Source organism: Macaca mulatta, chromosome 17, assembly GCF_049350105.2.
Source record: "Macaca mulatta isolate MMU2019108-1 chromosome 17, T2T-MMU8v2.0, whole genome shotgun sequence".
Lineage (NCBI taxonomy): Eukaryota > Metazoa > Chordata > Mammalia > Primates > Cercopithecidae > Macaca > Macaca mulatta.
Genome location: NC_133422.1, coordinates 87,825,640 through 87,969,818, shown reverse-complemented (window position 1 = coordinate 87,969,818; position 144,179 = coordinate 87,825,640).

Genomic DNA, 144,179 nt, shown 5'->3' with positions numbered 1-144,179 from the left:
AATGATCTCTTGGGGGAAAACCGAACACTGTGGGGCAGCAGATTCTTCTTGTCTTGAAATATTCTTCTAAGACTCTGAAGCCAGAACTGTTTGGCTTCAAAGAAAGGAATCATGTGATCTACTTAACCAGATTTTCTCCTAAAAGTTATAACAGGGTTTATCCAAGAGAACTGAAAGGACTCTAATTATTTAGTTATGTTTAGTCTTCATATATGTCAGAAACTTAGACAATAAAAATATTCCATATAATCTTAAGATCTACTCATCGTTACCTAAAATATTACTATCAACAGTCAAGAACACAGAATAGAAAATATATTAAGGCATCACAATGATTTAAAATACTATTTTCAGGCCAGGTGCAGTGGCTCACACCTATAATCCCAGTACCTGAGGCCAGGGGTTTGAGACCAGACTGGACAACATAGCAAAATCCTATCTCTACAAAATACACAAAAATTAGCTGGGTGTGGTGAGGTGCACCTGTAATCTCAGCTACTTGGGAAGCTGAAGTGGGAGGATCACTGGAGCCTGAGAGGTCAAGGCTGCAGTGAGTGGTGATAGTGCACTGCATTCCAGCCTAGGTGACAGTGAGACTCTGTCTTAAACAATAAAATTAAATAAAACACTATTTTTAAATGTTCATATATATTAATGACCCAGGAGTCTACTCTTCATTGATTCTAAGTGATTTTCATGCCTAGAACTGCATCTTAGGTATTAAATATATTTAAATATTGAGTAACCAAATATTTACTTTCAAAAATTGCTGTTAAGACTATGCCTTGGAACAATCTTAACAAATGTACTACTGGCTAAGCATCATTTCATAACATCATTAGGAAAGTTTATTGTATAGCAGGAAGAGTTTCATTTTGACTTGAAGGCTCACAATATTAATAGATGCATTTGACAATGCCATTATTTGAAGCTCATGCATTTTTGAAGTGTTTCCAAATCAGATGTGTAAATGTAAGAGTGACGAAGGTGAAAAACCTATCACAAATGAATAAACTTGCATTTTTGTAGTTAATAAAAGATTGTCTGTGTCTTGTTATAAATTCAGATATTAATGTTATGAGAGATGATTCTGTAGCTAAGCAGTAAATTTGACATACCTGGATTATTAAAACCATGCTTCTTGCCAGTCATTATTCTGGTGGTTTGGCTTTTGTGAAGGATGAATGAAGCTTTGCATAGTTTTCAGATCATCTGGCATCATAAACAATGGCATTCCTTAAGGCAAGTGGATAACAACACAGACTTATTCAGTAGGGAATAGCTCTTCACATGACACTAACTTTCATCAATGGAACATTAACTCTTTATTAAAATTGTTTCACAGATTTAAAGGCCCTGAGTTAATTATCTGTTGTTAATTATTTTGACATTAAACAAGCAGTATGACAGACTTAGTTTTTGGAAAACACTGATAATCAACCCATAAAATATTGCTGTTATTTCTTACTACCTGCAGGCCTCTGCTCTTGTAACTGTTTTCTATGCAACATCAGCTTAGAAGGCACCTGCTCAGAAGGAGCAGTAAGATACAATTTTTTGATTAAGTTTTTTAAAAATGTTAATATAAACTAACATAAGAGGATGAAAACAAAAAAATTACTTAAATTACAAAATTGTTTGACTTGTTTGATTAGAATTAAAAAACTGAAGACATTTTAAGATACTAATATGACTAAACCTTGCTATCTATGATCATATATTGATACGACATTACTTTTAATAATTGAAACCAATCTGAATACTCTAAAATTAAGTAACATACTCAAAGCTTTTAATTTGGGAAGTTTTCTAATAACTTCAAAATACAATAATTAAATTCATTCAATATTATTGTAAATTACCATAGATTCTAGCAAAAAAAAAAAATTGAAAATTTTGAACGGATTATCTGCTTTATCTAGTGGTATATGGAAGTCAATAAAATGCATTTGTTTTCTTGTTACACCATAAGGCAGTATCATTTCAGTTAGCTTTTCTCTATTCATTGCTATAGTCACATACATCCCAGTTAGAAGCCATAAAAATGACTATTGTTTGGTCATAAGAAAGACAGAGTAGGAGAGGGCCGGGCATGGTGGCTCAGGCCTGTAATCCCAACACTTTGGGAGGCCGAGGAGGGTGAATCACGAGGTCAGGAGTTCAAGACCAGCCTGGCCAACATAGTGAAACCCCATCTCTACTAAAAATACAAAAATTAGCCAGGCATGGTGGTACGAGTTTGTAGTCCCAGCTACTCGGGAAGCTGAGGCAGGAGAATTGCTTGAACCTGGTAGGCAGAGGTTGCAGTGAGCTGAGATTATACCACAGCACTCCAGCCTGGGTAACAGAGTAAGACTCTGTCTCAAAAAAAAAAAAAAAAGAAAAAGAAAAAAGAAAGGGAAGGAGAAAACAGCCAAGTTGGTATTAATATACCATTCTACAAAGAAAAACTCAAAAATCTTAATGGAACCAGGTCAACAACATGAGTCCAGTGATATACCAATAACCAGGCTGATTCCTAAAAATCTCTGATTCTTTTATAATGAATGTCATCTATTAGGCCAGTTACAAGAAACTATTCCATTCTTATTTACATAGCTTCTCAAACTCCAACCATTCCCCATCATGACTGGAGTGAATATACATGGACATCAGGAGGACAAAGAAAATTTGTTTCTTCAACTTAGTCATCGGTAGGAGTAAGTACAAGAACTGAGCAATAAAATATGCTTTCTACTAAGTCAGGAAAACAATTCTGCCATATGGCCAGACAAACCTGTAGCATATTCTTTGTCAATGCCAACATTTTCAATTAAGATTTTTATGCACAAGTGATTTTGTTTTAGTTTTGATTCCTTAAAATGATCACAAACATACTTCCATCTTCCACACTGAGCAAAGTTTCCTAACCATTGTGTGACTACATTAAGCCCAACTGTGTCACATTCTGGGTTTACAGCCTGCATAATAAATACCAACTATCAATAATCTTTAGATCTATGGATAGAAAATAGCACTGATCTTGATCTCTATTGTTTATTGGTAAGTCAAAATCTGAGCTTAAGTTTGCTGAATTTACATCAAACATGTAAGGCCAACATCCTATGTTCTTTATCAGCCACAGAAAATTGTATTGTATTTAGCTTCATATAACACATCATTGTGTTTTATTTGAAGAATATGGTCTATTTGCCTTCACAGCCTGAACTCACTTCCAGGCAATCATTTTTAAAACTTGCTTCTATATTAACTTCACACATTTTATTACATTTCAGGGGGAAATAATTAAATGTTTGTGAGAGAGAAAATCTGGTGTACATTTTTTAAGTTACTTGAAGCAAAAAAAAAAAAAAAAAGTCTGAGCTAGCCAGTTGGAAGTTCCATCTACTAATGATCTGTTTCCAGGGAGGTGTCTGAAGCAAGCAAGCATAGAAACAGGCAGTGACGTGCCTTTGGATTTCTCCTGATGTTCATTTGCAATCATAGCCAATCAATGTTGAGGACATTACTAAGCAATCCAGTGCTGTTTGCTTGTAATTGGTAAACTGTCTTCCAAAAAAAACATCTTTGGGCTTCACAACACCCTAGTCATAGAGCCATTAGAGAATGAATGTCTTTACTGTACAGGAGGACCTCTATGAATAATGAATAGGGCTCTATTTTTCCTGGGAAACAAACATGTACCGGCATGTTCGTGGTAATGAACAGTATTGTGAGTGTGCATAGCATAGAAGGACACTAAATCTGCTCTGACTTCCACCTTAACTTAAGTAGATAACTGATTTTAAAACCCCATGGAGAGTTAAGCTTATTTTAAATTTGTAACATGCTGCCTGGCTTATATGTTGCTTTTACAAGTTCAAAAATAATGATTTAATACAAAAATTGAAGAGATGAAGGATCATGTTACAGTCTCTAAGGAGCAAGACAGGCTTACACAAATTCGAGAGGAAAAGAAAAGAACGTTTGAATACAGTATTTAAGAAACTAGAATTTCATTTTTACTTTACACTCGAAAACATAGTGATCGTGATTCTCTGGGGTACACATAAAAAATAGTTTGTACTGCGCAAATTACAATCAAGTGTAGATATTTGCCCAAGACATATTTCAAAAAATAACTAACAAGAAGTAAGATCTAAGATTTTTAAATGATAGTGCCCTTTCAAAGTGTTTAAAACTATTTGGCTTTTCCTTTAGAAAGATCATGAAAGGACAATGTATTTTGTAAATTATGTTCATAATGATTTTACTTACAAAAGATATAATTTGCTAGTCTGTTTTCATAATGAATGAGAGCTTAATGAATCACACTTACTTCACCATTCAACAAAAATACAGGGCATCACAACATTGAATTTAAATATTCACTAGAAGTCTTTGGACTTTGGCAAGAAGATTTCTAGATTTTTTTTTTTTTTCCATTCTTGCGGGCAAAACATGTTCTTCAAATTTACTTAAAGAATTACTTAATCATCATGCAAAACTATTATGTATTGCAATTGGTAGCAGCTCAGATGGAAAATTTTATATTTGTATAATGGTCATGCATTTTCACAGGCCACAAACTCAGGTTTAAGAAATGGAACCTCCTTTATTTTCCTGTAATGGAATTTGAGTTCTATTTCAAATCTTTCTTCTACTCAGTAGGAGAAAATTTTATCTTGCTAATTCCAGGTAAATTTAGTCACATAAGAACTTTTTCAGACATATCTCCCTTCCCAGAGAGGGTTCTTTTTTCCCATGAGGATATGGTGAGACAGCCAGACATTGGTGAAAGCAGATCAATCATCTAAATTCTTGGTCATTGCTATGTTCTAGAAGCATTTTCTGAGAAGTGGATTTTTTGTCCAGTCCCTGGCTATCTAGTCTACACTGTATCCTAGGTTGCACTACCCTTCTTCTGACTTAGACTTCCCGCACACACACCAGTGTGCGTGAACTTCCAGTAGAGTTTTATTTTTTGTTTTGTTTTCTCTCTATCTTAACTTCCCTCTGCCCTTTTGTTGATTGCATGGGAAGGCTGGGTCGCCTCCTGCACCTCTCTGTATGTCCCTCACTTTGCCCCTGCATTCCTTCTGTTTCAAAGCTCCCATGTCATTGTAATACAAAGTGTATCAGAGAAGCTACAGACTAGGAATGTCTCCAGATGGGAAAGTCAGAATATACATCTTTCCACAGTAGAAGCCCTAATCCCATTAGGGTTCAGCCCATAGACAGGACATGGGGGAAACTCTATCATCTACTTGCTTCCTTCAGCATTCTCTCTCCCACTTCTCCCAGCATTTTTAGCTAGGATGGGACAAGGAAATGGCTCTGGCTGCATGTATTTTGCGTTCTCTCTAATCTATTGCTTATGGCCTATACTTCAGATCTTAGACCTTTTGGAGCTCAAAAGAAACTTTCCTCTTTCTGAATGCTTCTAGCTCTTACAAATCAAAAGTCATGGCTGCTAAGACTGCCATCTCTGCATTAAGTTTAAGAGAATTTTTAGAAATTTAAAAGATGAGAATTGATTTCTTTGTTATCTCAGCTGACAACCCATACACTGACTAAGTGGATAGCAGTTGTCAGGACAACAAAAACATGCTAGAAGACAAAAAACAATAGTAAATTTCTGAGATTTTTTAAATGTATATATATGCTACAAAGCAGTATGTGGACAATGATTTGAAGTAAGTAACAGCTTATATTTATAAAAGTATAAGCACACGCCCGGGCACAGTGGTTCATGTCTGTAATCCCAGCACTTTGGGAGGCCGAGGAGGGTGAATCATGAGGTCAGGAGTTCAAGATCATCCTGGCCAAGATGGTGAAACCCCATCTCCACTAAAAATACAAAAAAAATTAGCCGGGCATGGTGGCAGGTGCCTGTAATTCCAGCACTTTGGGTGGCTGAGGCAGGTGGATCATGAGGTCAGGAATTCAAGATCAGCCTGGCCAAGATGTTGAAACCCTGTTTCTACTAAAAATACAACAAAAATTAGCCAGCTACTTGGGAGGCTGAGGCAGAGAATTGCTTGAACCCAGGAGGCGGAGGTTGCAGTGAGCCGAGATTGTGCCACTGCACTCCAGCCTGGGCGACAGAGTGAAACTCTATCTCAAAAAAAAAAAGATAGATAGATAGATAGATAGATAGATAGATAGATAGATAGATAGATACATAGATATGCACACTTACAACATTTTCCTATAACATGTTTCCTATAACATGCAAGTCCTACAAGCAATTGTTGAGTGCACTGTGCCCCAGTAGTTAACAAACCCTGGTCTCAGGCTTTAAGCCACTCAAAGTTTAGCCTAGCGGGGACCGTCAAGACCCTCTGGTGAGCTAAATAGGAAAAAAATATGATAAACATCCCTATTAGACATTACAATCGTGTTTGTCTTGTATTTTTCTGCTCCAGGGAGACATGTGTCCTACAGTTGCCTTTATCATTCAAAAAATATAAATCAGCCTGAGTCACTAAAGATAGTTTTCTTCCAAGCCAACCTCTGGCTTCTAGGGGAGTCTTACTGTCCAGGGTCCTATCGAGATATTTAGGGAACATGCCTTGAGAAGATATAGGGAAATTCAAGTAGCCCTTTTAATATTCAAGGTTCTATAATATGAAATGGCAGTCCCAGGAACTGATCTGACACACATATGTGTTTTGTTGGCCTTGAAATAATTTAAAGCAGTGTCATCATTTAAAATTGGGAGACAGCACAAAAGACCACCATGCCTCTGTATGGCCTCTGCAATGTCAGCTGTTCCCAGGTTCCTGAGTTGCAAAGACTCAGACACAGACTGAAGCTGTTGGTGATCCCAGCAAAGAGATGAAAGGGAGTGACTCTCCAGTAAACCATAAACAGCACAGTCAGAACCCCAGAATGACCATACAAGAGTGAGTCCTTGAGCAACTTCAAGGCTCTGGACAACCCACATCAAAAAGAGAGATAGAGACACAAAGAGAGAGAAAGAGTGTGTATACATAAATACATGCATGCATGGATAAACAAGAGAGAGTGATTATAAGCTTGGAGAGCACCCCAAATGGGAGAAATGGGTGCAAGGCCCATGCATGTCCAGGTTTAGGTTCGGGACACCATACCTAAAGGGATATGCCAGTCCTGGTCATCTGAGAGACTGGAGGAAGACTTAGAAAATTTTGAAAAAGACATCTGGAAACCCAGAAGACCCTGCAATTTGGTGTAGTGAATAGGACAGGAGCTCTGATTGTCAGTCTACAGGCGATACCTTCTGTGGACGCCCATTTGTACACTTGCCTCAGGTTCTCCAATGTTATGACAGGGCTGGCGATCTTCCTCAGTCTATGATTTCAACTCCACAATTTGTTATCATTCTGACTTCTGTAAACAGACTGTTCATTCAGCCGTTCATTCCCAGAATCATCATGCTAGAACTTGCTATAAAATTGTGAAACTGCAGACTGTGTCTCTGCCCTCATGAGACTCCACTCTAGAGCTTCATTGAATTCAGAGTCCTTTCATGTTTAAAATTATTTAAAAATTAAATCGGACAAGAAATAAAAGGTAATATAGCCAAAGGCCTCAAGAAGGGCAAACAGATACAGAGATCCTGGCTTTAACATTTGTAATCTCAAGCCTACTTAAAAATGTAGGTTTGACCATTATTTCTTGAAAGGGTACCACTTCAATCCAATTAATCTATATAATATATATTTAATGAAAATATGAGCCACATTATAATTTATGTCTTGTTAATTAATAATTGGCTTCTTTATGTAACTTTCCTAAAAGCAATCAAAGCAGGGTCTGGCTGTGCTTGCAATTGTGATTTTGCTACACTTTAATTGAAAGATCATTGACTCAGAAACCTGAGAAAACAAGACACGGGAATTTGTTTTTGTTATGAGAATTGATTACTCTGGGCCCTAGAAAAAGGTCTTACCTGTAATTGCCACTCAGGATCTCAGAAACGAATACACTTGAGAATATATAAAAGATCAGATTAATAAATTTAGTTTGCCCACCTTAACATTCACTATCTGCTCCACATACTCATAAACTTCATCAAGACTAATCATTTTAAACCTACTAAAAATGTTTCTATATGTTACGGAGAAAATGTGAATTTTTCTTTTTTTTTTTTTTTTTTTTTTTTTTTTTTGAGACGGAGTCTTGCTCTGTCGCCCAGGCTGGAGTGCAGTGGTGCAGTCCCAGCTCACTGCAAGCTCCGCCTCCCGGGTTCACGCCATTCTCCTGCCTCAGCCTCCCAAGTAGCTGGGACTACAGGCAGCCGCCACCACGCCCGGCTACTTTTTTATATTTTTAGTAGAGATGGGGTTCACCGTGTTAGCCAGGATGGTCTCCATCTCCTGACCTCGTGATCCGCCCACCTCGGCCTCCCAAAGTGCTGGGATTACAGGCATGAGCGAACGCGCCCAGCCAAAAATTTCAGTTTTTCATAATCTAGCATAGTATTTTAGCTGGCCACAAATAACAGAATATTCATCTCTTGGCTGTTGCTTTGCAGAAGAATCTGAAATTATCAGTTTTCTATTCTTTAAAATATGTTAGTAATTTTGATTAATAAAAAGTAGTGGTATGATCAAGAAAATGAAGTTTAAATTAGAATTTAAAAAATCTTAGATTTTCAGAAGAGTGTTATGGGTCAATAGGAGAGCTTCAGTTTCACTAGTGAATTAATGTGTGCTATTACAATTCATTTCTAAGAAATATAATACATTTCTTGGGAAATGGTAAAGATCACATGTACATGATACTATATTAGTAACACTTTCATGCATATTGAAACTTATTTTTTCAAATTTATTTAGTTAATTGACAGATATAATAAAATTGTATGCATTTATTGTGTACAACATGCTCTTTTGAAGGATATACACATTGTGGAATAGCTAAATCTAGCTAACTAGCATATTCATTAATTCACATAGTTACCATTTTTTGTGATGAAAACAACATCCACTTTTAGCATTTTTTCAGGAATATAGCATCATTAATATAGTCACTATGCTATACAATCCATCTCTTGAAACTTACTCCTCCTATTTAACTGTAATTTTGTATCCTTCGACCAACAGTCCTCAATATTCTCCCAACCATCTTAGCTTCTAGTAACCACCAATCTACTCTCTATTTCTATGAGACAATCTTTTTTAAATTCCACATGTGAGTGAGATCATGTGGTATTTATCTTTCTCTGCCTGGCTTATTTTACTTAACATAATCTTCAGATCATCCTTGTTGTCTCAAATGACAGGACTTCCTTTTTTATGGCTGAATAGTATTCCATTGAGTATATTTACAACAGTTTCTTAATCCTTTCATCTATTGATTCTCAATCCATTTATCTTAGTTTGATTCCATATCTTGGCTATTGTGAATAGTACTGCAATAAACATGGCAGCATAGATATCTCTTTCATATACTCATTTCCTTTGCTTTCGATATTTACCCAGTAGTGGGACTTCTTGAACATATGGTAGTCCTATTTTTAATTCTTTGAGAAACTTCCAACCTGTTTTCCATACTGGTTATACTAGTTTACATTCCACCAACAGCGTGCAAGGGTTCCCTTTTTCTACATCCTTGCCAACACTTGTTATCTTCTGTCTTTTTGTTAATAACCATTCTAACTGGTGTGAGGTTGTATTCCATTGTCATTTTGATTTGCATTTCTCTGATTACTAGTGATGTTGAGCATTTTTTTCATATATCAGTTGGCCATTCATATGTCTTTTTGTGAGAAATATCTATTCAAGTCTTTTGCACATTTTTAAACTGGGTTATTTGTTCTCTTTATATTGAGTTGTTTACAGGTCTTATATTTTGGATATTAGCCATTATGAGATGTATAGCTTGCAGATACTTTCTCTCATTCTATAGGTTGTCTCTGCACTTTGTTGACGGTTTCTTTTGCTGTGCAGAAGCTTTTTAATTCGATATAATACAATTTATTTTTGCTTTAGTTGCCTATGCTTCTGTGGTTATATCAAAAAAATCATTACTCAGACCAATGTCATGGAGCTTTCCCCATGTTTTCTTCTAGTAGTTTATAGTTTTAGGTCTTACACATTTAAGTCTCAATCCCATTTTGAGTTGATTTTTGTATATGGTGAGAGATAAGTGTCTAAATTGCCTTATTCTGCCTGTAGATATCCAGTGTTACCAAAACCACTTATTAAAGAGACTGTCCTTTCCTCATTGTGTGTTCTTGGCACCTTTGCTGAAAATCAGTTGACTGCCAACGTGTGGATTTATTTCTGGGCTCTCTACTCTGTCCTACTGGTCTATGTGTTTGCATTTATGCCAGCACTATGCTGTTTTCATTACTATAGCGTTAGAGTTTATATTGGTAGTCTGATGCCCCAGTTTTTTTTTCTTTATGCTCAAGTTTGCTTTGGTCATTTGGAGTCTCCTGTTGTCCCACACAAATTTTAGGAATTTTTTCTATTTCTGTGAAGAATGTCATTAGTATTTTGATAGGGACTGCATTGAATTTGTATATCACTTTCGGTAATACAGACAATTAAACAATATTATGTCTTCCAATTTATGAAAATGGGACATCTTTTCATTTATTTGTATCTTCTTCAACTTCTTTCTTCAATGTTTAATAATATCAGTGTAGAGATCTATCATCTTCTTAGTCAATTTTATTTCCATGTGGGTTTTCTTGTAGCTATTGTAAATGCAATTATTCTCTTGATTTCTTTTTCAGATAATTGGCTATCAGTGTATAGAAATGCTATGAATTTTTATGTTGATTTTGTATCCTGCAACGTTACTGAATGTGTTTCTTCTCATAGATTGTGTGTGTGTGAAATCTTTAGGTTTTTCTATAAGATCATGTCATCTGCAAACAGGGATGATTTAACATGTTCCTTTCTAGTTTAGATGCCTTTTTCTTCTTCATTTTTTTGTTTTTTGGTTTTTTTTTGTTTGTGTTTTTTTTGGTTTTTTTTTTTTTTGGTCTAATTGCTCTGGCTAAGACTTCCAGTACTGTGTTGAATAAAGTGGCAAGAGTGAGAATCCTGTTCTGTTCCAGATCTTAGAAGAAAAGCTTTCAACTTTTCCCTGTTGAGTATATTAGCTGTATGTTTGTTATATATAACATATATAACCTTTATGGTGTTTAGATACAATGTTTCTATACATGTGGGAATTAGAAATGTTTAAAATTTCTTACATTAGTTAAAAAAAGAGTGGCAGTTATAACCAGTACCTGTGTTGGTTTCAAATATTGCTTCCTGGACTACTAGCTCTGTGACCTGTGTAAATTAACTTCTTTAAACCTCTTGAGTCTTTCTCTGGATAATAAGTTTAAACTTATACCACAGGTTAATTCCAGGATTTGATGATATGAAGAATGTTGACTGCCTGACACAGTTTTGGTACATAATGTGTACTTTATACTTGCATAAACAATAAGTAGTAGTATATTACATCATAAAATTTATATAAATGTAATAATCTTATGATCAGAATATGCTACAACTTTTAAAAAGTTGTTTTAAAGTATAATACATACAAAAAGTGCACATACCAAAAACGTAGAGCTCAGTTAATTTTCATGAGTAAAGCATATCCATGTCCATCTGATCGAAGCTGGACTTGATATTGTAGTGGGTAAAGTTAGTTTGAAACATGCTTTCATTACTTATTTTGTGTTATTGACTGTATTCTTATTCTTAAATACAGATATTTTTCATTTATTTTAACGGTGATGGTATTCCATCAAATATCATATTTTATTTATCCACTTCCAAAATTATTGACTAAACATCAGTTCTGAGTATATTTTCTCATAAGTGGAAAACAATCATTACGTTCCTTGTTTTTTACAGTGTTAGCATCTGTCTAAATATTATCAATGACCGTTTTGTTACTGGCATCTATCTTACTTGAACTCTTTATTTGGAATAAAAATATTTATAGTTTACTATTTTAAGACACTGTGTTAGAGAATATGATCTCTATATTTTTCACCCTCAAATAAAAACAGAGCTTTTATTTACTTAAAATTAGGGAAAGTATTTATAAAAACTCACCTTAATATTTGACCACTGTGTTAGGCAGAAAAATGGTCCCCCAAAGAAGTCCAAATCCTAATCCCTAGAACCTGTGAATATGTTGCCTTGCATGGCAAAAGGAGCTTTGCACATGTGATTAATTTAAGGCTCTTTGGGATGGAGAGATTATTCTGGATTATCTAGGCGGGCTCAGTATAATCACAAGGTCCTTATAAGAAGGAAGTAGGAGGGATAGAGTCAGAGAAGGAGAGGTCAAAGTGCTGTGACCTCTAGAAGGGAACCACAGGTGAGAGAATGCAGGTGCTTTTGAGAAGCTGGACCACACAAAGACTGAATTCTCCCCCAGAATCTGCAGAACGAATGCAGTCCTACAACACCTTAATTTTAGTCCCATATGACACGTTGGGGCCTTCTGACCTTTAGAACTGTAAGCAAACTTTAAATAAAACTGTAAATAATTTTTTGTTGTTTTAAGCCACAAATTTTGTGGTAATTTGTTATAGCAGCAATGGAAAACATTAATACAACCATTGATCAAATTCCAGAAAATAGCAACATTAAAAGTTGCTTTGAAAATGCAAGATTGAAAGCCCTCAAAACTATCTATGTGTTGAGTGAACATTCTAATTATGCCTTTTTCAGTATGTTGCATACCTGAAAAGCCTCAGCAGATACAGTGAACAAAAACAAAATCCATAGGGGACCAAATTGAGGAACAAATTTCATAGACACTAACATTTCTTTCTAAGAATTAGCTCTATAATTATCTAGCAGTAGATAGTTTTGCTCTCTTGCTCTTTTCTGTGAAGCCTATGGTTCTGATAAATGATCTTTCATCAAAGGGTCAAAAATATAATAGAACCAGCAAAGATAAGAAGTATTTTGTTAATCCTCATATTAACTTGTCCTCTGCAAACTCAATTCATGACTATATGACATGTTTTAAAGTTTGATGTTCTCAAAATTTTCTTATGGCAAAAAGTTTTTTTAAAAAGAGCCTTCAACATTAGCTAATGAGAGAAAGTTCATAAAATTTATTTCTCTTAAACTGAGGGGAAATTGAATGAATTATAAGTACTTTCCAAATCAGAAGTTAGCAAGCATTACTAAAACACACTGGTTTATGGTGGCCCCAAATACTAGGCGACCATTGATCTGGAAAGTTCCCTTTGTTTATGAAGATGGACCTCTTATGTAGGTACCTGACAGATGTAGGATAGTTTGAGTCTGCAACAGCGAACAGGATCCACACCAGAGATCTGGTAATACTCTTGTCACCTCCATCAGAGATCACCTCACAGATTCTCTAGGCTGTATCTCATCATAGGGTGGTCGTTTATGTTAAAAAATCTAATTCTGACAGAACTGGTCTTGCTCTCTCCATCTGATTTATCACCACCTTTGTTATCTTTCTCTCTTAGCCCAAATAGTTCATAGACATGCACATGTTCTTGGACGTCCAGGAGCACTGTATAGAGAAAGAGATGGTGATCCTCTCTTCAAATGAATTTTCCACTGCATCCTTACTCTACCGTCAGGGTCAGGCAAACACAGAGACATTGCAACCAAACAGACATTCCTATCCTTTTACCAGGGAAACTAATCAACCATTCATTACTACTCAAAGGCATGTATCAAGCACATCCTAAGTGTGAGGATGTAAACATGAATAAAGGCATGCTGCTTATTCTCAAAGACCCTGTGGTCTGCTTCTCCAGAGGGTGGAATTACAGATATCATTCGTTCAGTAACTTGAATTTTCCTGTCATTTTATATACTCTATTATCCAAATAAAATCTATATTAAGTAAACATTATAAATCAAAATTGGAATTATCTTATCACTGCGAGAATCACAACTCACATTTCAATGTCAAGAATGGCATCCTGACTCTCCGAAACCTTTAACTTTTTGTCTATTTCATTTTATGACTATTTTGACTATTTTCATATTTAGAACCAGTGTAGAAGTGTGAGGATCCTGGAAAGCTGGTCTCTACCATGCTAAATGTGTGTGTTCATGCACATATATAACCAATACAAATATATTTATACATGTATAATGTATAAAGTGTTTTGATTTCTTGCCTTTATTAAATTTTCATGGCAAATATATCCTGTAGGCCTGGAAGCTGTGTATTTTGAACTCATTACACAAAAACTAGAAATTATACGACTGCATTAATTTATCAGTACCTCCATTAGAAATATTTGGAAAAGAAATTATCCATGTTTAGGTAAATTGTTAGAACTATCAATGGCAAGAAACATGAATAATTGAATCTTATTATAATCATTACATACTAACTTTCATTTCTTATTGTTACCGGGGGTCCTTGCTCCCAGAGCTCCCAAGTGGTGGCGGGCGCTTCCAAAATGGCTGTGGGCCGCTTCCAAGATGGTGGCAAGCCTCCTGTCCTCTGACCTGGGGTTCTTCGCCTCAGGGATTCCAAGGAATGGAATCTTGGGCCATGCAGTGAGTGTTATAGCTCTATTAGAAGTAGTGGGTCGTGGAAGAGAACGGTGGAACCCAGTGACTAGCGTTCAGCTCGACTAGGACGAACCCGGGCACTTAGCTGTGCAGGAACAACGGCACGGCACGCCTCTAGCCCTGTGGGGAGCGGCAACGGGCGCCTCGCTGGATCAGGAGCACATCGGAAACGCTGCGGCATCCGGAAGGTTGGAAGTCAGTGGCGGGTCTGCCACAGCAGCAAACAGCAGTGGTGGTAGGCGAGGGAAAGCTCAGCGGTAACAAACACAGACCAGAAGAGATTTTAGAGTGAAAACAGAGCTCCCATACAAAGGGAGGGGAACCAAAGAGGGTAGCGGTTGCTGCCTCGAATGCCTGAGTTTACCTCCCAGCATTGTGTCTCGCTGTGCTCTCAGGCGATAGATGATTGGCTATTTCTTTACCTCCTGTTTTTGCCTAATTAGCACTTAAGTGAGCTCTCTTTACTACCTGATTGGTCAGGTGTGAGCTAGGTTGCAAGCCCCGCATTTAAAGGTGGATGCGGTCACCTTCCCTGCTAGTCTTAGGGAGTCTTAGTCTGCCTAGGAAATCCAGCTAGTCCTGCCTCTCATTGTTATAGTTGTTTTGACCACCATTTGTTTGTCTGCATGGTACAGCAGCATCAGTGAAACAGTGAACTCTATATATAGTGGCGATGGCTATTATTTCAATTTTATTTGAAATAAAATTGTCATTGTTAAATTATTTTATTCCTGCTAGACCATGAAATCAGGGATGGCAATTGGTTTTTCTTTTTTGTGCTAACTCCAACTGATTTGAAGATTACTCTGAGGTTATTTCCGGTCTTACAGAAAAAAAGAGCATTGCAAGGTTAGTAATGTTTGCCATGGGAAGAAGGTAGGTGACAAGTGGAATTTGTGCACCATATCTGCCCTTCCAGCTCTAGATTGCTCGGAAAATAATGGTGCAGATTTTCTCTTCTAATATAAAATCAGTTTATCTATTAAGACAGGAAAAAGTGATTAGCACATCTCTTTACCAGTTGCAAAAATAGAAATTCATTTTCTTTTCATAAAGAGCACTAGAAAGAAGCTTTGGGATGGAAGATTTCAGTCATAAAAATTATTTTAATGAAATGTGCTCTATAAGTCAAAGTCGAATCCTAAATTCATGACTGAGGATCTAAGAGGTAAACGAACAGCTATAACTCTACATTTTCAGCATGGTGTCATTGTCTTTTTTTTTTTTTTTTTTTTTTTTTATCAGACTTTGCTAAAACTGGGGAGGAGAAAGCCATTCATATTTTAAGAATCGGCAGTATCATAAACCATTTCTCCTGACTTAACATCTTTATGATAAAAATTCTACTATAATAAATTCATTGCTAGGTTGTGTTTTTATTACTACAATCTCCCCCATGAGTTCGCAGTTAAAAATATTCTGAGGGAGGCAGAAAAATGTCATTTGTGTCAGAACATAATTCTCTGCCTGCTGAAAAAAAAAGGCATATAGTTTGTGATAGTTGCCCATTATTTTTTAAAGACTGATCTATAAATGTATTAATAGCAAATTTTAAAATAGATGAGAGTATATTACCAAGTTATTGCTATAAAAGTAACCATCATGAATTGTGAAGTATCTTATATTCACCTCAAGTATCTAACAACAACAACAAAAATGTTCCAAATTTCTAAGACGAAGAATTTTAAAAATGGCATCTATTTATATCTATTCATTAAATAGTCATTTTTCTTTTTTATTATGAAATTAAAATGTATTAAATAAATTCTGGAATCTATTTATTTGTATTGTGCTACTTCTAAAATTTGGATACATATATTCAACATTTCCTTTTGACTATGCTAATTGTGTGTAAACTACCCCAGGCTGTAATGAAGTTCCTTTGGAAGTTATCTAATGGCAGCTTCCTATATATGCATTTAAATCAGATACAAGTCATCCTGTACATATATTGATACACAAATTTTACCCACTAAATGGAATATCTACCTGTATATTTGCCATGGGCTAAAGCAACAATTTAAGATGAAAAAAGTGTCTCAACTTTGGGCTTAAGGAGGCAAATCACCAAAGGTCAAAATGAGGCTAGGCGTGGTGGCTCACGCCTGTAATCCCAACACTTCTGGGAGGCCGAGGCGGGCAGATGCCTGAAGTCAGGAGTTTGAGACCAGCCTGGCTAACATGGTGAAACCCCATCTCTACTAAAAATACAAAAATTAGCCGGCCGTGCTGGTGGGCGCCTGTTATCCCAGCTGCTCGGGAGGCTGAGGCAGGAGAATTGCTGAAACCCGGGAGGAGGAGGTTGCAGTGAGCTGAGATTGCGCGGCTTCACTCCAGCCTGGGGGACAGAGCAAGACTCCATCTAAAACAAAACAAAACAAAACAAAACAAAAAAAGACTTACTGTCCTCGTTCTACAGATTCTCAGATCCAATTCCCTTTCTGGAATGACTTTTGTGTTGACATTTCTTCTCCATCCCCACCAATGCTCTTTTTTTCCACCCTAAATATAATACATGGTCTTTACCATTTTCCACACATTTATAGAATACCTTCATTCCAATAGCCCTTCACTCTACTTCCCTCTCCGTGGCACCAATAGTCATCTTTGAGGAAGGGTTGTGGAACCAGCTATAAGGTTATTCACTGCTTAAAACCAATGCTCCTTCAAAATCCAACTTTACTGAAATCTCACTTTCCAACTAGATTGGACTTATAATATTCCCTGAATACCTTACACTGTTTTGTGACATTACAATGTATTCAAGTCTACCTTTCTGACATCATTTCCCCGTTGGTGTTTTAATGTATTCTCTTCACCTTTGCTGTTAATACCTTGTTTTTCTGGGTCAGCAGTTTGCTTCCTCTTCAGGGTTTTTGCGGAAAAAATGAAAGATTTTAAAACGGAAAAAATAAAATTACTGAATAGCCTTCAGTGGAATGCTGGCATTCTCTAGCTGGCCCTTTAGAGATACCTCATTCTATAGCAACTGTTGTGTGTCTTTGACTAGATTACTTTACAACTCTTTAAACTGTGGAAAGCTTATAGTAGTGCAAATGATTATTGTACATAGAAATACAAAAATCTCTGTTCTGTAGAAATACAATTTATTTCTGCCTTGTAGAAAAGGCGATTTTAATGCTGCTATAAAGACACATGCACATGTATGTTTATTGCAGCACTATTCACAATAGCAAGGACTTGGAACCAACCCAAATGTCCTCAATGACAGACTGGATTAAGCAAATGTGGCACACATACACCATGGAATACTATGCAGCCATAAAAAGGATGAGTTCATGTCCTTTGTAGGGACATGGATGCAGCTGGAAACCATCATTCTCAGCAAACTATCGCAAAAACAGAAAACCAAACACCTCTTATTCTCACTCTTAGGTGGGAATTGAACAATGAGAACACTTGGACACAGGAAGGGGAACATCAGACACCAGGGCCTGTTGTGGGGTTGGGGGAGGGGGGAGGGGGGAGGGAGAGCATTAGGATATGTATCTAATGTAAATGATGAGTTAATGGGTGCAGCACACCATCATGGCAAATGTATACATATGTAACAAACCTGCACATTGTGCACATGTACCCTAGAACATAAAGTATAATATAAAAAGATAATTTTAAACATTATATTTTATTGCCCTATAAAGTATTAAACTTTTTAAAGTCTATTAGCAAATTCAGATCTCTAAAAGCAGTTCTCATCAGTGGACACAAAATTTTTAATTGATTTGAACACACAAATAGGCAAAAGAAAATACAAATAGAAAGGATTTACAAAGTTCTCTCATTGCACATTCATTAGCAAATTCATTTATCAGCAAATTTGTTTCAACATTCTTGATATATATATGAATATATTATATATATTCTATACATATCTATAAATACACATACATAGATATCAGTTTGATTCTACTTTTAACAAGTTTAAAAATTTTACTGGTTCCTCACTTTTACACTGCTGATGGGAATGTAAACCAGTACAATCACTATGGAAAACAGTGTGGAGATTCCTTAAAGAACCACTGGGTATCTACCTAGAGGAAAAGAAATCATTATATGAAAAAGACACTTACACACACATGTTTATAGCAGCACAATTTGCAATTGCAAAAATATGGAACCAGCACAATTTGCAATTGCAAAAATATGGAACCAGCACAAATGCCATCAATCAACAAAAGGATAAAGAAAATGTGGTATATATATACCGTGGAATACAACTCAGCCATAGAAAGGAACAAAATAATGGCATTGGCAGCAATCTGGATAGAGTTGGAGACCATTATTCTAAGTGAAGTAACTCAGGAATGCAAAACCAAATATTGTCTGTTCTCACTTATAAGTGGGAGCTAAGCTATGAGGACCCAAAGGCATAAAAGTGACATAATGTACTCTGGGGACTCAAGGGAAAGAGTGGGAGTGGAGAGTGAGGGATGAAAGACTACACATTGAGTACAGTGCACACTAGTTGCATGATGGGTTCACCAAAATCTCAGAAATCACCACTAAACAACTTATCTATGAATCCAAAAACCACCTGTTCCCCCCAAAACTATTGAAATAAAATAAAATTTAAAAAATCTTACTGGTTCCCTCATTAATAAATATGCTGAATAAAATATTTTATATCTGTGTAACAGTCATGTATTTACTGTTTTGAAAATCACATTTTATCCATTTTGGAGGCCCACAGAGATACACAGTGGATTCACCTGAATGGACCAGGTTGTTGAAGTGGATCTCTTGAACTGTTTAAGCCAAGGTATGCATTCTCTTGTCTCCTGTGATAAATACCAAGCAGCAATAACATTTAAACTTTGCTGACTGCATTTCTGTATTTCTTTTCCTCTCTACTAATTGTGTGTATGGTTTGTGCAATAGAATAATTTATTCCACCTTGGTGACAACAATGATTAGAAAATTGATTTTATGGTGTGACTTTCTGATAATCTCCATCAGAAAAGTAAGAGAAATACATTATCTGATGAAGGAGAAATAAGAGAATCTTGTAAGTCTTTTATTTTTGTGTTTATCTTTTGTCTCTATGTGTGCTCAAATCAATTAAGAATATTTTGTCCACAGAATGTGAAAACAATTCTGAGAAACCCGAATGAGTGAGTTTTTATGTTTCTGTGCTAACTTGCAACCTTTGCCTGAGATTGTGAAACTAAAACTACGTATGCTTTCTCTGTATCAGTGCATCTGTGTGTCCATGTGCTTATAATTGGGAAAGGCCTTGGCCTCTCAGGATGCAACTATTGACTGTACCCTAATTCTGGCAGGTTTTAATAAATTAAATTTTAATCACTCTTAAATCAAAAGACCTCTGTTTTGATTGGTTGCCTAGCTGACCCTCTAAGTTTACTGACTAGGTAGTGTCTGTTCCTTTGTTTACCCTTTACTAGGCTAGTTTACAACTCTATAAACAGTGGAAAATTCATGTAATACAAGTTGTTCTTGTCTACTAAAAGGCAAATGGATTTTTCCAGTAGAAATAAAATTAATATCTACCTAACAGAAAAATGTATTTCAAAGATGATATTTTATATAGCTTTGCATCTGTAAGCAAAATTATTTCAATATTCTTGACTGTGTCTGCATATCTGTATCTACATCTACATCTACCTGTTTTTACATTCATTAATTAACTAAATAAAATATTTGACATGTGTTCATTTATATTTGAATAAGAGTCATGGTTTTACTTTTTTAGAATACATTACCAGCTCCCTCTGCACTTTGTTCATAATTCTGCATTATATAACATTTCTCCTCTCCTGCTCTCCAGACTGTGAGCATCTTAAGGGAAGAATTTTTGTATTTATACAAAAATTTTGTATTTTCTATTTATAGATATGAAACAAAATACCTGTTTTATTTTCAATAGTAGGACTAAAATACTCATTTTTTATTATCAGAAGAAAATTACAAGACCTGTACTATAAATATATACATTTTATTATCAGAGAAAAATTATAGGGCCTGCTAAGGAATTAGGTGAAGAAAAACACGTAAGAAAATAAGAGTATGACTAAATTTTTTAAAATCACCTACCACATTTTTAAATGGGTTGACTATTAATAGACTTTCTTATTCACTGATTTTGTTAATCAAGATTTATGCAAAATAATGGATTGAAATGCTAAACACCCAAAAACATGTCAACCATTGTCGAAGTTTTTCAAATTTTATTATGGAGAGTTTGAAATAATGGTATCTATTTTATCTATGTAAACATAATTTGCTAAATGCAATACCAATTTTCTCACTCTTAAAGTCTGACTTTAATTAATTAACTTCAATTAGTCATATTTTAACAATTTTGAAAACTAGTTATGATAATGGGAATTGCACATTTTCTCTCTACCTTTGTTTCCTTAATTCATTTGAATTTTTATGTGATTTTTAAGGCTCATTTATTATTGTTAAAAATAAAAATTATTGTAAAAATTAATTATTGTTAAAAATAAAGTAACATTGAGTTCAACTCATAATGATAAAGTTTTGTCTAAGGACGACTAAGCAAAGTGATTTTTATTTTATGTTTTTATTTGTTTAAATTTAAGTCATACAAATGTACTTTTATTTCAGTGGATGGTAGTGATGAAATCTTGGCTTTAATGTAACTGTCACTCAAATAATGTACATTTACCCATCAAGTAGTTTCTCATCTCTCAACCCCCTGGCACTACCCCACACTTCCAAATGTTTAATGTCTATTATTCCACATTGTATGTTTCTGTGTACACATTATTTAGCTCTCACTTATCAGTAAGAACATACAGTATTTGTCTTTCTGTGCCTGGCTTGTTTCACTTAAGATAATGACCTAGAGTTACATTTATGCTGCTGCAGAAGACATTATTTCCTTCTTTTTAATGGCTGAATAATATCCCATCATATGTATATACCATGTTTTATTTATCCAGTCATCTGTGATGGACACATAGGTTGATTCTGTATCTTTGCTATTGTGAATAGTGCTGTGATAAACATGTGAGGGCAGGTATCTCTTTGATATAATGATGTCTTTTTCTTTGGGGAGATACCCAGTAGTGTAATTGTTGAATGGAATGGTAGTTCTATTTTTCGTTCTTTGAGAAATCTCCATATTACTTTTCATAGAGATTGCGCTAATTGACATTCCCACCAACAGTGTATTTGCATTCCCTTTTCTCTTTATTCTTGTCGACATCTGTTACCTTTTGACTTCTTCCTAATAGCTAATCTGACTGGTGTAAGATGATATCTCATTATGATTTTAATTTGCATTTTTCTGATGATTGTATTGAGCATTTTCCACATGCTTGTTGGCTATTTGTATGTCTTCTTTTGAAAAATGCTTGCTCATGTCCTTTGCCCACTTTTTAATGTGATTATTTGTTATTTGTTGTTGTTGAATTGTTTGAGTTCCTTGTAAATTCTGGATATCAGTCCTCTGTTGGATAAGTAGTTTGCGGATATTTTGTCTCATTCTGCTGGTTGCCAGTTCACTCTGCTGATTGTTTATTTTGCTGTTCCGAAGCATTTTAGTTTAATTAAGTCTGATTTGTCTATTTTTGTTGCTTGTGTTTTGGAGGTCTTAGTCATAAATTGTTTCCCTAGACCAATGCCCAGAAGAGTTTTCCCTGGCACTTCTTCTAGAATGTTTATAGTATCAGATCTTACACTTGAGTTTTTCTGGGGTTTTTTGTTTGTTGATTGGTTTGTTTTTGAGACAGAATTTTATTCTGTTACCCAGGCTGGACCTCAGTGTCACGATCACAGCTCAAGTGAGAAGCCTGGACATCCCTAGACTCAGATGATCTTCCTGCCTCAGCCTCTTGACTAACTGTGACTACAGGCAAACATGCACCATGCCTGGGTAGTTTTTGTATTTCTCTTGGTAGAGATGGGGTTTCATTATGTTGCCCAAGCTGGTTTTGAACTCCGAGCTCAAGTGATCTTCCTGCCCTCACCTTCCAAAGTGCTGGGATTACAGGCATGAGCCACCACACCTGGCCCACACTTAAATTTTTAATGCATCTTGAGTTGATTTTTGTATATAATGAGAGATAGGGGTTTCATTACTTTATATAGATCCATATTTCCATCTGGTATCATTTCCTCTCTGGGTAGCTCTTTCCTCTCCAGTATCTTCTCTACAAATTATATTTGCTTTTGTCTCCTTGAGATTTCTTCTCTTCTTATCAGGGAGTCCAAAGGCTCTGTATAGGTTGCCCCTTCTTGCCTGACAGCAAAGTCCATAGAAAAAAATAACATCGGTTCAATCCCATAGGAGAATCATGGAGAAAACACAGGTCGTTGTACTAGTCAGAATTCTTTGGAGAAACATAATCAATAGAAGATTGTTTGATTATATGGACTTGGCTTACATGATTATGGTGGTAGAAGAGTAGTTGCATATGGAAGCTGTACTCAGGAAGCTGGAAATCAAGGAGAGTTGGTAGTGTAAGTTCCAGACCCCGTCAGAGTCTGAAGGCAAGAAAAGACCAATGTCCCAGGTTGAAGACAGCAGAGAGAGGAATTCTCCCTTACTCAGCCTTAATTGCTCTGTTCAGGCCTTCAATGGACTGTATGAGGTCCACCTGCATTGGGAAGAGCAACCTGCTTTATTCAGTCTACCCATTCAAATTCTAGTCACACCCAGAAATACTCTCAAAGACACACCAGAATAATGTTAAACTAAATTTCTGGGTACCCCAGGACCCAAGTTGACACATAAAATGAACCATTTTGTTCATACTTAAAAGCTGAGGGATAGGATGATTCAGTTTATGCTCCTCACCTGTCTGCTACTGGCTAAGCGTTGCTTAGGTAGGAGTTGTATTAGCCCGTTTTCATGCTGCTTATAAAGACATACTCGAGACTGGGCAATTTACAAAAGAAAGAGGTTTAATGGACTTACAGTTCCACATGGCTGGGGAAGGCCTCATAGTCATGGAAGTAGGCAAGGAGGAGCAAGTCACATCTTATGTAGATGGAGGCAGGCAAAGAGAGAGAGCTTGTGCAGGGAAACTCCCATTTTTAAAACTATCAGATCTTGTGAGATTTATTAACTATCATGAGAATAGCACAGGATAGACTCACCCTCATGATTCAATTGCCTCCCACCAGGTTCCTCCCATGACGTGGGAATTATGGGAGTTTCAATTCAAGATGAGATTTGGGTGGAGATGCAGCCATACCATATCATTCTACCTCCGGCCCCTCCCAAATCTCATGCCCTCACATTTCAAAACCAATAATGTCTTCTTAACAGTCCCTCAAAATCTTAACTCATTTCAGCATTAACTCAAAAGTCCACAATCCAAAGTCTTATCTGAGACAAGGTAAGTCCCTTCTGCCTATGGGCCTATAAAATCAAAAGCACGTTATTTACTTTATAGATACAATGGGGTTACAGACATTGGGTAAATACAGCTGTTACAAATGGGAGAAACTAACCAAAACAAATGGGCTACAGGCCCCAGGCAAGTCCAAAATCCAGTGGGCAGTCAAATCTTAAATCCCCAAAATGATCTCCTTTGACTCCATGTCTCACATCCAGGTCACGGTGATGCAAGAGGTGGGTTCCCATGGTCTTGAGCAGCTCTGCCCCTGTGGTTTTGCAGGGTATAGCCCCCATCCTGGCTGCTTTCACAGACTAGTGTTGAGTGTCTGTGACTTTTCCAGGCACACAATAGAAGCTGTCAGTGGATCTACCATTCTGGGGTCTGTAGGATGGTGGCCATCTTCTCAGCTCCACTAGGCAATGCCCCAGTAGGGACTCTGTGTGGGGGGGGACTCCAACCCCACATTTCCCTTCTGCACTGGCCTAGCAGAGGTTCTCCATGAGGACCCCATCCCTGCAGCAAAATTCTGCCTGGGCAACCAGGTGTTTCCATACATCTTCTGAAAACTAGGTGGAGATTCCCAAACCCCAGTGCTCGACTTCTGTGTACTCACAGGCTCAACACCATGTGGAAGCTGCCAAGGCTTGAGGCTTGTAGCCTCTGAAACCAAGACTTGAGCTCTACATTGGCCCCTTTTCAGCATAGCTGCGGTGCTGGTAAACAGGACACCAAGTCCCTAGGCTGCACACAGCATGAGGACCCTGGGTCCAGCCCACAAAACCACTTTTCCTCCTAGGCCTTTGGGCCTGTGATGGGAGGGGCTGCTGTGAACACCTCTGACATGGCCTGGAGACATTTTCCCCATTGTCTTAGAGATTAACATCAACTACTCATTACTTATGAACATTTCTGCAGCCAACTTAAATTTCTCCTGAGAAAATGGGATTTTCTTTTCTATCACATTGTCAGGCTACAAATTTTCTGAAATTTTATGCTGTGCTTCCCTTATAAACCTGAATGCCTTTAACAGCACCCAAGTCACCTCCTGAGTGCTTTGCTGCTTAGAAATTTCTTCTGCCAGATACCCTAAATCATCTCTCTCAAGTTCAAAGTTCCACAAATCTCTAGGGCGGGGGCAAAATGCCACCACTCTCTTTGCTACAATATAACAAGAGGCACCTTTGCTCCAGTTCCCAAGTTCCTCATTTCCATCTGAGACCACCTCAGCCTGGACTTTATTGTCCGTATCGCTATCAGCATTTTGGGCAATGCCATCCAACAAGTCTCTAGGAAGTTCCAAACTTTCCCACATTTTCCTGTCTTCTTCTAAGCCCTCCAAACTGTTGCAACCTCTGCCTGTAACTCAGTTCCAAAGATGTTTCCACATTTTCAGGTATCTTTTCAGCAGCACCCTACTCTACTGGCACCAATTTTTTGTATTAGTCTGTTTTCACACTGCTGATAAAGACATACCTGAGACTGGGCAATTTACAAAAGAAAAAGGTTTAATGAACTTACAGTTCCACATGGCTGGGGAAGGCCTCACAGTCATGGTGGAAGGCAAGGAGGAGCAAGTCACATCTTATGTGGATGGCAGCAGGCAAAGAGAGCGCTTGTGCAGCGAAACTCCCGTTTTTAAAATCATCAGATCTTGTGAGGCTCATTCGCTGTCACAAGAACAGCATAGGAAAGACTCCCCCACTAGGATTCAATTACCTCCCACCTGGTTCTTCCCACCACACGTGAGAATTGTGGGAGTTACAATTCAAGTTGCGATTGGGTTGGGATATAGCCAAACCATATAGGGAGGTATATTCTTCACCTCTTTTGGTGCTTCTTATTTGCAGGCAAACTATGTTTTGGAAACCTGAGGGTAGAAATTGGTGCTGACTGTTGGGATTAAAAGTAAACTGGTAGCTGGTTTGGACAAAAATTACAAAAGTATCTGAGGGGATGTCAGTAGAACAGTACTGGTATCAACTACCCCATGCTTCCTGAACTTTAATGTGCATATAAATCACCTAGGGGTTTCATTAAAATGGGCGTTCTAATTCAATACATCTGGGCAGGACTTCCAGGCAATTCTTCTGTTGCTGGTCCACCAACACATGCCTCAGCTCCTGGTAGGTCTAAAAATGAGGAAAAGATGGTTTCATTTTATCACCTCTCCTTGCCCTCACTTCATTCTTTCAGAAAAATTTGAGACTACTCAGAGCATCCTTCAAGGGGGGTTACTTGATAAACTCCACTGTAATAGTAATATTTAGAGAAAGCAAAATGTTAAATCAGTGGTTATTTATGTTTTCTGATGAAGGCCCACATTAAAAAGTATTCACTGACTCCTATACATATATCAACTGAAACAAAGGTGTCATAAACTATAATTGTAAACACATTCTACCGCTTTCTATTCTATTATTTTATTCACTCTCATAAACAAAAATTTTATTTCAGAGCACACTACTAGGTGTCAACTCACAATTAAAAAAAAAAAAAGATCCACATTATGGTGGAAACAACTGAGATTCCCATAGGCAATATTTTTGGTTCTATTTATGAAAAATTGAGTTTACTTATTCATGGTCTGTCTGAGATATGTAAGCACAGCGTCCCTCTGTACCCATAGGAGATTGGTTTCAGAACCCCCACAGATACCAAACTCCTCAGATACTCAAATTCCTTATATAAAATAATATAGCGTTAACATATAGTCTATGAATATCCTTTTGTGTACTTTAAAACATCTCTAGATTTTGTGTAATACCCAACACAATGTAAATGCTCTGTAGATAGTTGTTATACTATATTTTTATTTGTGTTATATTTATTGTTGTATTGTTCTTTTTTTCTTTTTGAATGTTTTTGATCTGTGATTGGTCGAATCCATGGATGCAGATCCCACAGATACAGAGGGCCAACTATAATTGATTGGAGGCAGATTAGAATTATGGAAATCCTTCAAGCATATATATATATATATACACACACACACACACACACATAATTTTTTTTTTGAGATGGAGTTTCACTCTTGCTACCTAGGCTGGAGTGTAACAGCATATTCTTGGCTCATTGCAACCTCTGCCTCCTGGATTCAAGCAATTCTCCTGCCTCAGCCTCCCAAGTAGCTGGGACTACAGGCATCCCATGCCTGGCTAATTTGTATTTTTTGGTAGAGACAGGGTTTCACTATGTTGGCCAGGCTGGTCTCGAACTCCTGACCTCAGGTGATCCACCCGCCTCGGCCTCCCAAAGTACTTGGATTACAGGCATGAGCTACTGTGCCTGGCCTCCAAGCTTATATTTTAAAAATATTTGCTCTATATTCATTTGGAGTAGAAGCTGAGCTGCCTGAAAGACTGGTGAAGAGGGAAGAAGGATGAATCTACATTGTAGCAGGGCTACCACAGACAGCAAAGCAATGGCTCTGCAGCCAACTGGACCAAATTCCTTAAATGGTGCGCTGGGAACCACCTATTGTTGCCCACACACATGCTGGAGAGATCGCCTTTCTTCAGCCTTGGCCCAGGTACCTAGTGTCTTGCCCAGATATTTCTTCCAAATATTTAGTTCCTCTGAGAGAAGTTCTGGTAGATACATATTTCTCCATCTTGCCAAAGTCCAGATGACATTTCTTTGCCTCTTACAACCTGAGAGTTGATCAGCTGTGCAGCTGGCACACACTTTAGTAATTTGGTTTTAAACCCATTTATTTAACCTGCTTATGTTAAGCACATGTTATTCTGCATCAGGCACTGTGTTTGTCCAATGGTTAGGGAGAGAGCTATGTTCCTGCTGTCAAGCAGCTTGCCATTCATTGAAGATGACAGAAAAACATGAGAGGAGTAATGGCAGAGTCAAAACACAGCCACAGGAACCCACAACAGAAGTATCTAAACAGGAGTTAGCACAACTTTTCTATAAAGGACCAGAAAGTAAATATTTACACTCTGTAGGCCATATATCCCCTGTCACAATTATACAACTCTATGAAGGCAGCTGTAGACAATAAATAAACCCCTGAGCATGTCTGTTCAAACAAAACTTTATTTACATAAAGAGGAAGCAAGCCAGATTTGGCCTATGGACCATAGTTTGTGAACCCCTAATCGATCTAGAAAAGTCTAGGGAGGATCAGAGGAGCCTGATCCTGTAGAAATGACTATTAAAACATTCCCAAAGATAGACACAAGTTATGCAACTAAGAGAAGGGAGAACCAGAACAAAGACACTCAGAAGTAATTGAGAGATCGTATTGAAAGAACCAAAAGATATTCAATAAGACTATAGCTTAGATTTTCTTAGGGCTGTGTAGAACATATCTTGTGTGTCTGTCCGTCCAACACCTGAAGCCTATGTTTAGGTAATTCCCCTGCTTTCTGAGTTGTGGGATAAACTTCCTTACCTATATGGGCTGAAAATGGTAGGTACTTGTAGTTCCAGTCTTTCTTCTAGCTAAGTCATAGGCATGTAGTCAGAACACCACCAATCAGATATGTCCCAGCCAGACTTCAACTCATAAACCAGCAATAAAAGAGAGAAAGAGATAAATCAGAAGACCAATCTTTCATTCTCCTTCCCTGTCTGTCTCTTTCTGTCTCTCTCCCATTGAGCTTGAACTTAGCAGTAGCTGCAGAGGTGAAATTTACGAAGCCTGTAGTAGCAATAGAGCAAGTAAAGATTTGGCACTTGTTACTAAGCATTTCCATATCAGGCCACTTCTGTGGTGATATTTTGAGCATTGTTCCTGGAGGTTAAGGTTCATGACTAGTTCTCCAACCCATGGAACAGCTCCTAAAGGAGCTGCCCTGTGCCCTTTTAATAAACTCTTCTTCCGTAACTTCAACTATAGTCAGATTTTGTTGTTTGCAACTAAGAAATAGGACTGATGAAGGGATATTAAAACGAGGTATGAGAAACCAAGTTACGGAAGACCCCTCAAACTATGTTAACATGTTCCAAACTGATTATTAATGTTGCGAGAAGCCATTGAAAGATATTAAGGAAAAGGATAGTATAAGTGGATTTGCAATGTAGGAAATTTGCTCTGTAAGCTCCCAGAGAAGAGGGTTTTTATGTTTAATGTTGTTTGCTACTGTCTGCTCAGTGCTTTAAACAGCACCTAATATATAGTAGGTAATAAAGAAGTTTGGTGAATGAATGATGATTTCTCATCAAATTTTATTTCAATGTGATAAGAACACTTAACATGAGATCTACCCTCTGAACAAATTTTTAAGTCTACAATACAGTATGGTTAAGTATAGGCACAATGTTGTCCAGCAGATCTTGAGAACTTAGTCATCTTGCTTAACTAAAATCTTATGGCTGTTAATTAGTAAATCTCAATCTTACCCTTGCCTCAGCTCCTGGGAACCACCATTCCACTCTTTGATTCTATGAATTCAACTTCTTTAGATACTTCATATAAGTGGAATCATGCAGTATTTGTCCTTATGTGACGGGCTTATTTCACTTACCAAAATATCCTCAAGGCTCATGAAATTTTTAATGAATGAATTGGAAGAAGAAGCCCACAGGGAAGGTTGTTGTGGTAAATTAAGTGAGTGATGATAGTGACCTCGACCAGGTTAGGTGATTTAGAGAAATATATGGATTCGAAAGATAGATCTGTAGGAGACAGAATCTAAATACTGTGCATAGAAATTACATGTTAATATTTTAAAATGCAAATAAGCTTTGAAATTAAATTAAACTTATAATAGTGTAAGTTTCTATAATTAAACATATTAATAGAGAGGGAAGGCAAGGAAGTATGTGTTTCAAACCTTTTTTTTTTATCTGCCACAAACAGCCACAGTTCTATAGAACTAACTCTATCAAAAGAAGGATGCATAAACTCAATATGAGTAAGAATGCCAAGAAAGTGAACAAATCGAGTTTAAATAATCATTTAGAGCTAAAGACATAAACATAATGTCAACTACAGTTGTTCCAACCATTTTTAAATTATACTATTCATTCCTGCATTATGTGGGTTATGCGGGCTGTCACTTTTAAATAAGCCTAACATTAGATTCAGTTAAGTAGACTGGGAGGATTTAAAAGATAAAACCAGACTGGCATTCAACACGTCTTTTTCCTAAGCCCATCAGAGATGACTTAATAAAAGGGAAACAGAATATTAATTTTTCTGAAATCTCGTTTGCTTGAATGACCTTGGTAAAAGCAAGTAGGTGAATGTATAAATGAGTTTAATTGACTGTTATTATCATTCTGCTGTTTCACTGGAATAATTCACTGGTCATTCAAGTTGATTCACTAATGGGGCAGATAGATAAGGTATGCGGAGCAAGAATCACCACTACAGTTCAATCATTTTCCCCAAAGCCTCTTCCCAAGTTGTATATCTTAACGTGGAATTTTGTTTAACATTCTCAAAACAACACTTTATAATATGGAAAATGAGGTTATCAGCAAACAGTATTTGCATAATACTCTTTCTGCAATAGTGAGCAGCGTTGGTATTCTGAAAAAAATCTCCATGTCTTTAGAGACCAACAAAACTACTTTGATAAAATTAAGTCAAAAATATTCTGGGATACAATGGGAAATGCATGTTGTCTGGGTTACTATGTCCAGTGCAATTTTAAGTTATGATGAATGAAGGATGGATTCCTAGTCCTTTTCTTCCAAGAAAATAAATTTGGTCCAGTTTTTAACATATTCATGCTGCAATTTCAGTTTTTGGGGAAAAAAATCGACAAACTACTTTAAATGTTATTACCAGTTAACAACCTCTGATGTTACCGATATATTGAGCAGGCCGGCCTTTTTGACTAATTTGGTGGCTCCAGAAAACTGACTTGACACTCCCCTCAACAATACAGGCAAGTGCATTAATAGCATTTCTATTGACTGTAAGAGCAATTCTCAGCTTTACAATGATGCTAAATTAACATATTTATCAGACTATTTAAATGAAGATTAGCCATGAAGGAAAGGGAATGAGAAATGCAAAAATTCTGCTTTGGGAATTTTCCCTTTGTGGGGGAAATGGAGTCACAGAAGGATAGAGAAGGGATGTTTTTCACTGCCTGGTTCCATCGGCCTTATTTCCAGACTCTGTCAGGCTCACTGTAATTTATTTAATGAAGGTCAGTGAAAGAACACATTAAATGCTTTAACTTAAGAAAAAAGCAGGAAACCTGTGTGTACCACTATAATAAAACTACAGACTGAAAGGAAAATTTTCACACCACCAATAATTTTGTCTACCTGCCACCAACTAATAAGATGTTTTGTTTTTATTGGAATGACCGATGGTGCCTCTGCCACAATAAATACAAACCACTGACTTCATTAACACACTTTTATCCCTGCCACTAGCACAGTGCTTTACAATGGAAGGTGCTGAATAAATATTTGCTGAATAAATGAAGAATTTTATATGTGGCCTTCCCTTTTTCATCGTCCGCAAATTCATGGTCCCTAACCTAAGGCCTGGCATTAGTACTTTCTAGATACCTTCTTGCTTTTGTCTCTTTTCCTGTCCTGTTCTTTTCTAAATGACTATATCAAATGTCTGTAATTCTCCTCACCAACTGATCCAACCTATATGCTTCTGATTTACATAATCTTTTTCAAGTTAATTTCCACCACCTACAAATTTACCCATCCCCACAACCACCCTGCCTTTCTCTCCTCCAGGCTAAGAAGACAGGTGTTCCTTCTCTGCTTAAGCCAATCTATCCACAGGTGTCCTTTTCTCTTTTATACAGGGCTTATACAGTCTTCCTTACTCCCTTACGCGTCTTTTAAAAAGAAAGCAAATTTTAATTATTCATGATATAATTGTCACTACCAGCTTATAAAAGTATATATTTGCAAGCATATCACTGAAGTCTTTCAAATTGTCAGTTCAAAAGTACATTTAAAAAATCAAACTCTTTGTAGAAAATCAATGACATTATTGCAGAACCACGTAATATTATTGTTGGATAATCTGTTTACCAGCAGTCACTGGGTTTTCTTCATTCACTAAATAGTCCAAATGGTCCATCATCTGATAGCTGCCACCCTTCCAGAACTTTTTCATTTTTTTCTCAACCATTTTCTTCTTTTCAGCATGTGAAGAAATCCTCTCCTCTGAAAAACTAAAAATTATTCTTTATCCCACGTGTTCTCATCAGCTCAGTTTTTTTTTCATTCCAGCTTTACTCCAGGATGATTTCATCCACATTCAAGATTTAATTTACTTGTTTAACGTTGAAGAACTCTAATTTTAACTTCTCAGGTCAAATTGCTTCCTTGAAATTTATATGTACAAATGTTTGCTTATCACATCATCCATTATTTTATTCATTCAGTCAATGTATTTGTTGCATATCTACTTTATGCCAAGAATGGCTTAGTAAGAGTGATGGAAAGTTTGAAAACAGATAAGGTCCATAACCTCATGAAACATTACAGTTTAAAAATCATGTAAGGAAATAATCACAAAATTAAATTCTGATATGAAGAACGCAGTGAAACAGAGCGGGGTATATCTAAAAGGGAGCATTCCAAACCCTCTGAGGTTGCTTCTTTTTTAGTATTATTTCTCAGTTTCTTATAAGTTTCTTATAAGGCACAAGGGAGTTGGCATTTGTCCCTCCCTTAATCTTGATAGAATCCATTCTCAAGTTCTATTCATTTTTCCTACTTCAATATTTGCCCACTTTAATCTATCCATGCACAGTTGTCACAGGGACTTACATAAAACTCAAATCTGACCATGTCATTTATCTACTATTTTGATAAGGATAATTTGTGTTGGATGCTATAATGAACAGAACCAATATCTCCTTGGCAGAGCTCCTCTCTGTTCCAGTGATTCTGTTCTTTCCAATTTGTCAGGCTGCCGTTTCAAGCCATGTCTTTGGGGACACTAAGAAGTGGATGAGAACGAGCTGAGAATGTCAAAGATAATTTTAACAGCATGCCCAGGTCACATATCCATTCATATTGCATTATCCGGAAGGTTATATGGCCTCAACTAATTGCAAGAGAGGCCAGGGGATGTAGTTGATATGGTTTGGCTATTTCCCCAGCAAATCTCATCTTGAATTCCTATGTCTTGTGGGAAGGACCTGGTGGGAGGTAATTGAATCACGAGAGCAGGTCTTTTCCATGCTGTTCTCATGATAGTGAATAAATCTCACAATATCTGATGGTTTTATAAGAGGGAGTTTCCCTGCATAAGCGCTCTCTTTTCTGGTGCCATGTAAAACGTACCTTTCACCTCCTACCATGATTGTGAGGCCTCTCCAGTCATGTGGAACAGTGAGTCCATTAAACCTATTTTTCTTCAGTCTCAGTTATGTCTTTATCAGCAATGTGAAAATGGACTAATACAATAGTCTTCTTGGGTGCATAGGAAAAACAAAAATCATGAAATTGTGAACATCAAGCTGATCTTGGCCTGACAGGCTTTAATGCGCTTTGTTAACATCTCACAGTTTAAATAACTTGAAATCTAGCCTCTGAATGTGGATTTTAAGGCCAGCATCTTCACTGCCTTTTTCTGTCTTCTTTCTTTGTTTTTCATATCCCTTTCCACTCGTGACCTTTTCTTTTTCCCTCTCTTTAAAAATGGTCTATATCTGTATTTTCTTAGCTGGGCATATTTTTCTACTGGATATTGTATGCAAAAATGAATTGCTTCTCACAATTTTGTGTTTTAGGTATTAAAATCAACTACATTTTAAAACTACACTTACAGAAATCCTTTCCTAAGGAAGGTTTTCTGGGGTTTTTTGTATGAATTACTAACTCAGTGAAGTATTTCTATGTGAAAACTTGAAGCCTCAATACCTCAACTGCACCTAACATTTCAGAAATGATGCTGAGAGAGAAGATTTACAGATGTCAAAACATGCCCTCTGTCTAAAAGGGCAGTCCTTTCAAAGATATCGAGAAGAGAAATATTTTCTAAATACCTTTTCTGTCTCTTAATCTTTTCGCCAAAGTAAATATATGACCATCCCCGGAGCTAAGATCCAAGTCTGGACAGAACTGGTCACCAGGGCATAACATCTGAGGGGCAAGCATTGAACTGACTGTGGCCTGAGCTCTATGCCTGCAGAGTGGGATTAAAAGCAGTTTGCAAGCTGGGCACAGTGGCTCACACCTGTAATCTCAGCACTTTGGGAGGCCAAGGAAGGTGGATCACGAGGTCAAGAGATCGAGACCATCCTGGCCAACATGGTGAAACCCCATCTCTACTAAAAATACAAAAAATTAGCCGGGTGTGGTGGTGCACACCTGTAGTCCCAGCTACTCGGGAGGCTGAGGCAGGAGAATCGCTTGAACCTGAGAGGCGGAGGTTGCAGTGAGCCAAGATTGCGCCACTGCACTCCAGCCTGGGGACAGAGTGAGACTTCGTCTAAAAAAAAAAAAAAAGAAGCAGTATGCAGAGGCCTCATGTTCAAAATTATTTTTCCCATGAACCATCCCAACATCACCATCACTCTACCACATTGCCTGATATCAGATGGATTTAGGAATGAATGCATCTGATTGTATAAAATAGGCTAATAATATCTATCTCACAGGGCTATTGTCAGGAAGAAATTTGACACCACAGTGAAGTTTTCAAGTATTTACTCTTTTCAAATTATTAATATTACTAAAAATTTTTATCAATCGAAGAAAATTATAATCAATTGTGATACATCTATTGTTATAGTGCCTGTGATGTACTTTAAAAAGTTTTGGTGTTAGACAGTGTGATATATGTGTGTATCTTAGTCTAAATTTATATTCATGGTGGATAATTAACCAACAAACTACAGTGACCTGAGGTCCATACAATAGAAGCTTTAAAATACGGCTTTGGATATCCAAATCTATGACAAGAGTCATCCATTAGGATAAGGGATGTTAGAAATAATTTCAATCTGTGAAATGGTGCAGGAAGATCCATGACCTATTAGAAAGTATAGATGGACTAGCAAGAAGGACCTCAGTCTCAAGGTTAGGAGACAGCAGGCATGCAAACTGCTGTGGGGGAAATAAAATTAGACAGCATGGGAGAGGTTCACTATTATGAACTAGGGTAGGATGAGCAATGTTTCTCCTCCCCAAAAGATGTCCATATTATACACCCAGAACCTGTGAATGTGTTACCTTATGTGGCAAAAGGGACTCTGAAGATGTGATTAAGTATCTTAAGATGGGGAGAGTATCCTGTTTTATCCAGGTGAGCTTGATGTGATCACAACAGTTCTTACAAGGGGGAGGCAGAGTCAGCCAGAGGAGAAGGTAAGGTGATAATGGAAGCAGAGCTTGGAGTAATGTGCTTTGCAGATGGAGAAAGGGGCGAAGACCACTGGAAGCTGGAAAAGGCAGCACTCAAACCCTCCCCTTAGAGTCTACTGATAGAAGAAACTAGACCTGTGGACACTTTTATTTTAACTCGGGAAGATTGAGCTCAGATTTCTGGCCTTGAGAACTGCAATAGAATAAATTGGTATTGTTTTGAGCCACTAAATTTGTGTTAACCCGTTATAGCAGCAACAAGGAAACTAATGCATGAACTCATGCCTGCTCTTTGAATATGCTGAACTCCATACCTTGAATTGACTTTATCTATACCCATGCCAAAATTGTATCTTAGTTGAATAAAATCATCTGAAATTAATCATGTACACTATAAGAAGGGCAGGACCAGCAGAGAAAATGTGTAAGGAAAAAAAAAAAAAAAAAGAACAGGGATTATTAGATGCAGAATCACCCATTTTTTTTTCCTGAAATTTTCTTGATTTTAGAATTAAATACTTAGCTAGGAAGAAAATATTTCCAAATACCACTTCTCGTATTTAACGCCACGATTTCAGGACGAGTCCTGAAAACAACTGTTTCATCATTCACAACTTTACCTTGGTCAGCTCTACAGAACCGACAGCCTATGTAAGAAACTTGCTTGAATATATCACCTATGTGGGGCTGAGGAGAGGGAGCTCTAGTTCAGTTTTATCTAATTTTAATTCCTAGTGCAATTATAGAGTGTATTTTTTAGTAGCCAGAAGATGACTAGAAAATGAAACAATTAAGAGCAATAAAGGTTCTCATACTTCAGAAAAACAACTTGTCCTGTGTCAGATCATCCTGACTTGAGCAGTGACTGTAAACCCCACAAAGATAAGGTGGAAATATTGACAACATTTTCATACCCTGGCAACTCACTTCTGCAAGCTTCACTGTGGGGAGCCTGCATTCATCTCAGACCTTGAGTTCAGCCTTTGGCTTAAATAGGCATATTAGGTCAGAAACGCTCTTAAGATATTAGCAAAGTATGTAATGCTAATAAGGGTTCTGTGTGGATGATGGGAAAAATTACACGTTGAGTTATTGTGCCAATAGCCCTAATGAAGGAAATGGAGAAATGGGTTTCAGGGAAGACTGACATTGATCTGTGATTCCAAGTGTCCCATAAAGAGAACACCAAATTCCACCTCTGATAGAGTGGTGACCTGGGGACATTGACTGACTCTCCCACTGAAAACCACTAAAAATGCCTAGTAAAATATAAATAAACATTGTTGTAAATGAATTAATAAGCTGTCAAATTAGTAAGGAATATTTAGAGGCTACAAATAGAGTAAAAGTTGGTTTTTGTCAGAAGGGCATTTGCTGAATAGGCAGACGTTGAACTTTGGTCTTCATTCCTTCACAGGGCCTGGTGGGTCAGATGCATAGTTCAGGGCCAGCCCAAGGTGGGCATCTAGTAAAAGAATCCCCAAATAATTTATGTACCACAAAAAACTATACATATAGTATAAAGGTAATGTAGAAATACTACCCTGAAGCTCAGGTAACATCAAATAGTGAAATTATTAGGCAGATAATATAAAATAAGTATTTTAATATGTTTAAAGTAGAGGAAATATGGACACTAATTGTACTATTATTATGCTTGACATTTTTGTTGAAATTTTATCCTTTTGGATGTTTGAGATTTCTCAAACCAAAAGTTAGTGGGAAAAACCTAGGACTAGGAGCAGTCTTCCTTAACGTGAAAAAGGATAAATTCAAAAATGTACAGCAAATATCTTACTTAATAGTGAAATGTTAAAAGCATTTGCGTAAGGCATTGGTGTTCAATATCATCACTTTTATTTAAAATTACATGGAGTTCCTAGTGCTAAGAAAAAGAAAATAAAAAAGGGGTATAAGCCAGAAAGAAAGATACAATGTAGACAATATGATCGTCTGTAAAGAAAGTTCAAATAAAATAATAATACCTTATTAAAATGAATAAAATGGTTGAATAAATCTGCTAGATATGAAATCAATGTACAAAATCAGTTAAATTCTGAGACTTCTGGTTTCTGGTCTGGCATGCAAGAAGCTTAAAAGCTGTCATCATACATAACAACAAGTAAAAAGCCCAACAAACTGAAAAATTAGCAACTCATCTTAGATCTGTCAGAGAAGTAAGATCACATGGCAAACTGCTGCTCCCCAAATTGGAGAGACAGGTAGATACAGAGAATCACAACTTACCTGAGCAGGAACCTTTGTGGGAACTAGTACCAGGGTAGAGAAATCTACACTGTAATTGATCAATTGCTGAAGTCAATGTGGACAATCCTAAGAGGCCCAGTAATAAATAGGGGGCCTAAGACTTTTGTGAGTTCTACCTCCAGGAGCTCTACCAGGCTCTACCAGGCTCTACCAGGCTCATTTTCAATGAGAAAAATCTCACTGGACTTCCAATAGGAGAAGAAGAAAAGTAACCATTTTGAAATATGCCAGAGCATTCTCTCCTTCTTAATAAGGCATATCTTCAAGAGAAACTATTTTACCAAAGCCTAACTGGTGAGATTTTACCAGAGCCTAACTGACCTAGGGGAAGAGAAGTACCCATCTCCAGCCAGCTCTAGCCATCCTGTATCATCTAGCAGGGTGAAGTATGTAAACAAATTGAAAGGCACTTGTGAAGCTCACAGCCCAGGGATACAGGCTCATTAAAAGCTTGAGACCTAATCCTTTAGGACTACAGAATTCTTCCCTATCTCTTCTTCTATCATGTTTGCCTTTTAGCAAAATATACAAGACACACTCAGAAGTAAAAAAGATGATTTAAGAGACAGAGAAAGCATAAAAACCAAACCCAGGTATGCAGGAATGTTGGAATTATCAGACCACAGATTTAAAACAATTGTGCTAAAGGATCTAATAGACAAAGTAGGCAATATGCAAGAACAGATTAGTAATATAAGCAGAGTGATGAAAATTCCAGGAAAGAATTTGAAAAATGTTTGAGATAAAAGATACTGAGTCAAAACTAAATGCCTTTAATTAGTAGACTAGACATAGCCTTGAAAAGAATCTCTGAGCTTTAGGACAAGTCAATAGAAACTTCCAAAACTGAAAATCCAAGAGAAAAAAAAAATACTGAAAACCATAACAAAAACCTAGAACAGAATATCCAAGAACTCTGGAAAAGCCACAGAATGTATAACATATGAGTAATGGAATAAAAGAAAGAGAAGAGAGAAAAGACATGGAAGATATACTTGAAGCAATGATAATTGAGAATTTCCTTAACTTAATGTCATATACCAAACTACAGATCCAGGAAGCTCAGTGAATGCTATAATAGTGGATACATGTCATTACATGTGTCAATAGCCATAGATTGTAGAATACCAAGCATGAACCCTAATGTAAACCATTGACTTTGGGTAATAATGATGCATTAACTCATTGAACATAACAAATGTTCCACTCTGGTGGGAGATGCTGAAGTGGGAAAGGGTGCGTATGTTGGGGGTGGGGGGGACAGGGCAAATGAAACAATATACCTGCCAAAGGAGGTAAATGGAAACATTAACTTCCCCTCAATTTTGCTGTGAATCTAAAACTGCTCTAAAAGATAAAGTTGACTAAAATTTTATAAAGTTGATTTTCTATATCACAATAGTTTAGAAAATGTATTTTTAAAACTAAGATACTTGGCCAGGCGCGGTGGCTCAAGCCTGTAATCCCAGCACTTTGGGAGGCCGAGACGGGCGGATCACGAGGTCAGGAGATGGAGACCATCCTGGCTAACACGGTGAAACCCCGTCTCTACTAAAAAATACAAAAAACTAGCCGGGCGAGGTGGCGGGCGCCTGTAGTCCCAGCTACTCGGGAGGCTGAGCAGGAGAATGGCGTAAACCCGGGAGGCGGAGCTTGCAGTGAGCTGAGATCTGGCCACTGCACTCCAGCCTGGGCGACAGAGCGAGACTCCGTCTCAAAAAAAAAAAAAAAACAAAAAACAGAAAACTAAGATACCATTTGTAATAGTATCAGTAATACAAAATGGCTAGCAATATATCTAACAAAACCTGACCAAGGGAAAAAAAAACCCAAAGGAAAGAGGCAAGAGTAAACTTTTAGAGGTGATGGATATGTCTATCATCTTGATTTTGCTGATGAAACAATGGCACACGCATATAGGTGTTAGAATGGCAAATTGGTAAAACCACTTTGTAAAAACAGTTTGGCATTGTCTAACTAATTTGAGAAGTATATATTTAGTGACCAATCAATTTCATTCCTATTTCAGAGAAGGTTTTGCCCACATGTACCAGGTCACATATAGCAGAATGTGGATAGTGGTATATTTATCTGATTCAATACTAGATCATTGAAGATGAATGGATTATAATTTGAAGCAAAAAATTGATTTTCAGGAACATAATGCTGCAGAAAGAATTCTACAGAAGACACACAGTACACACACATTAATATAAAGTCAAAACTGTACATAATTAAATAATGTATATGGTTACTTTTGAAGGTTAATGAAATTAAGTGAGATGACCTGGAATACACAGGGATTCAAAAGTGATGGTAATTTTGTTAATTAAAATTGGTCGTGGGTAACTAGGTGCTTTTTTTTTAACTTATGTATATTTCATACAAGTTATTTTGTATATATTCAATAGTTAATTTAACAATTTATTTTTTAAAAATTGCTGAGAGGTGTTCACTTAGAGGAATTTCAATATATCTACTTACTTTCTGAGGATTACTTTAAAAATTGTCCACAGGCCAGACATCGTGGCTCACACCTGTAATCCCAGCACGTTGAGAGGCTGAGGCGGGTGGATTATGAGATCAAGAGATCGAGACCATCCTGGCCAACATGGTGAAACCCCGTCTCTACTAAAAATACAAAAATTAGATGGGCGTGGTGGCGGATGCCTGTAGTCCCAGCTACTACTGGAGAGGCTGAGGCAAAAGAATTGCTTGAACCCGAGAGGCAGAGGTTGCAGTGAGCCGAGATTGAGCTACTGTACTCCAACCTGGGGACAGAGTGAAACTCCATCTCAAAATAAATAAATAAATAAATAAATAAATAAATAAGAAAGAAAAAATTATCCACAGTATTTTAAAATATGTACTGTATTTTAAAATGCAAAATTTTTTAATAGTACTTCTCTGAAAATGTTTTCCCAATATCTGCTTTACTCAGTGGTTTTCCTTTATATGCCATCTAGGCTTAATTTCTGCCGAATTTTGGAGTACAAATTCACTTACTGGCTCAACCACAATTGAATTCACTTACTGGCTCAACCACAAGTGAACCACAATGCCTTTTGAAAGCAGTCTGGCCTGAAGACCCTCATATATGCTTTACCCCTTGCCAGAAGCAATCCTTTCTAAAACTTTTATTTTGGGTTCAAGGATACATGTACAGGTTTGTTGTTAGGTTGATGCAAAAGTAATTGTGGGTTTTGCCATCCTTTATAATTGCAAAAGCCACAATTACTTCTGTGTCAACCTAGTACACAGGTAAATTGCATGTCATAGGGGTTTGGTGTACGGATTGTTTCATCACCAGGTAATAAGCATAGTACCCAATAGGTAGCTTTTCAATCCTCTCCCTTCTACTCTCCACCCTCAAGTAGGCCCTGCTGTCTGTCGTTCTATTCTTTGTGTCCATATGTACTCAATGTTTAGCTCTAACTTATAAGTGAGAACATGCAGTATTTGGTGTTCTGTATCTGCATTAGTTTGCTTAGGATAAAGGCCTCCAGCTCCATCCCTGTTACTGCAAAGGACATGATTTCACTCCTTTTTATGGCTGCAGGCTATTCCATGCTGTATCTGTATCAGTTTCTTTACCAGTGTACAATTGATGGGCATTTAGGTTGATTCCATGTCTTCTCTATTGTGAATAGTGCTGTGATAAACATATGTGTGCATGCATGTGTCTTTATGGTAGAACAATTTATATTCCTTTCAGCATATACCCAATAATGTGATTGCTGGGTTGAATGGTAAATCTGTTTTCAGCTTGCTGAGAAATCACCACACTGTTTTCTACAACGGCTGAAGCAATTTAAATTCCCACTAGCAGCAGGAAGCATTCCTCTCTTTCCACAACCTCACTAGCATCTATTACTTTTTGACTTTTTAATAATAGCCGTTCTGACTGGCATGAGATGGGTAGCTTATTGTGGTTTTGATTTGCATTTCTCTAATGACTAGTGATGTTGACCATTTTTTCGTATGCTTGTTGGCCGTGTGTATGTCTTCTTTTGAAAAGTGTCTGTTCATGTCTTTTGCCAACATTTTAATGAGGTTGTTTGTTTTTGGCTTGTAAATTTGTTTAAGTTCCTTATAGATTTTTGATACTAGATCTTTGTTGGATGCATAATTTGCAAAAAAATTCTCCCATCCTGTAGGTTGTCTGTTTTGTTAGTTTCTTGTGTTGTGTTGATAGTTTCTTTTGCTGTGTTGATAATTTCTTTTGCTGTGCAGAAGCTCTTTAGTTTAATTAGGTCCCATTTGTCAATTTTTGTTTTTGTTGTAATTGCTTTTTGTCATGAAATCTTCACCAAGATATATGCAGAACGGTATTTCCTAGGTTATCTTCCAGGTTTTTATGTTTTACGTTTAAGCCTTTATTCCATCTTGAGTTGATTTTTGTATGTGGTGTATTATGTAAAGGGTTCAGTTTCAATCTTTTGCATATGTGTAGATGGTTATTTTAGCCCTACTTATTTAATAGGGAGTCCTTTTTGTATTTTCTGTTTCTGTCAACTTTGTCAAAGGACAGATGGTTCTAGGTATATGGCATTACCTCTGAGCTGTCTATTCTGTTCCATTGGTCTATGTGTCCGTTTTTTGTACTAGTACCATAATGTTTTGGTTACTGCAGCCTTGTAGTACAGTTTGAAATTGGGGAACATAATGTCTTCAGCTTTGTTATTTTTGCTTAGGATTGCCTTAGCTATTTGGGCTCTTTTTTGGTTCCATATGAATTTTAAAATAGTTTTTTTTCTAATACTGTGAAGAATGTCATTGGTAGATTGATAGGAAAATCATTGAATCTGGAGATTGCTCTGAGATGTATGACTGTGTTAACACTATTGATTCCTATTCATGAGCATAAAATATTTTTCCATTTGTTTGTGTCATCTGTGATTCCTTTAAACAGTATTTTGTAATTCTTATTGTAAAGATTTTTTTCACCTTTCTGATTAGCTGTATTCCTAGGTATTTTATTCTTTTTGGGGCTATTGTGAATGGGATTGTGCTCTTGATTTGGCTCTCGGCTTGGGTGTTGTTGATGTGTATTTATGCTACTGATTTTTGTAAATTGATTTTGCATCCTGAAACTTTACTAAATTTGTTTATGAGATGTAGGAGCATTTGGGCAGAGATTATGGGGCTTTCTAGGTATAAAATCGTACTATCTGCAAACATACAGTTTAACTTTCTATCTTACTATTATGATGCCTTTTCTTTCTTTCTCTTGCCTTTTGCTCTAGCTAGGACTTACGGTACTATGTTGAATAGGAATGGTGAGAGTGGGCTTTCTTGTCTTGTTCTGGTTCTCAAGAGAAAAGCTTCTAGCTTTTTCCCATTCTGTATGATGTTGGCTGTGGGTTTGTCATAGATGGCTCTTACTATTTTGAGGAATGTTTCTTCAAGACCTACTTTGTAGAGCCTCTAGCTTTTTAACATGAAGCTGTGCTGAATTTTATCAAAAGCCTTTTCTGCATGTATTGAGATGAACATGTGGTTTTTGTTTCTAGTTCTGCTTATATGATGAATCACATTTATTGATTTGTGTGTGTTGAACTAACTTTGCACCCCAGGAATAAAGCCCACTTGATTATGGTGAATTAAGTTTTTTATATGTGGTGGATTTGGGTTGCTAGTATTTGTTGAGGATTTTTGCATCTGTGTTCATCAAGGATATTGGCCTGAAGTTTTATTCTGTGTGTTTGTGTATCTCTTCCAGATTTTGCTATCAGGATGATGCTGCCCTCATAAAATGAGTTAAAGAGGAGTTCCTCCTCATCTATTTCTTGGAATAGTTTCAGTAGGAATGATATCAGCTTTTATTTATTTACCTGTAGAAATTGGCTATGAATCCATTTGGTTTTGAGCTTTTTCTGGTTGGTAGGCTTTTTATTACTGATTCAGTTTTGGAAATTATTATTGGTCTACCCAGGGATTCATTCAATTTCTTCTTCATTCCATTTTGGGAGGCTGTATGTTTCCAGTAATTTATCCCTCTCTTCCAGGTTTTCTAGTTTGTGTACATAGAGGTGTTCATAGTAGTCTCTGAGAGCTTTTTGTATTTCTGTGGGTTTGGTGGTAACATACCCTTTGTCTTTTCTGATTGTGTTTATTTGGCTCTTCTCTCTTTTCTTCTTTATTCATCTAGCTAGTGGTCTAGCTCTCCAATTTATTCCTTCAAAAAACCAACTCCTGGACTCATTGATCTTTGTAAAGATTTTCTCACATCTCAGTTTCCTTCAGTTCACCTCTGAATTTGATTATTTCTTGTATTCTGCTAGCTTTGGGGTTGGTTTGTTCTTGTTTGTATAGTTCTAATAGGTGTGATGTTGGATTGTTAATTTGAGATCTTTCAAACTGTTTGATGTGGCTATCAAGTGCTATAAACTTCCCTCTAAACATTGCTTTTCTGTGTCCCAGAAATACTGGTATGTTTTATCTTTGTTCTCATTAGTTTCAAAGAATTTCTCGAATTCTGCTTTAATTTCATTACCCAAAAGCCATTCAGGAGTAGGTTGTTTAATTTCCATGAAATTGTACGGTTTTGAGAGTATTTCTTGGCACTGATTTCAATTTTTATTGCTGTGTGGTCCCAAAGTGTGTTTGGTATGGTTTCATTTTTTAAAAATATTCTCTCGATTGTTTTATGACCAAATGTGTGGTTGATAGTAGAGTATGTGCCACGTGCAGATGAGAAGAATGTATATTCTATTGTTTTTGGGTGGAGAGCTCTGTGGATATCTATTAGGCCTATTTGTTCAAGTGTTGAGTTCTGGTTCTAAATGGTTTTGTTAGTTTTCTACCCCTATGATCTGTCTAATAATGTCAGTGGGGTGTTGATGTCTCCCACTATTACTGTGTGGTTATCTAAGTCTTTTCATAGGTCTCCAATAACTTGCTTTATAAATCTGGATGCATACATATTTAGGATAGTTAATTCTTATTGAATTTAACCCTTTACCATTATGTAATGTACTTTTTTGTTTTCTTTTGGTTGTTGTTGGTTTAAAGTCTATTTGTCTGAAATTAGAATAGTAATCCCTGCTTTTTTTCTGTTTTGCATTTGCTTAGTAGATTTTTTCTCCATCCCTTTACTTTGAGCCTATGGGTGTCATTGCATTTGAGGTGGGTCTCTTGAAGACAGCATAGAGTTAGGTCTTGCTTCTTTGTCCAATTTACATTCAACGTTAATATTGATATTTGCAGATTTGATTCTGTCATTGTGTTGTTAGTTCTTAGATTTGATTGTTTTGTTGCTTTGTAGCTTCAAAGATCTATGTACTTAAGTATGTTTTTGTTGTAGCTGGTAACAGTCTTCCCACCTTTATAACACTCTGCTATGAGCCTCTTGTAAGGCAGGTCTGATGGCAATGAATTCCCTCAGTGTTTGCTTATCTGAAAAGGATCTTGTTACTCTTTCACTTATAAAGCTAAGTTTGGCTAGATAATAAATTCTTGGTTGGAACTTTTATTTAAGAATGCTGAATATGGGCCTCCATTTTCTTTTGGCTTGTAGGATTTCTGTTGAAAGTTACACTATTAGCCTGATGCGGTTTCCTCTGTAGGGGACCTTCCCCTTGTTTCTATTTGCCTTTAACAGTTTTTCTTTTATTTCAATTTTGGAGAATCTGATGACTGTGTCTTCGTATTACCATTTTGTATGGTATGTTGTTGGGGGGTTCTCTGCATTTCCTGGATCTGAATGGTAGCCTCTCTAGTGAGATTGGGGAAATTTCGTGAATGATATTCTCAAATATGTTTTCTAAGTTTCTTGCTTTCATTCCCTCTTTTTCAGAAATGCCAATGAGTCATAGATTTGGTCTCTTTATATAATCCCAGACATCTCGGAGATTTTACCCAGCCTTCTTTATTGTATTTTCTTTATTTTTCTCCGACTGCATTATTTCAAAGAACCAGTCTTTGATCCCCGAGATTCTTTCCTCAGCTTGTTTAATTCTCTTGTCAATACTTGTGACTGTATTATGAAATTCTTGAAGTGAGTTTTTCAGCTGTATCAGATCAGTTCAGTTCTTTCTTAATACAGCCATTTTGTCTTTATCTCCTGTATCATTGTATTGTATTCCTCAGATTCCTTGGATTGGGTTTCCACTTTTTCCTGGATGTCAATGATCTTTGTTCCTATCTATATACTGAATACTATTTCTATTCTTTCTGCCATTTCAGCATGGTTAAGAACTATTGCTGAGGACTTAGTGCAGTCATTTGGAGGTAAGAAGACACTCTGGCTTTTTGAGTTGCCCAAGTTCTTGCACTGATTTTTTCTTATCTGTGTAGGTTGATGTTCCTTCAAGCATTGAAGCTGCCATCCTTTGGATGGGTTTTTGGCTTTTATCTTCTTTTACATACTTTGGGGCTTGATTACAGCATATCAGAGGTTCAGTTGACTGGGTTTATTTCTGAAAGATTTCAGGGGACCAAGGTTCAGTTTAGCATTCCTAGTCTATGTGTTATAATTTTGGAGGGCTGATACTAGGCCCCCAACTCTGTTATGTGGCCTCTCGAGGTTAGGAACCCGCTGTACTATAGGGGCCAAGGTGTTTTCAGTCCACTGGCAATCACACTCCAATAAATGGTGTTGGCTAAAGCCCTTCATCAGGGTGGTGGCAGTGGGATCTGTGTTCACTCATGCATGTCAGAAGCCATGGCACTTTCTTTTTATTACCTTCTGTATATCTTTTTCTTCTTTCTTTGGATAACTATGTACTAACCATCCTGAAGATCCAGGTTATTCTTAATGACTTTGCTTCCTCTGGAAGTTTACTATTCTGCCTCCACTCCCCTGCAACATGAACATGAAAAGTATGCTGGATAAATGAATACACAATAAATAAAGAAATGAATGAATAATACTACTGAACTTTTCTCAAGGAACTCAGAGTCTAATAGATCATGGTGAATACAAGTACATTACTTTGCCCTACAACATAAATGATGAAATAGGATAGCTTTTTAAAAAATGTGGGATATGGTAATTGTTTGCTAATAATTGAAATAATATTAACTAAAATCAAAGATTTACCCTCTTTAAAAAAGTTTTATTTTTAAAAGGACATATTTCTTAGCATAATCTATTGAACATGCCAGTGAACATTACTGATTCCCCAGTAGCAATCAGCATACCTTGCACCCAGATCTTGGCTGGAAATTAACATTTCTTGCTAAAAGACACTTGGAATTTTGGGGTAAATGGTTAATTTCTCATGTGTGGCAAGAAATTACATGTTGAACCAGCAGTGTGTTGTGTCTGTAAGTAAGGAAGGGCTTGTAAACTGATGGAAATATATCAAAAGTACACCAGAACCAACATGAAGAGGCCCCCTGTTGGCCAACTTGGGGACAATTGGGCACTCAAAAAACAATGATGGTCATGACATGACTATAACACATTTAATTAAAAATAATTCATGAGTCCATACTCATGGTAAAACAAACAAACAAAAACAAACAAACACAATGCAAAAGAGAAGGAAGAGAGAGAATGTTCTTTATTGAAGTATGAGTGTTGATATATCTAATAGAAATATAGAATTAGAAAAATAATCACAATCTTGCAGCCACAAATTTTATAATTGATTTAGGCAAAGATCATCAATGGGTGCTGAAACCTTTGTGGAAAAACTTGCTAGAGAACAGAATATTTATATATTCTCAAAGTGTAACTTTTACACATTCTCAAAATGTTACTTACTGTACTTATTAAGTACCCAGCCACAAAGTTACCGTTTTAGTAAAGAATCTAGCATACTTTACATTAACCAAGCAATCAAATCTAATATCATCGATAACACAAGAAACAAACAATACTTACCTCCTGATGTGATACACTGAGAAGCACCAACATCACCTATATAATATTGTGTTAAAAATATTTAATCTGAATCTATTCATGAGGAAAGAATCAAACAAATTCAATTGAGGGTCATTCTACAAAATAACTGGCTGGAACTCTTAAAATTTTTCAGTTGAGAGGAAGAAACTACTAGAGTAAAAGACAACAAGAAATATAGCAACCAATGCAATATGTAGTCCTTGATTGGATTTTCAAATGGGAAAAACATAATGGATGTTATAGGGACAAATTGAGCAACTTTGAATATGTAATGCATATCAGATAGTACTACTATATCAATAATATTACTTTCTTCAGTGCCTTAATGGTGTTGTGGTTGACTGGGAGAATGGCCTTGTTCTTAGGAAATTCATGCTGAAGGGGTGCACCATAACATCATCCAAATTATTCAGCCAAATTGATGTAGATAAAAATATGTAATGCAATGGATATAGATATAAAATATTTGCAGTAGTTTGGCAATTGTTGAATAGAATATAGGGTATATGCATATTCACAGGATATTCTTTCCATGTTTCAATATATTTAAATTATTCAAAATTAAAAATTGGAATAAAAATGATCTTAAGACTTCCTGAAAGAAAAAATAAAAAGAGTTAGGGAAAAACCAATGTTGTGAATAAGCCAAAGAATTTTCTAAAAACAAACAAAAACCCCATGTTTAAGATTATATTTTGTTTATTTTGTCTCAGAACTAATTTCTAAGCTCTTCCTGATTGAATTTAAGTGGCTAAAATTGATTCCTTACCAGGGCAATATTCTGGCAAACCCCATAAAGTGACTTATTTGTCATGCACACTTATGGCATATTGCAAATGCATACAGACCACCTACACCCATGCGAAATGAATTGGGCATGGTAGGGTGTAGGTAGAAAACAATTCTATTTGTTCACTCTGAAGCAAACACTCATGCCTTGGATAAAATTTCAGGCATTCTTAAAATTTGTGTGGTAACCATCAAGTAATGAACTATCTCTTTTCAAGTTTCCGTACATCCAATCTAATATGTTTGATGTCTGAACTTCAGATTTCATTGACTTTAAATGTTCTTTCCTACTCCCATCACCTCTCCAGGCTGAGAAAGCTGAAATGGGAAGGAAAAAAGGACATGATGAATATTTCCCTTCTTCCCCTATTCATAACTCTTTTGGCTCCTTTAGACTTAAGACAGAAGGGACATCTTACAGAATTATATTTTCCAAAGGTGGTCACAACTTTATGTTTCTTTATGCAAGATTTATTTCAAAGTGATTTCAACACTTTCCCACAAAGAAGTGAATTCTAAGTTCAACCAATCAAGTCTGGAAGAAGTAATGCCGTGTGACTCTGAGACTGGGTCATAGAAGGCCATGCAACTTCTACCTGTTCCTGGAACACTCATGCTTGGAACTAGGAGTTGCCATGGATGACATCTACCTCGCATGAAGTCCCTAGGTTGTGAGAAAGCCAAACCACAAGAAGAGGCCAGGTGCAGGTCTGCAAGCCCTGTTAGTCATCCTAGTCTTTGAGTCATTTCAACCACAGCTCCAGATACGTGGGTGAATGAGCCTTTAACTGAATCCAGTTCCCAGCTGATGAATCCACTGCAGCCTTCCAGTACTTCCTGATGAGTTCCCAGATATCAGGAGACAGAGATAAGTTATCAGGACTGTTTCTTTTCTGAATTTCTCACCTTCAGAATCTGCAAACATGATGAAATAGTTGTTTTAAACCTCTGTGTTCGGGAGAATACATTACAAAGCAATTGTAACTGGAACAGAGAGATAAGAAGTAATGTCTGTTGACTGGTTGGACTGGAATCTGGCGTTAGTGCTTCCTTTATGTGATAGATCCTAAATTTGGGTTCTCTTTTAGGGGCTCTTTGATGGCTATTTTAGAGGTAGCTCTATTCCCACTTTTCCTTGTTTTCTTAATACAAAGAAATTGTATGGATCTTAATACAAAGAAATTTGTTGGATCAGAGGTGAGTAATTGCACACTCATAAATATATCTTCTAAAGTCCCCTCAATTACTGACCTGTCTGCATCCCTAAGTCTTCTCTTAGCCTGGAGATGGGTGTGTTAGGTCTTTCCTGTACTGCTATAAAGAAATACCTGAGACTGGATAATTTGTAAAGCAAAAAGGTTTAAATGGCTCATGGTTCTGCAGGCTTTACAGGAAGCGTGACACTGGCATGTGCTTGACTTCTGGGGAGCCCTCAGGGAGCTTTTACTCATGGTGGAAGGGAAAGCAGGAGCTTGCACATTATATGGTGGGAGCTGGAGCAAAAGAGAGTGGGTAGCAGGGAGGTGCCAGACACTTTCAAACAACCAGATCTCAGGAGAACTCACTATCCCGAAGATAGCAGCAAGTCATGAGGGATCCGCCCCTGTCACCCAATCACCTCCCACCAGCCCCCACCACCAGCAATGGGGATTATAATTCAACATGAAATTTGGGCAGGGACAAATATCCAAACTTATCAGTGGAAAATGGAATTAAGTTGGCAAAACTATTTTTGTTTGAATCCTTGCAAGTCCCAGGTAGATGCCTTTGCTTCTTAGTTTTAGAACATGGGAGTACTTACAACTGATTGTTCTCAGAATTAGCTCTGAATCTCCAGATCACAGGAAATATAATACTACAGTGAGTACTGTATTTAGGTTTAACTCCCACAGGCTACATTTGAAAATCTGTATTGCTTTCTCTCTATTTTGACCAGTCTAGACAAAATCCTAATGTACTATGTGCAGACAAAATTCTAATGTGCCATGATTCTGAGATATTATAATTCTGGTGCTTGACACATATCATTAACAGTTTTTAAACCAATTTTCAAATATTCTTTTCATTGTGAATGCTATTTTGTGTATATTCATATACGCCAAAATTCCTAGTGTATTTCTACTTTCAGTATTTAAATAAAGTTTTAATTGTTGAATAGTTTCAGATTTACAGAAAAGTTGTGTGTAAAGAGTTCTGTATACTGCATACACATTGAAGACTTGTTAACTTGTTATATTATTGTGGTACATTTTTCTTTCCTTCTGTTTTTTATTTGTTTTTATTTTTTATTTATTTATTTCTTTTTTTTTTTTTGAGACTGACTCTATTGCCCAAGCTGGAGTGCAAGTGGCACTATCTCAGCTCACTGCAACCTCTGCCTCCAGGGGTCAAGCGGTTCTCCTGCCTCCACCTCCCTAGTAGCTGTAATTACAGGTGGGTGCCACCATGCCCAGCTAATTTTTGTATTTTTAGTAGAGAGGGGGTTTCACCATGTTGGCCAACCTGGTCTCAAACTCCTGACCTCAAGTGATCCACCCGCCTTGGCCTACCAAAGTGCTGGGATTACAGGCATGAGCCACCGCGCCTGGCCTATTGCAGTACATTTTTCATGACTAACAAGCCAACATTGGTGCATTTTTATAATCTAAATTCCATACATCATTTAGTTTTCATTATTATTCGTTTTTCTCGAATGCTCTTTTTTTTGGTTCCAGGTTTCCATTTAAAACCACACATTACATTCAGTCATCATGTCTCCTTAGGCACCTCTGGGTTGTGACCGTTTTTCAGACTGTCATTGGTTTTTACGATCTTGGCAGTTTTGAGAAGTATTTGCCAGGTATTTTGTAGAATAATGGTTCCGATTGGATTTGTCTGACTTTTTTTTCATCGTTTGACTGGAATTATGAGCTTTTGGGAGGAAGACCATAGCACATCATATCAAGGGGACAAGCTATCAACATGACTTTTCACGGCTGATGTTAACGTTAAACATGTGAACACGTAATTATGTGATGGCCAAATACAATATGATAAATTCTTTAGTAAAAGAAACAAATGGGCTGGGCACGTGGCTCATGCCTGTAATCCCAGCACTTTGGGAGGCCGAGGCAGGTGGATCACCTGAGATCAGGAGTTCGAGACCAGCCTGGCCAACATGGTGAAACCCCATATCTACTAAAAATACAAAATTAGCCGGTTGTGGTGGTGGGCACCTGTAATCCCAGCAACTCAGCTGGCTGAAGCAGGAGAATCACTTCAACCCGAGAGGTGGAGGTTGAGTGAGCCGAGATCATGCCACTGCACTCCAGCCTGGGTGGCAGAGTGAGACTCCATCTCAAAAAAAAAACAAAAAACAAAAAACAAAAACAAACAAACAAACAAAAAACCTTAATAAAATACAAAAATACAAAAGAAAGAAATGGAGAACTTCTTATTTTATTTTATTATTTTTGAGACAGGGTTTCACTCTGTCGCCCAGGCTGAAGTGCAGTGGCGTGATCATGGCTCACTGCAGCCTTGACCTCCCAGGCTCGGGTTATCCTCCCACCTCAGTCTCCAGAGTAGCTAGAACTACAGATGTGAACCACTATGCCTGGCTATTTTTGTTGTATTTTTTGTAGAGATGGGGTTTTGCCATGTTGCCCAGGCTGGTACAAATGAAGAACTTCTGAATGATTTTTAGAATGCTGGGAGGTGAGAGAACAGAGGAAAGGAATTTTAAACTGAGTCTTGAAAGTCCAGTAAGATTTTTTTCGATTGAAAAAAAGGGAAGTAAACCAGGGCAAAAGAATCATGGGCAAAAATACAGAGTTTTGAAAAGGGATGGATCCAGGGACCCTTTCTGGAAAACATGATACAAACTTATAAATTCAAAATTAATATATAAATGAGTATGTTTTAAAAACGAGAATACATATTGCAAAAAAAAATTGGAGTCTCTGAAATTTTAAATTCTTTTCTTCTGAAATTCCTCTAGGCAATTTAACAAAATTCTTCCGCAGAAATATTTTTTAATTGCAACCTGACTTCCTGTTTATTCCTGGAACCTTCCAAAGCACCTAGAAATTTTTAGTGTTCATAGTGAGCAGCTGGATGTTTCTGTTTCACTAACTTCAGGAGCAACTGACCTTGAGGTGTGAAATGTTTTCTGGGTTCCAGGAATTCCAAGTAACTTGATTATCTTGGAACCTAGGCTCTTCTGGATTATAGCTGGAGCTAAATATAGACATATAAGCAAAAGGAAATCGTGAAGGATTTATATGCTAGCCAGGGAGTTGGGCTATCTTCTAGAACAGGAACATTGAAGGATTTTATCCAATAAAGTTGTGTGACTAAATTTATGTTTTAGGAAGACATCTCTGGAACATTTAGAGCCGCAGTAGAAGGCCAGAGGAATGACTTTAGTAATTACTTATTGGGAATTATTTAAAATAGCCTGAAAATAAAAAAGATGCCTGAACGTTGGGAGAAAAGAGGATCAATTAAGGAAATAACCATTTAGTAGAGAACAGGAACCTAGACCAAGGGGAAAGTATTCAATAACTAAACAAATCAAAACCATCTTACAAATATGAATACATAATAATTATTAACTTGTATACTTATGTTTTAAATATTTGTTTTATGTTGATACAAATTAATATTTATTTTATATTTTACCAATACAACAGATTGATTTGTATTTATATTTGTATAGAGAAAGAGAAATACCATGAAAGTAAGGTACAAAAGATAAGGGAACACTGGTGTAGAAAGGCTAGATTGTATCTTTCTGGTAGGAAGAATGCAGCCCTCTAATTTGATAATGTGTTCTTTAATAAGGATAAAATTATTTTTGAAAACAAGGAGTGAAAGATGCTACATAAATGTAATTATTATTCAATTTGATACATAGTATAATATCTATGTTATATCTTAATAAGTATGACAACATTTATTACAGCTTACCAAGAGAAAATAAAAATTGGTTTTAGCAATTAACCTTATCCACATGTAAATGAGATTAATTAGTAGTTTTCCTTTCTAATCTTTTGGGGAAAGCAGATAATTATAATTATACTGTTTATGCAAATTGTATCCAAATATGCTAAAGGACACAATAGTTTGCAATTTAAAGTTCAAATAAGAAAATTTTCTAAAATTTACTTTTAGAATAATAAGCTAACCAATTAGAAAATGTAAATGACATGTTATAAATAAGTATGAACAGTTCCTCAAGAGAACTGTTTATTTAACTTTACTAAGGCATTTGCTCCCCAACTTGAGTTACTCAATGAGGTTTAACATGTATTTCAAATCTTTACTTGAAGTACAATAAAATAGGTATGAAATTTTTCAAAATAAAAAAAAAAATTAAGTAATATATTTTCTCCACAAAAACAGGTTTAATCTGAAAGACCCTCAATCTGAAGGCTAAAGGACTAGTTTGATTTCCACTTTCTGGAGAAGGGAGTGGAAACGAACTTGATATTTTTGTAAAACTAAAATAAGAATTTTGATGTTCTGATTTCTGATTCATTATTCATTCGAACACATTCACAGAAGGGGGAGCAAACCACCTCTCCCTGGTGAAGCTTTTCAGGTTCTATGCTGACTTTCTCTTACTGATCTCTTTCCCGCCCTGTCTCATTTTATTGTAGGAGAAACAAAATGCACACTTCATTTGCGAAAAACAGAGAGCAGTTCCTCTCGACAGCTTCGGAAACTATTCGAATAAAATCCTGCCTATTCTTTAAGTGAAGTGATCAGGATATGCATTCATTAATGTATTCAATGAGCAGACTTTTATTTAATATGTGCAAGGCCACAAGATCTATTAATAACATAGACCATTAAGGAAAGGGCTGGCACACAACATACTTCTGGCCTAGAAGGAGAAGGCATGTATACAAAGAATTTACACGACATGAAAAGATTTCTTTTAGCGAAGATATACACAACGGACTGCACAAAGGCAGAAACATTTAACTTTTGGGAACAGACATGCCAAAGAATGCTTGATGGGAGGAAGAAGTATCAGAAAGCATACCGGGTAGGTTGTGTGATATATCAACATAGAATTTCTGTAGGTGACAGAAACCTAGTTCTTCTGTCATATAGTTCCCTAGGAGGAGTCAGGGCTTCTGCTGTGAAGACCTGAGGTTCTTTTCTGTGGTTAAGCATAGGTTAAGGGGAAAGTAGAACTGTGTGCAACACCTCTGTAGAGTGCCAAGTGTATCAGGGTAAGATAATGGTGGAGGACCAAGGCTTACTGAGACTTAGTATAGCAAAAGGAACTATGACAATAGTTACTGATTGTGTTCATCTGTGATCATAGCCTGTGTAGTGTAAGAAACAATAATGTTTAACGATGATTATGAATATTATCTAAGGATTTAGAAATATCATTTGATGTAAAGGAGTGGATGGGGATACTGAATGACCTGCCAGCAAGATATGTGGCTAATTAGAGGCAAGCTCTATTTGATTAAGTGTGTTAAAGATGCATGCCCAGGGCAAATACATTTTGGGTCTTCACTCAAGATAACCAGGAAATCAATAATTCTCGTGCAGCCCATACTTCCATGGTTATATGATTATAACCCTGTTGAGGCACTGGTGTGCAAGGGTAGGAGCAGTAGCTTAAACATCTGTCTTTATTTGAAGATTATCCACTGACTATGATATAGTTGCATTGGAAGGGATTCTACAAAATTCTTAAAACCCCAATGCAGAAAGAATGCTTGGCAGAAGTTCAGGATGGAGGAGAGATTCAATGAAGCCTTATTAGCTGAAGTGCTCAATTCTTTGGCATACCTGCGAGGATACTGAGATAGGAGGACTTCTAAAGATGATTTTTATGGCCCCTATGTCAGACCCCAAATTCCCAAACTACTGACTTTGTTCACAGTGTCTGCAAATGGAATATGAGAGAACTTCTCTTGCTCCAAGCATATAGACAAACCACCTGAGACACAGGCTATATTCTGGATCAAATGGCATGACATGTATGAACGGCTATTCTTCTTGTAATGGAAAAGATAAATTACTAGAAACTGAGGTATTTGATCTTTGGCTACATTTTACTAAATTGTGCTTCAATTTCATGTGTTAGAAGCTGAGGAATGCTAATGGTTTATGGACACTCTTATAGGCTCTGACTGTGAGGCAATTTCTTTACTCAGAGGGGATGAGGTTTCACGGATAGAGGTGTTGCAATGCAGCAGAACTAGTCTTCAAATTTTGTTGCAAGAGACTAATCTCTGTTGTTTCAATTCACAACAAAATGGTCCTGAGTTTTATTCTAAATCTTAAGGCATGATTTTTATATAGGATATCACTCAAAACTATCAAATGCTATCAAAATCAACTGACACGGTTTTGCTGTGTCCCCATCGAAATCTTATCTTGAATTGTAGCTCCCATAATTCCTCTATGTTGTGAGAAGGACCCAGTGGGAGATAACTGAATCATGGGGGTGGGGTTCTGCCCATACTATTCTCCTGGGAGTGAATAAGTCTCACTGTATGATGGTTTTATAAGGATTTTCCTTTTTTGTCTGGCTCTCATTCTCTCTCTTTGCCTGCTGCCATGTAAGACATGCCTTTTGCCTTCCGCTATGATTGTGAGGCCTCCCCAGCCACGTGGAACTGTGAGTCCATTAAACTTCCTTTTCCATATAAATTACTCAGTCTCCGGTATGTCTTTATCAGCAGTATGAAAATGAACTAATACATCAGCCATCATAGTCACGGTTCTGGTGTTTTTTCTTCATTTTAAATTTATGTCAGAAGCTACACATCCCCCCCGATCTGCACTCAACCCCAGCAGCCTACAGATAACATGAGGGCAGCTTTCACCACTGAGAAGCATGGGCAGCTTCTTTGCTGTTTTCCAATGTCTATAAAAGTCTTATAATTTTTGGCCTGATGACCAGATCCAAACTCTGCACATTTCTCTGTTTTTGGTGTCTGTAACTCAATCCCTGGTACCAATTTTCCACTTAATATTTTTAATATTTTTTAGGACAAAAATATCAGAAACTTACTCTAATAAGCTTCTCATAAAAGTGATTGACTAGTGGCTCACCAAAATTGAACAAAAAGATGAACCATCAAGTCTCAGGGTATACAGGACAACTGCAGTTTTGAGGATCTCAGAGCAAGTATTTATTTATCATCTTTTCTTTTTTAGGACCTGCTTTCAGATGACATCAGATAATATTAAAATGAAATTTCCAGGGAGAAAACAACAGATTAGTCTTGCTTGGGTCACTCTATCTTTAAGGCCTGAAGCTTGGGTTGTTATCAGAAAAACAGGGGGAGGAGTAGGTATGCTGGGCTAAAAAAATCAGTAGCCGCTTTAACCTATCATGCTTCCCTGCATGCCTCAAGATAATTCGAGTGATCTGTCTTGGACATGTACTTAAAATTATTTGTTATTGTCTGAATGTTGGTGTCCCAGCAAAATTCATCTATTGAAACCTAATACCCAATGTGATATTATTAAGAGGAAGGGCCTTTTAAAAAGTGATTAAGTTATGAAGTCTCTGCCCTCATGAATGGGATTAGTGTTCTTATATGAGAGGTGGAAGGGAGTTGCCTCACCCCTTTCACCATGTGAGGACAACATAAAGGCCATCTGTGAGGAATAGGTCCTCACCAAACACTGAACCTACTAGTGCCTTGATTTTGGACTTCCCAGCCTCAAGAACTCTATGAAATAAATTTCTATTCTTATAAAGCTACTATGTTATAAGCCCAGATGGACTAAGACAATTATTCTTCCAATGAATATTTGTGTGACATACAATTTTATGGGCTATAGTCTTTAATACTTTGAGTATGTATAATATATATCATAAATAAAGGACTCATGCATACCATCAGTTATTGGAAAATGTATAGTTAACTGGCTCATATGTAAGTAAAATATACATGATTTTGGCCTCATTCTGGCTGCTGCTGCTGTGAATTAGGATGATGGTAATAGTTTCAGTAGTTCCTAATTGTGTGGCTTTGCACAAGTTACTTAATCTTTCTGACCTAATATCTTCCTTTGCAAAGTGGAAATAACTATTGTAAATTGTAGACTATTGTATATACAATAACTATTATATAAAATGTATAAGTTATGTTTCTAAGATGGTGCTTAATGATTGGTAGATGTCATTGCTTCAGACTAACAATGGATTCCCCCTCTCTGCTTTCTTGGATTCATGAAGTTCTCAACAAAAATTTTTCAGACACCATTTTTGAATCTGGCAACTCTAAACCTGAACTCTGCATATCAGCATTGCCTACCTTCAGTGTTATATCCCATAGGAAGATTACATCATTTGAAGTGATACTGCGGAAGGTAACTCATTATTTATGCATACTATGAATTATTCTTGGATAATTGCTACACATGTATTTAAAGTGGAAGTATTTTCAAAATTATATCTCTACATCAAAACAAGACAAACTATAATATTCATTAAGTAAAAATGGTGATAGGAATATTTATTATTGAGAATATTATTATGGCATGATTTATGGTGCTTTATCTATAAAGAACCTGAATTTCTAATCAATTTGCCCAAATGTAAATAATTGTATTATATGTAAACATAATGTAAATAATTGTATTACATGTGTATGTGTTTGTTCATGTGTTACTTGTAACAAACATTAATTTATAAGTTAACTGTTGGCATCAAGACTATTTTTATTGTAAGCTCTTAAAGGTCAAGCGACCTCATTTAATTTCATATGTACTACTGTAGTTGAATATCATTGGATTCACTACCTGGCTGTATTTGTTTACTAGGGCTGCATACCAAAATACAACCCACTGGGCGGCTTAAACAGCAGAAATGTATTTTATGACAGTTCTGGAAGTCCAACCTGAGGGTGTTGGCAGGTTTGGCCTCTCCTGAGACTTCTCCTCTTGGCTTTCAGATGTCACCTTTTTTTCTGTGTCCTCCCATGGCTTCTCCTCTGTGTATGAGCACTCCTGATGTGTCTCTCTCTCTTTTTAAAAGGGCATCACTCGGGTTGGTTTAGGACTCAGTCGACTGGCCTCATTATAACTTCATCACCTCTTTCAAGGTCCTATCTTCAAACCCAGTCACATTCTGAGATACCAGAGGATACATATAAATTAGGGGGAGATAAAATTCAGTCAAAGCAATGGCTAAAAACATCAATCATTATTATCTCTCAAGGTTGGTGTGAGTTGGAAATTTGACAAGGCACAGTAGGCACTGATGTCTCGTATTCCACATTGTCTAGGAACTCAGTTAGGGTCTGGAAGGCTGGAAGATGGAAACACCTGAAGGCTCATTTATTCCTGGTCCAGCTGTTGATGCCAGCTTTCCACTGAGACCTTAGTTGGAGCTGATGCCTGGACACCTCCATGGGGCCTGTGCTTCCTTATAACATGGTCTCTGGGTTCTAGCATCCCAAGAGAGAAAGAGACAGACAAAGCCAGGCAGAAGCTATATTGCATTTAATTACCTAGCCTCAGAAGGCACATGGCAATACTTCCATGGTATATTATTGGTTGAGACAGTTACAAATATCTGCCCAGATTTAAGGGGAGGGAACATAGCCCTTACTCTCAGTGGGAAAAAAATGCCAATCCTATTATAAGAATGGCATGTGAAATGGGATTTTATATATATCTACATATACATACACACAGATACACATATATTTGTGTGTAATATATGAGTTCTATAATTTATATATAATGTATAGCAATATTACATATATTGTATATATGTATGTGTATTTGTGTGGCTAGCTGTGGAAAATACAATCTATCATAGTCATATGGAGCTATTCATTTAAAAATATATAGTATTTACACAACTCTTGCAGTAGAAGTTGTCTTCTCAGTATAATTTTCTGCCTGTTACTTCACATCACGGAGGAAGTCTCCATCAAGACTTCTTCCATGTAAGTAAAATGAGACTGCTGGGTCCCCTTTGATTGGATGAAGGATTAGTACTGGATGTAAAATCAGACTGTAGTTTGTTTTCTTTTTTCCCTTGGACTTACAGTTAATCTTCTGGAATTTGGAGGTCTGAAGGCATCAATTTATAGTGTGGGTGAAGGTATAAGATATTGTTATGGGTTGAATTTTGTCCCCCCCAAATTCTTATGTTGAAATCATAATGCCCCGTATGTTTGAATTTGACTTTCCTTCAAATAGTGAAGATGTAATTATTCATGTTGAGATGAGGTCATATTGGAGTAGGGTTGATTGTTAATTCCATGTTGCTTGTGTCCTCATGAAAAGGGGAAATTTGATGAAATTGATCTTTGCTTACACTATATGCAAAAGTCAACTCATAATGGATTAAAGATTTAAGTGTAAGACCTGAAACCATAAAACTCCTAGAAGAAAACAGAGGGGAAACTTCATGACATTGGTCGTGGCAATTATATTTTGGATATGAAGCCAAAGTACAGGTAACAAATAAATAAATAAGTAAACTACATCAAACTGAAAAGATTTTGCACAGCAAAGGAAACAATCAAGAAATTATTTAAAGGCAACCTATGAAATGGAAAAAAAATTTACAAATCATATATCTAAAAAGGAATTGATATCCAAAATATAGAAGAAACTCATAAATAAATAAATAAACAAACTACATGAAACTAAAAAGATGCGGCACAACAAAGGAATCAACAAATTAAAAGGTAACCTATGAAATGGGAAAGAATATTTACAAATCACATATCTGATCAGCGGTCAATATCAAAAATATATTGGGAACTCATATAACTAAAAAACATAAACAACATAACCCACTTAAAAATGGGCAAGAATCTGAACAGACATTTCTCAAATGAATGTATACAAGTGGCCAATAGATACATGAAAAGATACTCAATATCACTAATCATAATGAAAATGCAAATTAAATTCACAGTATGATATTACCCCACATCTGTTTGAAAGGCTATTATTAAAAAGTCAAAAGATAACAAGTGATGGTGAGGATATGGAGAAAAGGTAAACCCTATATGTTTTTGGTGGGAATGTAGATTGGTACAACTATTATGAAAAATCTATGATGTTTCCTCAAAAATTAAAAATATAATTACCATATAATCCAGCAATCCCACTAATGAATATATACTCAAAGGAGATAAAATCAATATCTTGAAGAGATATCTGCACTCTTACGCTCATTTCAGCATTATTCACAATAGTAAAAATATAGAAACAACTAAGTATCCACTGAGTGATGAATACACACAAAATTTTCGCATATACAGTCTTGTACTGCACACCAGTGTTTCTGTCAGTGATAGACTGCATATACAAAGATAGTCCAGAAAGATTATAATCTATGGAGCCAAAACATTTCTATCACCTAGTGATGGCTTGATGATACTCATCCTGTGTAGGCCTAGGCTGATGTGTGTGTTTGTGTCTTAGTTTTTAACAAGAAAGTTTAAAAAGTGAAAAAATTAAAAATTAAAAATTTTAACATAGAAAAAGTATATAAAGAAAGATATTTTTGTACAGCTGTTCAATGTGTTTGTATTTTAAGCTGTTATTATAAAGTGCCGAAAAGTCAAATGATATCTAAAAAGTTTATAATGAAAAGAAGTTCATTGTAAGAATAAACTTACAGCAAGGTTAATTATTGTTGAATAATAATAGCTAAGTTAATTTATTATTGAAAGAAGAAATTAAAATTTTTTTTAAATTGAGATGTCCTACGCCTTGACATTCACTTGCCACTCGCTCACTGACTCACCCAGAGCAACTTCCCGTCTTGCAAGCTACATTCATGGTACATCCCCTACACAAGTGGGCCCTTTTTAATGTTTTATGCTGTATTTGTACTATGCCTTTTCTATGTTTAAATATGTTTAGATACACATATACCATTGTTTCACAATTGCCTACACTATTCAGTACTGTAACATGCTGTATACGTTTGTAGCCTAAGAGCAATAGGCTATACCACATAGCCTAGGTGTGCAGTACACTATACTGTCTGGTTGTGGAGGTCTACTCTATCATGTTCACATAATGATGAAGTTACCTAAACAGGCATTTTTTTGAAAGCTCCTTATCATGAAACGATGCACCACTGTAGATATGCAATGGAGCACTATTCAGCTTATAAAAGAAGGAAATCCTGCCATTTGTGATGACACAGATGAATCTAGAAGATGTTATGTTAACTAAGAAAAATAAGCCAAATACAAAAAGACAAATATTGCATGATCCCATTTTTATGCGATATCTAAAAAAGTCAAACTCATGTAAACAAAGAGGAAAAGTTTGGTTACCAGGGGTGAGAGGTGAGAAAAATAATGAAAGGTTGGTCAAAGGGTACAAACCTGCAGTTATAAGATAAATAAGTTCTGGAGACCTCATGTATAGCACGTTGACTATAGTTGTTAATAATTCACTGTATATTTGAAATTTGCTAAGAGAATAGATCTTAAGTATTACCACCACACACACACAAAATGGTAACTATATTAGGTTGTAGATATGCCAATTAGCTTGATTATGGTAATCATTTCATAGTGTATATGTATATTCAAGACATTACATCGTATATTTTAAATATATATACATAATTTTTATCTGTCAATTATATTACAATAAAACTAAGGGAAGAAAACAACAGAAATCAACAAAGCCTGAGGTTTCAGTGAAAAAAATTTTTAATATAAAGGGGAAATTTGGACACAGAGAATGCCTTATCATGTGAGGAATGGAGTTATTTATGTTGCAACAAGTCAAGGAACTATCAGAAGCTCAGAAAGAGAGGCCAGAAATAGATCCTTCCCCAGTGCCTTCAGAGGGAGCATGGCCCTGCCAACACCTTGATCTCAGACTTCTAGCCTCCAGAACAGCGAGACAATAAAATTCTTTCTTAAAAAACTCTCTGGCTTGTGGTACATTGTTATAGTCGCCCTAGGAAACTATTACAGATGTGACACTTGAGACACACTGGTAACTCTGGTTTTCCTGGGTGGAAAAAAACAGACAAGTACCTGAAAAAGCTGGAGAAAAAAGTCCCGATGGAATCAAGAATTCCATTCTAGTTGTTCTTGAGGAAATATATATTTCCTTGCCCTTCAGGACAAGGAAATATACAATTTTTTACCTTTAAAAAATCATTTTTCTTAAATATGAAAGGTAGTTCAAATTAGAGTTCTGTCTTTTGCAAGTAAAACCGTCCTAATATAGATATTTTGAATCTTTCAATTATTTTGATACAATTTGATTTGTGTTATTTGAAAAATTGATACCATTTCCAAAATAGATTTCAGCTGGGTATGGTGGCTCGTGATTGTAATCTCAGCACTTTGGGAGGCCAAGGCGGGAGGATCCCCAGAGACCAATTCAAGACCAGCCTGGATAACATAGCGAGACCCGATTTCTGCAAAAAAAATTTTTTTTAAATAGCAGAGAGTGGTAGTGCATGCCCTGTAATCCCAGCTACTTGGGAGGCTGAGGTGGGAGGATCACTTGAGCTCAGGAGTTGGAGGCTGGAGTAAGCTATGATCTTGCCACTGCACTCCAGCCTGGGCTACAGAGTAAGAACCTGTCTCTGAAAAAAAAAAAAATAGTTTTACATCTTCCAATAGGAAAAATGACTTAGTTTTCATGCATAGATAACCTGTTCTACATATGTCACCAGGACCCCACAGCAGCCCTGCTTGTGTACAGTCTCACAAAAGAAATATTTCTATCATCTTTGACTCTAATAATGGTTCAAAGTCATTTGAAGGCATCAAACTGGTAATAGCCATTGTACCATCAATTCATTCCCCTTCTCCACTTTTCCTCCCTTTCTCCTTCCTCTCTTTTAAAATATAATTTCCCGTGTATATCAATAAATAGAGGTGTGTGTGTATGTGCATATCTATGTGTCTGGTGAAACAGTGCCTTAATGCTAGCTTCTAGGCTAAGCACCAAATATCTGGTTATATATTTTATAACATAATCTTAACAATGAAAAACCTTAACTAGTTTGGAAACAAAAAATTTACACAAAGAATCTAGTAAATATTTAAAACATACACATATAAATAAGTAAATATGATACATGGTGTAATCCTTAGGGTACAAGTTACCAGTATAATTATTTTTAATTCTTAAATCCCCATTTTAGTCAAAAGTGAAATAATTTCCTGGAATTATAAAAAATTTGATTTTCATTAGAACTACACCAAATATATCACCAAATAGTGATATTTTACAACTTTGAGATATATATATATACACACACACACACACATACACACACACATATAGGTATTGAATTTTTATGTTTTATCAATGATATATAAAACATATAGAAGAAATAATAACATAACATGCAAGAAATAAGATAATTCTTATTATTCTGAATTATCTTATTATTTCTATTATTTCTTACATACGTTATGGAGACTGAATTCTGAATTTGCTTATTATTTCTTGAATATAAATTATCTTATTCTTATTCTGAATCTCTTATTTTTTCTTGTGTATGTTACGGAGACTTGAATTTTCCAGTTAGATTAACAATCTAATCATAACAAAAATTTGTTCATTCATTTAACAAAGTTTTATTTAGCATTTACGTAGCATCAGGCATGGCCGTAGGTCTGAGCGCAAAACACAGACAAATAAACATCCCTTTCCTTATGGAGTTTAGGTCTAGTGGGAAGAAATACAATATAAAGAAACAAAGCAGAAATGAGAGAAAGACATAAAAGGCAAAGAGATGAATTTCCTACAAATAATATTTTCCTATTTTCTTTACTTCTGCTCTCATTTTTTCTCTCATCAAATTTCATTGGCTAATTATGTCCCAAATCACATCAGATAGTACTTTTAATGATGGGAATTCTTGATTTTTTATTAATGTTAATGAAGTATGAGATTAGCTGTTTGTTTGAGATACATGTTTTTATGATATTTCTGCCTCTTTTAATGAGTATGTATTTATTTTTATAGTAATGTGTGAGTGTTCTGGTACCATTATGCTTTGTCTGAGTGCAGAGAAAGGCATGAGCTTAGGGTCCGCTCCCAAAAGTGTGAAAAACCAATACTCTTTGTTTATGCTATAACTGTCAGTTAGCAACTTACTGAGACAACTTTAGGAATTCCAGCAATAACAAATTACTGAATGCTTACGAGTTGTACTCTTCTGCTTATTTCCATTAAAAAACCCCCTAAAAATTTTAAAAGGTGTGTAGAGAAAAAATGTAAACAACGTTATACATGCACACTGCATTGAGGAAGAATGAAGTTGATCCAAAACTCAGAGGATATTAATTACTTTGACAAACATCTATTGGATGCCTACTACATGCCAACTGGTCTCTGTTCCAGGCATCTGCTTTACATCAGTCAAAAAACAGACAAAAATCCTTGTCCTAATACTACTCCATTCAGGTAAGGGAGACAAAGAGTAACACTTAAATTTCATAAAAGTGGGAATACTCAACTCTAATATGGCACAATAACCTTCTATCTTGAAAATGTAACAGGGTATTAATTTCCTTATTTTTAAAGCCCAAAGAATGGCTTACTACATGCTGCATTGACTGGATCTCCCAGATTAAACCTGGGGAGACTTTCTGATCATATTCTAAGTATTCTATAGAAAATAAGAGTTCTGCTAAAAACAAAAACAAAAAAGAACACCTCTAGGTTAGATGTTAGAAATGTAATTTGACTTGAGAAGACTGAATTTTCTAGTAATCATTTAAATTCTAAAATTCACTTGATGGTTGAGGAAACACTAAGAACGTTCCTAACATTGTTGACATTCTCTACATCACAGCCCAAGACTGAAGCTCATGTTCATTTCTGGGATAAGATGCTCAATTTTTTCCCCAATTAATTTTTTTATTTGAACCTTGCCTTAGCTTTACCGAGTATTTATTTATCAGTCACATAACTGAAGTTGTACTTTCCTCCAACTTTTTAAAAAGTGTTTTTTAATATTTTTTCTTTGAAAAAAAAAACACCCTAATTCTAGTTATTCTGGAGGAAATGTTTTGTAGATAAGTAACACCACATTATTACAAGGATGTACCTTCAACCTTGAATAACTGTCATGTTGACACTAGAATATATATTTTTCTTATGGAACTTTGTGCATGTTATTAGGTTTACATTATTTTCATCTCCCTCTACTATGTCCTTGCAGGTATTATGGTGTCAAATAGCTTCTTTATTAAATTTTATATTTGTAGACCTGAGAGTTGAAATTTTCTAATAACAAATACTGTGTTTGGCATAAGATGCTTTGGGGTTTTTTTGTTAGGGATTAGAAATTCAGTTTCTTTTTCTCTGGGATAGAAGATTATAACTGGTATTACATATTTTGAATACTATCTTTTTATTCCAGGAAAACGAAATCCTAATTCTTGTTTAAAGTGTTGTATACATTACTTCTGCATACATTATAGTAGCTTTGATAGGCCATTTACATATTATTAACTTTTGGGTAGAATTTCTTTGAAAGTATGATTTACTATTACATAAGAATTTTGCATTAGTGAAGAGTCAGGGAATACTATGTCCTTGTAATGCCTCTCAGACACATATGGCTCTTCTTACGAAAGGGACTTGGAGATGGAGCGGGAAGCTGAGTGGGCTGGGATAAAGTGGATTAAAGGTAAAGATAAAGGCTTTAAAGAGTAGTATATAGAGGATATTATCTTTTATTTAGATTGTTCTTTCTCTTCCTCATTTTCATTGAGTCTACATTTCTCCAATATGTAGTATTACATGCTTCCGGAGTTTGACTGAAACTGACCTTAGATTTCCTAATAGGTGTACTGTAGTTTAGAGAAGTAATATTTTTTCCAAGTTTTAATTTGATGTTCTTACCAGAGTTGCTTTACAACCTTTTCTCTTTTCAAACTTTGAAGAGTAGGTAGATGCCTATTTCATATGACTCACCTTTTGTGTTGCCATCCTGGAAACAGCTCTTCCTCTATCCCCATTGATTCAAAGAAACTGCCACGTTGGGGTCCAGGTGGCTATAGCTCTGGGATTAAAGATTTCAGCCTAGTGTGACTGTTCTTTTAAGGAGAGAACATATTGTATTAGTCCATTTTCACATTGCTGATAAAGACATACCCGAGACTGGGTAATTTACAAAGAAAATGAGGTTTAATGGAGTGAGTTCCATGTGGCTGGGAGGCCTCACAATCATGGTGGAAGACAAAAGACACATCTTACACAGTGGCACAGAAGTAGAGCCAAGCGAAAGGAGAAACCGCTTATAAAACCATCAGGTCCTGTATGACTTATTCACTACCAAGAGAACAGTATGGGGGAAATTGGCCCCACCATTCAATGATCTCCCACCGGCTCCATCCCACAACATGTGGGAATTATGGGAGCTACAATTCAAGATGAGGTTTATGCGGGGACACAGCCAAACCATATCACATATACACTTGGGGACAATTTGTAGTGGTAATTTTCCAACACGACCTTTGGGAAGTGGAGCACATCCTTCTGCTGCAGAGAGGTTAATGGAGAATATGCACAGAGAGAGACAGAGCAACCGGGGTGAATCCAGGTGTTTGAGTCTAGCATCAGTTTGCTTTGAGTCCCAGCTGCATCCTTATTTTCTGTTTTCATGAGCTCATTATTGTCTTTTCAGTATAGTCTATATTTTTTGCTGAAGCTGGTTTTCTCAGTGTTTCTGCCAATCCCAAGCATCCCATTTTTCTTCATATTTTGTTGAGAAACCTCTAGGTATCTATTTTTAGTCTTCAGTTAGAGCACCTTCAAGTATCATTCATAACGGTATGTTCTTTATTATCTTTATAATACAGTTCCTGAAGTAGGAATATTGTTCTTTATACAGGTTATAAATACGATTTAATGATTTTAAATTCATAATTATTTAGCTAATGTAAAATATGACTACATTTACTCATTCCACCAAGTACTTCTTTTGGCATCGAAAACAAATTTGGAGACCGCGAAGGGAATAGAAACAAGATATTACAATATGAAAACCCAGTTCGGAACAAGCATGATAAGATTATTTTGATGTTTAAAATCTTGAGTCATCTACATTGAATAAAAATAAGAAAAGGATGTGGAAGTGCTTACACTTTAATACTATAAACTTGTTTTTCAATGCCATCAAGAAAATAGTTTTATAAGAAATCTGATTAATGTAAGAAATTATTTAAATCCATCAAACTTATTTCAAATAGTTGAACTATTCTTGATCTGTTCTCATCACAATTAGTCTTTCTCAGCAAATTTCTATATACAATGGAAAACTATGAAATTGTGAAGTTCTTGTATCACTGATGTTCTGAAGTTACAGATAACACAGTGATGAGTAACTGGAGGTACTTAACTAGATAATGTACCCATCTCTGCTTCCCAAGCTGATGAGCTATGTGCAGTTTCAGGTTCTGAGTCTAATTGCTTTACAGTTCTTACAATGGGCTGAATTGCGACACGAATTCAGCAAATTCTTACAGTTCCCTTGGGAGGTTTTTGAGAAAGACACAGTATATAGAAATTGACTCATTTTCCACTGTGAGGACTGACTGTGATATGTTATGAAAGCTTGTGTGTAGTCAGCAAGTCAGGCAGGTTTGAATCATGATTTTTCTTTTTTTTTTTTTATTTTTTAAGATGATTTTGCAATCTTCTCATTTACTGCCCCCAGACCTTTCTACTAACTGACAATGTGGTGTAACAAACCCTTGATTGGCCTCAGACAACCTGTGCTTGACTGGCTCTGCCCCTCTGCCTATATAATCTTGGATGAGTCATTGAGCTTATTTCCTCATCTATAAATTGAAGATAAGAATCTTCATCACACAGAGTTGTTGTAAGGATTAAGTGAAATGTAGCTGGTATGAAATTCTCTGCAAAAAGGGGGATAATTTCTGACACTGCTGTTATTTTCCCTACAGAGGATAATAAATAAATCAATTGCTAATGGTTGAAAGCATGAAATCTGGACAAACTGTCTGGGATTGAATACTGTCTCTATCACCTCCCAGGGGCCTAACTTTTGGTATAGCATTCCGCCTGTCTGTGCCTCACTTTACTCATCTAAGAATTGGATAAAAAATGGCACTGCCTCATACAATTATGAGAATTAAACGAGTACATATTCATAATTGTCTCTAAACCAGTGATTTCCACACTTTTTAAATAGCAAATTTCTATATACAATGGAAAACTATGAAATTGTGAAGCGCTTGCAAGTATCTACATGTAGTAACGCTGTACTGTACTTGTTAAGTAAATAAAGAAGCTTCCAGCTAAATAAGTAAAGGGGCTATTTACCTTCCGTCAACTGATTCAGGGAAATCCAAAATTCTGAAGTTGACATTGAAGCCTGGAGTGCTCATCTGCAGTAGTGGTTCCTTCTCATGACTTCAAGCAGCCTCCCAGGAGGAGGTGCCATCCAGAGTCCTGCCAGACAGCTTGAGTCTTTTGGGGAAGTGTAATCCCACTCCACCTGAGTTGTCTTCAGCCAAGGATGTTCTTAGGCTTAGCCCTTCAGTTCCACAAGCGCTAATCTTCGAGAACCCCAGCTTCCCAAAGGACTGCTGGGCTCAAACTAGGAACAATGTCCCTTCACTTACTGACCAGGAAGCCCTATCCCTTTGCCTTCTCTAGAGTTCAAACTTCCAGGCCAGAGAAGCTTTTCCTTTGGAACCATCTTAGCACAAAAGGACTGATTGCTCCTCTCCCCACCCCACCCTCTCCTGGATGAGGGGCTGCTCTTTCTCACCCTGCCGTGCTTGGTCATCCTTCTTTGAGCACAAAGGGGTTCATTATACTCTCTTCCATGGCAAGACATAGCCTGTATGTCCACTTACGGTACCTCCAGGGACTGGAACATGTGAATTCAGGTGGCAGTGGTTTGGGGAGCATACTTGGCTTTCTCTGGTTAGTCCTAAGTTTGAAGCGGGGGTAATAAATAGAGAGACTGGCAGTTGGTGACCAAGTCCTGACTCTTCTGGGCTTATTGCTGAAGAGGTTGCAATTTGTCTTCCTGGACTGGTTGCTGCAGAGGCTGTGGGTCAGTTGTATTGTCATGCATGGTCTGGCCACGGTCTGTTTGTACAGGCAGTCTTTCAGTAGTTTTCATGTTACATCTTATTTTGGCCATACATACACATAATACAAGTCCATCAAATTCAACATGTTCAAAATTAAGCTACTCACTTTCATTCAATTAATTTTCTATGCATCTGCTAAAACTATGAATCTGAGGGTCAATCTGTGTCTCCTACCTGTTTTACTACCCATATCTAATCAATCACCAGTTCCTATTGATTTCACTTCTTTAATCTTTCTCCAGTCTGCACCCTTGTCTCTGCTCTAATAGTAACTGCCTATGATCCAAATATTCATAATTTCTCCTCAATTTTTTTACACATTACAGTACTCTTAGCAACTTTCATTCTCTTCTAATACATTCTTTATATTTCTGGTAGTCACCTTTTTGACATGCGAGCCCCTGCATGACTATAAATCAAAGTCCAAAATCTTCACCATGGCTTAACAGTTTGTTCGTAACCTGATCCCTGACCAGTTCTCCAGCTTCATCTCTCCCTATTCTCCAATCCTACAAATACACTGCATCATAATGAGAACATTCAGTTCTCCATTTACGTCACTATTTTACTTCTATGCCTTTACATGGTGCACACACTACTTTCAACTATTGCCCTCACTTCTTCTTACCTTCCTCATGCACAGATTTTGTTTGGATAAATTGTACTCCTTCATGAAGGCTTAGCAGAGTATCATTTCCTCTGTTGAGCCTTCTACAATTTCCCCCAGCCTAATGAGATTACCCTCATATGTGCTACCATAGCAACGTGTACAGACATCTATCACAGTACTTATTGTATCATACTTTCTGTTTATTTGATCATGTTCTACTTCAGAATATTAATATCTGTAGAGCAGAGATGATTTTTTATAAAATTGTTTAACTGCAGTGTCTGGCATATAGGAGGTGCTGAATATGTTTTGTTAAAATAGTAAAGTAACAAAGTTACAATTAATTGCTGATAAATCTTTGCACAAATAAGTGCAGCCTTGATTTGCATCCCCTCTGCATGTGTACCTTTCTTCAGAGGACAGCTTTTTATTTCTTCCTTTCTTTCTTTTTAATTATACTTTAAGTTCTAGTGTACATGTGCACAATGTGCAGATTTGTTACATATGTATACATGTGCCATGTTGACTTGCCGCATCCATCAACTCGTCATTTACATTATGTATTTCTCCTAATGCTATCCCTCCCCCACACCCCCCACCCCCTGACAGGCCCCGGTGTGTGATGTTCCCCTCCCTGTGTCCATGTGTTCTCATTGTTCAATTCCCACGTATAAGTGAGAACATGTGGTGTTTGGTTTTCTTCCTTGTGATAATTTGCTGAGAATGATGATTTCCAGCTTCATCCATGTCTCTGAAAAGGACATTAACTCATCCTTTTTTATGGCTGCATAGTATTCCATAGTGTATATGTGCCACATTTTCTTTATCCAGTCTATCATTGATGGACATTTGGGCTGGTTCCAGGTCTTTAATATTGTGAATAGTGCTGCAGTAAACATGCATGTGCATGTGTCTTTATAATAGCATGTTTTATAATCCTTTGGGTATATACCCAGTAATGGGATCACTGAGTAAAATGGTATTTCTAGTTCTAGATCCTTGAGGAATCGCAACACTGTATTTCACAATGGTTGAACTAATTTACACTCCCACTAACAGTGTAAAAGCATTCCTATTTCTCCACATCCTCTCCAGCATCTGTTGTTTCCTGACTTTTAAATGATCACCATTCTAACTGGTGTGAGATGGTATCTCATTGTGGTTTTAATTTGCATTTCTCTGATGACCAGTGATGATGAGCATTTTTTCAGGTGTCTGTTGGCTGCATAAATGAGAGGACAGCTTTTTCTAAATGGGGTGAATAAGCAGGAGGTTCAGTCTTTCTCTCTGGCACTTCGCCTTAGTGCTTAGAACTTGTGGTTCCTCCCCACTCTTTCCAGCATCACTGCGTGCTGACCACTTGCTAGTTGACAACTCTCACACCAAGCAATAGCTCTCCTGAAATACATCTTTCTTCTCTGCAGGAGAGTGGAAAATGGAAGACAGTGGAGTCTGCTTCATTTCTCCTCTTACCAGCTTGCTTCTTTATCAATAGATTAACAATTTGAAAATGAAGAGTTAAAGTTCTCAACAACTTGAACTTTCCCCAAGCTCCCAATGGGAAATCATCCAAGGACAAGGAGGCATTATGGAGATGTCTAACCCACTCCTCCTCAGCTTCTCAGTCTTCCCCCAAGCCCCACCCTCCAAAGATCTCTTTGTGAATCTCTATGCATGGGAAACTCATCTCAGTCCCTGGACAGGATCTTGGTCCCCAGACCTAATACTTCACACCAGCATTTCATTATTTCTAAATATGGTGTTGGGGAGGGAGACAGCCCTCGGTAATTTTACGTAGGCTTTTTTGCACAACTGTGTTTGGAGGCTTCCACTGTGATGCCTCTCAGGAAAACTCCAGTGCTACAAATCAGAGAGGGGCGCTTGCCCATGACATGCATTCTGGAAATTGTATATCTTTTCAATATTCTAATAGGCATGATAATAGGCACAACTCCTTGCTTATCTGTTGAGTCCATTATGTTAGTTAGGGGAGTCCAAGTGCAGCACTTTTCCCAAGGCCAGTCATCACTTTTCTTTTAAAGAAAGAAGGGAGGTAATATTTAATCCTGTGTTAAGCTGGAAACATTCCCATAAACAGCAAAGTATTGCCATTGTGTACAACAGCCTTTAATTCCTTTTTCACCCTACAAAGGAGCTATATTGCCCTGTAACAAAAGTTTCTGTTGTCCTAAAATGGCTTTTATCATTTGGATTAGAAATATATTTCTTATTAGAGTAGGATGAAATTATTTGGTTCTCCTATGTGGGGATGTGGTTGGGTGAGGAGTGAGTCATGCTGGTGGTGGTAATTCATCTTGTTCCACTGGTGTGATGCTCATGGTCAGACTCTAGATAACACAATATTGCTATGTTTTAATAACCTCTAGTTGTACTCTGGGGAAAACACACTGTAGCTGAATAATATTTTTAACTGTTAAATTTTGTTTAAGAATACTAAATATATTTTTTTCTTGCTCGATTGTTATACCACCATGTAAGCAACTTGACTGGTATTTCATTGTCCCAAAGAGGAATGCACAGGGTGAAATGGATTAGTTGGTTAGAAGTCCTGGATTTTTACCCCATAAAGTATTCTTATTAAAATAACTGAATTTATGGGACAAAAGAAGGGCTCCTTCTGAGAGTGGAAACAAAGCCCTGGATAGAAGAGACAGACGTGATGCTGAGTCCAGAAGGAGTAGGCCTCTGTTCCGTCTTCCTGGTGCACTTTTCCGAAGAGTTTATGATACCTTGTGCAGAAAATATGTGACAACAGAGGGGACCCACCTTGCCTATCTCTCTGAGGGAAGCCAAGAAAGACTTGGGTGCAATTTCCTTTAGCTCAGTGTGATGGGGGCTCAGATACAAAATTAAATGTATTTAAAGAAGCTATGATAAAGCTGTGATATTCCTAGCACATCAAAGTTAGTGAACTAATTATAAATTACAACCAGTTCAGTGACCAAGGGGAAGTTACTTAACCTCTCCAAACCTCATGTTCTCATCTGTAAAATAGGGATAATAAACTTACCTTAAAGGGTTGTTTTAAGCTAGTGTTTGTCAAGGACCAGCTGGGTATCATTAAATGACATCCATCATTATTACATTGTGATTGTCATTTATAATAAAGTGACAATTATGTTTATATAATAGTTTGATAAAAGGCTTGTTTGAGCCTATGTGAATCTCTTATTACTATGGTGTCACCCTGCCTGAATACACATTTACATTCTCTTCAAATTTTTAAAGCTATAAATATATCTTTATTGTGTGAGGAGCTCATTATTGGACATAATGTCTCGAATCTGTAAAATTGGCTCAGTGTTTAAGTCAAGAACACAAGTAAGACTTGTGACTTCTTTAAATTTCAGAGCTTGACTCACAGTAAATTCCTATTTATTACATGTAAGTTTCAAATAAATTGAGGAAAAAATTCATTAAAAACATGAAAATGTCAACATTGAATTTTAATTATTGTGCTTACCACACACTTGAAATGTCAAAAAAATGCCGGGATTATATGAACCACATATATTGAATGCATCTTTAGGGAATAAACATTTCTAGTATAAAGTCATATGTCCTTGTTCCCTTAATGTTGGATTGTTCGATAAATGCTAATGGAGGATGATACAATAACATTTTGTAAATTTAATTTTCTCAATTTTTCTCCTCTGGGAGGGTGCATGAACAATATGCTTTAAATGATTCTGTCTTTGTTTCAATTCATCCAATTTCCTGTTAAAATTACTTTTGTTTTTGGAGTGATTTTCTCACCACTTAGTCCTCAGTGCCTTAAACCAGGGCTTTCTCACCAGTGCTAAATGCTGCACCAAAAATTGGTGTATTGGTTTGTTATCACACGGCTAATAAAGACGTAACTCAGCTTGGGTGATTGATAAAAAAAAGAGTTTTAATGGACTCACAGTTCCACATGGCTGGGGAGGCCTCACAGTCATGCCAGAAGATGAAGAAAGAGCAAAGGGACGTCTTACATGGAGGCAGGAGAGCATGTGCAGGGGAACACCCCTTTATAAAACCATCAGATCTCATGAAACTTACTCATCATCATGAAAACAGCACAGGAAAAAGTTGTCCTCATGAGTCAATCACCTTCCACCGGGTCTCTCCCATGACTTGTGGGGATTATTACAATTCAAAGTGAGATTTGGGTGGGAACACAGAGCCAAACCACATCAATGGGTTACCAGTGTGCCTAGGGAGGATTCCTTAGTCTAAGTTGATGGGTGGGGTCTTGGGATGGCAAGAGCTCTATGGGCCCTTCAGCTAAAGCAGCTTTTTCCATCTACAACAGTCTTCCGTGCATATGTTACTATTGTCCACCTGTATCATGAAATGAAAAGTGTAGATAGCTTGTCAAACAAATAAGAATTATAATTAACTTCTACCTGATTTTTAAAAATCTCATTTAGCTCTTTTGGGAGTGTTTTCTCATCTTAAAAAACATTTATAGACATTTTACCTCTGTGATTCTTCTTCTTAAATTCAGATACTTGCAATTATAGTTTTCTAGAAAAAAATAAAAAGACAATAATATAGCATGGAAAAGTATCCTCTCTGAGAGTGAACAAATTAATAAGAACAAAATAAAATAAGATCAGTAATTCAAAAGATTATACTAAATTTAAAAGTGTTTATATTAAATATTGATATATAATAATTCTTTTTTATCTTTATTCTTAATATAAGAATGCTTTCTCTTAAAATATTTTCTTAGAAGTAATTATTTCGGAAATGTCACATGGAACACCATAAAACATTCTCATAATGGCATTTTATACACTGATTTGCATCATATCTTACTTTTCTGTTTCTATAAGAAAGTTTTATTTCAGGACAAGTGAATTATAAAAGAGTTTATTAAAATGGTCATCGGCACAACTCTGTGAGAAAGACCAAAATAACAACAGTTTAAATAAGATGGGGATATTTTTTCTTTTACAGAAAAATCCAAGCAAAGCACGGTGACTCTGAAGGGATCCAGGCTCACTTACCATGTACTACTCCAATATCCCACTTATCAAGGTTATTCCCACTTCATGATCCAAAATGTCTGCTCCAACTCTGGCAAAATGTCCACGTTCTAGCTGTGGGAAACAGTAAAGTAAAAGGCACAGCATTTTGCTTTTTTTGGTTAACCTTGAAGTTACACACCTCTTTTCTTCTTAAATTCCTTTGGCCAGAAATTAGGTATATGGCCAAACCTAACTTCAAGGAAGAATGGGAAATGTAATCGAGTTCAAAAATGTTTATCACTATGCAAGAGTTCAAGAGACCTTATAAAACAACTAGCAGTCTGTGCACACAGCAGTAAAAGATCTCCTATGATACAAAGAACAACACAAAGATCATTGTTATGAGCCCTAGAATCTTTTGGTTTTACTGAAGGGTCGAAGAGAACACATAAATGTCACAAACATAGTGTTTTCCTTCAATCTGGAGTCTTGCTCTGTCACCAGGCTGAAGTGCAGTGGCATGATCTCGGCTCACTGCAACCTCTGCCTCCTGGGTTCAAGCAATCCCCCTGCCTCAGCCTCCCGAGTAGCTGGGACTACAGGTGCCCGCCACCACGCCCAGCTAATTATTTTTGTATTTTAGTAGAGATGGGGTTTCACCATGGATTACATGGTTTTAGTAGATGACAGGGTTGGCCAGGATGGTCTTGATCTCCTGACTTTGTGATCTGCCCACCTCGGCCTCCCAAAGTGCTGGGATTACAGGTGTGAGCCACCATGCCTGGCCAAAAGTAAATTTATAGCAAAAATGTTTTTAATATATAAACAGAAAAAATAAAAATAGACAGCATAAAAAGAAGAATCAGAAGAATTTTTAAAAAGCAGATGTGAGAAATAGAAAGAAAAATAAGTAATAAATATAAATTCATATTAAATGATGAATAATTCTAAAAGCTAATTTTTCTTAAATGCATGGAATGCCAAATAATATATTCTAATGAATCTAATCAAGTTAGAGAGAAAATGTAGAAAGTATATTTGAAAAGGGAATGGTCATAACAATAAATCAGAAAAGAATTAAAACAAAATTTTCAGTTCAGTCTTAATATTGTACACAAAAGTATGTATTATTTTATAAGTAGTAAAAATATATTTTGAAATATAAATTCTACATGTATGGAAGACTCTAATTTCATTAGGGAAAACTATAAATTACCAAAATTAATTTGAGAAAAAATCTATTAAAAATAGTAAAAGATTTAAAAATTATAATTTCTAAACAATTTCCAGCTTCTCTCTAAAAACGAAGTTTATTAAAAACACCGATGGCCTTAAGAAGGGACAAAAACCCAACAGGATTACATAAAATAAAACAATCAAAATACCATAACTATTAGAACATTAAATTGCTTATTCCTGTGCTAGAAAATTTGAGACAGTGGATGAAATAGATAATACTGTTTTTGTTCACAAAACAAAAAGAAAGACGACTAATTTCCATAATTGATATTGGTAATTTTCTTGACAAAGATCTAAGGTACAAAATAACCTCAATCACATTGTGATATATTTTGACTGCTGCTTCTTTTTTATTGTTATTGCTTTCTTTGGTTTTCGCTTTTTTAAAATTCATTTACACAGTATGTCCGTGTAGTGACTTCTGCTTCTGGCCATGACAGCGCTAACAGAGACAATCATAGAGACCTTCCTGCTAGTAAGGGCATGGCAAGCTGTTCACACCTATCTTGCTGAGACTAGGAGACAGAGATCAGATTTTAGGGAGGTGGAGGTGACCAAAATCTTAAGGGCATAGTTCCATACAGAAGGCGGCTTTTGATATTTAAGCAAAAAATAATAACAAACATAAACAAATTCTTCCAGAGACTTCTAGTCTTCCAGAGACTTGAAAAGGATGAAATACCCCATAACTCATTTTATGAGGTCAACATGACTTTGATAACATATCCTGACGAGAAAATTACTGATTCATGTATATTACACTAATTTACTATTTTAGCTCATGAACATTAATAGAATTCTAACCAAAATAACAACAAACTGAATTCAGCGACATATGATAAAGATTCCACACTTGTGAAAGGATGGCTATATTTTTTCATGAACGTAAAGTTTGTTCAATATTAAACATTCTCTAGGCTAGTCCCTAAAAAACTTATCTATTATAAAATTATGGAGAAAAATGTTATAGCTGCTGAAAAAAAAAACTGTAGAAAAGCTTTCAATAAAATTAAAGAATTGCTCATGGAAAAAGCTTTTATAAAATTAAGAATAGAAGGGAATTTTTTTAATATAAAAAGAGTATCCAAACAAATACATAAACAACCAATCAAACCAAAATCCCTAATGCCAATGTCATACTTAGTGGAAAAATGACGACAGTTTTTCCTTTGGAAGTGAAACAAGGATGTTCATTATTACCGTTTAGCTTCAATATTGTACTGGAAGATTAGAAAAATACTGTTAAAGAGAAGAGAAAAAGCTCTATCCACAAAGGAAAAACTTGATAATTTTGCCTACCTAAAAAGGAAAACCTATTCCTTAAATTAGTCCTTTAAGAGCATGAATAACAAGCTAAATAACAGAAGATATTTACAACCCATATAACTAAAAATGGATCATAATTAATAAATAATTCATCTTATAATCAATAATGAAAAAATGTCCTATCTTCTCTAGTTCTTCTAAACTATAGGCAACAAGTTTGAACAGGCATTTTGTAAGAGAATATCCATGTATGCCGTAAATAGACAACAAACTATGTATTACTACGTTTTAAAATAGTAGTTGGGAGATGTAAAATACAACCACAATGAGATTCCAGTAGATCCCACAAGAGATTTTATGAACTTTGACAATGTGAAGTATTAGCAAGGATACAGAACAATAGAAACTTTCAAACAGATTTGGTAGAAGTATAAGAATTCTCAGCATCCACACACAAAAAATAACTATATGAGGTGATGGATATGTTGATCAGCTTGATTGTGGTAATCATTTTAGCAATTTAAATGTGTATCAAAATGTAACATTGCACATCTTAAATATACAGAATTTTACATTGTCAATTTTATCTCACTAAAGCGGGGTGGGGGGGGAATATGTTAACATCAGGGAAAAAAAAGCATACAAGTTAAAAAGGACTAACCCCAAAACCACAAAAACAAGTTTCTCAGTGAGAATCAAGAATTAATATGATTAATAAATGCCACCAAAAGTGGTATTTATTAATACCTGGGAAGTAACCTTAAACAGAGATTTTATGGCCCAGTGGGTATAATAATGAATTATTATATTGATAATATTAATATTGAATTTATTATTAAATCAATAATTTAAAAGTGAATATAATAATGAATTTATTACTATATTCACCAGGCCACAAAATATGGCTAAAGTTTAGAGGTAGGAAAGGTTGATCTACTCTGTCTTCAACTTTAATCAGTGAAAATCATGGAATAATCTTTTTTTTTTTTTTTTTTTTTTTTTTTGAGACGGAATCTCGCTCTGTCACCCAGGCTGGAGTGTAGTAGCGCGATCTCGGCTCACTGCAAGCTCCGCCTCCCGGGTTCATGCCATTCTCCTGCCTCAGCCTCCCGAGTAGCTGGGACTACAGGCGCCCGCCACCTTGCCCAGCTAATTTTTTGTATTTTTAGTAGAGATGGGGTTTCACCGTGTTAACCAGGATGGTCCTGATCTCCTGACCTCATGATCCACCCGCCTCGGCCTCCCAAAGTGCTGGGATTACAGGCGTGAGCCACCGCGCCCGGCCGGAATAGTCTTTTATGAATTCTGCCATTGTCTTATTTGACTTGGCTGTCAGAACTTTAGAATCTTTTATGGTTTCCTATTATTTCATCTTCTCGAAGAAATATTTCTTTTGAATGATGTAGTATTAACATTTTGAGAAAAAGAAAACAGTGTAACATTTTCACATTTCATGAAATGTATGCCTTTTTTATAGAAAGCCACTTAAAATTAATAATTTTGCTCATTTATTAAAGAAATAGTATTATTATGAAGATATAGCTCTTAGAAGTATTGCAAATACGTTTTTTTCTTTTTCATACATTTTAAACTTTGTAAAATGGCATATTCCAGCACTTTATAAGAATACAAGGGGCCGGGCACCATGGCTCATGCCTGTAATGCCAGCGATCTAGGAGGCTAAGGCGGGCAATTTCTTGAGCTCAGAAGTTTGAGACCAGCCTAGGCAACACAGAGAGACCCCACCTCTACAAAAAATACAAAAATTAGCTGGGTGTGGTGGTGCCCTGTCTGTAGTCTCAGCTACTGGGGAGGCTGAGGCAGGAGGATTGCTTGAGCTTGGGAGGCAGAGCTTCCAGTGAGCTAAGACCACACCACTGCCCTCCAGCCTGGGTGACGGAGATCTTGTCCAAAAAAAAAAAAAAAAAAAAAGGAAAGAAAACAAAAAGGCCAGGTGCAGTGGCTCATGCCTGTTATCCCAGCATTTTGGAAGGCCGAGGAGGGAGAATCAGTTGAGCCCAGGAATTTGACATGAGCCAGGGCAAATGAAGGAGATCCCCATCTCCACAAAAAATAAAAATAAATTAGCCAGACATGGTGGTACATGCCTGTGGTCCCAACTACTCGGGAGGCTGAGGTGGGAGGATCACTTGAGGCTGAGAGTTCAAGGCTGCAATGAGCTATGATCACGTCACTGCACTCTAGCCTAGGTAGACTGAGTGAGATGTTGTCTTTAAAACAAAAAACAAAAAAGATTTGCATTTTGCTAATGACCAGTGATGGTGAGCGTTTTTCATGTTTCTTGGCCACATAAATGTTTTCTTTTGATAAGTGTCTGTTCATATCCGTTGGCCACTTTTTGATGGGGTTGCTGGGTTTTTTTTCTTGTAAATTTGTTTGAGTTCCTTGTAGATTATGGATATTAGAACTTTGTCAGATGGATAGATTGCAAAAATTTTCTCCCATTCTGTAGGTTGCTTGTTCACTCTGATTACAGTTTCTCGAACCAACCCAAATGCCTATCAGTGACAGACTGGATAAAGAAAACATGGCACATATACACCGTGGAATACTATGCAGCCATAAAAAAGATTGAGTTCATGACCTTTGCAGGGACATGGATGAAGGTGGAAACCATCATCCTCAGCAAACTAACACAGGAACAGAAAACCAAACACCACATGTTCTTACTCATAAGTGGGAGTTGAACAATAAGAACACATGGACACAGGGAGAGAACCTCACACACGGGCCTGTCAGGGGGTGGGGAGCAAGGGGAGGGATAGCATTAGGAGAAACACCTAATGCATGTGGGGCTTAAAACCTAGATGATGGGTTGATGGGTGCAGCAAACCATCATGGCTCATATATATCTGTGTAACAAACCTGGACATTCTGCACATGTATCCCAAAACTTAAAGCATAATAATAATAATAATAATAATAATAAATGAGGCACAACTATTTAAAACAAAATTCTCATTAAAACTTTTATTGGTTATTACAAAAGAATATAAGCTATTCATAACATTTTATTTATTTTCTACTCATTTCTGTTTTGACATCTGTAATTTATGTTTTTGTTCTACACTGATAATTTAAAAATAAGGGAAGTCCAAAGAACTATTTTCACTCAACTGACATGAAATTATTGACCTGCAGCCAGTATGGAATCATGTTCACGAGGTTCATCAATATGATGAAATCACTGAGTGGGTTCTGCTTCATCAATAACCAGAGAATGTCCCATCTCAGAATATCTAGAAATGTTAGATAAAACACAATAAACCTACTTCTAAGTGCACTTTGAGGCTAACAAAGAAGTAAGATAAGTCATCAGATAACAAAAATGGAGAGAAGACTGAGAGGCAAAATGCTCAATATGAGAATTGATGTAGCGACTATTTCATGGAGTTTTGCTATTTTTTCTTAAAAGAGACTTAACATCCTGTTGAGCAGATTATGAGTCTTTGGGTTTTCACATGATGGAGGATAGGATGCAGACTGAGACCTAGATGTTTGAAAAGCTATGTCCTCAGATAAAATGCAAGACCTCTAATAGTATGGAAAAATGGAAGGGAATTTGGCTATGGTGGCCTAGACTCTGGGCAGAAAAGCCAAATAAAAATGAAATCAATGTACAATGTAGCTATAGTAATTAAATAAAAAAATAAAATTTAACACTAAAGCATTAATATGACAAACTATTTCATAGTATAATGATAAAATATTTTGTGAATAATCTGTGAACTATAATAACTTTAAACCTGTAAGTACTTATTAAAATACCATCAATACAGGTAAAGTAAAAGTTGAAAGAATTATAGCAGAAATTGACAGGTCAGTAATCATAGCAGGAGGCTGTTTTTTTTTTTTTTTTTACATATTTCTTTCAGTTACTATTATAAGTAAAGCAGAAAAAAGTAAATAGAGATATAAAAGCTTTCAAAAAATAAATTTGTTCTAATAAATATGTAGAACCCTGAACCCAACAGTCAGAAAATATGCATTCTTCTCAAGCATACATAAAATATTTACAAATATTAACAGTGTACTAGGCCACAAACTAAGTATCAAAATATATTTAAGAACTGATGTCATGAGATCACTTTCTCTAATCATAATACTGTTCAATTTGAAATAAATAGCAAAAAGATAAGACATTTCATAAATTTGGGTACTTAAAATCATATTCTAAATAATTCATTGATCAAAAAATATTCTGGAAATTAGAAAATATTTAGAACAATATACACATAAAGGTATTATATTTAATAATATGTGTGATAAGAAAGCAATTTACAGCAGAAATCATTATTTACCAAAAACTGAAAGACAGAATACTATTGACATAAGAAACCTATTTTATCTAATGATTTATATTTAAAAATAAATATAGAGCAAGGGAATAAATAGAAAATGCCATTTTTTGGCTAATAGATCTATAGATTCAATGCATTCCATTAAAATGCCAATAAGTAATTTTTTGCGAAGCATGTAAAATTGAGTCTAAATTTATATGGAAGTAAAAAAGTGAAAAACAGGACAGTCTCATAACAAAGCAGTAGCGTGTGTTATAAAGCTATAGCAAGTTTGATAATGCGAAATTTTAGGGGTAAACAATTAAACCATAAAAAAGAATAGAAGCCCAGGAAAAGAACTCTAAATATATGAACCCTTGATATAATGGCAGAGATGTTATTGCAGGTCAATAAGGAAAGGACTAAATTTACATTAAATAAATAAACTGAAAGAATGAAGTAAAAAAAGGAGGAAAGAAACCTGACATATAGCAAAAATGAATTTCAGTGTCTCAAGACCTAAATATAAAATACAGAATCATACAATCTATGGATGAAAAGGTAAAGAGTTGTTTTAGGATTAGAAGTGATTATGCCATGAGACACATAAAAACAAAAACTATGATGGAAAGCATTGATAAATTTGGCCAACATTTAAATTAAGACATCCCACAGAGAGTGAAAAGACAAAACAACTGGGAAAAGTGCTTTGCCATATATTTTAATGAAAAATAACTAATATCTAGAACATGTAAGGAAATCTCACAAATTGCTAAGAAAAACACAATTTTCAAATGGTTAAAAGATTTTTATAAACACTATAGAAAATACAAATATACTCAATTTCATTACTTTTAATTGAAATGCAAATGAAATCCACACTGAGATAGCATTACCTAACAACCAGACTGGTAAAAACTATACGTAGAACAACTATAGAAAACCAAGCATAGTTGAAAATGTAGAGCAGTAAAAACTCTCATATTTTTATGGTGAAACATGTGCATATCTTATGAACTAGAATATCCACTCATAGGTATATAACCTAGATGCACTCTTGCATTTTTGTCCTAGAAGACATACCTAAAAATGCTCGTATAGAAAAAGAACTATTAAAAGCCTAACTACCCATCAGCAGAATTAGTAATTTTTAATTATTCATATGATATAGCACTATGTAATAACAAAAATTAATAAGCCACAGCTACTTGAAAGCAACATGAATGAATCTCACAAGTAAAACTTCGAGGAAAAAAACTCCCAAAATATATTACGTATCATCCCACATATATAGATTTTGAAAATGGCAAAACAAAATGATATTGCTTAGGAATATGCATATATAAGCAGTAAAACTGGAAAGAAGCAGAAGGAAATTATTACAATATAATTAAGGATAATGATTATCTTATGTATTTGGTGAAGGGCATAAAGAAAAGGTTCTAAACTAATGTCATAAGTTTCAACTTGGGTGATGATTCTATGAACATTTCAGCTGCACATGTGCTTCATATTCTTGTTCTCCTTTTAGCCTGTGATTCCTTGAAAATAGTCTGATGCAAGGATTAAATGCTGAGGATTTATTTGTGATGTACAATTCTACGAAATGAGAATCAGGGCAAACAGAAGTGAGGCAGGGAAAGATAGGTATAGTGCAAGATGATGCGGTATTGTGCTAGTCATGTTTCCTGATGTAATGCAAATGACACAGTTGGCCACTTGGTAGGTGCACCTGCTATGCCTTAGAGGATATCTCCAGGCAGGGTCTATGTAGAAACTGTGACTGGGAATAGAACATTGAAGGGAAGGAGAAAGAACTTATATAATTGACTTGTTTGTCTTCTCTCCCGATTTGTCAAAGTTCACTCGCTGAGGTGTCGATTCCCCTGCAATTCTGGGTTGCATTATTTGGCCCCTTTGGCAGCTGCTTGAAAAGCTAGATTTTATTCTTTCTTTTGTGTTTCACTCGGGTTCAAGACGTTTTTGGAGAGCTGGATACTCCTAGACTGTGGTCAATTGGCTTCAGATGGAGGAATTGTGTGAGTGTGATTGGAGTTGGATTACCATGAGACCAAATGTTGTAAAGCAAATAGAGAGGAAGATCCAGGAGGCAAGAGTAGTCAAGAGGATATTAAGGGGGTGTGCACCATGTATCTGAGAAGAATATATTTTATAATAAAATAAATTAACATATATTTTGTATATACCTTATGTTATCCACAAACACTTACTTGAAACACTATTATTCCTAGCAGCCATTACTTTAAGATGCATTCTGGCATTCTAATAAAAGAATGTTAACTTCTTGATTTCTTTGTAAAGAAAATTAAATTTTATTTCTGAGATATAAAATAAATCAATTTGTAGCTTCATATTGGCTCATATAGAATTATCCCATAAAAGCATCCTTTTTTAATAGTGTCTTAAAATTTCTACTTTATTTCAAAGGGATTGTATTACTTATTACTATGACTTATATAAGCTATTTCTGACATATTAAATGGAAATTTCCATTCACACTGCAAGTTACTTATTTTCAATCACTATGCTTTGCTATCATGATTCAAAGTAGTTTTGAGAATAATTTTCTTATTTCCCATAACGTGAGTTTTAGTTTTCATTAATAAATAAAACGTATCATGTCAAAAATCCAAATCTTCTTTGGATTGAATGATAATTGTAAATGAATTTGTAATTTAAAAATATCATAACACAAACCACAGGCTTTTAAAAAGGATCAGGGTTTAACAAACTCTAACTTTATTGCTCTTTGTCATACTCACTTTATGAAACCAAAGCATCGATTAAATAAGACTCTGCATATTTTGTGCCCAGACTGTGACTAAGAATGAACAAAACAAAACAAAACAAAAACACAAGCAACAAAATGAAATAAAACGTACTTACCTATCTTACTTTTCATTTGTGATCAGTAAACTAAAAAGGTTTTTCATGCTGCTCATCGATCATAATTTATTTTGCTAGTTGATTTTCTCTTTCTCATACTTCTCATTCTTTCTTCTCTCCTCACACGTGGTGCATGTCTTCCCTATCCTCATTATCAGCCGATGACTTATTTTCTTTCTTCATTAAAAAAATGGAAGCAATAGGAAAAAAATTTCTAAGAGCTCCAACCACCACATCCACAAAGGTATCTATAGAGGTTCATGTACATGATATTTTGCCTCCTGTTATGTTGAATAAACTCCATGCTCTTCACTAAGGCCAGCTTCTGCACTGGGCTCTCTATTCTTTTCTCACTTACTCACTCAAGGATAATACTCCAGCAATTCTCTCACTTGTTTCCAACATCATCATTTTTTTCCCTTTTTCTTAGATCATGCCTATCAGCTATAAGTATGATTTGTTAATGCTAGCATCATCAAATCCTCTTCTCTTAACTTCATATCTCTCTCTAGCTATCACATAATATTTTATCTTCCCTTTAAAAAATTAAAGGACTCTTTAAAATAATTGTTCATGCTTGTGCTCTCCTCTCATTCTCTTTGAATTCATTGCATTCATGTTCCCATCACACCATTCCACTAAAACTGCATTTTATCAAGATTAGCAGTGAAATTCCATTGCTGGTAATCATTTCTCAATCCTCATCTTGATTTACAAGGAACGTTTGTCATAGTTGATCATTGTGTCCATCTTGAAACATATTCTCCACTTGACCTTCCACAACACACTTACCTAGTTTTCCTCTTGCCTTTACAGGCACTTGTTCTCATTGTCTTTGGCTCGCTCCTCTTCATCTCCTCTACATCTAAATATTGGATTATCAAGGAGATAGTAGTTGGACATCCTCTCTTTTTTATTTACACTAACTACTACATAGGTAACCAATGCCAGTTAAATGACTGTACATATTTGATGAGTCCCAAATTTATATCTCTAATCTTGACCTCTCCCTTGAATTCCAGAAGTGCCTAAGTCTTCTCCGGTTAAGTTGATTACAACTAAGGTCTTCTGGATTTTGAGTTAAAAACTTTGCTGTCATCCTTGACTCTTCTATTTTGGTGACACCCATCTAGTGTGACAGAAGTTTTCACCAGTTCCTTTTAAAATATATCCATGATTTGATCTTTCATCACTGTGTTAGTTCATTCTTGCATGGCTATAAAAGAATACCTCAGACAAAGTAATTTATACAGAGAAGAGGTTGAATTGGCTCATGATTCCGTAGGTTTTACAGGAAGCACAGTGCTGGCATCTGCTCAGCTTCTGGTGAGGCCTCGGGAAGCTTACCATCATGGTGGAATGGAAAGGAAGCTGATATCCTACAAGACAAGAGTGGGAGCAAGAGTGAAGGAAGGTATCACACTCTTTTAAACAACCAGATCTTGCATGAACTAACTGAGCGAGAACTCACTGATCACTAAGGGGATGGCATTAAACCATTCATGAGTCATCCATGCCCATGATCCAATAACCTCCCATCAGGCCCCACCTCTGACACTGGAGGTCACATTTCAACATAAGATTTGGAGGGGACAAACATCCAAACTATATCAATCACTCTTCTCATTGCCACTCCTGGTCAGAGCCTTGAACATCTATTGTCTAGATTATCGTAAAAATACTTCTAATTGGTATCTGAACTTCTGCACTTGCCAATCCTGTCTACTCTTAACAGAATGATCCTGCTCAAATGCAGATTTGCTTAAAATCCTTCCAATATTCCTTATCTTAGAGTAAATGCCAAAACTTTAACTGATCTTCAAGGCCTTATAGGAACCTACTCTGTGTTATCCTTCTGATTACATTTTCTATTCTTTTGTTGACTCTCCTCCAGCCACACTGGATTTCTTTCTGTTCCTTGAATACACCAGCTATTTTCTAACCCAGGGTCTTTCACTTTCCTAGAAAGCTCTTGCTCCAGATAACAGCAAATTTCAGAGATTTTATCTTCGAAGGGTATATGAACACTCCACATGTTTTAAAATTTTAATACCAACTTCTACATACATAGCTCATGAGATGAAGAAGAAACAAAAATGGAAGTTAGAATATATTCAGCAATAAAAAAGTTATAGGAATTTCTTATCAAAATTTATGGGATATAGTTAAAACTTTATACAGGGGAAAACGACAGCCTTAATTGCTTTATGAAAAATATATATTCTTTGCGCCTTTGTCAAAAATCAGTTGGTGGTAAACACATGGATTAGTTTCTGATTTCTCTGTTCTGTTGGCCAATGTGTTTTTATGCCAGCACCATGCTCCTTTGGTTACTACAGCTTTATAGTATATCGTGAAGTCTTGTAGTTTGGTGCTTCCAGCTTTATTCTTTCTCCTTAGGATTGCTTTGGCTATTCAGGTTTGTTTGTTTTTCCACAAAAATTTGGATTTTTTTTCTGTTCCTATGAAGAATGTTGGGATTTGGTCATGATGGTTGAGTAGAAGCAGCCAGTGTGCACCACTCTCACAGAGAGGAATGGAAGGGACAAGTAAATACAGCACCTTCAGCTGAAACATCAGGTACCTGCAGTGGGACTAATCAAGGACACAGCTCGACCCATGGAGAGTAGATAAAAGCAAGGCAGGATGACTGCCCACTCAGGAATGACATGGAGCCAAGGCAACCTCCGATGCCCAGGGAAGTGGTGAGTGACCCCTGGAACCCATCCTTCCAACACAGATCTTTGCAATCCTTGGGTCAGAATATCCACTTGTGAACTCACTCCTTCAGGGCCTTCAGGGCCTTCAGTCTGACATGCAGAGCTACATGAAGTCTCGGCAGAGCAGCCGCTCAGGCACATGCAGAGCCTGGGGAGCCTTAGATACCCCCAAAATTAACAAAGATATTCAGGACCTGAACTCAACATTGGACCATATGGACCTGAGAAACCTCTACAGAAGTCTCCACCCCCAAACAACCGAATGTGTATTCTTCTCATCACCACATTGCACATACTCTAAAATTGACCACATTATCATACATAAAACGATCCTCAACAAATGCAAAAGGATGAAAATCATACCAAACATACTTTCAGACCACAACGCAATGAAAATAGAAATCAATACTAAAAATATCACTCAAAACCATGCAATTACATGGAAATTAAACAACATACTCCTGAATGACATTTGGATAAATAACAAAATTAAGGCAGAAATAAAGAAGTTCTTTGAAACAAAGATACAACATACCAGAATCTCTGGGACACAGCTGAGGCAGTGTTACAAGAGAAATTCATAGCACTAAATCCTCAAATCAAAACGTTAGAAAGGCCTCAAATTACCAACCTAACATCACAAATGAAAGAATTAGAGAATCACAAGCAAGCCAACCCCAAAGCTAGTAGAAGACAAGAAATAACATAAATCAGAGCTGGACTGAAGGAAATCAAGACACAAAAAGCGATTCAAAAGATCAACAATTTTATTTTAATTAGTAAGATAGACTGTTAGCTATCCAGCAGTCAGTGAGACAAATAAAGATGAAAGCAGAGAGAATCCAAATAAACACAATTAGAAATGACAAAGGGGATGTTATCACTGACCCTACAGAAATAAAAATAACCAGAAACCACTATGAACACCTGTATGCACACAAACTAGAAAACCTAGAAGAGATGGACAAATTCCTGGGCAGACATACAACCTCCTAAGACTGAACCAGGAAGAAATTGATTTCCTAAACAGACCAATAATGAGCTCTGAAATTGAATCAGTTATAAATAGCCTATCAACCACAAAAAGCCCAGAACCAGGTGGATTCATGGCCACATTCTACTGGATGTACAAAGAACAGCTGGTGCCATTCCTACTGAAATCATTCCAAAAAATAGAGGAGGAGGGACTCTTCCTCAACTTATTCTATGAGGCCAGCATCATCCTGGTACCAAAGCCAGGTAGGCACAACAAAAAAGAAAACTTCAGACCAATATCCTTGATGAACATAGATGCAAAAATACTCAACAAAATATTTGCAAACCAAATCCAGGAGCACATCAAAAAGCTAATCCACCACACTCATCCTCGAGATGCAAGTTGGGTTCAACATACAAAAATCAATAAATGTAATTCATCATATAAATAGAACTAAAGACAAAAACCACATGATTATTTTAACAGATACAGAAAAGGCTTTTGATAAAATTCAACATCCCAGCATGTTAAAAACTCTTAATAAACTAGGTATTGAAGGAACATATCTGAAAATAATATGAGCCATCTATGACACACCCTCAGCCAAGATTGTACTAAATGGAGAAAAGCTGGAAGCATTGCCTCTGAAAACCAGCATAAGGATGCCCTCCCTCACTACTCATATTGAACATAGTATTGGAAGTCCTGGCTACAGCAATGGGGTATCCAAAAAGGAAAAAAGGAAGTCAAACTATCCCTGTTTGCAGACAACATGATTCTATATCTAGAAAACTCCAGTCTCAGTCTCAAAGCTTCTTCAGTTGATAAACATCTTCAATAAAGTTTCAGGATACAAAATCAATGCACAAAAAAACTGGCATTCCTGTACATCAACAACAGCCAAGACGAGAGTCAAATCAGGAATGCAAATTCATTCACAGTAGCCACAAAAAGAACAAAATACCTAGGAATACAGCTAACCAGGGAGATGAAAGACCTCTACATTGAGAATTACAAAATGCTGCTCAAAGAAATCAGAGACAGCATAAACATATGGAAAAATATCCCATGCCCATGAACAGGAAAAACCAATATCATTAAAATGTCCGACTGCCCAAAGCAATTTATAGATTCAATGCTATTCCTATCAAACTACCAATGACATTGTTAACAGAACTAGGAAAAGCTCTCTTGATACTCATATGGACCCAAAAGAGAGCCAGAATAGCCAAGGCAATCCTAAGCAAAAAGAACAAAGCTGCAGGCATCCTGTTACTTGATTTCAAACTATACTACAAGGATATTGTAACCAAAACAGCATGGTACTAGTACGAAAACAGACACATAGACCAATGGAATATAATAGAGTACCCAGATATAAGTCTGCACATCTGTGACCACCTGATCTTCAACAAAGCTGACAAAAACAAGAAATGGGGAAACAACTCCCTATTCAATAAATGGCTCTGTGATAGTCAAGTAGCCACATGCAGAAGACTGAAATTAGACCACTTCTTTACATCATATGCAAAAATCAGCTCGAGATTTGCATGTAACACTCAACAAAGACTTGCATGTAACACTCAAAACTAACTATAAAAACCTGAGAAGACAATCTAGGCAATACCATTCTGGACATAGGGGAACAGAAAAAGATTTCGTGACAAAGATCCCAAAAGCAATAATAACAAAAGCATAAATGAAAAATGTGATCTAATTAAACTAAAGAGCTTCTGCACAGCAAAACAAAAAACCCCATTAAAAAGTGGGCAAAGAACATGAATGGACACTTTTCAAAAGAAGACATATACATGGCCAAAAAGCATACGAAAGAAACCTCAATATCACTGATTATTAGAGAAATGCAAATCAAAAGCATATTGAGATGCCATCTCATACCAGTCAGAATGACTATTAATTATACCCATCAGAATGACTATTAATTAAAAGTCAAAAAAGAATAGACGCTGGCAAGGTTGCAGAGAAAGGGAACACTTACACACTCTTGGCGGGAGTGTAAATTGGTTTAACCATTGTGGAAAGCAGTGTGGCCATTCCTCAAAGAGCTAAAAGCAGCTACCATTTGACCCAGTGATCCCATTATTTGGTGTAGACCCAATGCAATAGAAATCATTTTACCATAAAGACATATGCATGCAAATGTTCATTGCAGAACTTTTCACAACAACAAAGATATGGAAGCAATCTAAATACCATCAATTACAGATTGGATAAAGCAGATGTGGTACATATACACCATGCAATATTATGCAGCCATAAAAAAAATGAGATCATGTATTTTACAGGTACATGGATGGAGCTGGAGGCTGTTCTCCTTAGCAAACTAACACAGAAACAGAATACCAAGTACCATGTGTTCTTACTTACAAGTGGGAGCTAAATGATGAGAACACATCGACACATAGAGGGGAACAGTGCACACTGGGGCCTATCAGAGGGTGAAAGGTATGAGGAGGGAGAGAATCAGGAAAAATAGCCAATGGGTACTAGGCTTAATACCTGGGTGATCAAGTAATCTATACAACAAACCCCCATGACTCAAGTTTACCTATGCAACAAACCTGCACGTATACCCCTGAATTTAAAATAAAAATATTTCAAAAAAGCCCTTCCTTCTTGAAAAAAAAAATAAACATATCATATCATGAGTACCTCACTAACAATATCACGATATGGTAATATTTGACACACAAGATGGGAAAATGTTAGAATGTTTAATAATGTCAAAAATTGACGAGGCTAACTATCTCTGGTGCAGGGAGAAGTGGAAGATGTCATCTGGAGAGGTTCATATGGGAGGTATAACTGTATTTTTCTTAAACTGAATGATAGGAGAGCAGGTATTTTCTTTAAATAAGTATTCACTATACCTTACATCTATATTATAACTTTTTTTTGTACATACTCAATATTTCATAAAAATTGTCAACAAACTCAAGGGGTTTCATGGGAATAATAAAATCATTTAACATTCTGTATTCAAATGAATGAGGCAAATGGGAAGATTTTCCAGGAAACTATAGAGAAATGAATATACTCTCCAAGCAGTTATTTGATTTTATCACAAGTTCGTCTTCATTGCTTATCGAGAAGGAATAAAACCAAACAAAGATTTTCTCACAAGATAGCTAATATTTCTTCGGTCCTCTACCCTACCCCAATTTTAAATTTTAAAAAGAAGCTAAAATTATTAAATTTAACCAAAGAGATTTTAGAAACTGAGTGCTAAAGAATGAGAATGAGAGGCAGAAGCTGAGATATGTAAGCTTAAACTACTTCCACTTGGTAGAGTAGGCTGTTTTCTGGAAATTCATGGTTATATTTAATGATGTCATTTTTAACATTATTATTATCAATATCATTTTTAAACAAAACATAAAATATTTGTAGCTTGGGAAGTGACATTACTTACTAGTAAATATCATAGTCTTTGGAGCCAGATAAACAGTGGGTTTGGATCCTACTTCCAGCATTAATGAAATGCAAATAAGAAAATGTTTCTTAACTGCTTTAATTTAAATTTAAATTCATGAATAATAATTGTATATATTTATGGGGTACAGTGTGAAATTTTGACATATGTATAGAGTTTCAAAGAATGATATCAAGCTAATTAACATATCCATCACTTCACATACTTTTTTATTTTGGTAGTGAGAATACTTAAAATCTACTCATAGCAATTTTAAAATGTACAATATACTATTATTAACTATGATCACTATATTATGCAGTGAATCTTGAAAACTTATTCCTCCTGACTAACTGAAACTTCATACTCTTCAATCAACATCTTCCCAATCCCTCTCCTGTGCACCCTTTCCCCCAGCCTCTGATAACCACCATTCTACTCTCTGCTTCTACGTTGATTTATAAGAAAAAATTCACATATAAGTGAGATCAAGCAGTATTGATTTTTCTGTGCCTCGCTTATTTCACTTAATGTCTCCCATGTTCACCCATGTTGTTGCAAATGACAGAATTTTATTCTCTTTAAAAAAAAATAAATTATTGTGTATATTTGAAGTTTATGGCAAGATGTTATGGGATACATATAGATACACAGACATATGTAGATAGTGTAATGGTTATGATAGCGAAACAGTTTAACATTTTCTTCTTCTTTAGGGCTGAATAGTATTCCATTGTGTATATACACTACATTTTCTTTATCCATTCATAAGTTGATGAACACTTGGGTCGCTTTCATATTTTGGCTATTATAAATAATGCTGCAGTGGATATGGGGGTGCAGATAGCTCTTTGATATACTGATTTTATTTCTTTTGGATATATACTCAGAAGTGGTATTGCTGGTTCATATGGTAGCTCTATTTTTAGTTTTTGAGAAATCTACATACTGTTTTCCATAATGACTGTACTAATTTACATTCCCACCAACAGAGTACAAGGCTTTCCTTTTCTCCACATCCTTGCCAGCACTTATCTTTTATCTTTTTAAAATTAGCCGCTCTGGCAGTTGTGAAGTGATGTCTCACTGTGGTTTAATTTGCATTTCTTCCATGATTAGGGATGTTGAAAATGTTTTAATAATGTCTATTCAGATCCTTTGCCCATTAAAAAAAATCAGGTTATTTGTTTTCTTGCTATTGTGTTGTTTGCATTTTAATTTCTGTGATAGTCTTATTGTAACAGTCTCAGTTTCCTCATCGGCTACATAAGCAAAATATTACCTACCTTGTATGATTTCTGAGGTTTAAATGACTCAGTACTTATTTAGCCTGTTGTACAAACTCTGACATTTTGTAAGTACTCAATAAGTGATAACCATAATAACTCTATTTAATTTTACATTCTGAATTAAAAACATTAAAAAAGCAGCAATTTTCAATTCCCAGTTAAACGCCAGCTCTGGTAAGGATGATCAATTTGTGTAAAGACTATTAGTTTTGATAGAAAACCAGTTTTGATAGAAAATTAGTTTTGATTTGAAAGAAGCCAAAGTAAAACAACAGAGATCACCTTCCTGTCCCAAGGGGTATAAGTAGCCATATTTCAGGAAATCAGACTGTCATGAGCTAAATTCAGTGGCATCATTAATGGTGAGTTATCTGGATGTCTTCTGATGTGATAATGTGCACTGTATCTATGACATATTCTTAATCCAATAACCATTTAGAATTAAATTTGGGAAAAAGAACAAGCTAAATTATTTTGGGGCATATCCTAATAGAAGGTAGAATATTCTTCAATATAACTAACAAGGTCTCTTTAAGAAGTCAATGCCATAAAAGGAAATATAAAAGGAAGGGGGAGGTGTTAATAGATTTAAAAAGAAGAGGAGGCCGAGCATGGTGGCTCATGCCTGTAATCACACCACTTTGGGAGGCCGAGGTGGGTGGATCACCTGAGGCCAGAGTTTGAGACCAGCCTGGGCAACATGGCAAAACTCCGTCTCTACTAAAACCACAAAAATTAGCCTGGCATTGTGATGGACATCTGTAATCCCAGCTACTGGGGAGGCTGAGGCAGGAGAATTGCTGGAACCTGGGAGGTGGAGGCTGCAGTGAACTGAGATCACGCCACTGTACTCCAGTTTGGGGGACAGAGTGAGACTCTATCTAAAAAAAAATAAAAAATAAAAATAAATAAATAAATAAATAAAATTTTTAAAAGAGATTCAAGGACTATAAAAAATAGATGCACTGTGTGTCCTGGCTTGGATAAGCCAACCCTAATGGGCATTTCTAGGACAATTAGAAAAGTAAGAATATAAACTATATCTTAGGGTTTGGTATGTTGACTCTCCTGTAGTCCCAGCACTTTGAGAGGTCGAGGTGGGCAGATCACTTGAGGTCAGGAGTTTGAGACCAGCCTGGCCAACATGGCAAAACCCCATCTCTACTTAAAAGTAAAAAATTAGTTGGTTGTGGTGGTACACACCTGTAATCTCAGCTATTCGAGAAGCTGAGACAGGAGAAGCACTTGAACCTGGGGAAGGAGAGGTTGCAGTGACCTGAGATTGTGTCACTGCACTCCAGGCTGGGCAACAGAGCAAGACTCTGTCTCAGAAAACAAAACAAAACAAAACAAAACCCTGTATGTTAGTTAAGATGAAAAGTCATTGATAAGAAAATGTGACTATTAGGCAAATGACATAGATATCTTCCTGTGTGTGTGAGTGTGTGTGTGTATATATATAAACATAGCAAAATATCTGGAAGGTTTTACCCTGAAGTGTAATCTATAGTATGTGTGTGATAATCTACGAATGGTAGAAATATTGCATTTTTATTTTATTGATTTCATTTATCTGAATTTTCTTTCTTCAATGCACACTGAATGCACTGAGCTCTTTAAATTAAGGCACTGCCTTTGTAATTAAACAAACTTTGAAATACATTTGAGATAAATATCATAACAGATGTGCTAATTGACTACATAGGTAGTGTGTCTATATTCCATAGGCAAAGAGTTATTTAAATCAAATATATAGCCTTAGGTGAATGCGAAGTCTTCTTTGTATTTCCTCATTCCTAACTGAATGTATGTTGAAGCCTGAGCCTCTCAGGCATTGTCAGATTTTGTCAGATCCCATCATGGCAGTCACTGGGAATTACTGAGGACTTCAGTTAAGTATAGAGTAGAGACAGTAATAAGCATTACTAATACTTTTAATTACTAACAAAAATACAATTTTACAAAGATTTCTCTAAAGAATATATTTAGCCTGGCATTTAAATAATTAAATAAATTCAAATGACACTGTTAATTTATTTTGATGTAAATCATCTCACAACGAGTGATATTTTTTCCTAAAGTGATTACCTGGAAATTATAACATGTCTAACTTGTCATGATTCTTCAGAATATATGTGCTAAAAGTTTATTCCTAGCAAATCACAAAGCAACCTCATATTTGTAATGTGAATTACACTTATCATTTACTCTTCTTGAAACTATTTATTTTCAATATTGTTAAGATGCAGCATCCCTAAATTTTGCATGTATTTCTTAAAATTTCACATTCCTTTCTATAAACAGTAAACATTCCTATTATTTATCATAAAATTATCATTGAAAAGCAGGTACAGGCCAGGCGTGGTGGCTCACGCCTGTAATCCCTGCACTTTGGGAGGCCAAGGTAGGCGGATCACAAGGTCAGGAGTTTGAGACCAGCCTGGCCAGCGTGGTGAAACCCAGTCTCTACTAAAAATACAAAAATTTGCCTTACATGGTGGCACATGCCTGTAATCCCAGCTACTCAGGAGGCTGAGGCAGGAGAATTGCTTGAACCAGGGAGGTGGAGGTTACAGTGAGCAGAGAAGGCACCACGGCGCTCCAGCCTGGGCGACAGAGCAAGATTCCATCTCAGAAAAAAAGAAAAAAAGAAAAGCAGGTACAGTTAGAGTTCCAGTATGGGATACTATTGTTTAAGCCTTCTCTATAGCAGGATAAAACTATCAGTCAAATTTGCATATGTCCACAAAGTAGATACACAATTACTTACTTACTAATATTTATGTTCTCTGATTCATTTATGCTAAGCTCATCTGATAAAAATCATAAGATAATCTCCTGGAGAAGTTTTTATTTGCTGATCATTTGAGAAGTCCTATGTCTGAAATGATTAGTTTAGTAAGTGACCGTAAACTTTAGTTTTTTTTCTTGTGGTATATTATATGAAAATAATACATAGAATTATGAAGCTTTTGAGCTACCAGACACTTAAGAATTGACCTATTCCATTTTATCATTTTTCAAATATAGAAACTGAGGTGGGAATTAAAGTAGCTGAAATAGGATTTGAGAAACTTTTAAGGCAATTTATAAATATTTTCTACATTAATATACATTAAAATAAATATAAAGTAATTAAATAATTGAAATTCTAAATTAATAATATATAATAGTTACATGTATTATATTAATATAATAGTTTGTTATACATAAAATGATTTATATTATAAATCAGATTTATAATTTAATTATAAAGATAATTTAATATAATTAAATGTAAATATTTTTCTGCTCTAAGTCCCATCATCGCCTTCTCAATTCAAGTACCATGTGCTCCAGACATCCTAATTCTTCCCCTTCATGAAATGTATGTAAAAATGTGGCCAAGCATGATGGCTTATACCTGTAATCCCAGCACTTTGAGAGGCTGTGGCAGGGGGATCATTTGTGCCTAGGATTTTGACACTAACCTGGGCAACATAGCAAGACCCCATCTCTACAAAAATTTTATTTTATTTTATTTTATTTTTTTGAGACAGAGTCTCGCTCTGCGGCCCAGGCTCTACAAAAATTTTAAAAAATTAGTCAGGCATGGTGGTGCACCCCTGTAGTCTCAGCTACTTGGGAGGATTGTTTCAGCTTGGAGGGTGAGGCTGCAGTGAGCTGTGATAGTACCACTGCACTCCAGCCTGAGTGACAGAGAAAGACCTTGTCTCAAAAAACAAAGACGAAAATCAATATACGTAAAAATGTAGCTATCATACTTCTTTCAAAATTAGAATCAGTTTTCTGCATGTGAACTTGAGGTCTGCGAGAGTGGAGGCCTAGCCCGCCTGTTCACCTCATCTTCAATGTAGAGAGCAGCCTGGGCCTTATCAGGCAGATTTGTCACAGGAATGGTAAAAACAGGCTTCAGAGTTGGCTTCTATTAAAAAAACACATTGTTGCTCTAGGTGGCTTATGTTAGGTTACAGAGAGCTCGAAATGTTCCTTGTTATTTTGAGTAGCCAAAACTAGCCTTAGCTCCACAAAAGTTGTCACCGGAGCATCTATTTTAAAATCCCAGGTATACTAATTCTCTTCATGATAGCTGAACGTCTCTCTGTGTTCCTCATATCATTAACAAGAACTTACAGTTTCAGAAGAGAGAGAGAGAGAGAGAGAAGGTGGAAGAGAGGGAGAGGGAAGTATGTGAATCATTTACATTTATTAAACGTACTAATGGTATAGACAGCATTTCTTTTCATTCTCACTCCAGCTCAATTAAATAGAAAAGTAAATATTCAATTGGATAATGAAGGAATCTGAGTGCCAGAGAAGTAACTTCCTTAAAGTCACATGGCTGGCGTATGTTGGGATTAGATTTCAAACTTTGTTTTGACTCCAATGCCCGTTGTCACGTGCCATGAAATACAATTCGTACAGTTCACAACTTCTCCTCTTCCTCTATCCAAAGTGGGTCTCACCACCTCATCCCAACCCATTGCTCCCCTCAGCCAAATACTCCACGACTCACTGGTTCTGAAACCAACTTTTCATCTGTGGCATTTTGTCAATAACATTTAGTTTCCTTAGGTCTTTTCTCTCGCTGACCTTACACATTGTGCCCTGTGGAACAGCATTTTAAACTTAGGCAAAACTCCCCTTTGCTTAAAAATAACTTCACACCATTCCATTATATCATCTGAAAAACACCGCTCTCCTCAGACAATGCTGTTTTCAACATAATCCTTAACTCCAAGAGTTTCATCCTCGATTACAATCCTAACTCCATGGAATAAATCCCCATCTGCCTTAAATGAAGTTGTAGAATATATTTGAAAAGAGTCTTATAAAATGCAAAAGAGTTAAATAAAAATGTATTGCTTGGTTATTATTATTATCCGTGCTGATTATATCGGAATGCTGATCGAGTCTTGTTGTCTTTATTTCTTAACAAGTGAGGCCCTTCTCTAATTTTTCCATTCTCCTTGCTCTGTTCTCTAAGAAAGTTGTTCTTAAACTTAAGTGTGCACTCAGTCACCTGAAGGACTTGTTCAACTTGGGAAGGTGATGGGAATGTTAACTTGTTTGACTGTGGTAATCACTGTGATATGTACACATCAGGTTGTACACCTTAAATAAATACGGTAAAAATAATGTTTTTAAAGAACATTTTCAAAACAAATAAATGTTTTTTAAAAAACATGGATAAGGTTTCGCCTCAGAGTTTCTGATGCAGAAATGAGACTCCTCAAATTGATATCTATCACATTCATAGATGCTGCTGACCTGAAACCCATGCTTTTGGAACCTCTGTTCTAAGAAAAAAACACGAAAGAAATCATGTCCCAAAATCCCAGACTCCAGCTTTTGGCCTGACTGTCCACTGTTTCATTCTGTCATCCAAAATGACACTTTTAAACATCCAAGTTCTCCACTTATCAGAGCCCTTGACCTCATGCTCAATATTGCCAAGCCACCTCAGCCACACATGGAACTAAGTCCCTAACATAAAATATCGCTCCCAGTCACACTGAAATTCAGCTCTTTTGCACCATTTCTTTTCTCTGCCTCCCCCTTAACTCTGAAAACATGTTTTCTGTGTTGGCTACGGAATGCAACATTACTCATCCCAGCCCTCTTTGCTAAGATCTTCTCTCATTGGACCAAACTTGAGTCCTTTTCGCCTTGTAGTAAGCGGTCAGCTGCCTCTGTGCTCCTCTTGCCAGTATTTTGGACTCTCTTGAGGGCCCTACCATCTCTAGCCTTGGATTGCTCCATGGTGGGCCTTCTGCTCACAGACTGCAGAACGCTGCTGGAGAAAGCTGCGTGGCTTAGTGCAGCTGGTGCCCTGCGAGAGCCTGCTGTACAACTTCAGCTTGGCCAGGGCCTTCTGCTCACCACTCCTTCTATTTGTCCTCATTGACTTCTTGGATCATTTTCCATGGAAACTTTTCAGGCTGTGTTTTATTTCCTTAAGCCCCCAATCCCATTAGTTCTCTCATCTTTAATTCGATTTATCTGTTCCCATATCTATATTTATTCTTCTCTCACATCTCAGAGCAAGATATACCCTCTCTCAAAAGTTAAAGTCTAATGTTGCAAAAGAATGTCTGATGTTCCTTTGCTCTCATCTCTTCACATGTATAAAGGGACTTACTTGACTTCTGTCTTCACTGCCATCTCTTTAAAGTTAATCTTCCTATTTTCCCAATTGGGATTTCTCTCTTTTGGCTTTGAAAAATGCCTCAGTTTTCTCCCATTAAAGTGACATTTTTGCTTCATCCTGCTTTCCTTTCCCAATATTATTTTATTTATCTTATTAATTAGGGTCTTTGAATGAACAGTTGATACGGTTTGCATGCATGCCCCCACCCAAATCTCATGTTGATATGTAACCCCTAGTGTTGGAGGGGGGACCTGGTGGGAGGTGATTGGATCATAGGGGCGGATCACTCATGAATGGTTTACCGCCACCCTCTTGATGCAGTCCTCATGATAGTGAGTTCTCACGAGATCTGGTTGTTTAAAAGTGTGTGGCATCTCCCCGCTTACCACTACTTCTTTCTCCTGCTTTCGCCATGTGACAGTTTGCTCCTGATTCACCTTCCCCTATGAGTGAAGGCTTCCTGAGTCTTCCCCAGAAGCCAAGTGATGTTGGTGCCATGCTTGGATAGCCTGTAGAACTGTGAGACCTTTAAACCTCTTTTAAAAATAAATTACCCAGTCTCAGGCATTTATAAGAACAGGCATTTACAAGCACAGCCTAATACAAAGATCTTATTCAATACAGTTCATAAATTTCCTAAATAACATTTTTCCCCTGTTTTCAGAAAATTGGATGGGACCCAATCATTCCATGAAAGCGCTTTCTCTGAAGTTAGTAACGGCAGGCTCCATCTCCTGCATCTCTTCCTGCCCCAACTGGATCGAAGGCCTGTGTTGATTCTCACTGATTTCTCCACTGCAATTGTACCTATTTGCCTTTCTATTAAAAAATATTATTTTCTTGACCTCTGAGACACTATATTCTTTTTTTTTTTTTTTTAGTTTTCTATTTAACTTTCTTCTCCAATTCTTTTATTGTTATTATTGTTATTATTATTATTATTATTTGGAGACAGAATCTTGCTCTGTCGCCCAGGCTGGAATGCAGTGTCGCAATGTCAGTTCACTGCAACCTCTGCCTCCTGGGTTCAAGCGATTCTCCTGCCACAGCCTTGCGAGAAGTAACTGGGATGACAGATGTACGCCATCATGCTCAGCTAATTTTTGTATTTTTAATAGCAATGGGGTTTCACCATGTTGGCCAGGCTGGTCTTGAACTCCTGACCTCATGATCCACCTGCCTTGGCCTCCCAAAGTGCTGGGATTACAGGCATGAGCCACCATACCCAGCCTCTTCTCCAATTCTTAACCATTCCTCTCCCCACCTCATTATTGGCCTGAGCGTAATCTTTGGCTTCCATGTTCTATTATTCCTTTGGGGTCATTACTGTCTTGTCTAGGCTTTTGACTGTCATTCTCACCTTTAGTTCCAAATTTTAACACTTCTAGTTCCTACAGGACTTTTCCTTTGCATATGCCCAAGCTTTGTTTCTTTCTAAAAAAAGAAAAGAAAAGAAAAGAAAAAAAATTCCCTTCCCATCTTCTCTCCCCTTTTCTTTCAAAAGCAGCAGAATCAATATCTTGGATGGCTTGTTGACTTATTGCTGACCTGTACCTTCCACAGGCTGCAAATCACCAAACTCATTTAGTGCTTTGGAGACTCTGAATCTTCCTTTCTTTCCAACGTCTAAGCTTTCACGAGATTGTGCTTGGCTTTCTCTAATGGTCACCTTATGAGGAACACAATGCATCTTTGTTTTGACTCATGAACTTTTTTCTTCCATTTATCATGTCATTGTTCTTTTAAAATCCACAAGACTTCTTGTTCCTCTTGGCAATCAGACTTCGGTTAAGGCACAAATCAACTGGCGCCCTCACTTGTTTGTCAAGCATCTTACTCCTCCCAAAACGGCTGCACCTGTGGTCAGAATATTTCCCTGGTCATCCCCACAAGCTGTGCCTCACTTCCAGGTTTTACCCACATCACCTTCCCTAAATTCAGCTGCTTCCTTTCTCCCTTTCCTCATACTTTCCTAGGCAATCAAAGCCATATGTTTATTCTAACAATGGTACTCTTTTTTCCTGAAGATTTTACTAATGACTGCAACCCACTGCCATTTTTCCTCCACTCTATTTCTATAGCTCTCTTAGAGTCTAGCGTTTAATGATACACTCAACTGAAGGTCTTACATATATGTGTGTGCGTGTGTGTGTGTGTGTATATATATATGCATGAATGTGTGTGTGTATATATATGTATATAAATTTCCTAGTGAAGTCGGAAGTAACATATTGCTAAATTCTATTCATGGCAAGTATACACTGAGTATCTTATGGCTTGTCCTATAGGTTTGTAGCTCTGTACTGTATAACAAAAGAGATCGAATATAGGCTACTTTGCCATTAGTTAGAAAGAAAGATTTTCTTCCCAACTCCCCATAGGTTTTTTGTATGTGCAAATTTGCATAATTGACTTTTTAAACTACAAATTACTAGGTAACCATTATTTGTAGTTAGTTTGTAGCTTATCACTCTAATATAGATCAGCATTGTTATTATCCAAAACTCAGCGAAAAGAACTAAACTTTCCTCAAGGCACAAAAATTTGCAACATACATTTAATGAACTTTTTTTTTTTTAACCAAGCAGTAGCCTGATTCTTCATTCTCCAAATTTAGCTCCTGAAGCATAGTCAGACCTTAATAATTATGTCTCAGCACAAACTTTCTTCACTGCATTCTAATGAGATATGTGATATTTAAAGTTATTACCTCAAAGGATAATTTTGATTGTTTAGGAAAACACATACCATTACTAGTATATTTGATCATTTTATTTTAGTAAAATATTCTAACTTAGAGATGTGTGAAAATAAAATACTATTCAATGGTATAAAATCCTGTCTGATTAGAACTTCTCTTTAAATAGCTTTTGTAGATTAAATATTTTTAAGTGATGGGAGACACTAAATCATTGACAAAAGTGAAGTAAAATAAAATTAAGTGTAATAATCTTTATTTTTTAAAGGTAGTTCCATTTAAGAATCAAAAAAGACCAGGGGATATTTTATTACAACTGTGTTAACATAACCAGTGGCTTAACAATATATTATTTTTCATCTGTTCTAGGTGAGGACTACACAGTAAAGACATTTCTGGAAAGATCTGAAATCCTGCCATTGACCTGTCATGGCCACTGGATGTCACTAAGACCAATAATATGGATGTGAGCCAAAATGTTCATGAAAGTTTACATACTAGTATTTCATCTTATTTCAGATTTATTCTCCACATCAGAAAATTCAAAATCTTACAAGATACAATTGATTTATAAGGAGCAGAGACAGGAAAAATAGACATACATCACGATGATGGTAAAAAATAAAATGGTGATAGAAAAAGGAAGACAGAGATTATAACAAATTTCAGCATGACTCCAATAGGTAAGTTTACTGTAGTGGGCACCCATTTGTCCTAATTGATGGAGCTAAAACTAATTGGAATCCAAGTTGTTATGCTTAATGAAGAATCCAGATATAAAATACACCTTATATCAATTATTAGTTCTTATTTTCTTAAACAGGGTTAAGCCTTTTTCAGTTTGTGTCTGTAATGGGTTGAATTCCTATGGTGATGCCCTAACTCCTCATGCCTGAGAATGTGATTTTATGTGTAGACAGGGTCTTTACAGAGGTCAAGTTAAAATAAGGTCATGAGTGTAGACCTTATTCCAATATGACTGGTGTTTTCATAAAAAGAGAAATTTGGACACAGAGATATACATTGAAGGGAGACCTGATGAAGAGAAGGAGGGAGAAGATGTGACTATGTGTAAACCAATGAGCCAGGCCTGGAATGGATGCTGCCTTCACAACCTTCAGAGGAAACCATGTAATTTCCCTCACCACCTTGTTCAGTAGGTACGATTTCCTCCTTTATTCAGGTAAAGTTTACAGATAAGTGAATTATAAAAAGAAGACTTTATCTAAATTAAAAACCTATACTCTTCTCATAACCACAGCGTATAACTATTTTTCTCTACTATTAGACTTAAAATAAATATCTACATTTTATAAATATATAACATTAACTTTAATTATACTGCTGTAGTAAAACACTTTTTCCTTGCATTTCTAATTTTAATAGCAATGTAAATTTTAAGCAATAATTCTAAACACATTTAAGTCATAATCCCAACATATATATAATTGTTCCAAAGAAAATTTCAAATATATTATGTAGAAGATATTTTCCACATGTTTGTAACAGTAATAATTTGGACTAATAAAATTTCAATAAGCTTGATGTGGTGGCTCATGCTGTAATCTCAGCACGCTGGGAGGCTAAGAGGTGAAGATTGCTTGAGGCCAGGAATTCAGACCAGATGGGGTAATGTGACAAGACCCTGTTCATACAAAAATACAAAAATTAGCTGGATGTGGTGACACACGCCTGCAGTCCTAGCTACTCAGGAGGCTGAGGTGGGAGGATGGCTTGGGCCCAGGAGCTCAAGGTTACAGGGAACCATGATTGTGCCACAGTACTCCAGCCTGGGAGAAAGAGTGAGACCCTGTGTCAATAAATAAATAAATAACATTGGGGAAATGATGCAATTGTGTTTAAAAATCAAGTGCACAGCAATGAGAAAGTTAGTTGATGATAGAAGTCACTAGCGTGCTGAGACCAGCTCGGTCATGGAGACCCTAACCCAGCGGCACTGGAGGAATTAAAGACACACATACAGAAATATAGAGCGTGGAGTGGGAAATCGGGGCCTCACAGCCTTCAGAGCTGAGAGCCTCGAACAGCTTATTGTCGGGAAGTCAGTGATAAGCATTATTTCTATAGATAATAGATTAACTAAAGGTATTCTTTACAGGAAACAAAGGGATGGGCCGAAACAAAGGGTTGGGTTTGGCTAGTTATCGGCAGCCGGAGCATGTCCTTAAGGCGCAGATTGCTCGTGCTATTGTTTGTGGTTTAGGAACGCCTTAAGCGGTTTTCTGTCCTGGGTGGGCCAGGGTGTTCCTTGCCCTCATTCCAGTAAACCGACAACCTTCCGGCGTGGGCGTCATGACCATCATGAACATGTCACGGTGCCACAGAGATTTTGTTTATGGCCAGTTTTGGGGCCAGTTTATGGCCAGATTTGGAGGCCTGTTCCCAACACTAGTATAGTATTAGTATTTTATTCTTTGAGGATGTCAGATTCACATCTTAGAGTGGGAAAAAATAAAATGATGCCTAGGAAGTGAATTGTGTGCCATCATAGGATACACAAATGTGACCATTACTACTTCTGATATAATAGATTAAAAACCTTCTATATAAACTATTAACAATAAGACATAAATATTCTTGTGCCTCTGGGCTTCCATTAAAAAACAAAACAAAATAGTGATCCTAATTACCAGAATTATACTTACTAGAAAAAGATTGAGATGATATTGCAGGAAATGCAAACAGTTCTGCCTTTGCAATTTTACTGCTTACTCTGCCACCTGTTACTAACTCTGATGCCAGCCAGCTAAGCTTATGCCAATGCTCAATACACATCTCAGACTTTCCTTGCAATGATAACAAATTTAAAAGCACCTGTGTGCTTTTTTTTTTTTTTAAATAACATTTTGGTCTTAAAGATTTAGCGAAGGCTTGAATACATAAGTCAACATAGTCATTTATGTATGTCTTTGCATTTATATGTGGTTTTTGATAAAAGTTAAACATCCTAAATGGAACATAGATAATTTTGCTTAGAAATTCTTAAAATTGTTTTCACTAACAAGAAGACCACCTGAGGTTTTCTGATCTGCAAGGTTATCTTCTGTCTTATGTTAATCTGATATTGTTGGGTTTTGACAAGTTTGTCTCTTATTTACGGTAATTGGTAGATGATAATTACTGACACCTTTTTACTTTTGCTTTTTTTAAATAAAAGTAAATATGAATTAAGTCTGTAAAACTTTGCTCAGATCCACAATATATTTCAAAATGTTTTGTTTTCTCCAACTTGCCAAACTTAGAATCTGAAGAGCTATTTGATATCTTTGGGAGGCAGTGAATGGTATTCAAATATCCAAAAGTAAAAAAAAACCTCTCATATGGGCTTTGAGTACCATTATTGAGGTTTTACTTTTAATTTATGAAAATTAAGAAAAAGCCTGTTATTGTGGTATTGTGAGTAGAGTACAAAACGTCAAATGAAACACTTTGTGTTAATAAATATCAAATGTATATATGTATATTTGTTAGCACTCTGGGCAGTCATCTACAGATCTAGAAAAAGCAGATTTGGATATAGATCGAATACTTCACTACTTTTCAAACGTCGTGGCTGTTCTTCTTTCAGAACATTAGAAATGCAGCACGGCCATGGAAGTATTAAATGCATGAAGAGAAGTAAGCAAAAGAAAAACATGAATAGACAAACTACATGTATCAGTAGGATAGTCAGGAGGTCCTCTGATCCTACATGCTTTGCAGAAAAAGTGATTTTAGGATTATGGAGAAATCTCTCTCTTCTCTTTCCCGGGCTGGGCCCATCCTCTAGGAAAGCATCAGTGCCTGGCAGTGTGCTCCTTGCACAGGGACAGGGCTTTAGCATGTCCACACTGAAAAAGGGATTTCCATTCTATGAAGTCCCCAGTCCCTCAGCTGGCACCTTCAACAAGAATTACTTCTTACTCTGGATAAAAAAATCCGATCCGTCCTCAAGGAGGAAGAGAAATAAAGACAAGGGTATGGATCAACAGAATGATATATTTATTGGGAAAAATCTCGCCCCCTGGAAATGAGTTTCTGTGTTTTGTTTTTTCCAGTTTAATTGACTAATGTGTTGCTGTCATCCATGGACCTCAGCTTCCTACTTGTAAAATAAGGGGTTGGACAAGGTAATCTGTAAGATTTTCAGCTTCAAATTTCTATAAATTGTTGAAAGGCATGATTGTGGAAATAAATTCCTAGGATCTGAAATAGTGGAGATGGTATCAAATAAACTGATTCATAAATCAAAAAGAGACTACTCACAATATTCAGAAGTTTACTTCTCTCTCTGTATCTGGTCAAGTAGAAAGCTGTGAGCTTGAATATCAGCAACAATCAAGCAAACAAAGATTTTACTGCACAACTTGTTTAATAGAAGCATTTGCATTTGTTATTTCTTAATAAGATCCATGCATTCTATAGGTATCTCTGAAGCATATGTATTTTTAAAAGATATGATTAATGTAATCAAAAACTTTTTTGTCTGGTGAAGTGTTTACATTTCCTTTGAAAATGTGTAGAATAATGGGAAACTGTCTTGATGTCTGAAGCAAATGTCATAGTCATTTTGAAACTGAAACCCTATAAAATTTATTACAGCAAAGCAAGCTAAAATTTCATTTTCAAAGATAAATTAATCAAGGGTCACTAGCTAATAGACCTAAATTCTAGTTTCTACTATTTTTGTCAATTTTGTTGGAATCTTACATATTATCTAGTGAAATTTCACGTCTGAATAAATACTATATATAATTCTAAAATACTGTATTATGCTTTTGTTGATTATACCATCACTAAAATCTATAGACCACTAACATAGAAATTACAGTCAACCTTTTAACTTGAATTAAGTACTGTAATTTTGAATAAAAAAATGACCTTAAAAGTGGTAATTTATTTAAATTTTTCTTTAACAATAGGACTTGTCCAACTACTTTTCCAGGATCTGAAACTAGGACAAATAGAAAGTGCATTTCACATAAATACAAAATATATTTTATATGTTTTTACAATGTAATTTATTCATTTGTCTAAGTACTTTCCAATAGAAATACGATAGCCATATGTGTAATTATAAATTTTCTAGTGCCCAAATTTAAAAAGTAAAACAAAATAACAGAAATTAATTTTAGCAACATATTTTATATATCCAACATTTTATCATTTCAACTTGAGATATACTACTTTTCTTTCTTTTTTACCAAGTCTTCAAAATCTGTGGCATACTTTATACTTATGGCACATCTCACTAAAGTCACTAAATTTTCATCAGAAATACACGATCTGTATTAAGATTTCATAAAACTTGCAGTTGAAACAGTAGATTTACATATTTATATCCAATTTGTCCAAACATACTTAAATGTTTTCCAACCACCGAACCAAGTATTAAGAAAGCACTTTCTGGCCAGGTGCAGTGGCTCACTCCTGTAATCCCAGCACTTAAATGGCAGAGGCAGGTGGATCACCTGAGATCAGGAGATCAAGACAAGTTTGGCAAACATGGTGAAACCCTGTCGCTACTAAAAACACAAAAATTAGCTGGGCATAGTGGCCTATAATCCCAGCTACTTGGAAGGTTGAGGCAGGAGAATTGCTTGAACCTAGGAGGTGGAAGTTGCATTTAGCCAAAATCCCGCCGTCTCTCTCCAGCCTGGGTGACAGAAAAAAAAAAAGAGAAAGAAAGCAAGCACTTTCCTTTACTAGTTGCATCTACCCTTACCAGGCTGATGCTTTTTTTTTTTTTTTTTTTGAAAAATTGATTTAACTTTGATACTTTGAAATAAAAGCATATTATTTTTAAAATTATGTTCGGTAAATTCACTAATTCTTTTTCCAACTCAGGATTATTACATCAAACTCACTCAAAGGGATATCGCACAAATTACAAGTCAACTCTAGATTTATCAGTAGAGGCTGAGTATCCCTTACCTGAAATGTTTGAGGGCAAAAGTGTTTTGGATTTCAGGGTTTTTGGGATTTTGGAATATGTGCATATACATGATGAGATATCTTGAAGCTGGAACCCAAGTCTGAACACAAAATTCATTTATCTTTCATATATACCTTAAACACATAGCCTGAAGATAATTTTTTCCAGTATTTTTAATAATTTTGTGCAAGAAACAAAGTTTTGACTGTCTTATTGTGAGCTTTTACGAAGTTAGGATTGGAATTGTCCACTTCTGGTGTAGTGTCTGTGCTCAAAATGTTTTGAATTCTGGAGCCTTTTGGATTTTTGGAAAAATGCTAGAATCCAAGCTGTGTTATGGTTGCCTAAAATCACAAGTTTAATTCTGCTCAAAAATTATTAGAAAAAATTTTTGACATTTTCATTAAGATTTTAGGTGACGAATTTTGACAATTTGAGAGCAAAGTTCTTACTACATTCACTAAGTAATTGCAGAAAATGTCTTTTTGCATAGGGCATTTTATTGCCTTGAAAGATATTTTCACACAACTGAGGACTTTTTCAATTTGCTCTACCACAGAAATTTGCCATTTTCCTTCATCAAGAAATTTCAACACACCTTCCAGACTTGCTTTTTCACCGATTCAGCTGGAACATGAACTTCTGCATCTTGACTTGATTATGCATCAATAGTGTGCCTTTATTTTAAATTGAAAAAAAAACCTCTGCACATACATTTTAGAAAATACATTATTGATTATAATTATAATAGCAATGAATATTAAAATCAATTACCAATTATAATTTACATAGGTATCACTGTAATCCCTATTGACTGTAAGAAACATTTAAACAAACACATTACAATGTTTCACTGGTGCACAGAGGTCAGGAGTTCAAGACCAGCCTGGCCAACATGGTGAAACACTGTCTCTACTAAAAATACAAAAAATAGCCAGGCATGGTGGTGTGTGCCTATAATCCCAGCTACTCGGGCGGCTGAGGCAGGAGAATCACTTGAACCTAGGGGGAGCGGGGTGGGGTGGGGGCAGAGGTTGCAGTGAGCCAAGATCACGCCATTGCACTCCAGCCTGAGAGACAGAGCGAGACTATCTCTCCAAAAACAAAAAAAGAAAAGAAAAAATGTATTCCAACTGAACCAATCTGTATGAGGCCATTCTTGCATTCTTTCATTGCTATAAATAAATACCTGAGACTTGGTAATTTATAAACGAAAGAGGTTTAATTGGCTCCTGGTTCTTCAGGCTGTACAGGGAGCATGGCACCGACATCTGCTTGGCTTCTGGTGAAGCTTCAGGAAGCTTACCATCATGGTGGAAGGGAAGGAGAGCTGACATGTCACATGATGATAACAGGAGCAAGAAGTGGGGAAGGTGCCACACTTTTTTAAATGACTGGATCTCACTCATCTCCAAAGAGATGGCACTAAGCCATTCGTGAGAAATCTGGCCCTATGATCCAATCACCTACTACCCGGGCTCACCTCCAACAGTGGGGGTTACAATTCAACATGAGATTCAGAGGGGACATATATCCAAACTCTATCAAAATCTGTTGACCCCAATTAGATTGTTGATGTGTTCATGGAGAACACTAGTAATGAAGCATGTGCCCCACCTACACACAATACAATAATATCTAATGTGCTGCAACTTTAAAGTGCAATAAAGTTCTACCACAATATTGTGTTTATCAGGAAAATAATTTAAAATGCTTCAGTTGTCATTCAAATTAAATACAATTAAAAATTAAATTACTTAGTTGTACTAGCCATATTTCATATGCTTGGTATTTACATGTTGCTAGTGGATACTGTATTAACCAATACAGACTAAGAGCACTGGTAATACATGTATATTATTATACATGTACTGAAAATTATTATACTGATTTTCAACATTGAATAATATTAAAAAGTATTGTACTGATTTTTGATGGGGCTAAAATATTACATATTATTTCATAAAAATTCAAACAATTATTTTCAGAGTCATGCATTTTACTTTAAGACATTGGGTAATACTAATTTTGAAAGCCTATATAAGTCTTTATTTTTTATTAAATAAATTTTAAAACTATACATTCTGAAATACATTTCAGAAAAATATAATAATATTTAATTAATTAGAAAGAATAGCTTGTTTAAATAACACAAGAAGTAAAATGAAAGCATTGTATAACGTTTTCTTTGAGAAAGCATTTTATCATTAATTTTTCTTACTGGTGAGTGCTAAGCACTCCTGGTAATAGTGTAAAATATAATAATAAGTAGCACATATTGATTAGATGATCTATCAAAAAATGTATGGGTGTCAGTAAGGGTGTCTTGTTATTTTTAAAGAACTTTATAAACTCAACATCATTGTGTCTACATTTGTTAGATGATTCATTCAAATTATTTTCTATGGATGGGTGACAATGGAACAGTTGTCTTAATGACAGAACTCTGTTCAATCAGGGCTACTGTCACTATTGTTACTAGTAAACATGACATATTAAACTTTTTTTTCTGTTTAGTAAAAAAGATTAAAAAACAGTCTAAATACGCATCTATATTTTCAGAAAAGTTAAACCTCATCTTCAGATCACACATGACAATTTTTGCTAAAGTAGTATTTTTGACAAGAGAATTGGTATTTGCTAATCATAGGTTTATTCAAAATATCAATACTCAAACTAAAAGCCTAATTTTATACTGATGATATACTAGGGATAAATAATCACCTCTGGAAGTCAAAATTTTACTAGAACCATCTGAAATTTGAAAAAAAAAAAAAAAAAACCAACTCTAGCTATAATGAAATGACAGCTAGTGCTCATCCAGATTTTAGCAAGTATCTGGATGTTTGGCATCACATATGAAAGTACCAGATGGTTGACTAGATTTCTCACTTTTCATTTGGATGTTTTTCCCAAGAGTTTCATTCAGTTTTAATGTTCATTCACGAAGACAATTTGTGGCAGACACATAACTTTCAGGGATATTCTTATCTTCTATTAACAGAACATGACTCATATTTGGGCATGTCATCTTTCAGGAGATTAAAATATCATTAGGACACAATCAAATTATGTGCATATTTGTGCTTTCTGGTCAGAGAAAAACACCAAACTGTTTTGTTTTTTTTTTTTCTCTCTCTCTCTTTACTCTGACAATCAATAGAGAGCACTCCTGTGACCAGATGTGTGGGGGTGATTCCCTGCACACCAAACAATTCTCTGGTGGACACCGTCTGGGAGTTCCACAATTTAACTCAACGTTGACACTATCTACCAGGAGCTAGAGTCAGATCCCACAAGTTAAAGGTCAGTCCCACAAGACCGCCCCCCATTTCAGATGCCAATAGCAAGCCCAAGGTTGTGTGACCTGTGCTTCTGACCAAATGGCTACAAAGTGGGAACTCCTATGACCCCATTCTCAGGTTAGATTAATTTGCTAGAATGACTCACATAATTCAGGAAAACACTTTATGAACGTGTACCCATTTATTATAAAGGATATTAGAAAGAATATAGATAAACAGCCATACGAAGGAGATGCATGAACAAAGTGAGAAAGGGTGAGGAGTTTCCATGTCCTCTCTAGGCACATCATCTACCAGGTATCACCACATATTCAGCAATCTGGAAGCTCTCTGAACTCTGCCTGCCCGTTTGGGTGTTTATGGAGGCTTTGTTACCTAGGCATGATTGATTATGTCTTTGTCCATTGGTAAGCATCCCAACCTTAGCTTCTTTCTCCTCCCCAGACATTGATGGGTGGGGTTGATTGTCCCAACTCTCTAATCATGATCTTTTTGGTGGCCTGCCCCCATCCTGATGTTATCTGAGGCCCCAGCCACCAGTCTACTCATTAACATTCAAAAGACACTTCTATCACTCCAGAGATTCCAAGGGTTTTAAGGAGTTGTGTGATCCAGAAACTGGGGACAGAAAGCAAATATACATTTCTTATTATATCACAGTATTACACTTGGTAACCACTTTAAACTTAACCTGTGCCTTACAAGATCTCGAAATACAAGTTAACTACATTTCAGGTGCATGTTACTGTACTGAACAGTGTAAGAAAGTACTAAGACAATGGTAAGTATGTGTGTGATAGGAATTTGTCGGCTCCATTATAACCTATGGGACCACCAGTGTATATGTGATCTATCATTGACTGAAGCATTGTTATGCAGCCCATGGTTGTATAAACAACAATAATTGAAGACAGTTTCAAAAAAACTGTAAGTTAAACCTAGAGTTCACACAGTAAAGGGAGAAAACTTATAAAAATATAGACAATATTTAAAGGAAATCTGAATGTTTGAAACACTTCGTAACTGAAGGTGTGTTATTTAGTCTATTTGCATGATTGGTCTCTCTGTTCATACTAAATAATCATCAACTTTCTTTGTCTGCTTTGTGCTGTAAGGCAGTAGGCATGACATGAAATACAACAATCTGGGGATATTTCGTTTTACCTTCTGGAGTGCTGGCTGACAGCAACTGGATTGGGATAGCTTTTAACACATGAAATGAAATGTTAACAGTTTTTAAATATTGTTTTTTCATGGGAATAGAAGTGATGGAAAGGCAGCTCCCATTTATGTCAAAGTCGATTAAACTGTAGATGTGTTAATAAACAAGCTAGCAAAAGAGTGTGTTTGTATAGAAATGCTCATTTAGGTTACTGAACAAGCACTAGAATTGGGAAACCTGGTTCTGGCCATGACATTAAATATTTCTAAGCATCAGTTTCCTTGTCATCTCTAACATGTACTTGGGATAGGCATGCATCATTTATAAAATATACAACCTCTGCCAAATGCTTGTGAAAGTTCTTTAAACAAATCCACCATTCAAGGATAAGATATCTGTCATTCATATGGACGATTGCATAACTTGCTGCACAAGAGATTCAACCTCATTTCCCTTTAGACTAATTCTGTGCTGACAAATAGAGGAACTTGACAATTCACTGATCCCTTCCACCTCTGCTTAAACAGCCCATACATGCCAATAGGGAAGCGTCCACTTTCATGCAGAAGAGCCGCTGATGGAGTGCAGGGGGTGAAGCAGCTCTCTGGTCGTTCTCTCCAGCGAAAGGCAACCTTGCAATGCTAGTCGTAGTAACTGGCTCTTACTGCATGTTTAGCTACCAGTCTTACAATGTTACATTTTGTTAATGAATCATTGACACCTCTGCTTTGCTCCGGAGGTTTGGTGTCACCCTATTGGCAGCCAGGAATCCCACATTTCAATTATTTTGGCTGTTAACTTATCAACTATGTTTTTGGAATTCTTAGCAGAGGAAAGGAAAAAGTCCAGATTGGGTTGCGATGAAACCAACACTTTAGAAAAGAATTGTGTGTGTAAGGCCTTTTATGTGACCGTCAAAATTACAGATTTTCTCATTTACGGGTGGAGTAGCAAATGCGAGCTACTATTTAAGGACATTTAATCAATATATGCCCTAAAAATTCATAGTTTTTATTAGAAGTGGAAGCTGGATCTAGTTCGTTTGAAAACAAAAAAGTAGAATACAGTAATCTAATCCTTGGAGACTCAAGAATGAATACAAAAAATAATATGCCTTTAGTGTTCTTAACAGCAAGAAGCAAAATATGTAAAACAATATCAGTGATAAATATTATATAAAACCATTGAAAATGATTAGGTTTGGGTGTGGAAGTCAAGAAAACGACATGTTCAAATTAGCCCATTTTATTAACAGTGGTTAACTAAAAAAGAAAATAATTACTCTGATAAATTATAAAACCCTTCATTTCTGAAAAAAGGATTGCATTGTCATAGTAACATCTAACAAATCACCTTACCCAGGAAACAAGAATCAATGTAGACTTTTCCTGATTCTTGATCGCGAACATACAATCTGATACTAGGTTTATTTCTTTAATAGCTATTTGGGCTGCTATAACAAAGTACCATAAACTGGGGAGCTTATAAACAAGAGAAATTTGTTTTTCACAGTTCTGGAGTTTAAGAAGTCCGAGATCAAGGCTCTGGAAGGTTCAGCGTCTGGTGAGGGCCTGCTTTCTGACTTAGAGATGGTACCTTCTTGCTGTGTCTCTCACATGGCTGAAGAGTCAAGGCAGCTCTCTGGGGTCCCTCTTATAAGGACATTAATTCCATTCGTAAGGGATCTACTCTCATGATCTAATCATTTTGCACTGGCCCCACCTCCTAGTACTGTTACACTGGGGGTTAATGTTTCCATATAGGAAATTTGGAGGAGACACAAACCTTCAGATCATTGCACTTACATATTTTGTTCCCTTAGCCATTGCCGCTATTGCTTAATGCATGCTCGTCTACTTGCAGGGTTCCAGCAATAATCTGCCACTGCTATTCCTGGTCTCCTGGCTTGCACTTCCTATGCCAATCCTTCCTCTAAAACCATTTCCATTCAGTTTTCTCATTGCCTTAGTAATGGGGACCTTGCATACACCTTTTTTCCCCTGACCATTTTTTTTTTAGATCTTATTTGCTGCCCCTCTCCACCCCCTTCTATTCAACTTCTTTCTTCCTTAGTCCTCTCTGTGATCTTCAGTGTATCAGCCAAGTGGAAACACTCGCAACTTCCTTCTGCATGACGTGCTCCTTTGTGGTCTCTACTCTGGCTGCTCTTCTGGAGTGAAATTATTCTTACATCTGTTTACCTGGTGAATATTCACTCCGAGGTCAGACCACTTAGACAACCTTCCCTGATTCCCTGATTCTGCACAGGAAAGACCAGCCATATGTATGTCTCCTGTGTTTTCCATTATACTTTGTAATTATGTTCTGCACTTACTTATTTCAGTTTATGTCTCATACTTTCATTTATCAATTACTTCCTACATGCAATGTACTACCTTATTCATTTTTGTGTTTCTGGCATTAAGCACAGTTCCTGGCATATGGTAGATACTGGAGGAAAACAACGCTTGAACTGCGAAGGGAATGGTGACAGCAGTTCACTAGTCACAAAAGAGAGTAGGATGTGACGTAATGAAGGCAACAGATACTACTGGAGAGGCAAGTTAGGTCTTGGATGGCTTTGTTTATGTTGCTAATCGTACAGATTGGCTTCTGTAGGTTATGGGGATAATTTTCCCAAAATGTGAGTGATATTATGTGGAGCCTTTTGGAAACACCAGTATGGTAGATGTATTTGAAGTGGACGTGTTTGGGGCAAATTGATGCGGAGATGAAAAGTAAGACAAGAAGCAGACAGATCAGTGAGGAGCCCACTGCAGTATTCTGGGTAGGAGGTGATTATGCCTGAAGTAGAGTTGCAGCAGTTGAAATGGAGAAGAAAGAGGTATATAAAAACCATATTTAGGTGGTCGTAAATTCATGTGCAAGTGTGTGCTTTGTTATGGTAATTGGGATACAGAGGGACCTAGAATGATTCCCAGGTTTCTAGAACACTGGGAAGAAATGCCTTTATATAAGTTTGCAAACAAATGAGGAAGGGCAGGTGAGAAGGAGACAAGTAGAGTTTGGAAAATGTTGACTTGCAGGCTGACTTAACGATGCTTGTGGAATCACCAATTGCACATTTCTAGTAGAAAGTAAAGCATTGTTGTTCAGAGATCATGAGAAAGAGCTAGGGTAAAGAAACAGAACCAACGTGCATTGAAGAAATTGCCTGGGTGTAATTTAAAATATGAGAAGAGGAGGTGGAGAAAATAGTCTTAAAGAATATATTTAGAGAGGCAAAAAAGGAATAGAGACTGAGAAGTCCCCTATCCTCCCAAAGTTTAACAATCCAGAAAATATTGTTTTCAATAAACCAAGAGAAGAAATATTTTAAAATAAATGTGTGGTTTGTAGCCAAAAAAATAGAGAAACACAATTTTTTAAAAATGAAAAAAAATTCACTTAGATTTTGACTGTTAGGCTCTCTGAGATTTTACAGAGTAGTTTTAAGGGAGTGGTTGGAATATTGTCCTTATTTAATGGGTTGAAGTTCAAATGAATGTCAAGTGCTAGAGACAGATAGCAAAATTGTATTTTCTGAAAATATTGCTGTTAATAGAAGGAGAAATAGGGTGATGGCTAGGGATTTAGGTGTGTTAAGGGAGTCATATGTAAGGTCAAGGGAGATTTTCTTCTCTGTTCACAGTACTGTGTTTGCCTTCATATACTTTTTACTGCTCCTTCTCTCTCTAATTTGCTGGTCTCATTTCCTAAAGATATGGAAGCTTATTTTCATGTACAATCTTATTTATTTCTCTAGTAGCTCTTCTTTCAGAGGTTTTTTTTTTTTTTTTCCCTACATGGCTTTCTTCAATAAAAACTTATATCTGAAAAAAAAAAAAAAAAACACAAAAAACAAAACTCATCTCAAATTCTTATCCTTGGTCCTAGCCTGCTTCCATTTTACATTTCATAGTGTGAACATTTACACTTGGATACTTTTTTTGTTTGTTTTTTGAGGCAGAGTCTCACTCTGTTGCCCAGGCTGGAGTACAGTGACATGATCTCAGCTCACTGTAAGCTCTGCCTCTTGGGTTCAAGCGATTCTCATGCCTCAGCCTCCTGAGTAGCTGGGATTACAGGCACAAGCTCTGCTAACTTTTTGTACTTTTAGTGGAGATGGCTGACCATGTTGACCAGGCTGGTCTCGAACTCCTGACCTCAAGTGATCCGCCTGCCTCTGCCTCTCCAAGTGCTGGGATTACCAGCATGAGGCACTGTGCCCGGCCTACACTTGCATAATATTTTGGCAGTACTAATCTGGTAGTCATAAAATGGAACTTGCCATTACCCCCAAGATATTTGATCTACCACCTTTGTCACTTTTCTGATTTGGGATAGTAACTACTCACTTCTGCCAAGTTACCAGTCCCTTACTTGTTCTTTGTAATGCCTTTTCCATCTGTCCTGTTTTTACTTTTTCTGTTGTCATTGCCTTATTTAGTTTCTAATCTTCCCTGCTAGCATACTATAATTACCTCCCTGACAACAATCTCAAAAATAAAAAAACCAGAAAGATTTGTTGGCATCTAATGCATTATTTTGATTAAACCTCTTTCTTATTCAAAAACTTTGAATGGTTGACTATGTATAGTACTATGTATGTTAAGATTAACCTCAAAAAAGTTAATTATATCCAACGATGAAAAAAGGTTTGATAAGTAACTTAATACATTTACCTGTAATCACATTATTAAGTACAAAGAATTATAAAAATTTCCCTTCTGCTAGTAATTAGATATATTTCATTTGATTAATTCACGAAAACCTGCCAGACAATCCTCATTGTCAAAAAAAAAAAAAAAAAAAAAGTGTTAAGATGTGTGTCTGTGAGTATCTGGCTCTTCACTCTTTACTAAGTTAGTATTCATGATCTCTAAGACACAGTCATCTGAGTTTAGCTTTCAAAAATATCTGGCCAAATAAGCCCACGTCTAGTTGCAGTCACTTCCTCTCCATTCCTACTATTTCCTTCAGACTTAAACTGCAACATCAGCTCCTTCCTGGCTGGGTTTCTAGTTTGACAGCTTTCAGGCTTGACCTATAAGATTGACTCTTTTCTGTGTCTGCAGCCTGATGACCTTCAGACTTGAACTGAAGCATTCTCTCTTCTCTGGGTTTCTACCCTGCCAGCCCACTCTCTAGATTTTGGATATGCCAGCATCCTTAATCACATGAGCAATAAGTTTCTTTCGACATACATACGTATGTCCTATTGGTTCTGTTTTTCTTTTTTTTTTTTGAGACGGAGTCTCGCGCTGTTGCCCAGGCTGGAGTGCAGTGGCCGGATCTCAGCTCACTGCAAGCTCCGCCTCCCGGGTTTACGCCATTCTCCTGCCTCAGCCTCCCGAGTAACTGGGATTACAGGCGCCCGCCACCTCACCCGGCTAGTTTTTTGTATTTTTTAGTAGAGACGGGGTTTCACCGTGTTCGCCAGGATGGTCTCGATCTCCTGACCTCGTGATCCACCCGCCTCGGCCTCCCAAAGTGCTGGGATTACAGGCTTGAGCCACCGCGCCCGGCCTGGTTCTGTTTTTCTAGAAAATCCCAGCTAAGACAGATTCTGGTACCAGGAATGGTTGTAGAGGAACCGGTATCTTAGAGACATGTTTTCTGAATTGGTTCTAGGTTTCTGCATTTGGATCTCTAATCTTATTAAAGACATTAATGACTCTATTGCAGTCATAAAGAGAGCCCTGATAGTCTATAAGGTGATATGGCAGCATAGATATGAAAAATATCACCAAGGAATACTCCTAATCAAACATTTGTAACAGGCAAAGGTATGATTAACAATGTATATGATACCTTTAAACATTTTTGTCACACTAATGAGTAAGGAGATTGACTGCTTATTTCCAACGTTGCTGGAGAAAGTGGAGAAACAAAATAATAATTTCAGGGGTTTGAATTCCTAACTTAAGTGCTGTATAAATGATCTGAAAGCAGGTACCCTGAAGGAGAGCCTATCTTCTGTAGCTACAGGGCTGGGATTGCTGAAAACTAAACTTAAAATCTCATCTTTCCAGTGGCTCAAGTACAAAATCAATTACATTCCCATCTGTCTTAGTCCATTTTCCTGATGCTGTAACAGATTGGCACAGACTAGTTAAATCATAAACAATGTAAATTTATTCAGCTTATGGTTCTAGAGGCTGAGAAGTCTGAGAGCATGGCACTGGCATCTGGTGAGGGTCATCTCATGGCACAGGGCAAGAGGCAGAAGCAAGTGCTTGAGACACAGATAAGCACCAGCGGCTAGACTTTCTTTATAACAACATTCTCTGGTGATAACTAACTCACTCCTGTAGTAATGACATCAATACATTCATAAGTGTTTCACCCTCATGATTGAGTCATTTCTTACTAGGCCCCAGTATTGTTGCATTGGAAATCAAGGCTTCAACACAGAAACTTTTGTGGAACACATTCAAAGCATAGCACCAACCTTGCAGGGTGTCTGTTGTTAAAGTTAGGGTATTGACTGGGAAAGAATGAGATCCTAAAAGTTGGAAAGAGGACATTTGGGAAGACCCTGATGAAACTGCAAATACTGGGCCTCTGAATTCTGATGAGTCATCTTTGCCAGTAGAAGCAGCCTCTCCATCCATATTTGAGGAGATCCATGCCTCATTGCCTGTGGAAACGGTAATGACTTCCCCTATAGCAGTTGCCTTGCAAGAGAATGCTGATTCTTCTTAGGGCCACCCCCGTAATCCATCCTTGCTTCTAGACCTATAATAGACTCAAGTCCCATCTGGTTCCTAAAGTGAGTTACAATGTTTGACCCATGAAGAAGTGTGTTGCATTTCCAAAGATCTTTATTTTTCTAATTTATACAGATAGAAATCCTAAAAATATGTATGGGAATGGATATTAAATGTGTGGGATTATGTTGGAAGGCACATAAAGAAAGAACAGGTTGAATTTATTCATATGGGCCCACTAAGCAGAGCTTATGCATTTAACACTGCAGCTCAGGAAGTTAGAAAGAGTTAACGTGTTTCCAGTTTTGTGCAAGATAGTGTGTCCTGTTAGATGGAAATGTGCCCTCCCTTTCACAGTAGTCACTCTGGAAGACTGGTGCTTTTGTTGAAATGTGTCCCCCGAAAGCTCATGTGTTGAAAACTTAGTCCCCAAGGCAAAGTCACACCGTCTTTATCTGGAAATTAAGTATGGTTTAAGGAGATGTATATGAGTGAAAGTTTATAAGAAGTGGTCTTGTAATGGTTAATTTTATGTGTCAACTTGGCTGGGACTTGGTCCCTAGATATGTGGTCAAATATTGTTCTGGAAGCTTCTTTGGGGCAATTTTTGAGGAGATTAACATTTAAATTGGTAGATGTATTAGGGTTCTCTAGAGGGACAGAACTAATAGGATGTATGTATATATGAAAGGGAGTTTATTAAGGAGAACTGACTCACATGATTACAAGGTAAAGTCCTACGATAGGCCATCTGCAAGCTGAGGAGCAAGGAAGCCAGTAGTGGATCAGTCCTAGTTTCAAAACCTCAAAAGTAAGTAAACTGATAGTGCAGCCTTTAGTCTGTGGCTGAAAGCCTGAGAAGCCTTGGCAAACCGCCAAACTCCAAGAGTCCAGAGTTGAAGAACTTGGAGTCTGATGTTTGAGGGCAGGAAGCATCCAGCACAGAAGAAAGAAGAAGGCCGGAATACTCAGCAAGCATGCTCATTCCACCTTCTTCCGCCTTTTTTCAGCTGCGTTGGCAGCCAGCAGGGATGGTGCCCACCCAGATTAAGGGTAAGTCTACCTCTTCCAACCCACTGACTCAAATGTCAATCTCTTTTAGCAACACCCTCACAGACACACCCAGAAACAATACTTTGGATGCTTTGATCCAATCAAGTTGACAATATTAACCATCACGGTGGACCTCAAGCAAAGCTGACTGCTCTCTGGAAAGTGGGGAAGGGAAGTATCATTCAATCAGTTGAAGGCCCAAATAGAACAAAAAGACTGACCTCCCCTTAGCAAGAGGGAATTCTGCAGTAGGTGGCCTTTGGACTTGTACTACAGCACCAGCTCTTCTCTGGGTTGCTAGCCTGCAACCCACCCTGAAGATTTTGGACTTTTCAGCCTTCTTAATCTCATGAGCCAATTTCTTAAACTAAATAAATAAATAACAAAAAAGTGAAGTGTGTGTGTCTCTGTGAGGGTGTGTAACCTTTATCCCATTGGTCCTGTTTCTCTGGAGAACACTGTCTAATATACTAAGCAACAGATTTTGTCACCAGGTAATGCTATATACAAATGAAGGTATGTATAGGTTCACCACATTTAAAATCTAATTTGTTCCGGGACAATAGTCACAAGGTCAGGTTTGTAAGTAAAAAATTTTCTATATTGATATTTGCTGTATTATTATCTGCCCTTGCCCTTTCTAATCCCTCTTGCACAATGCAACCAGAGGAGCTTTTTAAAAGCACATATATGAAGATTTTACTACCTCCTTTTATAAAATCATTTAATAATTCCACATAACCTTTTGAAAAATCCAAACTCCTCAGTGTGTTTCACATGGCTGTGTGCCTCTCCTGTCGCTCCTGTCCTCATACCCCATGATCCCACTGAGGAGAGCTAGCTGTTGTGTTCCACACCCACCAATGATGTATTTCCACTTGTAGCCCTTTTTATCTTCCAGCTGTTGCTTTTACCTGGGATATTCTCCCCTGATTTTTCTACTTATCTTTAAAGTCACAGCTCAAGTAGTCCAAAGGACATCCTTTCCTTCTTGTTTTGGCTAACATGGAATTTTTTTTTTTTTTTTACTCTGTGTTCCCACAGAGCTGTTATAGGCAACTAGGGCTCATAGCATCTTGATTTCCCTCTCCTATCCTATCTTCCCATATCCAACCTTACACCCTGTACTAGAAGTGGTGACAAGTACTTATGTTTACCACTGCCTAGGGACACAACGTGGATACCAGTCTCAACCATGGCTATTGCTAAAAATGTCTTATTCTTGCTTGATCAAGCAGAGACAATCCATACACCACAGAAACAAACAATAAATTTAACAAAGAAGGCATTCTGTAGTTGGCAAAGACTTATGAAAAACCATTGCGATACAACAAATAAAAGATGTTTTTGACTTGAGCAAAGAGAATTAGATCATGTTAAGAGAGAACTGCTGATATGACAAAAGAGTTCACAGTGAATAGCAAGTATCATCAAAGCATTCTAGAACTGGGATCTCTGATGATCCTCATTCAGGAATCTTGCAAGTTCGGAGTCATCTGTACATTATTCATTCATATGCTTTGTAAGATTTCCTCCTACTGTTTTTGTAAATAAATCTGTTTTTCTCTAAGAGAATGACAGCTCTCTTAAAGCGGGGGAGGGGAAACAGTGGTTGAAAAGAAGGATTGTTGAAGAAATATTTGATGAATAAATGAACGAAATAATGGAAGCAGACAATAAAGGCTTACCTAATAAGCCTGTGGTTGATTGCAATAGTAATTGAGAATCTGCAAAATGAGCCTCAGTAATCTCCAGGGTGGGGAGAATTAAAGGAACGAACATTTCCCTGTCTCCTATTGATCGCCAGCTCTTGTCCTGCCTTGGTGAGAGGCACTTATAGTTATTTCATTTGACCTTGGTAACAAAAATAAAAGGTAAATATTATTATTTCCCATTTTATAAATAATGGATATCAGTATCAGAGGAGCCAAAAAACGGCCAGGGGAGGAGAGGGGGTGCTATTATTCCCCATATGGCTGGGGAGGGAGGGGGGACATGACATGACATGACACCCCTGCCATGTGGATCGTTAATGGCTGGGGGTAGGGAGAGGGGGTTTCTATTACTCTCCATACGACGGGGGATGCCTGACCCCCCTGCCATGTGGATCATAATAGCAAGCAGCGGGGGAGGGGGGCTATTACTCCCCATATGGCAGGGGTGCCTGACACCCCCACCGTGTGGATCGTAATAGCCAGGGGGAAAGAGAAGGTGGCTATTCCACCCATATGGCAGAGGATGCCTGAAACCCCACATGTGGGTCATTATAAGGGGGGGTTCTATTACTCCCCATATGGTGGGGGATGCTTGACTCCTGCCCAGTATGTGGATTGTAATAGCCAGGAGGGGAGAGGGGGCCTGGGAAGGGGGGGCCACTATTCTACCCATATGGCGGGGGGTGCCTGACCCCCCTGAAATGTGGATCCTAATAGCCAGGCGGGGAGAGCGGGGTAGCTATTCCTTCCCATATGGCGGGGGGTGCCTGAATCCTCCTCATGCGAATCGTAGTAGCCAAGGGGAAAGGGGGAGGGCTATTCCTCCCTATAGGGCAGGGGGTGTCTGATACCCCCGCCATGTGCATCATAATAGCCATCGGGGGAGGGGGTGGCTATTACTCCCCATAAGGTGGGAGGTGATTGACCCCCAACCCTGCCATGTGGATCGTAATAGCTGGGAGGGACAGGGGGCTGCTATGACTCCCCATATGGCGGGGGGTGCCTCACCCCCTGCCATGTAGATCATAATAGCCAGGGGGGGGACAGGGCGCTATGACTCCCCATATGGCGGGGGGTGCCTCACCCCCCTGCCAAGTGGATCATAATAGCCCGGGTGGGAGAAGGGGGTGCTGTTACACCCCATATGGTAGTGGGTGCCTCACCCCCCTGCCTGTGGATCGTAATAGCGAGGAAGGGAGAGGGGAGTGCTAATACTCCCCATATCGCGGGTTGGGGGGGTTTCCTCAACTTCTTGTTACATGGGGATTAATAGCATTCTCTCCCCTCTTGGATATAAAACAATTTCATAGGGTTTGTCTACACAGCCTATGATACTGAAACTAATATCCTCTCCACCTCCGGATATTAGGAACAATATCCCAAGATGATATACACTGTTTGCGAGATTTGGAGTTATATCATGCTGTGTTTCCCTGAATATTTGTAGAAATCTCACAGCCTGGGTGTACACCCACTGCTATATTGGGAGTATCTTCGTACTCCACCCCCTGAAAATTAGGAGCCATATCACAGAAGGGGTGTAAAGCCACTGGGATATCTGAAGTAATATCATGCCCTCACCTGCTAGTTATTAGGAACAATATCACAGGAGGGTGTATACCTTTGCGGTATTGGGAGTAACATCATCATCTCTTCCTTTAGACGTTAGGAACAATATCAAAGGGTGTTGTACACCCAAGTATTATTGGAAGTAATGTCATTCTCTCTTCTTCTAGATTGTATGAATCATATCACAGGCGGGATGTACCCGCCCTTGTTTTATTTTGAGTAATGTTATCTTGTTTCAACCTGGATATTAAGAACAATATCAATGGGGGGTGTACATCCTTTCAAGATTGGTGGCAATACCATCTTTTCCCTTCTTGGATATAAGAAACAATATCACAGGCGGGGTGTACACCCCTTGCAATATTGGGAGTAATATCACCTCTCCCCATGTGGTTATTAGGGACAAAATCACAGGGTGGGTATACATTTCCTATGTTATTGGGAGTAATATCATCCACTCACCCTCTGAATATCAGGAGCCATATCACAGAAGAGGTGTACACCCCCTGCGATATTGTCAGTAATATCATCCTCTTCCCCCCCTGGATATTAGGAGCAATACCACGGGGTGGGGGTTTACACCCACTGCGATATTGAAAGTAATACCAGCCTCTTTCCCGCTGGATATTAGGAACTGTATCACAGGTGTGTGTGCACCTTCTGCGATATTGGGAGTAATATAAGCCCCTACCACGCCGCATATTAGGAACAATATACAGGGCAGTTTACACCTCCTGCGATATTGGGCGTAATATTATTCTCTTTTTCCTGTAGATTAGGAACCATATCACAGGGGTCTGCATACCTTCTGCGATATTGGGATTAATGTTATCCTCTCACCCACTGAATATTAGAAACAATATCACAGACATATCTCAAACATAGCAAAGCTCCTCAGCTCACGCTCTTTCCAGTCTGTTTTTAAAGACAGGCCCACACCTGTGTAAAGTCTTTAACTCAAGTTGGATTGATCCAGTTAGCACTCCTTGTTGCTTCTGCCCTCCAGCCTTTTGTATCTACTATTCTCTGCCTCTCTCTGGCATGTCTTATCTCCTCCATTCTCCAGAACTTTAGTAAAATCCTTTTCATCAAGCAGTTTAGCTTCATCCCTGTGTTTCCCAATCTTAGCATGATTGACAGAGTGGGACAGATAATTCCTTGCTGTAGGGAGCTGTCCTGTGTTGTAGGATGTTCAGCCATGTCCCTGGAATCCACCCACTAGATACCAGTTGTGACAACCAAAACTATTTCCAGGTCTTGCTAAGCATCCCCCAGGAGTGCAAAATGGTCCTCAGTTGAGAATCCCTGCTATGGTGTATCTTTCCCTACATATTAAAAAAATATATTTCAGAGGCTTCCTTGAAAACCATAGCCTTCATTGGTTATCTCTCATCTGCAATTAACCATACTTACTTCCTTAAATTCTCTTTTTCATAATTTTCTGCGTAGTTTTAGTTCTTTGTTGATATTTAACTTTTCAGGTAAATAATGATTTCTTCAACTTTTCTAAAAGCTTCTTTGAAATCAAGTCCTTACTAAATCTTAATAAGCCCTTAATAAGCCTATTTTCTACAGACATTCAACTATTTGATAATTTGATTATGTTGGGGCATGAGAATTTGGATTAATGTATGATGCGAAATTATTTAAAACATCTCATGAAACTCAGCAGCAGCTCAAGTCGCACAAGAGTGTAATGACAGACCTGCTGTTTAGTTTCCATCGTGCACCAAGTTAATCTCTTAACAACACAAATTTGGGTTTCTACCTAGTTTTTCTATTGGAAAAAGCAAGAGATAAAAAGTTGAGGTGAGGTAATACATTCTGAGATGTTTGGTGTTTATATATTGGTGCAAGTGCAAAGTCACTTTTTGCCAGGAAAAAAGTATGAAAAGAGAGATTTTGTAAATCTGTAAATTTTTTTACATTATTAAATAATGGCAAATTATCTTAATAATTTAATTAATTAATTAATCTTTCAACATTTTCTAACATCTTTCAAGTGCTTGGGTCTTTGCTCTATTTTAGAAATCTTGAGTTTAGGTAGAAACTGTGATATTGTAGTCTCATAAATCACCTTAAATATTGTTAATTTGGTGAAAATTCTTTAAGGCGGGAATGGAAGACCTCTATTATTTATTTAATTCAAAAATTTTAAATTGTGGCAAAATATACATAACATTTACCATCTTATTTTTTATGTTTACAGTTTTTAATTTCTATGGGTACAGAATAGGTTTATATATTTCTGGGGTCTATGTAATATTTTGTTACAGGCATACACTGTAATAACCACATCAGGGTAAATGGGTTATCTATCATTACCTCAAGCATTTATCATTTCTACATGTTACAAGCATTGCAATTATACTCTTTTATAATGCCATCTTAATAATTTCTAAGTCTGCAGCTCAGTAGTGGAAAGTACATTCACATTGTTGTGCAACTAATATCTAGAGCTCTTCATCTTGTGAAAGTACCCATTAAACTCTGTATCCATTAAACAACTCTCCACTCCTTCTTAGCTCTTTGTAAGTGGCTTTGCTCTTGCACTAGCCCCTACAGGTAATCATATTATACTTTCTGTTTCTATGAATTTAACTACTCTAGGTACTTCATTTAAGTTTGATGATACAGTCCTCGTCTTTCTTTCTGTGACTGGCTTATTGCACCGACCATAATGTCCTCAGGATTCATCCACGTTGTCGCATGTGTCAGAATGTTTTTCCTTTTTAAGGATCAATAACATATAACACATTTTGTTTGTTCATTCAACTGTTGCTGGGCACTTGGGTTGTGTCCACCTTTTGGCTATTGTCAGTAATGCTGTTATGAATATGGCTGTGCAAAATATCTCTTTGAAATCTTGCTGTCAGTTCTTTTGGATAAATAGCCAGGAGTGGGATTGTTGGGATATATGATAATTCTACTTTCACATTTTTGAAGAAATGTCACACTGTTTTCCATAGCAGCTGCATCATCTTACAATCCTACCAACAATGCTTAAGGTTTCAGTTTCTCCATATCTTTGTCAACAGTGGTTATTTTCATTTATTGTAATAGCCACTCTAATGGATGTGAGGGGGTATCTCCTTGCTCATTGTGGTTTTGTTTTGCACGTCACTAATGATTAGTGATGCTGAGCATATTTACGTGTGCTTGTTGGTCATTCATAGATCTTCTTTGAAGAAATGTCTGTTCAAGTCTCTTGCCCATTTTTTAAATTGTGTCATCTGTTTTTTGTTGTTGTTGAGTTGCAGGAGTTCTTTATATGTTGTAGATACTGACTCCATTTCAGATGTATGATTTGCAAATATTTTCCCACCTTCCACAGGTTGCCTTGTTGCTCTGTTGTTTCCTTTGATGCCCAGAAGTTTTAAATGTTGATATAGTCTAATTTATCAAGTTTTAATTTGTTGTCTGTGCTTTTGCTGTCAGATTCAAGAAATCATTGCCAAATCCAATGTCTTAAAGGACATCTATTAAATTTATCTTTTTTACAGAATCTAGAACTCATGAAATACTTCCTTGTTGAGCGACTGAATGATTTCAAAATTAACCACCAACGAAATCTTCATAGTTTCCCTACTACAATTCCATAATCTCTATGCACATTTTTTTTTATTGTAAAAACTGGGGGAGTCCTTTTCTTCTCCTTCTCAAAAGATCTTTCACTCTCTGCTCTAGCTATTGTGTTCTTTCACAAGGTACATACTCTTTATTTTCATTTAATCTTACAAAACTAGTGCAGCTATTTTGATTAAGGTGTCTCTTTATGCCAGAAAAATGCACCTGATACTATCGTGTAGATGTTAATAACTCAGTCGAGTTTGAATCCAAAATCTGTCACTATGTTAGGACAAGGACTATGTCTGTCTTTTTCACTGCCTGGCACAAATCAAGAGCTTAATAAATATCTGTTGAATTAATAAAGGTGTAAAATGGATAAGATGCTTAACTCATCTAAATCTTAACCTGTGAAGGGACTAAAACTATCAATCTTATGGGTAAAAACAAGTTAATTATACTTATCACCTAAAATTTTGTGAGGATTAAATGGAGAACAAAATGTATTTGTAGGTTTAGCAATGTTTGACAATAGTGATTCCCCATGAATTATGTTGATCAATTACTGCTTAATAAGAAAGTAGACTTGCAGGACCCAGAGAGTCCTTAAAAGTTGCAAAACTGATGCTAAATATATGCATGACACTGTTAAAAAGAAACCATGTAAGGATGTTACACTCTTCTTGGGAAGACAAGGTTAGATAAAAATATGTACATAAAAAGAAACATGATCATTGGTGAGTGAAGCAAATATTTATGCCTATTGGAATTCCAAAAGAGATTACAATGGAACTGAATAGCCAGATAAAGCTTCCTAGAGATGAGCTTGAGTTGTTTCTTGATAGACAGCTGAATTTAGATGACTGCACAGGAAAATAAGGACATGCCAGGACAGGGAACATTTGAAGTGTAGTTTGTCCATCAATTTGTCTTCAGAGTGTGAAAGCCTTTCAATGTCATGCTATGGATTTTGTATGTCATCTTCTAGACCAGGGGTTGGCAAACTTGTTAACTTGTTCTGTAAAAGGCCAGACAGTAAATATTTTAGGCTCCACATATTCCTCTTTGCTTTTTTCTTACAGCTATTTAAAAATGCAAAAACCATTTTTAGCTCCCAGGTTGTATAAAAACAAGCCACAGACTGGATTTGGCATAGTTCACCGACCACAAGGCTCTATTAAAGATTTTCTAGCATTTACTTGATATAACTAGAGGTACATTCTAGGAAAATGGCTGAGGGAAGCGAGAATCACCTTACTTATCTTTCTTTATCTGGACTTTTTTATTGTCAGAGAAAACATGTTTTACGATTTAAATACAGGGACAAAGCTTCATATTTTCTTGTTGTGTATTATACAGAAGAGAATTCTATCATCACCAAGAAAATTATAGTATACAGGTTATTTAGGACAACATTTTCATTGACTTACACTCTCTTTTTGCTGGTTAGAGTTGGTATCATAATTGCTATTAATAACACTACAAATGGGTACATTGTAGACACTTAATGGCTACTTTAAGAATTGAATTTAGGAGGTGAAAAATGCTTTATGAACTCTATAATAAAGAAGTTTTATGGGAGCTAGTTAAGAAACAAATGTTATGAGAAGTGAAAATTCTTCTAGTAGGTATCATAAAGCATGACAGTCTTTATGCTAGCAACTTAATTCTACAAGCCTTATGTGTTTGTGTTTAAAGATATTTCCATCAAAATCGAGATATGGAGCCAAAGATATATATTGTCCATTTACTAATCTCCTTACCAATGTTATAAAAGAGAATTGTTTAATTGTTTGGTTTTTGAGATGGAGTCTTGATCTGTCACCCAGGCTGGAGTGCAGTGGCACGATCTCAGCTCACTGCAACCTCCACCTCTCGGGTTCAAGTGATTGTCCTGCCTCAGCCTCCCTAGTATCTGGGATTACAGGTGTGTGCCACCACGCCCGGCTAATTTTTATATTTTTAGTAGAGACAGGGTTTTGCCACATTGGCCAGTTGGTTTTTAACTCCTGACCTCAAGTGATCTGCCGCTTTTGCCTCCCAAATTGCTGGGATTACAGGTGTCAACCACTGCACCTGGCCTAACAAACAGAACTGTACCAGCCTTACAGTAAGGTTGATTATGTTGTCATATGAACAAATTTAAGTTTCTTCATCTTTTAAAGCAGTATAGGAGAACCCAAATGCTGGGAGTGTATGATGGTTAATGTTATGTGTCAATATGGCTAGACCATCAAACATCAAACATTATTCTTGATGTTTGCGTGAAGATATTTTAAAGAAGAGATTAACATTTAAATGAGCAGAATTTGCATAAATCAGTTTATTCTCCATAATGTGGATGGGCTTCATCCAATCAGCTGAAGGCCTTAATAAGTAAAAGAATGACCTCCCAAGCAAGATGGAATTCTACCAGCAGACTGCCTTTGGCCTGCAACAGCAACTCCTCTCTGGGTCTGTAGCCTGCTGGTTTATCCTGAAGATTTTGGACTTGCCTCCACAATCACATAGCCAGTTCCTTAAAATCTCTCCATTTCTGTCTCTGTCTCTGTGTGTGTGTGTATATATATATATATGCACACAAATATATGTGTCTTGTTCACCGCCTGGCACATGGTAAGAGCTTAATAAATATCTGTTCAATTAGTAAAGGTCTAAAATGGATAAGATACTTAACACACCTAAATCTTAACTTGTAAAGGGACTAATACCATCAATCTTTTTTTTTTTTTTTTTTTTTTTTTTTTTTTTTTTTTTTTTGAGACGGAGTCTCGCTGTGTCGCCCAGGCTGGAGTGCAGTGGCCGGATCTCAGCTCACTGCAAGCTCTGCCTCCCGGGTTTTTACGCCATTCTCCTGCCTCAGCCTCCCAAGTAGCCGGGACTACAGGTGCCCGCCACCTCGCCCGGCTAGTTTTTTGTATTTTTAGTAGAGACGGGGTTTCACCGTGTTAGCCAGGATGGTCTCGAACTCCTGACCTCGTGATCCGCCCGTCTCGGCCTCCCAAAGTGCTGGGATTACAGGCTTGAGCCACCGCGCCCGGCTAATACCATCAATCTTACAAGTGAAAACAAATTAATTATACTCCCCACCTAAAATATATGCATATATATATACACACACATGCATGCAGAGACAGAAGCAGACTTTATGTATGTATACATCTATACGTATGTACACACACACATACACGCACACACATCCTGTTCTGTTTTTCTAGAGAACTCTAACACTGTGTGTGTGCGTGTGTGTGTATGTGATTGTGTGTGATTGTGGGTGTGTGGTGTCAGTGTCTAACTTGAAATCTAAGTTGTGCGGTATGCACAAAGTTAACTTACAGCAATAGGTGAATGAGCTGGTAGGTAAGAAGGAATCTCCCAGCGAGATTGAAATAAAAACCCACTGACATGCGTTCTGTATATAGAAAGCAAACGGACAAAAAAATAACCATTTCAAATATAAGTCCTTAGAATGAAAGCCGTGTGAACAGATGCGGGAGCATTACAAGCTTTGATATGACACCAGGTATTTTCTCATGGAGGGTAACTAAGCCATTTGCTCTTCAGGGAGTAGTGCAAGGACTTATTCATTGATATGTTGATGGTGAATGACTCTCCAAAGCCATCTGGTAAATTTAAAATTTTTACTTTTTACATTAACTAGTCGTAATCAGGGCCAAGCATTCTCCTTCAATTATACACAACTATGGACTAAATTTGAGGTAATTTAGATAAGTTCTACTAACAGTTATTGAGTAACTACCAAGTGCTTTTATTAGGTACTGTTCAAAGATATGTAAGAGGCTGTTCCTTCAAGAAACAGTGTCATTGGGGTTAACAACAGCTCCTAAGGTCTTAAAAGAATATCAAAAGAAAGAAAGAAGGAAAGAGAAGAAGAAAGAATATGTGAATAAAGAAATAACATGATAGTCTAAATACATTATCTTTCTTGGAATAAGGGAGATGCTTATTTTAATTCCACTGTAACACAGATTTTTAAAAAGAGTACATAAAAGAAAGTCACTCAAGGTGGAATATCACTCTCTGACATGTTCTGAGGAAACAAAATTTAGGGCAGGTACACTTTCATGAAGAAGAGCGACAAGTAAGGATTTAACAAAATGGCATGTTCAGAATAACAGAGTGACAAGATCCATTGTGGGGACACCAGGCAGATAGGAATGGAATTAAGTCCCCAGACTTGTGAAGGAGCAGAAATAGGTGAACAAAACTGCTTCTGGAGATTTTGCCTTATTTGTGGTCTTGTCTAGAGTTCTTCAAATAGTTTTAATAAGCAGCTACTTGATGAATGCCCAAAATATCTCAAGTGTAACCTAACTTAGAATATTAAAAATAGGAGGGTTTTTGTTTTCTGCTACTTGTTTCCTTCCAAACGGTCTCTGTGGTTATGATTTTCCAAGTGTTATCTATTCTTGCTTCTTAGGTTTTATAGTTTTTGTTTTTTGGTTAGAGCAACTAAATTTCACTGATAGGGTCTGGAACATTTAAGGATATTTACCCATAGAACTATCTTTTATACAATAGCCTGAAAAGAAGTAACAGCATTCTGGCATTTTACATTGTGAAAGGAGGAGCAATTTTATTTATTAGAACATCTAAGCTATTGGCTTTCACCACAATCTAAAATAAACTGTCTTGCTATTTAAACCATGGGTATGATGACCTATTTTCTACTTCTGTTCAGAGAAAATTCAGATAATTGTGAAGAAAAAATATTGAATGTCAAAGTGCATTTGCCTTTGCAGAAATAGTATGAGGTGTTATTAATGAGGATCTGCAGATAACCACAATTTTGCACTGTTCAACATTCATAAATAACTACTGGCTAAATCAAGAGAGCAATTTCTGCTCCTATTGTGTCTTGCATGTGAAGTGTACGCGTTATCTCAACATCAAAGTGTGTGTAGTACTACCAAAGGAAGGAATATGATGATAGAAACACTTTTAGCCACAAGTTATCAGCAGATCACTTCGTGGTATGGCAGTGTTCCAACCAGGCATAGTTTCTTTTGTGATACAAACAAAGGCTGTTCTTTTGCCTGTGTTTGAAATCCAACCTGATATACATGATTTGTTCCACTAGACTACTGGCTGATTTAAGTAGGTACATATTTCTTTTAATTAATATTGTGAATACATAAATTACAAATATATTATACATTTGTATATATTACCATATATTACTGGGAAAAAATATATATAATGGTCTAAAAGTTTGTGCTGCCCCAAATTCATGTATTGATATTCTAACCCCCAAGGTGATGGTATTAGGGATAAGATCTTTTGGCGGTGCTGTGTTCTGAATGTTTGTGTTTCTCCAGAATTCATATGCTGAAATCTAATCCCCAATGAGTTGGTATTAAGAGGTGAAGGCTTTGGGACATGACAAGGTCATGGGGGTGGAGCCCTCATTAATTGGATTTGTGCTCTTAAAAAGAGACCCAAGAGAGCTTATTTGCCGCTTTCACCATGTGAGCAAGAAGCACCATCTTAGAAGCAGAGCGTGGGCCCTCGCTAGACACTGAATCTGCTGACACCTTGATCTTGGACTTCCCAACCTTGAGAACACAGATAAATAAATTAATAAATTCCTGTTGTGTATAAATTACCCAGTCCAAGGTATTTTGTTCTAGGAGCCTGAATGGACTAAAATAACACACACACACACACACACACACACACACACACACACATTTACTTGTTTTTTTAAACCAATGACTTGGAGGTAACGGTACTTTTCTGACTGTATTCAGAAATCTAGTTAGTGAGTGGTTGGGGGTAGATTTCTTTGTATTAATCAAATATTGATGATTACTTGTTAAATTATCCTTTTTTCATATTTATATTTTGATGTTTCAAGCTGGAAATTAGCAAACACTAGCTGCCATTAGTTAAAATGTTCCTGCTGATGGCCTAGGTTACATCAGTTTAACTCTCCAGCAAATATACTCAGCCCAAAATGGTTTAAGCACATACTTTTTTGGATGGATTCTTGATAGGAGCAACATCTGAACTTGAGTGAGATCTCAGATGCTGAAACCGTAATTTTTCTAATCTGAAGCTCCTTTACAAACAATGGTTTTTACTTCTGATTTATTTTTCTCTGTTTTAATTTGTACACATTGTTTTCCAGCTTTCACCGCCACTACTAATGTGGTGAGAAGTTGCTCGAGGCACAGGCTGCAGATCATTGAATAATGTAATTATAGTCTGTTGGCTGGGCTCTTAACTCCCACTGAACAGAGTCTCCCAAAAGTGATGACTCACAGCTATAGTGCAGTACAGCGGACTGTAAAAAGGCGACAATTTGATCTTAGTATTTGTGAAATACTAAATATTTTACTTCTTAGTATTGTTAGTGTTTGAGCTAAAGCGTCTTATTCTCCAGTAAAAATTCTTAATATTTGAATTTAGATTTGTGATGAAACTCAAATTTGGTAAGTTCTATAAATAAGAATTATAGAAGAAGTGAAAAATTGTAGAGCTACAATGTGATGTCTCATATTCTGGTATAATTCTTTAGATAATTATAAAGCACCAATGAATATTTTGATAATGAAAGATATGATATTTTGGATAAAAATATATTCTCTAGAAATTCTTGGTAAATTTTATGGAAGTCATAAATGTTCTTTCGTAGTAGCTTGGATATATACTGGCAAGAGTGATTCTGAATTCTACTCCCTTCCTTTTCTGCTTCTTAGGGATGAACTAAGCTTTATATGATTTTCCAACTGCTTTTTCCAATCATCATCTATTTATGAAACTATACGGAATAAACTGTAAACTATAAACCAAGAAAGGTATCCATGTAAGAAGTTGAAATGGGTAGCCTTTAGGGAGAGTAAATTACAATATTTTTAAGTATATAAATACATATAAGTTATACTGTAAGTGGCCTACTTTCAAATAAGTCCCATGTAAGCATGCATAAGTGTCCTGTAAGGAGAACTCAGCTACAGGGACTAGTCAATATTAATGACTGTAATAAAACTAAATCTAATTACCAGAGAATCAAGAGTTTAACTGATTTAAATGATGTTTTTCCTGTTATTCAATGCCATAGATATTTTAATCTCCAATCCAACACACTACCTACTAGCACACAAAAATAGGAATCAGAAGGGCCATGCTATGTGTACCACTTCTTCAGTGTTCCTTAGGTGTCCTACTGTTTGGTGGAAAACTTTTTTTTTTACTGATCTTCCATAATACATTTCTGTGGAGATACGTTTGTATATACATATCAACTTTTATACTATAGTCTTTTTATCAGTTACCTTTCTAGTCCTTTTTATCGGTTCTTCATTTCTTCCTGTGCTGGAAGCATGCACTGTGATGTTTAGTGTGCCACTGATACGAATCTAGTCTGCTACTTGTCCGTCAATAACAATACTTTATGGATAGTGAATTGACTGAAAAGAGACAAAAAACAGCATGAATAGGAATCTGAAAATATTCTTAACTTAAAAAAATACTGATGTAGTTTGGATTACTTATGCAGGCCAATGGATTTACATGTGATAACTTCTAAGAAATCCTTTGATTCAAACTACCCAATGAGTTGCTAATTGTGTGCTTTAAAAAAGCATAGCATAATCTAGAAATTATTGGGCTGAGTGAATATGGCTAGAATAGCTTCAGAGTTGATTTTAACACCTAAGTTACACTTCTAGGGTTGTAATAGAAAAAGGTGAATTGAGAACATTTAAAGAGCATGATTTGAATGAGATCATCTAAGAATGGCTCAAAGAAAATCAGAGAGCATTGCGTGGTGATTGTAGAGAGAAAGAATGAAATAAAGTTTAGACTATAAAATAGACCTTGAAGTGGATAGCGACTGTACCCCTTAGTAATTTGAGGTTGAAATCTAATGGACTTTAAAATTTGGAGGTCTGCTTTAATAGCATCAGTCTAATATAATTTAAAGGAAAGGGAATAGATAAAATTTGTAAATCTTTTTTATTTTTATTTTTAATAATCAGGAAGTTAGACTAGAATAGGCAATGCATGAGTCTTCTTTGCATCCTTGTTTAGGTGCATGATATGCCAATCAGGAGGGAAGAGTGTAAGATTCAGGAAAGAATTAGGTCTTCTCAGGAAGCTTGTGTATCTTTTTTTTTTTTTTTTTTTTTTTTTTGAGACAGAGTCTCGCTCTGTCACCCAGGATGGAGTGCAGCGATTTCGGCTCACTGAAACCTCTGCCTCCCGGGTTCAAGAGATTCCCCTGCCTCAGTCTCCCAAGTAGCTGGGACTACAGGCACGTGCCACCATGCCCAGCTAATTTTTTGTGTTTTTAGTAGAGACGGGTTTTCACCATGTTAGCCAGGATGGCTAACAATCTCCTGACCTCATGATCCACCTGCCTCGGCCTCCCAAAGTGCTGGGATTACAGGCACGAGCTACCGCGCCCAGCCATCTTATTTTCTTAAAATGAGACAAGTAAATGTCCTTGGGGAAAGTTTTTCTATCTTAAAGATCATTATTCATCATTATAATCTCTGCCTGCACGGCTCAGTACATAAAATTGGTTTTTGTTTGTTTGTTTGTTTGTTTTTAAATTTATTTCAGTTCTCTCATCTCTGAGAACATTCCTTCTTTCAGGGATTCACAGATTCTGATTCTCTGTGACATATATCATCATCTATGCTAGTTTCATGTGTTTGCATGCTTTGGCAGCGAGAAGTCATCACCAGCTTCTCAGAGGTATCCATGGGCCCCTTACAGAACTCTGCTGTATAGGACACAGATATCTCTGAGATTATCCAAGCTAACATAACTAATTACTTTCCTTAATTGGCATCCTGCTTTTATCTGTTTCTTAAGAAATTCAAGAAAGCTTTATTATGGCTTCTCAATCTTTGGTAACCAACTATCTCATAGAATAATTATTCTCAATCAATAGACACATTTGAATTGCCCTGAAGACTTAAAAAAAAATATTCCCTGGGTCCCATGCCCAGAAATTCTGAATGAAGTTGTATGTGGGGAGGTGGCAAGTGGGAGACAATATTGAATATTTTTAAAAAGCTTCCCTAGATGATTCTAAAGTTCAGCCAGGGTGGACAACCACTGGCTGAAAATGTTATGGAGCTTCACATTTTAATTAGTCATGGTAAATTGACAGCAATTTCGAAAATTAGCATGAAAATGTCTTTCTATACTACATGTAGTGCTCAGATTTGACTGGGCAGATAAAGAGGAAAAAAAGTGAATGAACCAGGTTATTGTATATATCTGAATGGTTAATACCTACCTAAGTCATCTCCAAAGTCATGGTAAAGCTCGGGAAATATAAGGAACTGTAACTTTTCTTTAGTAAATCCTTTGTAAGTAATTAAATTACTGACTACAGGACAATTAAATACTGACTATAGAAATTTGATTGTTTAGAAGAACCCAATCTAAGCACAAGCATTGAATCATGTATGTTGTTCACGAAATATTCATCGCTAAAACACAAGCTTCCCATCCCTTTCTAAGGAATCTGACCTGTTTTAAAATTAGGTCACTGATGCCTCTACTACAGTTATTTTGAGATATTAAAATAATATATTTTAAACATAAGTTTCTTGAAATGTAAATATATTCTTTAATTTCTCTAGTTTTAGTTTTTTAGTCTAAATTCCCCTCCTTCCAGACCTTATGCAAAATCTATATTCATTTTAAAAATTTAATAAACAAGGATTCCTGCATTATATGAAGGATATTTTTTCCTCTACCTCATCCCATTTCCATTTTCCTTTGATTTTTAAATCAAGATTCAAACCAAGTCTTACTCATTGATGAGCTAAATAAACTGTTCTCTAGCAAAGAGGATGCTTTCTAATTAGCTGTAGGATACAATTAACACATGCTCTGGGCCAGTAAGAATTGGATTTGCCAGATGCCAGCATCTGATAATCCAAGCAATATTAATGGTAACAGGCAGAAGAGTGAATGAAGAATAGGAAAAAGAGAAGAATGTCCTTACTTCAAGGGGATGAGGCTGTCAGCATTTAAGTGTGAAACTTTCTGACAACTTAGTCACTTGTGCTATTAAATATGTTAAAGCTTCCATTTTCAATATGCAAGTCTGTTAGAGCAAAAGGAACCGTGGAGGATTCTGCATCAATAACCATGTATTATGGCAATTAGTCCATGAAGTGCAAAGCTGCCATAGATATAAAGCATCTTGGCTGAAAACCAGAATCTTGGCTCTACGTCAAAGTTTAATTTTTGATAAAAGCCTACAGTTGGCTTCAGAATTTGTCTAGCACCAGGGCACCATGATAAAATGATATTATTTCTTATTAAGAAACCAGACCATGAAATACTTTAACTCTATCTCATTTTCATGAAGTTCCAATTTATCTAATCCAATTGCAGACACATGTACATGGACCCCAATGAAGATCTAAGAGCTTTTTGTGCTATTTGTAAGGTCCAAAAATAGAAAGCAGTATATTAGATTTGATTCTGAAATAAAAATACATTACTTACAAATAGAACAAAAAGTTTCATGTTTGACTAAATCCTTTCAGAAATCTCTTGGGAGCGGAAATGTGATATAAAAAGGGGCATTGCAATTTTACGTGAAACAATCCCTAAGGCCCTTCACATCCATTTTACTTGATCTTTTTATCACAAATGGGGAAGTAATAGTTACTATGAATCCTTCAAAATATTCAGAGTTGCCTAGCATTCAAAGTAGAATAGCAGTATCAAAATGTGTAGGAAGCTTTATTAACTCTACCCCTACTAATGTGAAATCTATAAAAATGAATTTATTCAATTCACATCATGTCATTTGTGAATTCTGGATAATCATGAGGTTTTGTCCATATATATATAAACTTCAGTTAGGAGCACTGTAATGTAGGCAGTTATAATTCCAGTATTCCGCATAATGAACTAAGGATTATTCAAATTGAAAGATTTGAAAGTGATTCAATGTAAAAAATGATTGAAAGAACTTACAATGTTTGTCTTGAGGAAGAAAAGACTAGTTAGACCATAATAGCCCTCTTCAAATATTTGAGGAACTTTCGCATGGAAGGAGCAGTGAGTGCTTAGGCACAGCTAAGAACAGTGGTGAAAGTTTGAAGCAAGGATCTGAGACTCAGGATGAACTATCCAATCTAATCAAGATGGGGTTGAAATATAGATTGCTTGAATGTGTTTCCCAACATCTTCATTTACTAGTTGTGTGAGCTTGGAAAAACTGCTTTACCTCTCTATGCCTCAAGTATGTAACCATAAAATGGGGCTGGACTTGCTAGCTAGTGGAGGCTTTGTGAGGCTCAGAGTTATTACTGCACCTTGGACAGAACTTTTGCCTACCATATGATCAGTCCACAGTAGGTGTTCCTATCTTTTATTATCATGCAATTTCATTTGACTACCTTAAAAATGAGAAAACCCCATCCTAGAGAATTTAGGGATTGTCCAAAGAACACCCTCCACTTTCTACAACCGTGTCCCGTTATCTTGTATAGTAGTGTTATGGTGTGAATTATGTCCCTCAAAAGATACACAAAGTCCTGACTCTCAATATCTAGGAATGTGTTCTTATCGGAAATAAGGTCTTTGCAGCTGAGCTCAAATTGAGATGAGGCTGGTGATTAGGGTGAGCCCTAACTCAGTATGACTGGTGTCTTTTTAAGTAGAAGGAAATTTCGACACAGACGCAGGAGGGGTAAATATCACATAAAGACACACACATAAGGAGAAGGATGGCATGTGACCATGAAGGCAGAGATTGAAGGGCTGCAGCTGTGAGCCGAAGAATGCAGAAGAATGACTAGCCAACCACCAAAGCTAGGAAAAGGAAAGATTCTCTCCTATGCAGAGGGAGTGTGTCCAATATCAATACCTTGATATTGGACTTTTGGCCTCTAGAACAGTGAGAGAATAAATTTCTGTTGTTTTAAGCCATTTAGATTGGGTAGTTGGTAATAGCAACCTTAGAAAACGAACACAGGGATATTTAATAAACACCTGAAAAATGAGAACCTTGTTACCGGAAGGATTTGTGTAGAGACTAATACATCCATCAGTCAGGAAGGTTATGGGAAAAGCCCCACACCTGATGGGAAAATAGACTAAATCTATTCAGTGCAATGCTTTTTTGTTGAATGCTCAAAATTAGGGATATAATGATGAAGTCATTGGACTTGCCCATAATTATTTCATAGTTTAGATGATTTCTAAGGTTCTTATAAATCTAAAACACTTTCATTATTTTATGGTGATTAAAGTGTATTAAATGTAGAAAATCAAACAGCTTGTCCAAAGTGCCAATACATTTAACAATAAAACAATACAAAAAAGTGCCCAGTAGAATTAGTTTGCTTATCAAGATAGAATTATTGATCCTAAAATAAAATACTAGGTTATTAAAATTGAATCTATAAATATAACTTTTCTATATCAGAGCAAGGTCCCTTCCAATACAAAATTTGATACATGTCATTTTATAAGGTAACATTTACAATATAGTAAACAGTGTTTACAATGCACAGTTTATACCTATGCAAACATATTGTTTTACTGTTCATCCTTGTTTAAAGAAAAGATTTGTGTTTTCAAACTCTGTTAACTGGAAAATTGTACATACAGTATGGAGTAAAGTTCAGAATGTAAGTTTTAGAAAACTAATCATTGTAAATTAAACATGCTTTAACCTGTTTCATGTAGATTATTTTACTTTTCAATTTTTATCATGCAAATTTCAAAATATGCACAAAATTAGAAGGAATAATGGAATCAGTCCCCATGTACCCATCACCCAACCTCAACAATTATCAACATTGTAAAATATTTTAAATGGCCATTTTGATTATTCAACTATGGGCCCAACATCAAAATGATAAAAAACAAATTTTAATAAATTTGTTAATACTTCAGTATTCCCTTACAAAGAACAATGATGGACTCATGGTAGACTCCATATTTTCAAATTAATAATATTGATATAATTCAAGTGAGATTTTTATTTGCTTATATTATTTATCTATTTATTTTAGAGATATGACCTCTCGCTCTGTCCCCCAACCTAGAGTGCAGGGGTGTCATCATAGCTCACTGCAGCCTCGAGCTCTTGGCCTCAAGCAATTTTCCTGATCCTCCTGCTTCAGCCTCCCGAGTAGCTGGGACTGCAGGCATGAGATACCACACCCAGCTAATACTTTTTTTTTTCTTCAGCTATGGGTCTTGCTATGTTGCCTAGGATTGTCTCAAACTCCTGAGCCCAAGTGATCCTCCTGCCTCAGCCTCTCAGGTAGCTGAGACTATAGGTGTGCATCATTGCACCTTGTTTATTTTTGCATTTTAACACTGTAATGTAGAAAGTTAGGACAGACTGTAGAAAAGCTGGCATTGTGATTACATTCAAAGATCACTCACAAATATAATGCAGTTTTTCATCTTAGCACAATGAAAGACTGTCTTTTTTAGGCAGGCACTTATTCAAAGTATGTTAAAATTATGTGGAACTTTTTTAAAAAATACCTCTATTTTAGGTGCAGGGGTACATGTGCATGTTTGTTATATAGGTAAGTTATACGTCATGTGGGTTTGGTGTACAGGTTGCTTCATCACCCAGGTAATAAGCATAGTACCCAATAGGTAGTTTTTTGATCCTATCCCTCCTCCCATCCTCCACTGTAGAGTAAACCCTGGTGCCTGTTTTTCCCTTGTGTTCTTACCTACTCAATGTTTAGCTTCCACTTACAAGTGAGAACATGTAACACTTGGTTTTCTCTCCCTGCATTAGTCGGCTTAGGATAATGACCTCCAGCTCCATCCATGTTGCTGCAGAGGACACAATCTTATTCTTGTTATGTGGCTGCATAGTATTCCATGGTGTACGTGTACCGTAGTTCTTTATCCAGTCTGCTGTTGCCGGAAATTTAGGTTGATTCCATGTCTTCGCTATTGCAAGCAGTGCTGTGATAATCATACGTGTGCATGTGTCTTTATGGTAGAATGTTCTATATTCCTCAGATATATACCCAATAATGAGATTACTGGACTGAATGGTAGTTCTGTTCTAAGTTCTTTGAGAGGTCTTCAAACTGCTTTCCACAGTGGTTGAGCTAACTTACATTCCCACCACCAGCATATGTGTTCCCTTTTCTCCTGCCAGCATCTGTTATTTTTCCGCCAGCATCTGTTATTTTTTTTACTTTTCAGTAATAGCCATTCTGACTGGTGTAAGATGGTATCTCACTGTTGTTTTGATTTGCATTTCTCTAATTATTAGTGATGACGAGCATTTTTTCATATGCTTGTTGGCTGTGTGTATGTCTTCTTTTGAAAATCGTCTACGTCTTTCGCCAACTTTTTTAGTAAGTTTTTTTTTGCTTGCAAATTTAAGTTCCTCATAGATTCTATATATTAGACCTTTGTCAGATACATAGTTTGCAAAGATTTTCTCTCATTCTGTAGGCTGTCTGTTCACTCTGATGATAGTTTCTTTTGCTGTGCAAAAGCTTTTTAGTTTAATTAAGTCCTATTTGTCAATTTTTGTTTTGTTGCAATTGCTTTTGGCATCTGTCATGAACACTTCACCAGGGTCTATGCATAGAATGGTATTTCCTAGGTTATCTTCCTGGGTAGTCATAGGTAATTTGATAGGAATAGCATTGCATCTATAAGTTGCTTTGAGCAGTATGGCCATTTTAATGATATTGATTATTCATATCCATGAGCATGGAATAATTTTCTACTTGTTTGTGTTTTCTCTGATTTCCTTGAGCAGTGTTTTGTAGTTCTTGAAACAAGACACTCTCATCATTCCTATTCAACATAGTACAGGAAGTCCTAGCCAGAGGAATCAGGCAAGAGAAACAAATAAAAACCATCCAAATAGAAGAGACAAAGTCAAACTATCTCTCTTCACAAACAATAAGATTTTATACCACAGTCTCTGTCCAAAAGCTCCTGGATCTGTTAGACAACTTCAACAAAGTTTCAGAACACAAAATCAATGTATAAAAATCAGTAACATTTTATACAGTAACAACATCCAAGTTGAAGCCAAATCAATAATCCAATCCCATTCAGAATAACTACACAAATAATTAAAATACTTAGGAATAGGCTGGGCGCGGGGGCTCACGCCTGTAATCCCAGTGCTTTGGGAGGCCGAGGTGGGTGGATCTCCTGAGGTCAGGAGTTCGAGACCAGCCTCAACATGGAGAAACCCTGTCTCTACTAAAAATACAAAATTAGCCAGGCATGGTGCTGCAAACCTGTAATCCCAGCTACTTGGGAGGCTGAGGCAGGAGAATTGCTTGAACCTGAGAGACGGAGGTTGTGGTGAGCCGAGATCGCGCCATTGCACTCCAGCCTGGGCAACAAGAGCGAAACTTTGTCTCAAAAAAAAAAAAAATAGGAATACAGCTGACCAGGGAGGTAAAGGATCTCTGTAAATGGAACTTTCAAAAGGGCCATTATTTTAAAAAATCCCTCTTCCCTTCAAAAAATTGTTCATTAACATTTTAGAAAAAAGTATGTGAGTTTCTATGTTTAAAAAAAATTATATTGAAAATTTTTCTCTATTATCAAAATTATTTTCAGGTTGCATAGTTTTCCATTGTATGAATCAATCCTTATTTGAGGATTTCCCTGTTGTTGGCTGTTAATTGTCTTTTCAGATTTTATCTACTATGTAGAAAACTGTATTAGTCCATTTTCATACTGCTATAAAGAACTGCTTGAGACTGGGTAATTTATAAAGGAAAGAGGTTTAATTGACTCACAGTTCACCACGGCTGGGGAGGCCTCAGGAAACTTATCATGGCAGAAGGCAAAGGGGAAGTAAGCACCTTCTTCGCAAACCATCAGGAAGGAGAAGGAATGCAGAAGGACCTACCACACACTTATAAAACCATTGGATCTCATGAGAACTCACTCACTATCATGAGAACAGCATGGGGGAAACCGCCCCTATGATTCAATTACCTCCACCTGGCCTGTCACTTGACGTGTGGGGATTATGGGAATTATGGGGACACAATTCAAGGTGAGATTTTGGGTGAGGATGAAGCCAAACCATATCAAACACTGCTATGAAAGTCTTTATACATAGATCTTTCATTGTATTGCTTATTATTTTCTTAAGATACGTTCCTGGAGGTGTAATTATAGGACCATTGACCATTATAAGGCTCCTAAAGCATTACGCTAAATTTCTTTTCAGAAGTGTTACAATACTTTCTCCTCTAACTACCATGACTCAATAGGTATTATTTTTTAAAAATTTAAGGGAAAAATCTATACTTTTTAATGTTTTAGTTCACAGTTTTAGAATACTAGTAAGATAGAACATTTTTTCGTGTAAATAGAACATTTGTATTTATAATATGTATTTGTTTTTAAGTTTCTAGGCTACTTTTCTCTTGATGTTTTTTAAAATTATTGATTTATAAACAACATTTAGATAATAAAGACATTCACTCAAAGTGTTATTCTAAAGATATTTTATGAGTTTTTATTTTATTTATTTGCAAATCATGAAGTCATTGTATTGCCATCAAATTAGTATTCTATGGAATTACCTGTTCATGTGACTCCTCTGGAGTTCCTATAGTGGGTAGACCCTGAAGTTGCCTACTCAATGTCTATCTCACTCCCTCGCCTTCCAGCCCCACTACCCCTGCCCCAAGTGTGACATCTGAGTGATTGAGTACCACCTCCCACTCCTGGGACAGCCCTGAAGTGTCTAACTCGATCACAGTTGTCTCATCCTCCTTTCCAGTGATTGCTTCAGGAATCTAAATCTGAGTCAATAAGGACATTGATCTGATAGGAAGAGTTAGCTGTGGAAAGAAAAGTCTCAGGTGAATTAATTTGAGCAAGTGCGATGTGAGTGGGAGTTCCCTGGAGGCACTTGGAATTGATTCCTGAGTCTTAAGAGTGACATACACACTTTGGGAGGCCAAGGCAGGCAGATTGCCTGAGGTCAGGAGTTCACGACGAGCCTGGGCAACATGGTGAAACACTATCTCTACTAAAATACAAAAAAATTAACTGGGTGTGGCAGCGTGCGCCTGTAGTCCAAGCCACTCAGGAGGCTGAGGCAGGAGAATTGCTTGAACCCAGGAGGCGGAGGTTGCAGTGAGCTGAGATCGTGCACTTCAGCTTGGGTAACAGAGTGAGACCCCGTCTCAAAAAAGAAAAAAAAAAAAACAGTTGCATACAGGGAGACCATTTCCTTTGCCCTGCATGCTGGACTCTGTGGTTGTGAAATCTGCAACAGCAGAAGCTCTTTAACGTCCAGTATGAGGATAGAGCCAGGATATAGCAAGGAGCCAGGATGGAGCTTCACGCAGCATTGTCATCCCCGTAGTCCATCTGATAGTTGGACCTCCAGGTACTAACACATTCCTCAGTGTTTAAGCTTGAGTTGGATTTTCTATTACTTACAAAAAAGTCTTCTAAATAATATTAATATTACCCATTAAATATCATTCATATGTTT